At 36.9% G+C, this 116,279-nt stretch overlaps 1 protein-coding gene across 1 annotated transcript; it reads left to right on the top strand.

Moving 5' to 3' along the window:
* The first annotated feature begins 62,712 nt into the window (after nucleotides 1–62,712).
* Nucleotides 62,713–115,713, top strand: LOC145665460 (pickpocket protein 28-like). The gene is made up of 11 exons (XM_081732769.1): nucleotides 62,713–62,775; nucleotides 65,557–65,765; nucleotides 70,425–70,652; nucleotides 71,842–71,971; nucleotides 80,625–80,767; nucleotides 83,857–84,070; nucleotides 86,895–87,171; nucleotides 94,341–94,433; nucleotides 111,651–111,756; nucleotides 112,458–112,543; nucleotides 115,167–115,713. Exons 1-11 carry the CDS (start codon nucleotides 62,713–62,715, stop codon nucleotides 115,352–115,354), a joined length of 1,737 nt encoding a protein of 578 aa, XP_081588895.1. The 3' UTR covers nucleotides 115,355–115,713.
* The last annotated feature ends 566 nt before the right edge of the window (nucleotides 115,714–116,279 follow it).

The following is a 116,279-nucleotide window of genomic DNA, read 5'->3' as shown; positions in this document are numbered from 1 at the left end:
CAAAGTCAAGATTCTAATAGATGAGGAACAGGGTAATCCTTTCGAGATTTAGTTACTTGATTCATGAAGTAAGAATAAATGTTTGTTTATTGGTAAAGCCATCCTTTCCTTTCGGAGGTGAAGATTTGCGTATTTGAACTCTAGTTGCAACATGTGGACTTTGTATTGAACCAGCATTGTGTACGTGAGTTCTCTTCCGTATTATCATTTTTTTTTTAAATCACGATAAATGTTCTGTAATCCCTGGTAGGACTTTTGCCACAACTAAAAATTTTCCATGTCTTGCTGGTCCTTCGCCAACTTTGTATTACATAACAAAGGGAATTTCCATGCAGTGCGATTTCTTATGTGGTCACTTCAGTTGTCTAACGGTTCAACTAGTCATGACAACAAATAAACTTAATCTTACCTAAGGATTATAACAAGCTAGAACGTACTTTGTTTTACTGAACCTGGAACGTAGTAGAATAAACTTTGAGATAACAGGACATTTGAAGGGAAGATCTTTTAAAAGAATTCCATTTATATAGTCTCTTAATTGTTGTATGACGTATTAAAAATCGTTTGAAAACTTATAAGCCATGAATTTAGAATGCATGTATCATACTTATCTGAATTGTCATGTACAGATGGTGATCGCCCGGAAGGGAGCTGGAGCAGGTGTTTCTTCTCTAGTACAACATAAACAACTGAACAATAGCATAATTACAAATGTTAATTGCATTTTAAATAATGTAAAAGTGATTTCAGAAAGTGTTAAATGTAATCTCAAAGTATAAATTCTTTTACAATTGTTGCATATCACTTGTTAATGTTATACTGTATTATGATTACTGATTTCAAATTATTTTAAGGTAGTTTAAAATAGGAAACAGATTACTGATTACTAATCTGATTATTGTTTTGAAAGATAGAGAATCAATACTATATCAATGTAATTTAAAACGCCTCAGAGTCTAAGTAGGACAAGTCTGACGCAATAAAGTTTTAACCAGTGGTGGGCACAAAAACGGTTTTTCGGTTTCTGGTTTTTAGAAAAATCGAAACCGGTTTTGAAAATTTTCAAACACCGGTTTTTCGCCGAAACCTGTTATCGGTTTTCTCCAAAAACGGGTGGAGTTTTTCTTCAAAATCGGTTCCGGTTTTCTCCCAAACCTATTTCAGTTTTTCGAAAACTGGTTCTATTTCTGACTAGAATAGTGCTTCATTTGTTTACCGGAAACCGATTCCGTTTCTACAGAAATAGTTTTGTTTTTTCCAAAACTGCTTTCACCGAATCCAGTTTCAGTGCAAACCGAAACCGGTTTTTGGAGAAAACCGAAGTGTCGGTTTTACGAGTTTCGGTTGTTCGAGAAATCGGTTTCCGGTTTTTATAGAAAAACGGTTTTATCGATCCCTAGTTTTAACTAAAATTAAAAATTAAAAATGTGGATGAGTGTAGTGAAAAACCTTGAACAGTGATTGATACAGGCCTTGAGAAAACACAAATGGACCGTCATCCAAAATTCAGTGTCCGATCATGTACGCCAGTGGTTCGCAACCTGTGTGTTGCACAGTCCTTTAACCCTTTTAAATTTTTTCGGTCGTTTTCGACCGATATTGTAGTTTCTTAAAGATTCGATTAAAAGAGAACTAAGAATGCTATTTAGTTTCGTTTTTTCTATTTTCCAAGAGAGGAGGCATTCAAGAAAGCCTTGAAAGGGTCTATACGCTTCTGAGCGTCAGAACATAGGGGGGTATGACGTCATCAATTTACAAATTCCTTTTTTTTTACTGAGGTCTAACTTTAACATTTTTGAGTGAGCTTCTCTTTAATCCTAGAATCCTAACATTTTTCCTAAACAATCAGTGGACCAATTAGTTTTTATGAGAATTTTTTCAGATCTCTTCGTCAACACAGAAGGGGGTTCAAAGGGACAAAAGGGTAAAAAAAAGGGATATTTTTAACCAAAAATCCCACTTTCGCGATTCCTGCTCCGCTCGGCTACATGATAGGGACATTTGAGTGGTACTTTCTGAAAGCCTACTCCATTCTGAAGAGAACGACGTATGAATCATCATCCTACGATAATTAGGGACGTGTCAGGAAATTTTTGAAATTTGTATAGTATCCTTGGGAAATTTCGGAAATATTCGCAGAAGAGGAAAATATTTTTCCCGCCCTTAGTATTAAAGATAGGAAATGAAAAAATGAAATCTTTGAGTTTTACGTCCCACGGTTATGCCGGTTAGGCTAAAGGAGACGGTGATGATGAGAGATGAGTGAAATGGTGGAATGAAGAAAGTGGGAGGAAACGGGAGAACCCCGAGAAAACCCACGAGCACGGTGTTATTAAAGATAGGAGATTGGTATTTGGCACAAGTAATTAGTACCATAACTAATATTTTAAGAGTGATTTCCAGATCTTTATGTTAACCCTGGGCCGCGCCAGAGGGCCTCAAAACGGGGAAAAGGGATTTTTTCTGCAAAAATCCCTATTTTCCTCACTTGTAACCTCCTTAGGAACGTCCTAGGGCCATGCGGGTGATACCATCTATAAGCCTACTCTATTCTAAAGAGAACGTCATATTATCAACATCCTACGATAATTAGGGACGTGTCAGGAAATTTTTTAAGTTTGTATAGTTTCCTTGGGAAATTTCGGAAATATTCGCAGAAGAGGAAAATATTTTTCCCGCCCCATCCTTAGTATTGAAGATAGGAAATTGCTGTTTGGCACAAGTAATTAGTACACTACGTAGTATTTTTGAAAATGATTTACAGATGTCTATGTTTACCCAGGGCCGCACCAGAGGGCCCGAAAACGAAAAAAAGAGATTTTTCGGCAAAAATTCCTATTTACTCAATTTGTCCCTCCTTCGGGACGTCCGAGGGACATGAGGTTAGTACAATCTGGAAGCTTGCTCTATTCTGAAGAGAATGGTGTATGAATCGTGATCCTACGATAATTAGGGACGTGTCAAGAAATTTTTGAAATGTATATAGGGTATTCTGGGACATTCTGGGAATATTCGCAGAAGAGGAAAATATTTTTCCCGTCCTTAGTGTTAAAGATAGGAGATTGGTATTTGGCACAAGCAATCAGTATACTACGTAGTATTTTGAAAGTGATTTCTGGATCTCTATGTTTACCCAGGGTCGCGCCAGAGGCTTCCAAACCGGGGGAAAAGGGATTTTTCAGCAAAAATCCCTATTTTCCTCAATTTTTCCCTCCTTAGGGATGTCCGAGGGACATGCGGGTGATACCATCTGAAAGGCTACTCCATTATGAAGAAACCGACGTATGAACCATAATTTTACGATCATTAGGGGTGTGTCAGAATTTTTTTTGAAAATTGTAGGGTGCATGTTAGGAAAATTTTGTGCGTTTTTTGATGCTCTCTCAAAATGGGTAAAAACTTTTCTCGCCCTTAATATTGAAGACAGGAATTTCGTATTTGTCACAAGTAATAGTACACTACGTAGTATTTTTCCAAATTTTTGGAGGTTTGTGCGCAGACACGGTAGGGCCTCAGGGGGTCCCAAACTTTGAAGAAGTTTTTTTGGTAAAAAAAATCCCGATTTTCCCTTAAATAATTCCCTTCTGGCATATTATAGGGACATGTAAGTGGTACCGTTTGAAAGGCTGTTCCATTCTGAGAGAAGCGAGGTATAAATCATGATCCTAGGAAAGCTCCTCCGTGGCTAAGCGGTTAGCGTACGCTCCTTCGGCATGGGAGACCCGGGTTCGATTCCCGGCGGGAGCTCATGTGGTTCGGATTCCACGTTAATCAGTAGGTCCACGTCTCATATAGCCTCGCTGCTGAATGGGACGTTAAACTCAAAAATCAATCAATCAATCATGATCCTAGGATAAATAGGGATCACACTGTCGCTGCTTATCTGAGATTCAAGAAAAACGCCGAAAAAGGCAAGTGAACGTCGTCAAATTTTAAAATTTACAATATCATGAAGCACTTAATAAGGTGCGTGAAGTTGGCCCGCCTCTTGTCGCCAAAATTCACCAAATTTTGACAAGCGTTAGTGCTACGTTAGTGCTGTTTTCTGCCGTAAATATTTTCGTTAGTGCTGCTAAACTTCACGAATTAGAACAAAATCAAAATGGGCCCGGCCAACTTCACGCAGCCTGCCACTAGTCGCAAAACTTCACCAAATTTTCACCATCGTTAGTGCTACGTTAGTGCTGTTTTCTGCCACAAAAATTTTCGTTAGTGCTGCTAAACTTAAAAAATTAGAGCATCTTCAAAATGGCTTTAGCATGAAGTTGGCCTGCCACTTGTCGCCAAAATTAACCAAATTTTGACCAGTGTTAGTGCTGTTTTCTGCCGTAAAAAGTTTCGTTAGTGCTGTTAAACTTCACGAATTAAAACAACTTCTAAAGGGGTCCAGTCAACCAAACTTCCCCATATATGGACTAGGGTTGGTGATACGTTAGTGCCATTTTCTGCCATAAAAATTTGCGTTAGTGCTGCTAAACTTCAAGAATAACAGCATCCTCAAAATGGCGTCAGCGTGAAGCTTGCCTGCCGGTTGTCGAAGAAATTCACCAAATTTTGACCAGCGTTATTGCTACGTTAGTGTTGTTTTCTGCCGTAAAAATTGTCGTTAATACTTCTAAACTTCACGAATTAGAGCAACTTTAAAATGGGTCCGGACAACTTCACGTAGCCCGCCAGTTGTCGCCAAACTTAAACAAATTTTGACCATCGTTAGTGCTGTTTTCTGCCATAAATATGTCATTAGTGCTGCTAAACTTCAAGAATTAGAGTATCATCAGAATAGCTTCAGCGTGAAGTTGGTCCGCCATTTCTAAAAAAAAAAATCACCAAATTTTGACGAGCATTAGTGCCCCGTTAGTGCTGCTAAACTTCACGAATTAGAGCAAAATCAAAATGGGCCCGACCAACTTCAGGCAGCCCGCCATTTGCTACCAAACTTCACCAAATTTTGACCAGCGTTATTGCTACGTTAGTGTTGTTTTCTGCCGTAAAAATTGTCGTTAATACTTCTAAACTTCACGAATTAGAGCAACTTTAAAATGGGTCCAGCCAACTTCACGCAGCCCACTACTTGTCGCCAAACTTCCCCTTATATAGACCAGGGTTGGTGATACGTTAGGGTCGTTTTCAGACATAAAAGCTTGCGTTAGTGCTGCTAAACTTCAAGAATAACAGCATCCTCAAAATGGCGTCAGCGTGAAGTTGGCACACCACTTGTCGAAGAAATTCACCAAATTTTGACCAGCGTTATTGCTACGTTAGTGTTTTTTTCTGCCGTAAAAATTTTCGTTAATACTGCTAAACTGCACGAATTAGAGCAAAATTAAAATGGCTCCAGCTACCTTCACACAGTCAGTCACTTGTTACCAAACTTCACAAAATTTCGTCCATTGTTAATGCTACGTCAGTGGTGTTTTCTGCCGTAAAAATTTTCGTTAGTGCTGCTAAACTTCACGAATTAGAACAACTTCGAAATGGGTTCAGCCAACTTCACGCAGCCCACCACTTGTTACCAATCTTCAGCAAATTTCGTCCATCGTTAGTGCTACGTTAGTTCTGTTTCCTGGCATAACAATTTTAGTTAGTGCTGTTAAACTTCACGAATTAGAGCAACTTCAAATTGGGTCCGGCCAACTTAAAATCTGGTTTAACGTCCCACGATTATGCACCAAGACTAAGGGAGAACGGTCGTGCGGCCAAAGATTTGGGCCGTATAACAATACGGGAAGAGCAAATTACTGTGTGAGTTCAAGTCTGTTCTTTTGTCAACACTAATTGAATATGTATATTCTTCAATTATAAGTAGCAAGATCTAGAATGATGGAAAAAAATAAAACTTTCCATGCATGCCTTGAAACGGCAATCCTACCCTGTAGGCTTCCCTTCTGTCACAGTTGATAAAAGTGATTTATTTGACGATTTTAAATGAAAACAGACATATTGCAGAACCATAACTCGGAATTTTTCAATTTATCGGAACAAAAGTATTACATCCAAAGGAAGAATCGAATCCTTCTTGAGAGAAATCAGACTTGGAAACTAATATACCTGAGATTGTATAAGTTACCAGAACCAAAGTATTAGATCTGAAGAAAGAATCTTTGTTTCAGTCTACTGAAAGTAACCGAAATAGAACCAAACTGCTTATTAGGGATGGCCAGATCCGGATATTTTTGGATCCGGATATCCGGATCCACTTGGGTCCGGATCCGAGATTTCGGATCTTGGATCCGGATCCGAAAAACCGGATCTTGGATCCGGATCCAAAAACCCGGATCTTGGATTCGGATCCGAAATTTCGGATCTTGGATCCGGATCCGAAAAAACGGATCTTGGATCCGGATCCGAAAAACCGGATCTTAGATCCGGATCCGAAAAACCGGATCTTGGATCCGAATTCGAGAAACCGAATCTTGGATCCGGATTCGAAACTCCGTGTCAGAAAATTTGGGTGTTCCGAATCAGCAAAATTTTCGAAATTATTGACAAAGTGATTTTCATTCCTATGCTTAAAATAAGATTTTAAGACACTTTTGGTATCTGATCGTGTGACAGCCTTGCGTTCTCTTCATTTTGTTGATATTTGGTTTTCGTGCCTTAATATGTCACAATTACTCCAAATTTGATTGAGTAAAACTGTGGACTTAGGTGAGAGCAATCTCATTGTCAGATTCGATTCTAGTGGAAATACTTGACCGAAAAGGTAGTAAATCTTTTTTAAAGCGGTCGTCCTGATGAAAATTAGTCCTTTGTTTTCTGTAACACTAGTCAAATGCTGGGATGAAACATTAGTCTCAAGCTTCTTCATTAGACTCAGGCTGCTTACTTTTCTAATTCTTTCTGAGTTATTGTGGTCACTGAATGAGGCCATTTGCTAGTCGTGAGGGCTAGGCCATTGCTAATGGAACAGCCCATAAAATATAGATCAAATCAAATTAAGGAGCAACTTCCTTTTCTTGCTCTTGATGAGCTTTTTTTCTTTCTTTAAAAATACGTTTCTCTGTGACCGTACCACTCCAGTTAGAATTAAGAATCGTAGTAGAGATGAAGTTCTAAATGGCAATTAATGTATCAAAATCAATGTATTAATGTACTGTATGTGTATACTAAACACCATATGGAGCCTCGAGCAGTAACACGTATCTTTGTAATTAGTAATCCACTACTATTAACTCTGCATAGGTTGTATAAGGAGCTATATCATTCATGTAAACACATAGGTGGATGCAGGGGGAGGGCGAAAAGTCGTTCGCCCCTACCCAGCGCCACCATTAACAGTGTACTTTAGTGGTAATTTGTGGCAATTTCAGATCATCTAAGTAATTTTTCACTGCTAGCATCCCCAACCGCCCCCTAAGAATCCATCCGCCCCCTCCAGGAGTCCGTTCTGGATTCGCCCCTGCCCAAACATAATATACAACTCATTCAAGAGTACATTTTGGTAGCTTTTTAAAATTTTTATCTTAAAGGATTGTCATTTCTCGTCGCTACTTACGCAATTTTGTCCACAGGCATACATGCAATTTCCAGTCATTACGCAAATACATTTATATACTTAATAGACCTCGGCTAGTTGGGGGCTTCGCCACTAGACCCCCGTTACTAGGGCCTCGCACCACAAAAGCCTCTAATCATAATCAATTTAAAAAGAAATGTCTGGGGATTTGCCCTTAGACCCTCTGATATCTCATTTGATCGGCCTATGACCTCGTACCTCATAAACCTACAACCATACCGAATCTCAGTTCAAATATCAAATTGTATGTAATAACATTCCGGTATCCCGAGACATACCGAATTTCAGTGCGAGTACATGGGGGCTTTCCCCCCAGCCCACACATTTGCTCGGTCTACGGCTTCGCACATCATACGCCTGCAAACATAACGAATTTTTAAGGGGCCGCGGTGGCTCAGTGGTAGAGCGTTCACCTACGGTGCTTGGGGTCCCTGGTTCGATCCCAGATCGCACCGTGTGGACTTTGTGCTGGACAAACACCGTGCTCGTGGGTTTTCTCGGGGTTTTCCCGTTTCCTTCCACTTTCTTCATTTCATTTATTTCTCATAATCACCGTCTCCTCTAGCCTAACCGGCATAAACGTGGGACGTAAAACTCAAGGATTTCATTTCATAACGAATTTTTCTTCAAATAATAAGTTTCATTTCTCTAACATTCTAGGATTCCGAAATATAAAAGTATTTTCTCCCCGCTCCTTTTCTTCTCCTCTAAGACATACATCAAAAAACGCTTAAGTACATACCTAATTATTTCAAATGTGAAGTCCAAATTCTATGCTCCTAACCTTCAGAGGTTCCCAGATATCGACATGTTATTATAATAATTACAATCCCCACCCTCTTTTCTTTCTAGTGTTGTAAAAAAACGGTTTTTTTTGTGAAGTTTTTTTCAATAAAAAACATCGTTCTTTTTCATGTTTTTTTTTCAAAAGTCTGTTTTTTTTTCTGGCAACTATTATTTATTGATTTATGTTGCAGATTATTGAAATAATCAACAGAACTTGAGTCGAAGCCCTCGTAACTTACAAATCGTTTGTTTCTTTGAACCTATACGAGCAAAATTGTGTGATTATTCCTTTCGGCCCCATGTCATTTTTGACGTTTTTCTACATTTCCAGTTAGTCACTTATTGCTCAAAAACTATTCATTCCATTGATATGGTTAAGGCCTTGTTTTTAAGAAAATGGATGTGGCTATTTTTTGGTGTAAGTTGTATTACAGTGTTGCCAACGGTGGGAAATTATTGAGGGAAATGTAGGGGTGAAAATTTACAAAAAATCCCTAACCGAATTTCAAATTTTTTTTGTATCTAGTACCACTGCTGCTATATGGGTTCAAGTCACCTAAACAAATCTTTGGTGTGTTGACAAGGTACAGTGAAATCCTGAAGTCGCTGGCTTCCATTCAAAGAGGGAAAGAAAAAATTCTGTCATACACATGAAATTTTGACACTTTATACGCCTCAGAAGCAAAAATCAAATATGCCGGGGTACAGCTTCTCTAATTATCCTATTGAAACTTTTTATGGTGCGTTCTATAGGGCAAAGAGGAAGCTTTCAGGTAGTGGTACGTTTGTTTCAATGTAGCCAGTAAGAGGGTAATAATAGAGGGGAAGAGGGAAATTTTCCGAATTTTTCACCTAATAGCGGGAATTAATTGTTTTGGCTGGAAACGCTGCCATCAGACAGACGAAAACTATCTGAAAATAAACCGTAGTGCTCCAAGAATATATCCTACAAGTATCATGGCAATATATAACAAAGTAAGCATGAAATTTAAAAAAAAAATCTCATTCTACCTCAGAAATTCACCATTTTCTTACCATTTTCCAGAACATGTTTTATTATAAACCTCAACTGTACTTCCCCTAATTATTCTAGTAAAACTTTTTATGGTATGCTGGGTAGGCTAAGGATGAGGCTGTTACACACTGGTACATTTGTTTGAATGTAGCCAACAAGAAGGAAATAATAGAAATAAAAAAGGGAATTTTTCCCAAAATTTGCCCCTAAAATCTGGAATTAAAATTTGTTGTAGTTAGCAACACTATTATCAGACACACACAAACTATCTTAAAATAAGCTTTGGTATCCCTCTAATATATCCTACAAGTATTATGACGATATCTAATAAAGTAAGCATGTCAGTTAAAAATATCTCATTCTACCTTTAAAAAAATCACAGTTATCTTTCCAATTAGAGGACAAGGTCCACTGTAAACCTCAACCGTACTTCCCCTAATTATTATATTGAAACATTCTATAGTGCATTGTGTAGAGCAAAGACGAGACTTCCAGACACTGGTACGTTTGTTCCGATATAGCCAACAAGAGGGAAATAATAGAGACAAAACATATAATTTTTCCAAAATTTCCCCCTAAAATCTGGAATTAAAATATTCTGTAGCTGGCAACACTGCTACCAAAGAGACGCAAACTATCTTAAATCAAATATTGGTATACCGCTAATATATCCTACAAGTATTATGGCGATATTTAAGGAACAAAGCTTCTAATTACCAAAAATATATTACGGTAAACAGAAAAGTAAGGGAAAACTAGAAAAATCAAGGGCTAGAACCTAAATACGAATTTTACGTGCGCCCCCTAATTACCCCATTGTAACGATATGTACTTTCGTTTGTTAAGTAAGGACAAATGTTCGATTGGCGTAAGTTGACTTGCACTCGGACGTACAGTTACGGATTTATAAACGAAAATTTCTAATTTTTTGCCCAAATATAGGAGAATTTTAATTTTCCTAAATGGCAACTCTGCGCGCAGGCCCGTCCAATTGATGTCAACAGTTAGGTATCCACCCGAGGTAGCTACCTGGCAAGTCTTAAGGATGTATTTTTACAACGAAGGAAGCTACAGGAAAAAAAAAAAGTAAAAGAAATTCGAAATTAGAAAATTCTCGAATTTTTGACTGGGGTGAAATTTGAGAAAGAAATTCGACACCAGAAGAAAAAGAAATTAATATGATAAACTATAAACCAACCACATTTTGCAAGAATAATATCCCGATATCTTAATTAGTGTTCACACTTGAGCGGATTAAACAAGTGACACATCTGTGTGTGCCACTTTGGCCACCTGGGCCACCGAGTATACATTTGATTACATTTTTTGACTACTAACTCGTGTTGTTGTTGTAGTTATAGTCTCGACTTATAATAATATCGTTGTAAACAATAACTTTATAAGGAAAATTTTCTCTCCTTTTTACATCTTAGTTCCAACACTGTTGGTGAGAAATGTAGGGTGTTTCAAAATAAATTTTGGGGTTTTAAGTCTTCGTAGTACTTATTACATTTTACGTACAATTATAAGCAATGCATCAAGTAAAAGAGCACCTCAAACAGTTTTTGCTACAAGTGTTCAATGTGAGATTCATTCGTCACACGGCACACATCTAGTCGATAGGCGAGAAAGGCCCATAAACTTTCCGCCATATGGCACAAAACACATTCAATTTAGGGGAGTTTCGTTTCAATTGTACCACCTCCTGAGGATTTGCTGACGGTCAGATGCAAACATTATGAGTGTTCACATTAGCTCTTAGGTGAAAAGTCGATTTATCACTGAAGACGACACGATCCAGAAAATCTTCATTGTTATGCAATAATATTTCACTTGCAAAATTGGCACGTAAACCGTAGTCTGTAGGCTTTAGACCTGTAGCAACTGCAAACAGTAAAGACGTAGTTGCAAGCGTCTCCTTAATATTCTTCACACAGACGGTTGCACTGTACAGGTTCTGTCTTTATTAAAACAAAAAGCTTTCTGCTCTCTAGTCTTCATCTTGGCTACTTGCTCTTTCTAACGGCAGACAGAAGAAACAACGCACAAAACTGCGTTGCGTACATGCGTACGTACATGCGTGCGTACAAAACTGTTTGAGTTGCTCTTTCATTTGATATAATATTTATAATTGTAAGTTAATTGTAATAGATACTACAAAGTTTCAAAACCCTAATATTAATTTTGAAACACCCTGCATTACTTCAAATTGAGTCATTTTATATTCAGGTCCTAGTCAATTTGTCGCCTCGTGCAATGGCATAATTTGTCGCCTCCCCCTTTCTCCAGAAAGAACAAATCTTAGAAGTCATGATTTAAGTATGCTACTCCAGCATGAACAACAAAGGTGAGGGTAAGTGCAGTCGCGCTCAGAAAGGCTTAAATACTTACTAAAAATGCAATTCCGTTGTGTCTGTTTTTTTTCTTTAAATGTTAATCTATTATGATAGTGAAAGATAAAGCAAACACACCTGCAGAGGAAAGATGGTAATCCTTTTTATAGAATTCACTATCGAGCTTCAATCTCGATGTATCAGTTTGCAATTCCAGTGCAACTAGCTCTTTTATCTTTATTTCTTGATTTTTCTTCTACATCTTCTAACATTAAAAAAAAAAAAAACTTGTTTCTGTCTTCAATGATAGAGAACTTGCTTTTGACAAAAACAAGATTACTTTCATATCAAAACTGTGATAACTTACTAAATGGAACAGATATTCACTAATATTCGAGAATTGAATTCTTGCATTTGACAACAATCAAGCAATTTGTGCTCGGATTTATTCGACCATTTGCTTTAGCATTGTCCATGTGGCCTTAAACTAATGCAACCTAAACATAATTTATGAATGTTGTATTCAAATAAAAGGTCAGCTTAGTAAATGTAACTATCATCATCATGAAGTCTGTTTCCAACAAGAAATATTTAATTTAAATAATATACTTATAACAGACTTTGTCGGACCATCCAAGCTTGCCGTTCCACGCAAATGCACGTGTTGCATATATACAGTGGCGTATTTAGGGGGGTTTCCGGGCTTAAGCCCCCCGAAATCTTACTATAGTAAAGTATATGAAATATCTTGCAGAATTTTTACATTTTCAGGCAAATGCCCCCGAAAGTTAGCAAAGTCTCTCCCGAAACAAAATCGTAAATACGCCACTGCATATGTGGTAGAGCCGGCTCTGCATATCATATATATCTAGTCGACAAATTATTTATATATGACATTTAGAAAAATACTATTAGGCAAATTAGTATTAGTTTTTATCTTTAGTCAAATTATTGGAATTTTATACTGTTCATGACATTATTTTCGTACTTATTAAAGGCCTGCATTCACGAAAAAACAAAATTCCATTTCTACTTTTATTTCTTAGTTGATATTGATGAAAACTGCTGAAACCCGAATTGTTAATAGGTATGGTATTCATGTAAATTGTAAAATATTTGTAGCGTATCAGTATCTAGCGTTTAATTTATGTTGCATTTTACGGTGATTACACCTACATAAAAATATTTCATACTTAAATAGACGTAAGATGCATTACAAATGACTATTTGAAAAAAAAACGAAATTTAGAAAAAAAACGAGAGGCAATATTTTTTTTCTAAAAAAAACGTACATTTCTGAAAAAATACGAACCGTTTTTTTTTCTATTTACAACACTATTCCTTTCCATCTCTTTTCTTTTCCTTTTTACTAAAACGTCAAAAAACACTGAAACACATGTCAAATTATTTTCAATGAGAAATGCAAATACCAAATTTCAAGTCTCTAACCTTAAAGGATATAACATATTAATACAGTAATTGTAATTCCCACTTAATTTTCTTCTCGCCCTTTTTCTTCCCTTCTGGGCCACACACACACATATATATATATAAAGTTGAAATACGTATCTAATTATTTTAAGTAAGAAGTCCAAATACCAAATTCCATGTTTCTAACCCTTTAAGTTTCCGAGATATAGGCATATTATTATACTAATTGCAATAATTGCAATTACCACCCGCTATATCTTCCCTGCCCCTTCTAATTTAAATATCAAAAAGCACTTAAAAAGTATCAAATTATTTTCAATGAGAAACCCAAATATCAAATTTGAAGTATCTAACGTCAAGAATCATCAATATTTTCCACCCCATTTCCCTCCTTCCTCGTCGAATTTCCCAAAGTCCTTCCTTAGTGGTATCCTACGTCACAAAGCCTATAAACTGTCCAAATTTCAAGTTTGTAGCTTAAGCGATTTGGCCTGTACGGTGATCTGTCACTCACTCACTCAGTCACTCAGGACTTTGCCCTTTTTATATAGAGAGATTTAAGATTTTATGGGAAAGCCATGGATTTTGTCTAAGGCCGCCAGTGTCTTAGAAATGTAATAGCTTTGCTATAAACTTTAAGCAATCAACTGACTGATCTGCGTCTATATGTATTATGTAAAATACCGCTTATGATATTTATTTTACTCGTAATAAAAAAAAAAAAAAATAGAAATGATGATGAAAATTCAGACATCCATGATTTTAGCGTAATGCTGCAGGAGTTCAGATTATTGAATTAATCATAAGAGCCGACTGTATAAGATAGACTAAATTAAATTCCAATGTGGCACAAAGAAAATATGCAGCATTACTATGCAGTTTTTCAACGTTATAACTCATTCTGGAAATATTATCATAGGTCTCACAAACAATCGAGTTTTAATCCTAACTCGATTAATATATAACAAAAGGCAGATCTATACAACTACTGACTTGAGATGAAAGTGGCATACTTGAAGTATACGTTTAAAGATATACTAAAGACTAAATGATGGGGTGTGCGCAACAATGGTCTAACCCCGAAAAATGTGAAAATGACATTTTGATGTAATCTTTTGTCATTTAAATTGAATTGTCTTCCCACTGAGTTAGATAAAATTCACCTAGTAAATTTTATACATATGGATATTTTAGTTCTGGGTCTCAATCTAAGGCCTAAAATATTCAAAACAGGAGTCCGAATCTGAACTTCGAAATTTCGGGTGTGGATCCAGGAACCGGATATCCGGATCCGGATCCAATATTCGAAACTTCGGATCGGGATCCAAGATACAAAACTTCGGATCCGGATCCAAGATCCGAAACTTCGGATCCGGATCCAAGATCCGAAATTCCGGATCCGGATCCAAGATCCGAAATTCCGGATCCGGATCCAAGATCCGAAATTTCGGATCCGGATCCAGGAACCGGATATCCGAATCCGGATCCAAGATCCGAAATTTCGGGTCCGGATCCGAGATCCGGATCCGTCTGGCCATCCCTACTGCTTATCTATCAGTAATACCAAAGAATTTTAATTGTTGGAGTCGCAGATGTTGCTCTGGCGGGAGAATAGATTATTTTGTTTTTGTTTTCACTACTGGATTACATGTGAGATAAACGAGTTGAGTTAGAACAAAATTGTAGCTACATTGAATTCTTGGAAGAGACACGTGCTTAAATTAGATGCAGCTTGAATTAGAGGTCTGCACTTGCCTGAATTTTTAGCCCGGGTCCGGCCCAGCCGGTGAATTTATAATGTGATTCTCGACCCGAGTCCGAAAGATGTTTTAGCATTTAAGCCCGAGCCCGGCCAGAGCTCGTGTGATAATAAAATGAGCCCAAATTACAGAAACTTAATAACTAACGCAAAATTGTACTTTTATTTACAGCAATTAGATGTTTAATTTTGAAGTTGTGCTTTAAAAGTTCTTCGGAAACAACGGTTCAATAAACACCGTATCGTTGTGCAACATATTTACAAAGTTTGGCCCGAGAAATATGGTTGTGTATTTAAAAATTTATTGTCCGAGCCCGGCCCGAAGTGATATATGTTTTATAGGCCCAAATCCTTTCCTCAGACCGGGTCAGGCTTAGGAACGCGGGCTCGGCCCGAGCCCGTGCAGACCTTTAGCTTGAATAGTGGTGAAAATTGTAAAATAAGTATATAACTCTTTCAATAGCAATATGTTTGTTGTGTATTGATTCTTAAGATTATAATAAAGCACTTTGATTTCCATTGAGACAAAAAAGTACCTTCATCTCAGATATTGTTCAAACTTTGTTTATGAAAACTACAGGTATAGACCAATGTGGTTTTAATGGACACGTACTTTATATTTTCTAAGGAAGTGTTATTATTATTATTATTATTATTATTATTATTATTATTATTATTATTATTATTATTATTATTATTATTATTATTATTGTAAAAAAAAGTTCTTGCGAAATAATTGGACACCAAAGATAGCAAGTAAAAATTATGAAGTGAAGCCAACATGGAAATTAGTTTGGAGCCCAGCATTCAGCTGTGGAGACTGGTAGTTATAATTCTTGTTCTATGTGTGGTACGTACGGATAGGCCCCTCTAACGTTTAATTTTTAAATTGTTTTTATATCAATCGTTTGATCAGGTATGATTAACAGTTTTTAATGTTTGATCAACTTTACTAACATAAATATAAGCTATATTTTGTAGCGGTGGTTAACTACACGTTAGCCCCCTTCACGTCAGACTCAAAAATTTTCGATGCCAAGCGTTTGATCAAGTTTCGAAGATATATAAGGGTTAGAAAAGGGGGGCAGTCCCCTACACCTCTGATTCACCTTTTTCTTATGTCAGTCGTTTGATCATAGTTTGATCAGGTGTGACCAGTAATTTTTAACGTTTGGTCAGTTTTTCAGAGATAAGCTATATTTATTAGGGGGGCTAGCTACGCGCTAGCCCCCCATCACGCCGATTCGATTTTTTTTTTTTTTTAATAATCGTTTGATCAGGTTTGCTCAACATTTCATCTACTTTTCACTAACATCATCTACATTTCATCTGCATTTCCAACATTTCACTAACAGAGCAATAAAGCTCTCAAACGGGGGGTTAGCCCACTACACCACCAATTCGACTCTGTAAGTCAATTGTTTGATCAGGTACTACCAACAATTTTTAACTCTTGATCAGCTTTACTAAGACAAATATAAGCTATATTTAGTAGAGTTGGCTAACTACTCAAAATCAAGCCAGAATCGAAATCTTTCGATGTTAATCGTTTGATTTTCGTTTGATCAGGTTTGGTTAACAATTTCTAACATTTAATCAACTTTACTAACAGAGGTATACAGGATATAAAAAAGAAAAGAAAATGAAACAATGCTACATTGCTACTTACTAAGAGAAACATTCTTTTTGCACACACACACACACACACAAACCCCCCCCCCCCACACACACATATATATATATATATATATATATATATATATATATATATATATATATATATATATATATATATATATATATACAGGGTGGTCGTGCATGAATGTCGGAAAATTCGTGAGATGAATCTACAGGTAAAAACAAGCAAAAAATGTCATATGAACATTGGGTGAATGCGGCTTCGTTTGGACGCTAGAGGCGTCTGAAATGTCACCTTCCGAGGCGGCAATTTGCAATATCTCAAGAACAGACAGAAATACGAATGTCGGGTCAAAACATATCAAAGGAAACCCCATCCGAAGAATCCAATTACGCATAAGTGGTGGCGAAACAGTGGCGGCGCTAGAGGGGGCACAAAGAAAGTGAACGAAACATGGAGAAAAGTGAAAAATTTACACTGAAAAATTGTAGGAGGAGATGTTACTTGGAATATGCAACAACAAATGTTAATGAACAAAGGCAACAACGGCTAGTCTGTAGGGACTTTATGAGAGGCGGATTGTAGGAATACAGTATCTTTGTAATGGTGAGAAATAGGAATGTCGGGTCAAAAGATATCAAAGGAAATGCCATCCGAAGAATCCAATTATGTATAAGTGATGGCGAAACAGTGGCGGCGCCAGGGGAAGCATAAAGAAAGTGAATGAAATGCGGAGAAAGGTGAACAATTTACACTGACAAACTGTAGGAGCGGATGTTATATGGAACATGCAGTAACAAATGTTAATGAAGAAAGGCAACAATGGCTATGCTGTAGGGACACTATGAGAGGTGGAATGTTGAATACAGTATCATTTTAACGGAGAGAAATAGAAATGTCGGGTGAAAAGATATCAAAGGAAATCCCATCCGAAGAATCCAATTATGCACACGTACTGCGGAACAGTGGCGGCGCATGGGAGCTGCAAAGAAACTGTTAAACACTCTTAGTGATGAAACGTGCAGATCGTAAAAAACACGTATGGAAGATGAGACCCAGTGTACTGTAAAAACAAGAGGTATTGTACTTACCATGGTCAACATAATGCCATTCTATAGCAGCTGTTCAATATGTCCTCCTTGTTCTTCGAGACAGACAGTTACACGATGGCGTAAGGATTGTCTGACTGGTGCCAATATCGCTGGCGTTTGCCGTAATGTGGCAAATGCAGCACATACACGCTGGCGAAGATCTTCAACATCATGCAGGGGCCGCGTATACACGAGACTCTTCACGTAACCCCACAGGAAAAAATCTAGGGGATTCAGGTCGGGTGAACGTGGGGGCCATGCTTGTCTTCCACCACGACCTATCCACATGCGTGGAAATGTTTTGTTCAGATATGCACGAATGGTGTAACATGAGTGGGCAGGGGCGCCATCATGCATAAACCACATACACTGTCGTGTCCTCAGTGGCACATCTTCAAGCAGAATAGGTAGGTTCTGAGTCAGAAACTGGAGATACGATATTGCGTTCAATCGCTATGGTAAGAAATGTGATCCCACAACGTTGTCGCCAATAATACCAGCCCACACATTCAATTGGAAACGCTGTTGATGCTTCGTCTCTACAATTGCATGCGGGTTGTTGAGTGCCCATCGATGGTCATTGTGGAAATTTGTGATGCCATCCCGTGTGAATAATGCCTCATCCGAGAACAATACCTGTGTTAGAAAGGCTGGTGATACACGGCAGCGGCAGTATAACCAACGACAGAAACGTCGTCGGGTTTCATAGTCACCATCGTATAACGCATGCGTTCGTTGTACGTGGTATGGTCTGAGATTATTACAATGCAAGATGCTTAGCACGACTTGATGCGAAACGTGTTCCTGCCTTGCTATTCGTCGGGTACTAATACTCGGGTTCCGGGTCACATGTCGGAGTACCCTCTCTTCCAGGGGGGGGGTGTTCGAACGCGTCGTCGTCTCGGAATGTCTGTGTTGGGAAGGAATGACCCAGTGTCCTGCAATCGCTGATGAATACGAATAAACATCCCCGGTGCTGGAATTTGTCGATCTGGGTAGCGTTCCGCATATAACCTATGTGCTTCTTCTGCATTACCTTCCGCTAAGCCGTACATCAAATGCATATCTGCCATTTGGGCGTTAGTGTATACTACCCTATTCATTGTGGTGCATTACACATAGCGCTTGTCAACATCAACACTGTTTCACACGAACCAAAGTAAACCACATTCACATACACATAGATTACTGCCCTGCCTGTAGAGTGTAGCACTAAAACGCTTGTGCTGTTACTGTCATTGCCCCATTCAGTACGAATGAACTGTGCGCTGTCCTCTGCACCTTCGATGCGAACGCTCTCGTTACCCACACTTTCACTACTCCTATAACTAACTCTACTACGCGACGCTCAGCACGCCCCCTTGTTCCACCTACTGTAGCTATGCGCCCTCTGTCATCGGACATGTATCATACAGTACACCTTGAGTTGTATTCCTTGTTTCCTGATTGCTTTCAAATAGTTGTGTTTTCACCAATTTCAACTTTTCTCCATGTTTCATTCACTTTCTTTATGCTTCCCCTGGCGCCGCCACTGTTTCGCCATCACTTATACATAATTGGATTCTTCGGATGGCATTTCCTTTTATATCTTTTGACCCGACATTCCTATTTCTCACCATTACAAAGATACTGTATTCCTACAATCCGCCTCCCATAAAGTCCCTACAGACTAGCCGTTGTTGCCTTTGTTCATTAACATTTGTTGTTGCATATTCCAAGTAACATCCCCTCCTACAATTTTTCAGTGTAAATTGTTCACTTTTCTTCATGTTTCATTCACTTTCTTTGTGCCCCCCTCTAGCGTCGCCACTGTTTCGCCACCACTTATGCATAATTGCATTCTTCGGATGGGGTTTCCTTTGATGTGTTTTGACCCGACATTCGTATTTCTGTCTGTTCTTGAGATATTGCAAATTGCCGCCTCGGAAGGTGACATTTCAGACGCCTCTAGCGTCCAAACGAAGCCGCAGTAGAAGTCCCCTCCTATAGACGGCCGAGTCAGCAAAAAATTATCTTGTTTTCCTAGAATTCGGTGTCATTTCCTGGAATTGGGAGGCAAGTTTCGACAAGCCTTTGGTTGCTATGTTCATAGCCTTTTATGGGTAGTACAGAAGCGCGTGGGAAAATTTTGGTTTATCTGAACGTGTATGAGAACAGTTTGTTGTTATGGTGATAGTCTTGGATGGCTTCATCGTCTTGGATGGTCATACTCTTGGAGGGATCATAGTCCTATCAGTTATCATGATTGAAGTTTCATGATTGATTGATTGATTTTTGCTTTTCGTTATGTATTGAATAGCTAGATGCTCTTGGCCTTCATAGTCTTGGATGCTCATACTGATGGACGGATCAGAGTCCTATCAGTTATCATGATCGAAGCTTCCCAATGGATTGATTGATTTTTGCTTTTCGTTATGTATTGAATAGCTAAATGCTCTTGGAGGGATGAGAGTTCTATTAGTTATCATGATCAAAGCTTCCGAATTGATTGATTGATTTTTGTCTTTTCATTATGGATTTGAATCTCCCAAACCCCACCACATCACTCCCTCCTGCGAAGAACGTAAGCGAACGTTGTTGCTATGCTTATACTCTTGGCCGGCTATCGAATCTTGATGAGAGTTCTTCCAGTTATCACGTTCGAAGCTTCCCAATTGATAGAATATCAAGTTCGAAGTTTCCCAATTGATTGATTGATTTTCGTCTTTTCGTTATGTATTGAATAGCGAAGAGCATACTTAATGTCTTAAAATATTCAATGCTTTCTCATCGAGAATCGAACCTGTACACTAAACGCAAGATCGGTGCTTCACGATTTAGAGTTGAATTAATTCTTGCATGAAAAAAAAAAGAATTTCATGTATTGGTTTTAGCGTAGCATATGATATGTACATTGTTCGAAGCTCTTCATTTCGAAGCACTATAACACTTTCAAGTGTTCAATGCCCCCTTTCTCTCTCTTTTTATCATCGAGAATCGAACCCGGACCAAAGTGGTATTAAAACATAAATAACAACCATAAAAATTAATTTAAAAAATAGAGCATCATATTATTATTATTATTATTTTGGGAGTGAAAGTGAAGCAGACAACTAAACTTGATTGTAGCTTCGCTAACTTATGAAATAAAGACTTTACACAAAATTCTACTTTGGTAGGGAGCTGGGATCGAATTTGGTACTTCATGATTTTAAAGTTGAACTAGTCCTTGCATGAAAAAAAAAAGAATTTCACTTCGTTTTCACGACAGAAAGGATAGAATTAATTTCATGTGTTAAAATGTGTAATGTTTTCTCATCGAGGATCGAACCAGCAGGACACGGGAATCAAACGCAAGACCTGAGAATCAAACGCAAGACCTGTACTTCACGACCAATGAGTTGAATTAATCCTTGCATGAAAAAAAAAAAAGAATTTCACGTATATAGCACATCGTTTCACGACAGAAAGGAACGAAATAGAAATATTTAATGCTCTTTCACTAAGAATCGAACCAGAACCCTAATATATGCTTTTATTTTGAAAGTTCTCTCATCGGAATCGAAGGTGAGACCAGTACTTCACGGAAAGGAACGAAATAGAAATATTTAATGCTTTTTCACTAAGAATCAAATCAGAACCCTAAATATGCTTTTATTTTGAAAGTTCTCTCATTGGAATCGAACGCGAGACTTCACGATCTAGAGTTGAATTAATCCTCGCACGGAGTAATCCACCGTGAGGTGAACACTCTATCACTGAATGTCAGTGCCTCGCATATAGATTAGATTTTATTTAAAAAAACTTTTCGTCTTATTTTTTTTCTAGTCGTCTTGTATTGGGTAGCTAGATTCCACCCCATCACCCCCCGCAGACCTATCTTGTAATGCTAAGAATAGAAGTTCCCAGGTTTTCTGCGAAGAGTTTTGAGGAGTTTGACCTGATCTTATTCTCACGATACGGCTGGAAAATTTTCGTCTGGAACCTTCTCAGGAAATTGAGTTGATAAGACGATTGTTGTGGTTCATGGATGTTTTTAAAACGTATTGGTAGCGGAAGCACTTCTCATAGCATATCATAATGTTTTAAAAACGTAGGATGAGAAAATTTGTATGCTCAAATCACCAGGGTTGATTGTATTGCATGTGAAAAGTATTATATGGATATTCACATGATGGTGATGAGATATTGCGCTATAACATTCCCATAGCACAAAAGATTACGCCCCACGAAATGTCTGTAGGTTATGAACTATTTGTTTATCTAATTTGGTCTTGGGATTCTCACGAATTCACTTGTAAGTGTTCATGGGAATAGAATTTGTTTGCAGACTGTTCTTTGATCGAATAGACCTTAGTTGCTCAGGGGAATATCGCATTGCATGAATCGTGAATATCATATTTTCAAACGTATACAGCATTTGAGATTACATGTATGTTTGTTGTCGGCTTCACATACGAACATACTCACGTGCGACTGAAGATAGTGTAATCTGAATGCGAAAACGCTGAGTTTGTGTAATGAAAAAAATAAGTCTGTTAATAGATAAGATTTACTAAAGATGATATTTTGATACATCTATCAAATAATGTGTGTGAATAAGGAAATGAAATTGAATAAGGATATTAAATGTAGCAGGGGAGAGGTGGGGAGATTTTATTCGTTTGGAAAAGCTCATATGTTTCTTGAAAACAGTTATCATAATAAACTTGCTTTATTTTTGACTTCCAATGCTCTCCCATCCGTAAATCAAACTCAGGATCACGTTCCGTGTTAGATATTAGAACAGCTGAAGGTGCTGAAAAGATGAGCAGACGGCACAGCGGCAAAGCGCTTACATTTGGTATATGATGGTCCCTAGCTCGACTACCGAATATATTAGCTCATGATGCCTTAGCATAATGGGCATAATCGTAGGACATTAAATAAATAAATTTGTGATGGGGCAACAACGTGTTCGTTGATTCTCATGTGGTATTTCCGCTTCATCTCATAATATCATTTCATTTACCTTAATCATCCTTTCATCTTAGCCTAAAAGAGATATTCGTGGGACGTTAAACTGAAAGATTTCATCTTTATCGTTGCACACCCCCAATCAACATGTGTAACATTCTACATTTTAGTCGTGTTTCTGTTCTTATGATTAGGTTTGAAAATTTACATTTTAATAAAAAAATAAAAGAAACGAAAAATCGTCTTAGACGTTCCTTAAGTAGAATTACTTTGAACAAGAAATCTTAATTTTGTGGCGAAGGGTACGTCCCTCATGATATAGTTCATTCTCGAGACGAGATAGAATACATCGAGAAGCAAGATCGACGATACTTTTACAAAAAATTTATGATGAGATCCAATGTCGGACAGATCTCCTTATAAAAGTCATAGAAAAAGGATTCATTCTGTTTTCACTGTTGTAAATTAAGGCTTTAATTGGAAGATATCCGTTAAATCGAGTAATATGGCAATTCGACTTGAAAGTACAAGACATCACATACAAATTTTGCCTTCATGTGTTACTAGCCTAGATGCTCAGTATAATAATAAGGGCGTCAACGCATCTCTCTCTGTTTCAGACCAATCTCAAAGTTCGTGAAGAAAAATTTATTACTTTTAGATTCATTTAAATGTATGTTAATTAGTTTAAATAACTTTTTTCGGTATTTCAAATTTTGTTTCCCACATATTCGAGTCGTAGGCCTTTCTCAAGTTAATAAATAATTGATATGTATGGATATAGCATTAGCCCTTGTTTAGTTGTAAAATTAGTGTAATAAATCTTTTGCACCCATGATAAGTAAATTCTCTCATTACACTATTCGTTAACTTACTTAGTTGCAAATTTCATTATTTATGCAATTCAGCTTATTTCGTTTACGATTTACTTCCTATGTGATCAAAGAAATGATCTTTGTTCGTGGGATTTCTTAAGACATCATGTTCTCACACAATGTTAAGGAAAATCGATGAGCTTGAAAATTTTCAATCCTGTGTGAATGTATTAAGTTTTGTGTCTCACGCAGGAGAGTCCTTTATTATTATTATTTCCATCGAGAGATAAGAAAGGTATCCTGCGAATTCTTAAGATAATGAGGACAAGGTGATTTAATGGTCATACATATAGAATACGTCTTCGAGAGTGAACATATTATTCATTAGTTAAAGATGGCATCAACGACGATGGTGACTAAGAAAGAGTGTTTGCTGTTAAGTGTCCAATATGGACTTAGTTCAATGAAAACAAAATTAATTTGTATTGGTTTGGATAATGATACATTTGAGCCAGTGATCCGTATTGGTAAAGGAATTATTTTTGGAGTCGAGTTAAATTTGTCGGAGTGGGGAAAACTTGTACATTTGATCCCATTTGTTTCGGATTATTTAAATTCGCAAGTTGAAAGTACATCTATAAATTCTCTTGGACGAAATAATGAACTGCTGTTGCGAAACTTGATGGGTGAGAAAATAGTTATAATAGAGAAAAAAGGTACACTTCATGCTCCTCGAAACAGTGTATACTTAAATTCAAGCGAGTGGTTTCATTTTTTGGAAATATTACAATGTATTGAGCATGCTGTAAAAAAAAGTAAACTTTGCATTGAGGTGGTACGTGAATATTTTCATTTGTGTACAGTGACTATTCGCAATCATGTAGAATCGCAATGTCTTGCATGTACTGGACTTGAGGCAATTCATACGTGTGTAAATGAACAAAATATTATTAGTGAAATGAACAATAGTTTTCCGAATGTATCTCCGGCTTTGAAGAAGGACGGTGATATAAACATTGATGATGAAAGATTAAAATTGGAAATGAAAGTATTATGTAAACAAAAAATTATAGAAGCAATCAGGGATGAATTATTTGACACAATTCAAACACAATCATGGTGGGGGGAAACTGATACTCAACCTGTGGATGACATCGATGAGATGGATATGTGTTGATAAAAAAGAAGAAAAAATATTTTTCAGTGTAGTGGTTTTAGTGAAAAGTGATATATATTTTTATGACGTAAATTGAGTGACAAGAGGATATCTAACTGTCTGAAAATTATATACATTATCAAGTTTACTATACCAATAGTGAAATGAAACACGCAAAAAAAAAGAAAACATATGTTTCAGTCTAGTGATTTTATTAAAGTGATAAATTTTATACATTTCTGAAAAATGTATCATTCATTAGTGAGTAATATTTTACGTTGTATGCAGAAATCGTATTTGAATTCATTATTATGAAAAGAAAAAAATATTTTTTTCAGTGTAGTGATTTTAGTGAAAGTGATATATTTTATACATTTCCAATTATGTATCATTCATTAGTTCACTAATATTTTATGTTGTATTAAAAATCGTATTTGAATTCATTCACCAATAAAAAACTAATTGAAGAGAGAAAGAGAGAGAGAGAGAGAGAGAGAGAGAGAGAGCTATTAGGTTTAGATTTAATCTTGTACATTTGTTTGGAAGTTTTACATTTTAATAAAAGTAAAAGAAACGAAAAATCATCTTAGACGTTCCTTAGGTAGAATCACTTAGAGCAGGAAATCTTAATTTGTGAAAAGTTATGTACCAAATTCACTGTTTGAATATTATTATTATTATTATTATTATTATTATTATTATTATTATTATTATTATTATTATTATTATTATTATTATTATTATTAATTTGGAGGAGTAGATTCGTTTGATATAAATCGACAAGTACATTTTTTTTCAAATTCTAAATGAAACAGAAACATCCGAGTCTCATAGACAATACTAGTTCACTCAAGTTTTAGCCCTCAGACACTGTTTTAATGTTACATGTGGCATATATCAGTTGATTTTGAGTGTAACGTCCTGTTTGGCAGTGAGGCTATATGAGACGTAGCCCTACTGATTAACGTGGAATCCGAACCACATGAGCTCCCGACGGGAATCGAACCCGCGCCTCCCACGCGAAAGGGCCTGAGAGTTGCTCATTCCTTAATGTCAGTTCAGAAAGAAGCAGAATACAGGGACAGCTAATCTTTGATATCGCGGAATCTTTCTTTGAATTCATTTTCCAATACTGAAGCTTCTTGGTATGCAACCTGTACAAAGCAAATGTCTTGTACTTGTTTCATACTTAACACAAATTGGTAAATGTATGAAGCCTTCGTTTTGTAACAGTTTCTCCCAGAGCTGCAACTTGTGTTCTAACGTTTTATTTACGTAATGTTTGCAGTAATTATGTTTTTTTCCTTAAAGTTTCAAATTAAAATGTGACAAATATTTCGTAATATCATCTGCCATGAAAGAAACATATTGTAACCATAAAGAATCTGTCAGTAAGTTTGTGCTTTGTTCTTTGATTTGAAGAAAATTGCTAATTTCATCTCTCAAGTTCTAGGAACTTTTCAGACCCGTGGAGCACAGGATACCGAACACACTTCTCTGCGATAGGGAAACCTAGAATATTTATGCAAAACCTTCCAAGAAAACAGCAAATTGTCGCTGGTTTAAGCCATATGAACATTGTCTATGTGAACTATCTTTGAACGTATCACAAAGTGACCCAAAGTAGATATACATACCTGCATTGATCAAGTATGGCATTTTAATTTATTAAGATAATGAATTTATATGCTTCGGTCTATTCCGAGTTTAGGCATAAGTGAAAAGGAATTAAGAGCAAATAATGAAGAAACTAAGTCAATATATTGTATGTATGGGTTGTAATAAGTAAATGAAAATTCCATGAGCTGATCAGTACGGGGCTGTATATCTACTTTTGGGCCATTATATATATATATATATATATACGAGTACTTCTTTCTTGTTTTCTGAAGGTGAACCGAGGGTCACAAAGAAATGATTCAAGGGCCACATGCAGCTCACAAGTTTGAAATACTTGTTCTACAGTTACAGGTTAATTCTGTTACCTGAAAAATGGCAGATCATTTGTATTTGAAGTTTCATTGCGTTATTTTCAAATCACAAGTGTATTCTCAAATTTTGAACTTCAAAGGACAATGCTTTTCAGACAACTGATGTAGATCTACCAAAATTTAGTTTTTATTAAGTAAGAAATATTTTAAGAAGATATTAGTAGAATAAATTATTAACATTCCAGTTCATTTCAAAGAAGAAAGAAAAATAAATCCTCTATAAGTCAATGGACAAAAAAAGATGACACACAACACACAACATTATCCAACATTTCTCAAAATGGATTAAATTTCCATTATATGAACTGAAGTTGAGGATTTTGAAAGACTTTGAGGCTCAATATGAACCAATTATATACAGACTTGATGCCACAAAGAAAAAAAACTATGTAGCGTACCTGCATTCGAGACACGATTCGAGAAACTTTTCGGTACGAAAAAGAGATAAGTCGCAAATCGACAAGTACATTTTTTTTGAAATTCGAAATGAAACAGAAACATCCGAGACTCATAGACAATACTAGTTCACTGAAGTTTTAGTCCTCAGACACTGTTTTAATGTCACATGTGGTATATATAAAAGCTTTAAATTGATATAGTAATTGCACGAACACGATGTATTTTCAAACTCAAGACAATACAGAAACATCCGAGATTTATGAGCATTACTAATTCACACACATCCGAGACTTATGAGCAATACTAGTTCACCCAAGTTTTTGTGATGAGGAAGATGCCCACATTAGACAAAATTTACAGAAAATTCGGAATATTAAGGAATGTTGGTGATCTGACCTAGAACATACCTTTTCATTACAGTAAACAAAGAACAGGAATGAGCATGAATTGTACCTCAAATGATGTGTATGGGTTCGGTTTAATCACAGTTCCCATGAAGTAAACTTTTGTGATGTACAAACATCGTGTGTGCGTGAGTAACGTTTATGTTTCTAACTTCTTATTCAAAGATTCACAAGATAGGTTATTTCTTATTTAAATGCTTCTTTCAACATTCCTACTCTATCTTTGTTTTTAAATCACGTTCACATTTTATGTTTTATCTAATAACTTCAGAGATATAAAAGTAGAAACAAAATGTACAAATGAAGGGATGGATTGAAAGATTTATTATGAAGATCTAAAGCTGAAACCTCAAAATACTATTACTAGGGTAACGAGTAATGCCAACAAAACGAGAGAAACTTCTCGATACAAAAAGAGGCAAGTCTCAATTCAATAAGTACATTTTCAAATTCGAGATGATACAAAAACATAGGTACGTTCAAAAAAGTTTGTGATAACTTGATCCAAGATCCAATATATTTTAGAAAAAACGATATCGAAATTAGAAATTTGTACACGCAAGCCCCATTATCAGCGATGATTTTTGATTTATATTACCCCTGTTAACAGTGACTTTGGGGGAATTGCTAAAGTTAGGAGGATATAGATATTTTTTTATCCGTAGTGTCATCACTTATCAAAACTTGTTGACCATTACGTGATGCAACTTTTTTTCGCAATAAGGGTTCATCTGAAAATTTCAGATTTGTGCAATTTTTCGAAGTGTAAGTGTTCAGTTACAGTTACAGATTCGATTAACAGAATATAAGTCTAGGTACATCTTTAATAGTGTAATTCAAATTGTGGACCTGATGTCAACATGTGCAGAGCTATGTAAAAATGCATCATGTATTATATCACAGAATACTACATTACTAGATCCAACCACTTTCTCAGATTTGTTCAAAAAACGTAACACAAGACTATTGTAATTTGTTATTTGAATTACCTTTTCTTATTTGTCTTAAAAAGCAATACATCTTCGCGGATAATCATTTAGCGCCCATACATCCAGTTGAGAAAATTTCTTTTCCTATTACAGTACTGACTTGACAAGTTATCAAATTATAACTATTCCAAAGATAACGTGAAAACAGATTAATTCATTTGTTCACGAATTAATGCGAAAAAGAAAATTTGTCAACTGAAGAATACTTTCTTTTTCGTGTGTACAGGTAGATTATATGACTATACGTAATAATGATCTACTGTATCTCCAACAAATATAGATCAAAACTTATTGGCCATTACGTGATGCAACCTTTTTTCGCTAGTAATTCAAATTGCGGATCTGATGTCGACATGTGCAGAGTTATATAAAAATGCATCATGTATTATTTCGCAGAATATTACATTGCTACTCCTTCTGTATATAGGATAGGTCAGTGTTTCTTTCTTTAGATATATGCTATCTTTTGCTGTTCAGCATTACGTCAGAACATCACGTTAACACTTCTCAGTTTTGTTGATGAATGTCTTGGTTTAATATTTATCTTCACACGTATGTAGTTCATTCTTTTTTTTTAAGTAAACTTACGATGTTTAAAGATGATGATGATGAACGTGTACAATAGATTTCAATCTTTTAATGAAGTCATTCGATTCATTTTTAATGTTAGACTTTCGTTTTGAAAAGTAATTAATTTTCTAAGAAACGATTACATGTTACTCTTGTGCACATCACATCTTTGCAAATACTATCTAATGTAACCACTAACGTTTTGAATCAGGTCCAGTAGGAACAAAATTTTCTAAAAGGGAGCATGGACATGTCAATTTTTGGTTGCTAATCATGACTCACATGTTCACCAAATATTAGTAATTTTAAGCATTACCTCATTAGCCTCCTGTCTCCTCGGTATTATCACAATGGAAAGTTCGCTGACGGTATTCGTAACTTTTTGTAAAAGAGTGATGAGTAATCACAATTTAATTTTTTAATGGTCATGATGGATCAATGGTTGAGTCCCATTGATAGATTGGCAACAGTCAGCCCCCAAATGTAGGGAGATGTGCAGTAGAAGTTAGGAAAGACCCAATTCAATCATATTTTAGTTCATTTGCAAGCCTACCATGATAATCGTCGCTCCGCTCGTCATCCCTGTGGATAAGGGCATGGGTACAGTGAACACTTCTGGTGCTTGTGGTTCCTGTCTCAATCCGAGTTCATGTTAATAGGTAATTGTGGTAAACAAAAAAAACTGTGAGCATTAGTTCTCCTATTTACTTCTACTTTGTTATTTTTCTAAAGCAATTATGTCAGGTTAGAAGAACATGTATCTTTTCTTTCTAGTACGTGTATTGTTCTTCTACTCATAAATTCATTGGATTTCAGGGTGCATGATGTCTCAGTGATATAACGTTTATTCACATTGTCATTCTATCAACTAATATTTTTTCGTCTTAATCATATGTCCTTTTACCGAGAAAGGGTATATTTATGGGGACGTATCTTTATTTCTCCGAGGGTCTTTACATGATGTACAAACCTATTACATTTTAGGTTTGAGGAGTATGGTGGTTCAGTGGTAAAGGATTTAAAATCAGTACTTCGTTTTTCAAATGCTGAAGCTTCTTGGTATGCGTGCCTCAGATTTGGCAATCATCATACCTTCAGTTAATTACTCTAAAAAAGAAAGATAACGAATTCGGAATTTGTTAGATTCATGTTTCTTCAAGGCTGATGATGATGATGATGATGATGGTAATGTTAGGTGTTCAGTATAATAATAATAAATAAGGGCATAAACACATCTCTCTTTGTTTCAGACAATTCTCATAGTTCGTGAAGAAAAAATTATTACTTTTAGATTTATTTGCCAACGAATGGAGAAACTTTTCGGTACGAAAAGACATAAGTCGCAAATCGACAAGTACATTTTTTCAAATTCGAAATGAAACACAAACATCCGAGACGCGTAGTATTGTCACTAATGTACCTTCAAAAAAAAAACATGTTATGCTAAAAGAAAATGGCAATGCTGATTTTCACTGAAGAGTGGAAAAACGAAGAAATTCTGTTAGGTGGAACGTTAAACTAAAAATATTTCATCTCTCTCTCTCTCTCTCTCTCTCTCTCTCTCTCTTACGAAGGGTCTGATGTCTAAATGATTACGAAAACTATTACTTAACACAATATGATGTTCTTATTTCGTAGCAAATACGAAAACTCAAGTTAGAGGTACGTTCAATTCAGTTTAACGTACCACGACTATGCCCATTTTGCTGAGGGAGATGGATGATTAAGACAAATGAATGAATGAATACTTAGTAGAATGAGAATGTATGAGTAGATCATGAAACCTCACGGACACGATGTTCGAGATGAAACTAGGGACTGCATGCACTTTGCCACAGTGCACGACAATTAGTAATAAAAAATTATAAGCTTACTTGATCGGAGATCGAACTAGGGACCGCATGCACTGGGTTACGGAACAATGCTCTACTATACTAAGTATTCATCTGAAAGAATAAGTCATTGCTTTATCACTGAACCACACACAAACTTTCACATATTTCTTACGTTCGAAACGTAAGAAGATATTTCAGTTTAACGTACTACGATTATGCTCATTATGTTGAGGAAGACGAATGATTAAGACAAATGAATGAATGAATGAATACTTAGTAAAATAAAAATATATAAGTAGACCATGAAAACTCACGGACACTATGTTCGGAAGTCGACCACAGTGGGCGGCAATTAGTAATAAAAAATTATAAGCTTACTTGATCGGAGATCGAACTAGGGACCGCATGCACTGGGGTTACGGAACAATACTCTACTATACTAAGTATTCATCTGAAAGAATACGTCGTTGCTTTATCACTGAACCACATACACAAACTTTCACATATTTCTTACGTTCGAAACGTAAGAAAATATTTCAGTTTAACGTACCACGATTACGCTCATCATACAGATAGACAAACAGAAAGATATACACTTAGATAGTACTTATTGTCTTTTCGAGTGCAGAATAATACGCGTTCAATACTACACAGAGGCTTGTAGTGTTTGAGCCCCGTCGCCCAAAGCTTGGACATCTCCCCAACAAAAAAAAATCTTGATGCACGCCTGTGTACATAGCTAGTATACGAATTCTATGACGGGATTCTGAGCATTTTAAAAGAAATTGATGATAATAATAGGGAATATTTTAACTACTTTCGTCCTTTTAAAGTAATATCACATACAGCTTAGACTATAATATGGAGAAAACTGTATAAAGTTCAACTTCCTAGATCAACTTAAAGAAATGGAGAAATGTTCTCTTATTTGAGAATAGACAATTGTTTTAACTTGAAGATTTGTGCCCCATGTTGAAATCGTGGGGGTGCTGTGGATCAGTGGTAAAGCGTTCACCTCCGGTGATTGGGGTCCCTGGTTCGATCCTAACTCTCGCCGTGTGAACTTTGTGGTGCATATAGCCTCGCTGCTGAACGGAACGTTAAACTCAAAAATCAATCAACATCATATGACATAGGTAATGACATCCGAGATGAATAAGCAACACTAGTTTTGTAAAGTTTTAGATCTCAAACACTGTTTTAATATTACCTAAAACACACACACACACATACATATCTTCGCTTCGTGTTGTCTGAAACCATGACCTAAGATAATGTTGACGCGACAGCTGGAGAACAACATTGAAATACAAAACATGTTCTGTTATCTTATTTTTCTGCTCTTTGCAAGTAGACATTGCAGATACAGAAACTCTCTCTCAGTTCGTTGACTTGTGTATGTGTATTTAACGTTAGATTTCACTCTTATTAACATTAGAAAATTATGAAATTAACTTCAGTGCCTCAGTGGTAGAGTGTTCACCTCTGGTGCATGAGGTCCCGTGTTCAAATCACGTCTTTTTTTTCTATATACTTGTCATTAATTTTAGCGACCACAAATTCCCTGCTTCATTTACAACTTAACGAAAAGATGCTATTGACTGACCCCGGAAAACCGTCCTTATCATTTCATTTTTACGTTCCAGATGGCACAGTGGCTCAGTGGTAGAGCGTTCACCTCAAGTGCTTGGGTCCCTGATTCGATCCCAGTTCGTGCCCTATGAACTTTGTGGTGGACAAACATCGTATGCGTCGATTTCCCTTCGGAGTTCATCAGTTTCCTTCCACTTTCTTCATTACATCATTTCATTCATTTTTTTCATTATCACCTCTCCTTCATTAGCCTAGTAGACGTAACCGCAGGACGTAAAACTCACTTTTCACTTGTCCCATCGCCGTCTATTAGTATAGTACACTCAGCCTAACCGGCATAATCGTGGGACGTTAAACTCAAAGATTTCATTTCATTTTTTCGTTCCAGAGGGCAGGGTGGCTCAGTGGTAGAGCGTTCACCTTAAGTGCTTGGGGGTCCCTCGTTCGTCTTCCATTAGCATAGTACACTTAGCCTAACCGGCATAATCGTGGGACGTTAAACTCAAAGATTTCATTTCATTTTTTTCGTTCCATGGGGAACGGTGGCTCAATGATAGAGCGTTCACCTTAAGTGCTTGGGGGTCCCTCGTTCGATCCCAGTTCGTACCCTATGAACTTTGTGGTGGACAAACATCGTATGCGTCGATTTCCCTTCGGAGTTCACCAGTTTCCTTCCACTTTCTTCATTACATCATTTCATTCATTTTTTCATTATCACCTCTCCTTCATTAGCCTAGTAGACGTAACCGTAGGACGTAAAACTCACTTTTCACTTGTTCCACCCACACAGATTATACTATTTTCATTTGCTAAAACACACATATCTTCGCTTCGTCTGGACTCCACGTACTACAGATACATAGACAAACGGAGAAACAAGTAGACATATTATCAAAATTTTAAGACACACAAGCTATGATTATTATTACATCATTCACATCATAAAGTTCCGTCTTTCAAAATCATTAGTTTAACAGTCATAATCGTGGAACGTAAAACTCACTTTGGGTGTTAGACAACATTGTATCTAAGACTTTTCTCTTTGACTCTCTTGTCAAACTATGATTTGGCCTCTCTCTCTCTCATCGCAGGTTGGGGACCCTAGTGAATCAATGGTACAGTGCTCATCTTTGATGTATGGTGTATCCAGGTTGTAATCCAGCCCCAGTCAAGTGAACTTTCTGGTAGACAAAATTACTAGTTTAACAGACATAATTAAAAATTGGACGTAAAACTATGATTCGACTCGAACGAATATTTCTGGTGCATTGGGATCCCTAATTCGATCCTAGCTAACAACAAGTGAAATTTCTGGTGAACAAGAGCGTTCATCTTTTGTGCATAGGTCTCCGAGTTGAAAATGAAGCCCTCCTTCCCCGTGTTCAACTTTTGCTTTCAACAAATGAATTTTATGATAGACAAACACCGTATGCGTGGATTTCCTTCGGAGTTCTTCCGTTTCCTTCCACTTTTTGAGTGTACGTTGATTGATGGTACAGCGTTCACCTCCGGTGTTTGAGGGGGGCCCTGGTTTCAAACCCCACAGCTCCCTCCGTCAAGTGAACTTTCTGTGTTGGACAAACAACACGTGCGTGGTTTTTTTTCGGTGTACTTTCGTTTCCTCCCACTTTCTTTATTCTATCATTTCATTCATTTCTCATCATCACCGTCTTCTTCTTCAAACTAGTCAATATATCCATGAAACTTAAAATTGGAAGTTATTATTATTATTATTATTATTATTATTATTATTATTATTATTATTATTATTATTATTATTAAAAATAAACCAAGAAGTTCCGTTACTAGTGATATACATATATCCTAATTACCAGTCTTATGGCGGCTCCCTTTCCTAAATTTAGGGGGACACAATGACTCATTGGTCTATTCATCTTCCTAGCATATGCTACAGACAAACAGACAAACGTCAGCCGGTGTTCACTGACATTTTGTCACTTCAATGCAACGTTTTCTTATCATCGCTTGATTAATAAAGCGGTAGGTAGGTTTGTGTTTTGCTTTTCGATAAGCTAATCTTCTCTTCTCTTGAATACGAAGCAATAGACAAAGAAAAAAAAAAGATACTGGGAAAACACATTTCTTTGACGCTGCTGTATATATATATATATATATATATATATATATATATATATATATATATATATATATATGTATGACTGTCTGTGTCTGTTTGTAGAATCTGGTTTCTTTATCACACACGAAACAACTATGAATAAATACACTTTATAACTTTATTCTTTTTTTAAAGACAAAGACTAAAAAATAAAGACAAATATATTATTTTACTCTAGTTCGATTCTTAGTGAAAGAGCATTAAATATTTCTATTTCGTTCCTTTCTGTCGTGAAACGATGTGCTATATACGTGAAATTCTTTTTTTTTTTCATGCAAGGATTAATTCAACTCATTGGTCGTGAAGTACAGGTCTTGCGTTTGATTCTCAGGTCTTGCGTTTGATTCCCGTGTCCTGCTGGTTCGATCCTCGATGAGAAAACATTACACATTTTAACACATGAAATTAATTCTATCCTTTCTGTCGTGAAAACGAAGTGAAATTCTTTTTTTTTCATGCAAGGACTAGTTCAACTTTAAAATCATGAAGTACCAAATTCGATCCCAGCTCCCTACCAAAGTAGAATTTTGTGTAAAGTCTTTATTTCATAAGTTAGCGAAGCTACAATCAAGTTTAGTTGTCTGCTTCACTTTCACTCCCAAAATAATAATAATAATAATATGATGCTCTATTTTTTAAATTAATTTTTATGGTTGTTATTTATGTTTTAATACCACTTTGGTCCGGGTTCGATTCTCGATGATAAAAAGAGAGAGAAAGGGGGCATTGAACACTTGAAAGTGTTATAGTGCTTCGAAATGAAGAGCTTCGAACAATGTACATATCATATGCTACGCTAAAACCAATACATGAAATTCTTTTTTTTTTTCATGCAAGAATTAATTCAACTCTAAATCGTGAAGCACCGATCTTGCGTTTAGTGTACAGGTTCGATTCTCGATGAGAAAGCATTGAATATTTTAAGACATTAAGTATGCTCTTCGCTATTCAATACATAACGAAAAGACGAAAATCAATCAATCAATTGGGAAACTTCGAACTTGATATTCTATCAATTGGGAAGCTTCGAACGTGATAACTGGAAGAACTCTCATCAAGATTCGATAGCCGGCCAAGAGTATAAGCATAGCAACAACGTTCGCTTACGTTCTTCGCAGGAGGGAGTGATGTGGTGGGGTTTGGGAGATTCAAATCCATAATGAAAAGACAAAAATCAATCAATCAATTCGGAAGCTTTGATCATGATAACTAATAGAACTCTCATCCCTCCAAGAGCATTTAGCTATTCAATACATAACGAAAAGCAAAAATCAATCAATCCATTGGGAAGCTTCGATCATGATAACTGATAGGACTCTGATCCGTCCATCAGTATGAGCATCCAAGACTATGAAGGCCAAGAGCATCTAGCTATTCAATACATAACGAAAAGCAAAAATCAATCAATCAATCATGAAACTTCAATCATGATAACTGATAGGACTATGATCCCTCCAAGAGTATGACCATCCAAGACGATGAAGCCATCCAAGACTATCACCATAACAACAAACTGTTCTCATACACGTTCAGATAAACCAAAATTTTCCCACGCGCTTCTGTACTACCCATAAAAGGCTATGAACATAGCAACCAAAGGCTTGTCGAAACTTGCCTCCCAATTCCAGGAAATGACACCGAATTCTAGGAAAACAAGATAATTTTTTGCTGACTCGGCCGTCTATAGGAGGGGACTTCTACTGCCGCATTCACCCAATGTTCATATGACATTTTTTGCTTGTTTTTACCTGTAGATTCATCTCACGAATTTTCCGACATTCATGCACGACCACCTTGTATATATATATATATATATATATATATATATATATATATATATATATATATATATATATATATATATATATATATATATATATATATATATTCATCCTCACGGCATTGTCAAGGCTCTATATTTGTATTTTACATTTATTATTGCAACCGGGTGTTACTGACTTCCGTATACGGTAGCCCGATCATCACCCTTGTTCTTCGCGCGCACAGTCATTCGAAGAACTGAAAACGTACTCTGTACACAAACAGTTTATGGTTGTGAACTCGGAAAGCCTGGTACTTCTGCTTGTCAAGGTCAAAAAGTGGGAGAAAAAAGGATGTGTAGAATGTAAAGAGGGTGCAACAGTGACTGATGCTTGTAATGGAACATATTCATTTGTAGTTCGTGCACATTCCGCCTGTAGCGCTACTGTGGCACGACGTATATTGTAACTGTATAACTCTTGTACACCGCTAGTAGGTCTATTCGCGTTAGTGACGACCGAAACTATGTTGTCAGCTCTGACTGCGATAAGGCACTGCCGTGCTGCTTTTCCTTCTCTTTTTTCCCCCTTTTCCATTTGTGAGACGCCAAACATGTTGTTTTTGCTTGTTGCACGCGCTGAACGGGTTTCGGCGAGCGAAGTATTTAAGAAGTTGACTACATATTCTTGTTTGCGATAGTTTTAAATTGGTTAACTGTTGAAAAATATACGAAAATAAAGCTGTACTTGTTAAGGTATATTAGTCGAGGACGTAGCTACAGACAGTGTTGATTACAGATTTTCTCGAGGAAGAATTTAATTACAGTAGAGGTGAAAAGGAGACGTCCATTCAGACAGCCCCCCCCCCTTATCAGACTCAATCGGAAATGGTCTCAATCGTTTGAACACAAATGTGCAGGCGAAATTTTCGTTTGTACACAATTAAGGGCGCCGTCAGAACGAAAACAAAATGGGGGCTGTCTAAATGGTAGCCCCCCAACAACATGCCCTATTCAAGCACAAATTGTCGCAATCATTTGTACATCGTTTCTACAGAAATGTGAAGGCGAAATTTTCGTTTGTACACAATTAGGGGCGCCGTCAGAACGAAAACAAAGTGGGGGCTGTCTAAATGGTAGCCCCCCACCAACAAGTCCTATTCAAGCACAAATTGTCGCAATCATTTGTACATCGTTTCTACAGAAATGTGAAGGCGAAATTTTCGTTTGTACACAATCAGGGGCGCCGTCAGAACGAAACCAAAGTGGGGGCTGTCCAAATGGTAGCCCCTCCCACCATGTCCAGTTGAATCACAAATTGTCGCAATCGTGTGTACTTCGTTTGTACAGAAATGTGCAGGCGAAATTTTCGTTTGTACACAATTAGGGGCGCCGCCAGAACAGAAAAAATGGGGGCTGTCTAAGTGGTAGCCCCCGACCATGTCCTATTCAATCACAAATTGTCGCAATAGTTTGTACTTCGTTTGTACAGAAATGTGCAGGCGAAATGTATGTTCGCACGCAATTAGGGGCGCCGCCAGAACGAAAAAAATTGGGGGCTGTCTAAGTGGTAGCCCCCGACCATGTCCTATTCAATCACAAATTGTCGCAATAGTTTGTACTTCGTTTGTACAGAAATGTGCACGCGAAATTTTCGTTTGTACATAATTAAGGGCGCCGCCAGAACAGAAAAAAATGGGGGCTGTCTAAGTGGTAGCCCCCCACCATGTCCAATTCAATCACAAGTTGTCGCATTCGTTTGTGCATCGTTTGTACAGAAATGTGCAGGCGAAATGTTTGTTTGAACAAACTTAGGGGCGCCGCCAGAACGAAAACAAAGTGGGGAGCTGTCTGAGTGGTAGCTCCCCACACGATGTCCAATTGAATCACAAAGTATCGCAATCGTTTGTACATTGTTTGTACAGAAATGTGCAGGCCACATTTTCGTTTGTACACTATTAGGGGCGCCGCCAGGGCGAAAACAAAGTGGGGGGCTTTCTAAGTGATAGCCCAATCACCATGTTCAATTCAATCACAAATTGTCGCAATCGTTTGTACATCGTTTGTACAGAAATATGCAGGCAAAATTTTCGTTTGTATACAATTAGGGGCGAGCTCAGAACGAAAACAAAGGGGGGGGCTGTTTAAGTGGTAGCCCCCCACCATGTCCAATTCAATCACAAATTGTCACAATCGTTTCTATATCGTTTGTACAGAAATGTGCAGGCTAAATTATTGTTTGTACATAATTAAGGGCGCCGCCAGAACGAAAACAAAGTGGGGGCTGTTTAAGTGATAGCCCCCCACCATGTCCAATTCAGTCACAAATTGTCGCAATCGTTTCTACATCGTTTGTACAGAAATGTGCATGCAAAATTTTCGTTTGTACATAATTAGGGGCGCCGCCAGGGCGAAAACAAAGTGGGGGGCTTTCTAAGTGATAGCCCAATCACCATGTTCAATTCAATTACAAATTGTCGCAATCGTTTGTACAGAAATATGCAGGCAAAATTTTCGTTTGTACACAATTAGGGGCGACCTCAGAACGAAAACAAAGGGGGGGGGGGTCTGTCTAAATGGTAGCCCTCCCACCATGTGCAATTGAATCACAAATTGTCGCAATTGTTTGAATATAGTTATAAAGAAATGTGCAGGCGAGATTTTCGTTTGTACACAATTAGGGGCGCCGCCAGAACGAAAACAAAGTGGGGGGCTGTCTAAATGTTAGCCCTCCCACCGTGTTCAATTCAACCACAAACTGTCGCACTTGTTTGTACGCCTTTGTACATAAATGTGCAGCTGAAATTTTCGTTTGCACATAAATGTGGCCCCGCCAAAACGATAACAAACTATGGGCTCTCTAATTGATAGGCCTCCCACCATGTCGAATTCAACCACAAACTGTCGCACTTGTTTGTTACGGTTTTGTACAGAAATTTGCAGGCGAAATTTTCGTTTGTACACAATTGCGGGCGCGCCAAAACGATAACAAAGTATAGGCTACCTAATTGGTAGCACCCCCTACGTCCCATTCAAAAGAAAATCATCTCAATTGTTTGCACATCGTTTGAGCAGTAATGCGCAGGCGAAATTTTTTTCTAAGCTATCAGATGCGTGGACAGAACGAAAAAAAAGGGGAGTTGTCTAAGTGTTCGATTGAACCACAAATTGTCGCGATCGTTTATACATCGTTTGTGCAGAAATGTGCAGGTAAAATTTTCGTTTGTATTAAATAATATACGGATGTGAGTATTTTTAATATCTGCGATCAACATTAACCGGTTTGGATAACGGTTGATGAGTTTGAAAATGGTTCCTATTGCACTAGTTGAAAAAAAATTCTTTTTCTCTGGCACACGGAAGAAAATGCCTGATTCTAATAGAACTTTTCACGTAGAATTCGAATCTGCAATCAGTTTTTCTCCATCACCCTCAGTTTTCCCGTGACAGAGGTGTTTTCGGAAAATTTCCCCTCAAATTTCTGTTCTTTTTCTTTTTTTCTTTTTTTAAAACCATTTTCATACTTGTAGCTTGGGTACCTTAGGTATATAAACGCACAAATTATATTGTATGTTAGCCTGATTTATACTTAGTAAGCCCTCTAAGTTTCATAAGAATAGCATTATTCTATCTAGAGAAATAAACATATTTATATAAAAAATATGCTATGTGTACTGTTCATTTTACAATATTCATTAGTGCAGATAAAATCACATATAACTTCCACGAAAATTACAATATAAGCACGGTTTATATCTTATTGGATTTGAAATAAAACATATTTTCAATGATGTATACACCGTGTCACCATTTTATATCTACTTAATAAATAATACAAAAGAAGTGAGTGGTATCTTCTTAATAAATGGACACTTACTTACCTCAACTAATATGTTTTAGTTGTCGACTTTCTTCTGTGTTTGGTTTCTGGAACATCTCTTAAGTGTCCAACAGTAATCAGCTAGCATTTTTGAACTACACTGTCACTGGTACCTCTTCTCCATGGAGGAAATATCCTGATGAAAATGTTCCCCATACTCATCACTAACAGCACCAAGCTTTTCAGGAAAGAAATACAGGTGGGAGTCTAGAAAGTGAACTTTAAGGGACATGTTGCAACCCATTTCATTGAATGATTGCCGGAAATCACTCACAATTTCACGGTAATTTGGGGCTTTCTTGTTTCCTAAAAAAATCTCTGTTAAACATTTAAATGGACACCAAGCTGCTTTCTCAACCAGAGTTAAGAGATCCTCAAATTTTTGGTCACGAATCAAACATCTTATTTGGGGGTCTACAAAAATCCCTAGCGTCACTAACCCGAGGAATTTTTTCCTTGAGGTAACAAGATCCTGCATTACTTTTGTCCATTGTCCTAACAAAGTTTTTGAAGAGCCCCAACTTTATGTGAAGAGGAGGTAGAATTATCTAATCAGGGCTCACCAGTGAGGAATAAACAGCATTCTTCTGTCCAGGAGTTAATACATGCGTTGGCCATTCCTTCTTGATGTAATGTTCCGCTTTGTTCCTGCTGTCCCATTCGCAGAGGAAACAACAATATTTCGTATAACCAAGCTGCAAACCCATTAACAAAGAAATGACTTGTAAATCACAGCAAACGGTCCACTTGTATTTCTCATACTGAATTTTTTCTAACACTATTTCGATGTTTTCATAGGTTTCCTTCATATTAGTTGCATAAGCCAAAGGCACTGAAGGAAATTTGTTGCTATTGTGCAAAAGGACAGCCTTAAAACTAGTTTTCAAAGAGTCAATAAGCAATCTCCACTCTGTACTTATATGTGCATGTCCAAGTCTATCCATCACAGCACAGACATTATTACAATACACTAAATCATTTTCTTGAGAATAGTAGTTTTGAAACTCTGTATGAAGGTTTCGAAAAATACACACTTTAGTGTCACGATGGAGCAGATTCCAGCCTTAAGTTTAGAATCAAGAAGTTCTGTCTGTGTATTGGAGAGTTTTAAATCCAGTATGAGGTCATTTAGTTTACCCGGAGTTATCAGATGGGAATCCAATGTAGATGTGCTTCCTACATAAGTAGGATCATCATCTTCATTTGGAACTTCAATAGTTGCCTCAAGTACGAAATCCTCATTTACCGTAAGATGAGGAGGAGGTACCGGTACAGGTAATTCTGCACTGTGTGGAACTGGCCTAATTGCTGATGCAAATTAGGGTACTGTACTGTGTGGTTAGATTTACTGCTTATTTCTTTTATCTGTGTCATACAAAAGTAGCAGTCTGAAGAATGATCTTTTGGTTCCCTCTAGATCATCGGTACTGCGAAGTTCATGTTTCGTCCACCATTTGCCCACCCAGTCAGACGTTTCACGCAAGTACAACAAATGTAGTGAGGAACCCAGTTCTTATCCTGGTCTCCTACACAGCAACCAAAATATAACTGATAACACTTCCTCACAAGTGGAGTAAAACATCGACGTTGTGATTTAAATATCAGCTCCCCACATACATAACAGAAATTGTCCGGTTTATTTACACACTTCCTCGACATCTTGTATCCTGTAAGGTATCACACACATACATACATACATACACACACACACATATATACACACACACACACACACACACACACACACACACACACACACACACAGGAATCTACACTCCATCAAATTCCCACAAAATCCCTCTAGACATTCCCTCATACAAAAATGGTGACATGGTGTACACATCATTGAAAACGTTTTATTGGAAGTCCAATGAGGTATAAACCGTGGTATATTGTAATTTTCGTGGAAATTATGTGTTGAAGACCGACCCGACCCCACCCGTGACCCAAATTGACTGACCCGACCCGACAACCCGACCCGAGTTGACCCGATTGGCCCGACCCAAAGTGACCCGAGTGAACCAACCCGAGGTGACTTAACCCGACAACCGACCCGAGTGACTTGAACTTACAATCTAACCAGTTTGAGAGAGCTAGAACTTTACAAAACTGCCACCAGAAAAAAAATGCTGACCAATTCTTATGCATAAACCATTGTTTCGGCTTTTTTTACTTGTAGTATAATTATCCTCCTCCTCCTCCTCAGTGTTCTCCCATTAATAAACAGGCCAGTTTCCGTGAATTAGGTAAGAAGCTTCCATTTTTGCGATTTCCCGCTAATATCTGCCTCGCAACCCAACATAAAGTACCACCCTCCTTATTACAATCTATCAATTCCAACCTTTTTACACACTCTCGCTCTCCTGATATCACCCCCTTTACTACATCCTTCAGAATGCAATCCCTTAGCAAGATCAAAACTTGTGATCCGTCCATTTTTCGCTTCCTTATATCGTCTAATATTGCTCTCGTCTCTTGCATTTTTTCAGCATTTCCTTATTCGTTTTCCTCTCTACCCTGCTAACCTTCTTTATTTTACTCCACATCCAAATTTCCAAGGTTAAAATTTAGGCAATCAAGTTCAAAAGTCAAAATAAAATTTGACTGAGTTCTGAAGACAAGTTCTGAAGGCTAAAAGAATAAAAGTTCTGAAGACAACATTATTTTCTAGTAAGGAATGTATATAGAACTTCTTTTAATATTTTTTGCTGTGTAACAAACAACAATTTCATCACGTTAACATTCCGATTTTTCTATTTAAAAACAGCGTTGCTGTCTGATAGAATCATAAGGAACTAATTGCACTGAAATATCATTCTGTAGGGAATTACCTTTTATTTTTTCTTGATTAATTTATCTAGAAGATATTTGCAACGTTATATAAAATTAGCAAGTATTTTATTGCGGAGAAAGTCAAATCACTACTCCAGCAATAATACTAATAATAATCTGAAGGTGACCAAGAAAGTTCTGTCTCTTTGTGGAGGTCTGTGTTCAATTGGCCCTCACACCGTGAGTTGAATGCGAATCGATATAAGGTGAAGGTCAGTTGTTGGACGAGACGAGACGAGACAGAATTTTCATGAAAGGGTACGAGATGAGACAGAGCTCTTTCAATAGAAACATATGCACTTTTCCAGACGAGACTACCTTCACGACACATTTTCGAAACGAGAATGCCCCAAACCAGGTCTCGTGAGCAACACTAGTGAGTATATCCAACATACTACTTGGTTGTGGCTGTTCAGATGCACCGTGAACGTGCGTAAGGACTGAGTGAACATGGGGCCTTCACAGAGCGTCATAAGGGCTTGTTTGCTGTACGAGTTCAAATTGCTGCTCCGCGGAGCGGAAGATATGACAGGCCTTTGGTGAGGGTGTCGTGACTACGCGGAGAGTGCAGTGGTATGACGGTTTAAGGACGGTGACGAAACACTCGAAGACGCACCACGTGCCGGAAGACAAACAGATGTTCAAAATAAAGATCTTCGGGCAGCAATTGAGGCGAAGACAGACATGTGAGGAACTGGTACTACCTTTCAGTGTAAGTGGAGAAACCATTCTGCACCACCACCATCAACTTGGGAAGCACTGCAAGTTGGGTTGATAGGTCCTACATGATTTGACTTGGAGCCAGAAAGCAACGCGAGCAGACACCTGTGTTTCTTTGGTGTCTCGTCTGAGGAAGGAGCAATTTCTGAACAGGGTGTTGACATGTGATGGGAAGTGGGACCTGTACGAAGCTCCACGGCGCCGTCATTGTTGGTTAGCATCCCATGAACCGGTTCAAAAACAGCCCAAGCCAGCATCACGCCAGAATAAGGTTCTCCTGTGCATTTTGTGGACTGCTCGAGGTATCGTCCATCGGGAACTGCTACCAGCTGGTCTGATCATCAATGCAACTGTGTACTGTCACTGTGTACTGTCTGGATCCAGCAGTTCTGAATCGCAAAGGGGTCCTCTTGTTACAAGGCAACGCTAAGCCCCACGTGGCTAAAATGACCCAGTACATCATTCTACGCCTTGGATGGAAAACACTATTGGATCCGCCATACTCCACGGACATTGTACCGTCCGATTACCACCTGTTCCATTCCTTGGACAATCACCTTAGAGAACGCCAATTCAAACAGCTAGTAGAGGTTCAATATGCACTTGATATCTTCTTCACTTCACGTCCCACCAAGTTCGACTGCGATGGAATCCATGGCCTTCCAGAACGTTTTCAGAAGGTCGTCGAGGCTGATGGAGACGATTTTTGATATTCCAGGTACGTCTTAGGTTACATACCAATGTTCGAAGGTGTTGGTGAAAAGGCGGCGGAACTTTCTTGGGCACTCTTAAAGTTATAATAATAATAATAATAATAATAATAATAATAATAATAATAATAATAATAATAATAATAATAATAATAATAATAATAATAATGTGTCCTGCCCAAAGGCAGATGTTTGATCCGAAGGTCCATGGGTATTGATTCCAGCTCGTACCAAGTAAGTTTTCTGGTGGACAAACCCCATGTTCATGGGTTTTCTCGGTGTTCTCCCATTTCCTCCCACTTTCTTCATTCAACCACTTCAATTATTTCTCATCATCACTGTCTCTCTTAGCGTTGGTGCATAACGTGGGACGTTAACTAGATATTTCCTTTCAATTTCACTTAATGTGACATTTAACTTGACATAGAAACGCAGAAAGGAAAAAAGTCAGTAGTAATATTAATTACAATTACAATACCAATTAGTTAATATAGGGTAAAATTAAGATTTTATTACTATTTCACCTTCAATTAGTCACATTTATCATTCATTCACCAACTTCGAATTGAATTCCACAACAAAGCTCTTTATAGTATTCCGTATAGAAAATAAGTGAAGAATGTGACGACCCGACCCGAGTGACCCGACACGAGCTAACCCGACTGACCCGACCCGACAACCCGACCCGTTTGAGAGCACTATCAGAGGGGTACTATTTACAGTACAATTTATTTTGTAGATATGGTTTAGCATACTTTAAGGCTACCATACTTTTTGAAAACAGAAAAAACGGGACATCTTACAAATTAGTAATAAATATTGCATTTTGTATTAATTTTATCTTTCGAATTTTACTACAGTATCGCACTAGTTATACAACTTAAAATAATGTATTAATATAGTCCATACTCAGTGGCGTATTTAGGGGGAGGGCTTCCGGGCTCAAGCCCCCCACCGAAATCTTACTTACTATAGTAAAGTATATGAAATATCTTGCAGAATTTTCATATTTTCAGGCAAAGCACCCCCGGAAGTTAGCAAAGCCCCTCCCGAAACAAAATCGTAAATACGCCACTGTCCATACTTAATCAACAGTGCTAAAAATTATTATAGAAGCTAGAAGCTGTTATACAATATAAACGCAATCAGTGAACATACAATATTTAGGCAAAAATTATATTTTCAATATTATTACGCATACCACCTTTACATGCTCTACATGTCTATAAAGAAAATTATCCAGATTTATGAAGTTGTTTCAAAATTTCAATAGGCTAATTTATTGTTGTTAACCTAAAATGCGAACTAAAAGAAAGCAATTTGCATAATTGTTTTTCTGAAGCAGAAAAAAAATGTGTTTTCGGGGCTGGTCTGCAACGTCACAAGAATTTGTTGCCACCTCGGGGTATACATTCTTACTTTTAGTGATAAGAGTGCTACTTAGGAGGATTTAAACATTGCATGTTATATCCGGGGAAGCAGCGATTGCAATAATAATAAAGATTAGAATGAAATTGTTCCTATAGTATTGTCGGAATTGAAAGCAAAAGGAATAAGTCGATTTTATTATCTTTTCAGAAATTTTGATATGTAATTAATAATAATAATAAAGAAAAAAAACAGGACAAGAAGGAAAATTTCTGCACACCGGGACAAATTTTAAGAAACCGGGGCGTATGGTAGCCTTACATACTTATTTGCATGCGGAGTGTCAGTACGGAGCCACTACGTAGCAGAATCTTTGAGTTTTACGTCCCACGGTTATGCCTATTAGGCTAAAGGAGACGGTGATTATGAGAGATGAGTGAAAATGGTGGAATGAAGAAAGTGGGAGGAAACGGGAGAACCCCGAGAAAACCCACGAGCACGGTGTTTGTCCACCACAAAGTTCACTTGGCGGAGGCTGGGATCGAACCCGGGACCCCAAGCACCAGAGGTGAACGCTCTACCACTGAGCCACCGCGCCCCCCACTACGTAGCAGAGTTGAAACAAAACCTCGTAAATAGGTTGCCAACTCAGGAAAACAAAATTACCGGCACACCCTCAAAATTCTCTGTACAAATGAGAAACTGAAGACTGTATTGATCGTTATTATATTTACCAGCAATTGCCACTTGTTTAAAATTATCGAAACAGATGAATAATACTGGATATTAATCTTTATGTAACAATAGTTGATTCATAAAATGAAATTTATTCTATAAACTTCACTTCAAAGGAAATTGCTTTAAAAAGTCATTTTCTACTCTCAATAAATGAATAAAATTCTTTTACAATAAAATATAAGTGTTATCAAATTTGTTATGTTAAATAAATAAAAAAAAACTGCCATACGTTAAAAAAATATCGATAATGTATAATACAACGGAAATTTGTGTTTGTAAAGGCACTGTTGAAAAATTTCGATGTTCAATGTTATATTCTGGATTGCAGATTCCAAAATACCGGTCAGAAGGGGTCTAATAAGAAGTTTGTACCGGTCACCGGCCTTAATCAAAATTACAGCAAATACCGGCCAGTTAGCAACTCTACTCGTAAATCAGAATGCTGAATGCACCAAAATACTTCACCATGCATTCTATAGTTTCTGCAAAATGAGTTTAATGAAGATGATCATATAAAACAAAATACTGTGTTATAATTTTCCCTTTAACAGTCTACTTTGTGGATTTGTTATATCTTCCACTTATCAATTTCCTGTACGAGATGAGAATAACGGTTTCTGCGCAAGATAGAAAGAAAAAAAATACATTTTTCTCATAAGGATTCAGTTCACGTAAGAAATAATGAATAAGTTTAATAATAAGAGCCGAGGAGTGGAAAACTAACTCAGCAATAATGGTTGTAAGTATAAATATAAATATATATATAAAAAAACATTTAATTCCATCATCGTTAGGATAAGATCAATATAGTGAATCACACGATAGTGTGAACAAACCAAACCACACAATAGTGTGAACAAAGTCCTGTTAGAAAAATACTCCATAAATGTGACACATTTTTTTAATGCTTCTACCATTTATACAAACCCTCACATTGTTTTCGTTCTAACATTGCGCCCCTAATAGAGTACAAACGAAAATTTCGCCTGCACATTGCTGTGCAAATGATGTACAAGCGATTGATATAATTTGTGATTGAATTGGATATGGTGGGGGCTACCATTTAGACAGCCCCACTTTGTTTTCGTTCTGGCGGCGCCATTAATTGTGTACAAACGAAAATTACGCATGCATATTTCTGTACAAACGATGTACAAACGATTACGAAAATTTGTGATTCAATTGGACATGTTGGTGGGAAGCTACCACTTAGAGAGCCCCCAGTTTGTTTTCGTTCTGGCGGCGCCCCTAATTGTGTACAAACGAAAATTTTGCCTGAACATTTCTGTAAAAATGACGTACAAACGACTGCGACAATTTGTGATTGAATTGGACATGGTCGGGGGCTACCACTTAGACAGCCCCACTTAGTTTTCGTTCTGGCGGCGCCCCTAATTGTGTACAAACAAACATTTCGCCTGCCCGTTTCTGTACAAACGAAGTACAAACGATTCCGACAATTTGTGATTCAATTGGGCATGGTGGGGAGGTATTACTTAGAAAGCACCCCACTTAGTTTTCGTTCTGGCGGCGCCCCTAATTGTGAAGAAACAAACATTTCGCCTGCCCGTTTCTGTACAAACGAAGTACAAACGATTGCGATAATTTGCGATTGAATTGGACATGGTGGGGGGGCTACCACTTAGACAGCCCCCTTTTTTCTGTTCTGTCGGCGCCCCTAATAGAGTACAAACGAAAATTTGGCCTGCACATTTCTGTACAAACAATGTACAAACGATTGCGATACTTTGTGATTCAATTGGACATCGTGGGGGGAGCTACCACTCAGACAGCTCCCCACTTTGTTTTCGTTCTGGCGACGCCCCTAAGTTTGTTCAAACAAACATTTCGCCTGCACATTTCTGTACAAACGATGCACAAACGAATGCGACAACTTGTGATTGAATTGGTTTTGGGGGGGGCTACAACTTAGACAGCCCCATTTTTTCTGTTCTGGCGGCGCCCTTAATTATGTACAAACGAAAATTTCGGGTGCACATTTCTGTACAAACGAAGTACAAACGATTGCGATAATTAGTGATTGAATAGAACATGTTGGTGGTGGGGGGGGTACCAGTTAAACAGCCCCAATTTGTTTTCGTTCTGGCGGCGCCCCTAATAGTGTACAAACGAAAATTTGGCCTGTACATTTCTGTACAAACAATGTACAAACGATTGCGGCAATTTGTGATTTAATTGGACATGGTAGGGACTACCATTTAGGGGAACTCCCTCGAGAGGAATCACTCTACTTATTTATTGCAAAAAGCAGAATTTAAAAATTCGCATTCGTCCAAAGTTATCGTGTGAAGTAACAGCCGTTTGTATGTACGTACTAATATTGATAAGTTCCACTACGCGATCCCAATTAATAGTTCATATACCCGCGCCACACACACACACACTAGCATTTGTACACACGAAAGTATACCTGGTAGTATCCACACACTTACGCCGGAAACTAGAAACAAACACACACACACACACACACACACACACACACACACACACACACACACACACACACACACACACACAGGGACAGAGAGAGAGAAAGAGAATATCTTGTTGTACCTTTATACTGAATGCACCATTACTCACAAAATCAGTTAAAAAAGAAAAAAGAAAAAAGTTGTAAATGAAACTTTCAAAGATTGGTACCACTGCTGCGTGTCACACATGAGATTGTTCCATAATGATTGATTCGTAATATGATGTATATGGGTTTCTTAATGGTAGTATAACAAAATGCCTTCAAATTGACCACTAAATAAAAAGTGAAATTTATTTCTCAAATTTTGTAAAATCGAAGTCGGTGGGCATTATGGGAACAGTCTACAATAACAATATATGCAAATAAATATTAATATACTTCACGTTTTCCAGTGGGTGCAAGAAAGCTTCGAATAGTATTTGTTGCCAGAAGCATTAGCTGATGTAAATATATATAATTAAAATAAATCGGAATTCAGTATGCTACGAGGATTGACAATAATGTCTTCCCTGAAGGAAAATGGATGCAGAAAGTGAGTGTATTTATTTATTATTTTTATTTTCAATAACAAATTTTTAATATACATAGATATTTTTGGGAATTACATTACAAATGCATCCACACTGCGTTCACATCATCATTTAGAGTGTGTGCCTTATGTCTAAAGTAATCTGTGATGTAGTTTTTATGTTGATTAAACCATTTTGCTGGTAAGGGGAACATAATGATATGTCACATTGTCTAATCGAGTACACTGCAAAATAAGATTCAACATTCCCATGCAAAACAACGCAATGACACATAACAAACAAAGCTTCCCCTGTTAAATGCAGTTAGATTACCAAAACTAAACTACCTACAATTTGAAGTTGTTCTAATACATACAGCTTAGCAACATTATTAAAAACTAAAAACACACTGACGTAGTAGTAACGATGGACAGATTCTGGTGAAGTTTGGCGACACGTGGCGTGCTGTGTTAAGTTGGCCGGTCATATTTTGAAGTTGCTCTAATTCTTGAAGTTTAACAGCACTAACGATACCTTTACGGCAGAAAATAGCACTAACGATACCTTTACGGCAGAAAATAGCACTAACGAAAGATTTACGGCAGAAAATAGCACTAACGTAGCACTATAAATGATAATATTTAGTGAATTTTGCCGACAAGTGGCGGGCAAACTTCACATTGACGCCAGTTGAAGACGCTCTATTTCTTGAAGTTTAGCAACACTAATGAAAATATTTATGGCAGAAAACAGCACTAACTTAGCATTAACGATGGCCAAAATTTGCTGAAGTTTGGCGACAAATGGCAGGCAGCATGAAGTTCGAAGACACATTTTGAAGTTGCTCTAAGTCGTGAAGTTTAGCACCACTAACGAAAATTTTTCCGGCAGAAAGCAGCACTAACTATAGTCAAAATTTGGTGAAGTTTGGCGAAAAGTGGCGAGCACACTTCACGCTGACGCCGTTTTGAAGATGCAGTAATTCTTGAAGTTCAACAGAACTAAAATATTTTTACGGCAGAAAGCAGCACTAACGTAGCACTAACAATGGTCAACATTTGGTGAAGTTTAGCGACATGTGGCGGGCTGCGTGAAGTTGGCCGGACCCGTTTTGATTTTGCTCTAATTCGTGAAGTTTATCAACACAAACGAAAATTCCTATGGCAAAAAAGAGCTCTAACGGAGCAATAACGATGGTCAAAACTTGCTTAAGTTTGGCAAGTGGCGGGATGCGTAAAGTTGGCCGGACGCATCTTGAAGTCGCTCTCAATCGTGAAGTTTAGCACCACTAACGAAAATTTATACGACAGAAAACAGCACTAACGTAGCACTAACGCTCGTCACAGTTGGTGAGTTTTTCAACAAGTGGTGGGCCAATTTCACGCTGAAGCCATTTTAAAGATGCTCTCATTCTTGAAGTTTAACAGCATTAACGAAACTTTTTATGGCAGAAAAAGCACTAACTTAACACTAACGATGGTCAAAATTTGGTGGTTTGGCGACAAGTGTCGGGCTGTGTGAGTTGGCTGGACCCATTTTGAAGTTGCTCTAATTCGTGAACTGCAATAGCACTAACGAGGCATTTTACGGCAGAAAACAGCATTAACGTAGCGCTAACGATGGACGAAATTTAGTGAAGTTTGGTAACAAGTGGCAGGCTAAGTAAAGTTCGTCGAACCCATTTGGTTGCTCTAATTCGTGTAGTTTAGCAGCACTAACGGAAATGTTTACGACAGAAAACAGCACTAACGTAGCACTAACGCTCATCAAAATTTGGTGAGGTTTTTCCACAAGTGGCGGGACAATTTCACGCTGAAGCCATTTTAAAGATGCTCTCATTCTTGAAGTTTAGCAGCACTAACGAACATTTTCATGTAAGGAAACAGCACTAACGTTCCACTAACGATGGACGAAATTTCGTGAGTTTTTTCGATAAGTGGCGGACCAACTTCACGCTGAAGCCATTTTGATGATCCTCTAATTCTTGAAGTTTGACAGCACTAATGAATTTTTTGTCAGAAAACAGTACTAACGTAGCACTAATGATGGTAAAACTTTGATGAAGTTTATCGACAAGTGGCGGGCTGCGTGAAGTTGGCCGGATACAGTTTGAAAATGTTCTAATTCGTGAAGATTAGCAGCACTAAAGAAAATTTTTACGGCAGGAAACAGCACTAACGTAGCAGTAACGATGGTTGAAATTTGGTGAATTTTTACGACAAGTGGCGGGCCAACTACACACTCACGCCATTTTGAAGATGCTCTAATTCTTGAAGTTTAACAGCACTAAGGAAAATTTTTGTCAGAAAACAGCACTAACGTAGCACTAACGATGGTCAAAATTTGGTGAAGTTTGGGGACAACTGGCGGGCTGCGTGAAGTTGGCCGGGTCCATTTTGAAGTTGCTCTAATTCATGAACTTTAACAGCACTAACGAAACTTTTTACGGCAGAAAACAGCACTAACGTAGCACTAACAATGGTCAAAATTTGGTGAAGTTTCGTAGGAAGTGGAGGGCTGCGTGAAGTTGGCCGGACCCGTTTTGGTCTTTCTCTAATTCGTGAAGTTTAGCAGACCTAACGAAAATTCTTACGGCAGAAAACAGCACTAACGTAGCACTAACGCTCGTCAAAATTTGGTGAATTTTTTCGAGAAATGGCGGGCCAACTTCACGCTGAAGCCATTTTGAAGATGCTCTAATTCTTCAAGTTTAGCAGCTCTAACGAAAATTTTTATGACAGAAAACAGCACTAACGTAGCACTAACGATGGTCAAAACTTGGTGAAGTTTGGCAACTAATGGCGGGCTGCGTGAAGTTGGCTGGGCAAATTTTGAAGTTGCTCTAATCCGTGAAGTTTAACAACACTAATGAAACATTTTACGTCAGGAAACAGCACTAACGTAGTACTAACGATGGACGAAATTTGGTGAATTTTGGCGACAAGTGGCAGGCTAACTTCATGGCTGAAGCCATTTTGAAGATGCTCTAATTCTTGAAGTTTAGCAGAACTAACGAAAATTTTTATGGCAGAAAACAACACTAACATAGCACTAACGCTCGTCAAAATTTGGTGAAGTTTGGCGACTAGTGGCGGGCTGGGTGAAGTTGGCCGGGCCCGTTTTGATTTTGCTCTAATTCGTGAAGTTTAACAGCACTAACGAAACTTTTTACGGCAGAAAACAGCACTAACGTAGCACTAACGATGGGCGAAATTTAGTGAAGTTTGGTAGTTAGTGGCGGGCTGCGTGAAGTTGGGCGGGCACGTTTTGGTTTTGCACTTATTCGTGAAGTTTAGCAGCACTAACGAAAATTTTTACGGCAATGAAATTTATAATTTAGTTTGTGAACTTTACACAGTACAGGTCATTGAATTTGTTATATGTTTTGTAGGTATAATCTGCAAAGAGGTAAATCGAAAATTGCATTGCGACATGGGAATGATTTGACAAATTTGCGAAGACCGGTGTGGAATGGAGTCTATAATGAGTTTCAATGATAGATCATAGACGTAGAAGTTGTGGGAACTTTTATGGAATGATGTAGATATAATTTGGAAAGAATAGTAGAGTACTATGAGAAAATGAGTGCATTGCGATGACCAAGGTTAATTGCGTTGCGTTAAAGGCTGCAGAAATTTGCGAAGGCTAGTAAGGAATGGAGCTCTTGGCTAATGCCAGGATGATCACAAAATTTGCATAGACTACTGTTTAAAAACTGTATTAACAGCTTTGAAAAATTGCGTGAAGTCAGTGGCGGCGATTAAACGTTTAAATTGGGGCGGAAGGCAAGACATAATCTTTATATTTGTATATCAATGTTATTTTTCCTGACTGTTTATTTGTTTGACGAAAGATTGTATAACTAATAGGATACTACCGTTATCTTTTTCAGTTACAATACCGTATATCGAACTTCATATTTTATTAAGTAAATTGAGAAGAATAACAGAAGTAGGTACTAGCTCTTTGCACTCTTAAACAACGAAGTGTAAGAAGAAATTTGATTCCTTGCTCATTAATATCTTAAAATTCTGCCTGGAAAATTGTTTGATCACATCATTTAGTAACATATTTGCAAAACAAATAAATACAAAGAACAATATTAATCATAGTAATGAATAATGAGGCTTGTTTCGTAGAAGTTACATTGAAACTGGTGCATCTTCTCGAAACACGTTCGTTGCCATTAGGTACAGTTTTCACTTCTTTTGGACATCAAAACACAATACTTATAATCACTCCACACTCCAAGTATACAACATAATTCTAAAACGTAGAATTATGCTTCATGAACTCACTGAATATAATTGTATATATACACTCGTGCACGCCTAAACACACCACTTCACTCGTATACTACACTGCAAAACAATGGAAAAGCCGGTTGTTTCATATTACTCTCTTTTAAATCAATATTCCTTACTGTTAGAAAGAAGAAAAAACATTTAAGGAACTGTCAATTTCTGTGCAATTAACGAATAACTTGTGAAACAATTCTTTTTTTTAGCAAAATGTTCTTTCAATTAGTTTCAAAGAAGCTCAGTAACATATCGAGCCCTTGTAAGAAGAGCTGAAAGTATGCTGAAATTGTTGTGCTCCAATAGGTTAATTTTTGGGTTATTTTTGGTGGCAATTAAAACCCAATTCTTGTTGCTTTCTTAATTCCACGGGAAGACAACCGACGTACTCACGCAACGGCAAATATATGGCACCATTTTTTCTATGAACCAGTAATACATACAAAAACTTTACATTTCTAAATGAAACTGTATACCTTAATGGGTTACTTAAAAAAGTGGGGGGCAACTTCCCTCCTTTGCCTCCCCTAATCGCCGCCCATGCGTGAAATAGTATGGATTTTTTTGGTTTTAGTTTGCCTCATTGGAGGGAGAACCAGAACCGTCTTTATCATTAGTGAATGAGACTTGAATTGCACAAAATATAGGAATATTGGTAAAGAATCCCCTTTCGTACTTGTGTTGCCTCGGTGAACGAAACATTTGCGGACATATCGCTGTACGTAATATATCATGTGCCATCTGGTGCTGGCATCATGAACTATTTGTAGTAATGATAAATATAACTAGCAAATGTATGACATCTGGTGGAGACTTGGAGAAGTATTTACAGTAATGAGTAACAATGGAATTTATTAAAATTTAATCGTATAAATATTAAATCTATATATATAAAAGAGAACGTACAAATCCTTTGTCCGCTCATCACGCTAATACGGCTGAACCAATTTCTTTTATTTTTGGGGGGTTATTAGGATTTGGACCCTAGATGGTTTTTATCATATCACTTTAATTTTCAATTACCAGTGTCTTGAGATAATTGACCATTCAAGTGTCCATTACGTACAAATCCTTTGTTAGTTCATCATAGGTATAAAAATAAACGTATGTATATGCAACCCGCATGACCGTGTCACTCGGCGGGTTAACATAAATGACAGGCGTTATAATGGTTTTTATCATATCACTTGAAAGCGAAAAAGTAAAAATTATCTAAGTAACAAAGTTTATTGCGTTCCGGGGTGACCGCAGCGAAGCGGGGTGAACGCTGCTAGTAATTAATGAAATTGGAAATTCATTTTTCCGTTTAGGTTCCGCGATTATGGATTAACGCTAACGAAATTAATAAACTAGGAGTACATAAAATTTACTTGATGAAAACAGAAATTAAAAGAGGAAGCTAAGGAGGAGAGGTTAATTTTACGTGGGGAATAAAAAACAGAAAATTATATAGTTGGACAATTTGTGCTTTAGGATTTTTACGTATGAGTTACTAGCAGCGTTCACCCCGCTTCGCTGCGGTCACCCCGGAACGTAATAAACTTTGTTACTTAGATAATTTTTACTTTTTCGCTTTCAAGTGATATGATAAAAACCATAGAAGATTGCAGTAAATGTTAACATTATATCGCCTGTCATTTATGTTAACCCGCCCCGCTTCGCTGCGGTCACCCCCGAACGCAATAAACTTTGTTACTTAGATAATTTTTACTTTTTCGCTTTCAAGTGATATGATAAAAACCATTATAACGCCTGTCATTTATGTTAACCCGCCGAGTGACACGGTCATGCGGGTTGCATATAAATACGTTTATTTTTATACCTATGATGAACTAACAAAGGATTTGTACGTAATGGACACCTGAATGGTCAATTATCTCAAGACATTGGTAATTGAAAATTAAAGTGATATGATAAAAACCATCTAGGGTCCAAATCCTAATAACCCCCCAAAAATAAAAGAAATTGGTTCAGCCGTATTAGCGTGATGAGCGGACAAAGGATTTGTACGTTCTCTTTTATATATATAGATAGAAAGAAGGAAATGACGATGAAGATTGGAAAGCACAGGGAAAACTTTACTTACCATACATTTTAGGGAATAATTATTATTATATGATTGAATTAAAAAATGTGTGTACTGGAAATCGAACTCTAAACGTGTTATTTGTAAAAGAAATACAGGTAATATTTATTTCGCATACATGGCTGCCCAAAAGTAGATATACAATCCCATACTGATGGGCTCATGGCATTTTATATCATTTACTTATTATCCACACAGGTATTAACTTAGTTTCTTCATTGTTTGTTCTTAATTTATTTTCATTTATCCTTGAAGCTTCGAACAGACCGAAGTAAATAAATGCATTATCTTAATAAATTAAAATGTCATACTAGATCGACACTGGTCTGTATACTTACTTTTGGGCCACCCTGTATATTCGTTTTGAAAATGTTGGTTACATATTTGGGTGAATTACACATTATCAGGGATAAAAGTGGATCTGAAAAGGTAGTGGGATGGTAGGCAGCGGCATGACGTCACGCCGTTCCCCTGCCTATTTTGCACATTGCAATTTTTTATGAACGGGGAGACACCGTATATGATTTTTGGAGGCGGGGATGGCGTCCTCCCGCGTTCTCACTCTTTTACCCCTGCTCATTATGGAAAGGGGTTTATTCACTTCATTGCCAAGGACCCCAGAAGGTAGACGTTGACCAATAGGGGTAATAAGATGAACTCGTCAAGCCCTACCTAGAGGTACTGTTATAGATATGCCAAATTCACTTGATCCCTAGTCTTCCGTTGCAAGCGCTGCTATCGGCTGAAGGTATTCCACTCGCTTTCTCTCGCTTAGTAACAGCTGAACCCTTATTGGCTCAACGCGTGGATGTGTGAGGGTGTGAGTGTTAGTTCGCATTTTTGCCACGGCTCAAGACATTTTGGCAGCACAATAGTTTGGATCTAAAGCCTCAGGAAGTTGGTCAAAAAGGGTAGCAAAAGTAAGAGTGTCATTGGTGATTTAGAGAAACAGTTTCACTCTGTTCCTGAAGTTTCCTTGAAACAAATTCCATATCATATGTAAAGCTCTTGAATGGTTCTATACTAGACATACTTTTTCTTTCGTCTACGTTTGTTTACTTTCAAGATATCTACATTTGAAACAATCTTCGACCCATCACCTATGCCGAAATCTCAGCTTAGCACTAGGCTGTATGGATGCTTCTCACATATGCTAAATACAGTTGCATACGGATCTTATTCCTACATTGATTTCATTCCTAAAAGGTCTGTTTCTCAAAATCGCCAATGACTCCCTTACCTTTTCTGCCCTTTTTGACCAACTTCCTAAGGCTTTAGGTCCAAGCTAACAATACCTCTAGGTAGGGCTTGACGAGTAATTCCTACTGTATTACATCTATTGGTCAACGTCTACCTTCTGGGGTCCTTGGCAATGGAACTGTGAATCAACTCCTTTAACTAGAGACTTCTCGTATGTATGATGGGATTCGTATGGGATATTACATATGTCTTCGGAAATAGTGAAAACAAAAATGAAGATTCTATGCATTTTTAAGGTATATAGTACGTATTTCAGACATGAAAAGAAAGAAAATAGTAACTAAAATAATATTTTTGACTTCGAGTATGTAGGATATTTTAGCTTGTCATAATAATGGTTGACTTTCCTTAAGGATTAGACGGGGGGAAGACAAGAAAGGGGAAGCAGTTTGAAATTATGCTGTCATTTGTTTGGTGTGTGCGCCCTGCTGCAAATACCGGAGAATGAGGGGGATATGCCCCTCAATCTTGGAACTAGAGGAATTTTTCCTTCAATAATCCGATTTGAAATGTGTCTTTTGGGGAGAAATGTGATTATTTTTGTCCACAGCATTGTTTTTCAACTTCATAAATATTTTGAACATTCTTTTAAAAATATGTTAACGGTCTTACACGTCCCCCTCAATGTTGAAGACAGATTTACGCCGAGGTGTGTGCGTCACACCTTTTCACCAATTCCAACATTGAAAATTAATCGCTAGAGTAGTCGTACTGGGATTTTGCTTAATGTCAATACTTTAGTTAGAAGGAGCAATGTGTTTAGTGTGTGTAAATATTGGAAATTACATTGAAAATCCTTAAAAAATAATAATAATAATAAAAAGACACTGGCAAATGGATAACAGAAAGTCACAGAAAAATTAGAACTATCATTTAAGTACCCCTGTTTCAAAACGAATATACGTATTACGAAGAATTATTTTGTTCAAACTATCAATCGGTGCGCCTCGGCTCGGCTATTGGAGAAACGAATACATAGACTAGTTTATGTTAATAGCCGCTAGATGTCAGTTGTCTTCTGTTTTGCTTGGTAACTGTCATATGTTTAAAATGGCTACTCCGCAGCAGAAATCATTTTGTGTTCTCGAGTTTGCGAAGCGCAATTCCGTGATTACAGTGCAAAGACGTTTCAGGTTAAGGTGTCAAATTGATCTTCAGAATGGGTGGAACGTTCGCAGATGATATCGACAGTTTGTAGATACAGGATGTGTATGTAAAGGAAAGAGTCCTGGCCGCCCTCGTGTTCCTGAAGAAAATGTTGCACGAATTCAAACTGCTTTCCAACGTAGTTCTTCAAAATCAACTCGTCGTGCCAGTCGGGAGTTACAAGTGCCAACAACAACAATTTGGCGTGTTATGAAACGTCGGTTGGTTATGAAGCCATACAAGTTACAGCTGTTACAAGCTCTGCGTCCTGATGACAAACGCAAATGTGTGGCATTTTGTAACGAGATTCTGGATTCTATTGACAATGATAACACTTTTGCACAAAGCATCGTTTTCAATGATGAAGCGACTTTCCGTGTTAGTGATCAGGTAAATAAACAAAATGTTCGAATTTGGGGCTTACAGAACCAACATGCAGTCATTGAACGTGTACGAGATCCACCTGTGTTTTGTGCGATATCCCGATCATCTGTTTACGGCACATTCTTCTTTAATGGAAACACGGTTAACTGTCAGCAGTATCTCGCTATGTTACAAAACTGGATGTTTCCGAGGCTGCACGAAGACAACTTCATTTTTCAACAAGACGGGCAGCCCCTCACTAAGTAGCCAAGTGCGTGAATATCTGAATCAAACTCTACTGAACAGTTGAATTGGTTGTCAAGGAGCTGGCGACTTAGCATGTCTCAGCTGGCCTCCACGGTCACCCGATTTGAACCCTGTGACTTCTTCCTGTGGGGTTTCGTTAAAGACAACGTTTATGTACCACCACAACCACAGAACCTGGAAGAGTTGAAGAACCGGATCCGTACTGCCATAACATCAGTGACGCAGGACATGCTTGCCCAAGTATGGGAGGAATTTGAGTATCGATGTGATTTTGTTCGTGTCGCTGATAGGGGACATATTGAACAACTGTAATTTGAACTTTGAACTTGAGAGATTCGTAAATATGTGTGTAAAATTTCATATTCGTATGTTTTAAAGTTTAATAAATACCGGTATATGCATTCGAAATACATATATTCTTTTTGAAACAGGGTCTATATATGTATATAGGCTCGGGTCCAAGGGGACTATAGCCCCCCTTGACGCTCAGGTATACACTGGATAAAATGGGCTTAAATATACTTTACACTGGATCAAGCTGCAAACTATGGTTTAGCCCCTCCCTTGATAGTTTGGATCCGTCACTGTGTACACACATATATATATATATATATATATATATATATATATATATATATATATATATATATATATATATATATATATATATATATATATATATATATATATATATATATATAAATATATATTGTTATAAAGGAAAACTGAGGAAGTTAGTTGGAAAGAAAGGAATTTGTTTAATGTGAGAATTACGAAAGAAAAAAATGTATAGAAAATACACTTATTTCTAAATCAGCATTGACGAAGAAAATTAAATATTTCAGTTTCAAGTCCCGTAGTATTAACGAAAAGAACTTATTGGTAGAAAACTGTTCTGTTAAAAAATGAAATTATATTGGGAAAACTGACATAACAATCATGCATAGAGCACACTTAGTATAAACTCGTATTAAGGAAGGGAGCTTATGGTATGAAAACTGATTTAGTTAGGACATGGACCTTATATTACATACATGTAAGAAAAATCTCAGGGTGAAATTCACTTTCGTATAATAGAGGCAACGCACTTAGGGGGAAAAAAAATCACAATTCAAGCAAGTGTTCTCAAAAATACGTATATTTACTGTTTTGGAGAGACTTCAGTACAACAATGTAGCAAAGAACTGTAGTTATAATAATAATAATAGTAATAATAATAATAATAATTATTATTATTATTTTCAACTAGCATTACTGATAATAATGTAGTAACATGGTTTGATTTAGCATCCTTTACAGTACTGGAATTGTGCAAAATGGAATTTATTACCTAAGTGAGATCTGAAACATTACTCGAGTTTGTGTGACAGGCAAACGCCCAGCACCAGCAATCGAGTTTGGGACCATCACACACGTTATCCAGGAAGGGGTAAAAACATCGTTAGAAATTACCATACCAAATTATGACTTGAGTCACATTGCGTATAGGAATACCCTACTTAGGCCTCCCTTGTGACTAAGCGGTTAGCATACACGTCTTTGGTGTGGTAGACCCGGGTTCAATTTCCAACGGCAGCTCATGTGGTTCGGATTCCCTGTTAAGCTGTAGGTCCACGTCACATAGTCTCGCTGCTGAAAGGGGCGCTAAACTAAAATCAAGTAAAAAAAATCAAGTTTTATTACTGTAATTTCATAAACTGTTATACTTTTAGTAACATTTGAATAGATTGACAATTCGTGTGAGATCTTATTTTTAAATAATTATGTGTCTTCTCCTTGAGAGTTTAATATTTCTTTCAGTAATGAGGCTATATGAGACCTGGACTCAAGTTTAAGGTAAAATCTTAATTACCGTAATGCTTTCAAAATTTCAATGCTCTCCCACTAGGAACCGAACCTGGAACCCCGAACACCATTGGTGCTAGCGTTGGCTACTAGACCAGACGGAAGGGCTAGTTTCGTATATGCCACTATCAGTAATAATTTATAGGTAGTAGCCTGGGGAAATTCTCTTTGGGGCATTTTCCCACTTGGGCTCAATCTGGATTACCGAAATTTTCCCAGCACTACATACACGCATATTTATTGATATCCTCCAGACGATAATCTTCTTGAGTTATCAGTGGTCGCCATAATTTCTTCCGTACTATATTGATCTGATCGCCACTATTTGTTTAAGTTAAGAACAAGGAGGCAGCCTTGAATGAAATTACATTTCAATACAGAAGTCATTAATATAATTTGATAGGTTTATAAATTACGTACATGCAATTCTCCATTTTTCTTCAATATTCACCAAGTGCACTTGTAGCTCTTGACCAAATGTAAAAGAAAAGGTTGTTATGCTATTAGAGACAATGTCATAAGTACATGGCTAGCGAAGCGTTACTGATTATATTGAAGATAAGGAGGTAGTTTATTTTGTTATCAATTGAGTAATCAAACTTAGACGAGAAAATAATGAAGTTGAGGTAAATATTAAACTATGTTATTATTCCTGCCACGATAAAACCAATATTTTCCTAAATTGCAGATGACCTAATACGTTATGACTTTGTGTTCTGAAGACATTAGGATAGGTGTTCTGTATGAAAAACGAGATGAAGGTGACTGGCAATTTTCCATATTCAGCACCTTGGGCAGTAAGTACTATAGGAACAAAATATACTATCTTCGTATAGTGAAACCATTTCTTGTAATAGCTCTCTCCTCCCTGGTAATATAGGAGTTAGTGTGTGCGACATGGACCTGGGTTCAAGTTCCGGAGGCAGAGAATTGAACATTACGATACTTTGAATTGTAGGGATCAGTGGCGTATTTACGATTTTGTTTCGGAGGGGCTTTGCTAACTTTCGGGGGGGCTTTGCCTGGATATGTGAAAATTCTGCAAGATATTTCATTTATTTTACTATACTAAGTAAGATTTCGGGGGGGGCTTAAGCCCGGAAGCCACCCCCCTAAATACGCCACTGGTAGGGATACTACAGGTCTCATATAAAAAGCGCTAAAAAGAGAAGCTACACTTCAACATTTGTTGTAATGTAGTAAATATTTTCTGGTTCGGATTTTCAAACTCAATGAAGTTGAACAGGAATACTCGGAAAGTTAAATACTCGAGAATCAAATTTATCCTTAGTCCTTCGTGTATTTGTTATTTTTATTGTATGTGCGAACGAGAACTAATATTGGATTGTGTGAACCGTGCAGTTTTGTCTTGACATGTTCAGTGATTGATTGGAGTTTCACATCCATTTCCAGTGCCGAGGCCTGTAACCATAACACACCGACAATCGGCCGAGATTACTTTTTTGACGAACTAACTTGAATTCACCTTACATTTATAGTTTGTAAGTTCATAATTGATATTATATAAAATACGATTTCCGTTAATGAGTTATGTAGAAACAGAAACATTTAGAATATTCTGAACAAAATTAGCATAGACTAAAATTTCAACAGTTTTTGAATATTATTCTGACAAACAAGTTCCTGAATTTCTGAAATCTAAAAGTCACCATTGTTAAGAAGTCGAGAGGCAAGAAAAGAAAGCTACATTTCCTGGTTACTTTGAATATTGATTTATCTACGAAGTTACTAGATTAGTCATCTGTATACGGAAGATAACTTTAATAAAAGAAAATGCGGACATATTTCCTTCTACATGTACTTTCCGCATAACTTCTTCTGTAATCGTCAAGACTCTTCTATTTTCTTCTTTCTCGTCTCTCAACACCTCACTTTGATACTAGCAATCAACTAGGAAGGAAAAGTCGCCTAAAAAGAAATATCTTTCTATATAATAACCAAAGTAATACTCGTTATGTAAATACTGAAATCGCTATAATTAGGAACCTTTTCTTAGAGAGTTTCATTCAGGGATCTTGTAACATGTTTCGATTATCATCGTACAAGGGAGATTTACGAACGTCACCTTTCACGGATATCATGACAGTAAGCTGATTTAGTGATCGAGCCATTTGCAGAGGGACCAAGACCCGAAACCGTAACATTTATGGAACTCCAAGTAAGCTATTTAGTTGCCTAATCCAGGAATGGAAGCCCAGTCTTGTGGAAGTAATGTTTAGAAGACAGTTTGTGACAGTGACCAAAGTTTTGAGTAGACGAATGAACTAACATCTCACAAGAGAATCATATAACCATTATATTTGGTAACGGGTTGTCTATGTTGATTTATTTACATCACAATCTACCATCTTTTCTTGTTTGCTAGTCTCTTCTTTTGTTCCTGCATTCATGCAATTCGAAAAGTGGGAGTTTTAATTCTTTAATAATTAATAAATTAAGTGTCATTACAACATTGCGGTTATAATAGTAATCTAGTAATCGTAACATACTTCGTTAGGCAAATTATATAGCTCGTGCATCTGTCACTTTCTGAGTGAATGCATCGTTATAACTGATATAAGCATCTCTACGAGCGAAATTGTCGTTGGATTTAATTCTTTTCTAACATTGTATAGAAATAGTGACAAAACAAATTAACTAACTCTAAGGCTCGAACGTTCCGCCGCATTCACAAAAGCTCTCCATTAACTTCTGTCTTTAGCCAGCTGGGTCTAGTTTCATCTTTGTATTCTTACTTTGCGAGATCCATCTTAAAACTACTCTCTCATCTGCGCTCAGATCTTCCTAAGATCTTTTACCGATTGAGTTTCCAGTTAAAATTTTGAAAACGTTTCTACTTTCTTCTTCTGGGTACATGAACTACCCACCTGAGCCTCCTAGACTTAAAAATCCTAATAATGTTTGATAAATGGTATACATTATATAATTTATCATTATGAAGTTTCCACCATTTACCATTCCCCATTCTAGTCTCTCTTTGGAAAAAAATATTTTCCTCAGGACTTTATTTTCAAATATTTTTAGTTTACGTGCTTCACCCAAAGTAAGCGACAATATTTCGCAACCATACAGCATAAACAGCCATAATTATCATCTTATATACTTTAAGTTTCAAATTGCGAAGACAAAAGAAAAAATGAAATGAAATCTTTAAGTTTAACGTCCTACGGGTATGCTGGTTAGACTAAAGGAGACGGTGATAATGAGAGATGAGTGAAATAAAGAAAGTGGGAGGAAATGGGAGAATCCCGAGAAAACCCACGAGCACGGTGTTTGTCCACCACAAAGTCAGCACGGCGCGAGCTGGGATCGAACGAGAGACCCCAAGCACCGGAGGCGAATGCTCAACCACTGAGCTACCGCGTCCCCGCAAAGACAAAAGAGTTTGAGCTGAATAATAACACGAATTCCCTGTTTCTGGTCGGCATCTAATTTCTTTGTGGATAAGATTTTGGTCTGCTAATGTTAATCCTAGATATTTGAAAGTATCCCCTTTGAAATTGTGACAAATAGAGACATATTTAGGAAAAATCGATATCAATAATAATAATAATGTACTATTGATAAGGTGATTACAATGAAATAGATTGCAACAAATAGATCGTAATCAATGATCAAATGAAAAGTATTTAATAGTACGAAATACACATTATCGATCATAGAGTAATAATATTGTATAATAATATAGTGTAAGAGGTTGCAGCTCTTCTTCCCGCTGAAACTATGGAGACTGTGGCGCCGCCAATCAAGGAAGTTGGGTACTACGAACTACTAAAAGCAAGAACGAATCAAATCATTCAGAGCGCGTAAGTCTGATAGAATTAGCCAATGATACACTTAGCTACTGCCAATAGCAGACAATGCAGTTAGTTACAGCTCTAGCCGGTAGTGTCGCCGAGTCACTTTTGTTGCATTGTGGGAACGATTTGAATTTCCATTAGAAATATAGGTAGTGGTTCGTCAGGATAATCAGTATTATCGATGCCACAACCGATGAAAACGCATCAGTAATTGAGGAATGCATTCAAAAAGACAGACTAGAGGTAATCATGGAGCACATGTATGGCAAAGAATATATGTTAACGCTAATCCACCGAATGGGACACAGATAAGTCTGTGCTCGCTCTGTTCCACGACTTGTGACAATTGAGATGATGCAAATTACGAAAAAGATGTGTGGTGGTCTTTCGCAAAGTTTCCTGAGAATTGTTCAAAGTACTTTCGTGAAGTCATCACTTGTGATAAAACCGCGCTGTGTGATGAAATCCTGAGAGCAAAACACAGTCATTTGAGTTGAGTTGATTTTGAGTTTAACGTGCCGTTCAGCAGCGAGGCTATATGAGACGTGGACCTACTGATTAACGTGGAATCCGAACCACATGAGTTCCCGCCGGGAATCGAACCGGGTCTCCCACGCCAAAGGCGCGTACGCTAACCGTTAATCACGGAGGACAGTCATTTGAGTGGGAGCATTCAGGATTTTCGTCTCGAAAGAAACAGTGATTTGTCAAGCCACAGAATTGTGTCTGTTATATTCTATGAATTTCAGTATTTTTTACTAATTTCTAAAATATGTTTTTGTAATACAAGAGCTATTTGCAAAGCATTCATATTAATCACATTCAACCTTACCTCGATAATTTGGTATATGGGTATATATGCTGAAAAGTGTATAATTTTGAGTTGATTATTTTACTTAGTTTAGGTCTGAAAAAAACTTACATTATTTTTCTGCATCGAATTATCCACACATAAATTAAACTACCCCTGTTTTCTTTAATTCTTTTAGCCGATTCTGTCTTTACATTTCTATAATACTTATTTTCAATTTTTTTTCACTTTGTAATTAAAGTCTCACTTTTCTAGGTCAGTACTGTGGTTGGAAGGAAAGAATGTTTTACGTTGCAGATAGATAATGAAGATGATTTTGGAAAGCAAAAGCGCAACGTAGACTATCAAACCAATACTTCTGGATGTTTGAGCCTACTCAAAGCTTGTTTACATGACTACTGTAGCCATTCTAGTCTCCATGGTCTTCAGTATGTTGGGGAAAGGAAGAAATCCATTTTTCAAAAGTACGATTTACTTTTAACGTAAATTTTAACTTGCTCGATCTTTGAAAACTTCCGCATGGGCATGTTTATGGTTTATGGCAAACATGATTCACTGCTCCGGTTACAAACAATTTCAATACGTGAAGATTACGTAAACAAATCACAGTAATCAGAATGTTATTTTCAGGGGACTCTCGATTCAGACTTTCTGCTCTCATTTTTCCCAGGATACTTTGCGGTAACTGACGTCACGTGGAGGTATCGCCATGGATGTTATAAAATAGAGGATTTACCCATACCACAATATCGCGAAGCCTTAAGTCACAGACATATGTATGCTATGATTGGTGATTTTCTTACCTATGAAAGGTTATTTCGGGTAATTTCTTCTCACACCTATTTGTATACCCATACGTGCAGCATGTAACCATTGTATAATATAAATCTAAAGCAACGAACTAAACGCGAACTAGGGCTACCTGCTATTTTCTATACCTTGAATCGGAATAACATTCAACACACAATTAACTGCTAACGATAAATTTACAAAATATGGATTCCTTTCTGGAAAAGTTTATATGGAGAACAAAAGTAATCTAATCTGTAGTTTACCATAACTTTAATATTGAAACCTAATGTTCCAAACACCATTCTAGTGTTCATACGATAAGCCTATATTATAATCAGCCTAATTAATCATTACGATAGATAGAAACAAACTCATTCCAAGAATAAATCTATAATAGCTTTTACTAATTAAAAGTACGAATTGAGGAATGCATCATGACTAAAAATTCAAAATACCACGATACAGGCAGAAATCCTACCTCAAGTCTATACGTTAACATTATAAAAAATCTCATATTTCAAGAGAAAAGCTGTTTTTACCTCTACATGAGGATTCTTTCGTCCTACTAAATCAGCGTTTCCCAACCGGTGTGCCGCGGCACACTAGTGTGCAGCGAATGGGCCGCTGGCGTGCCGCGAGGAATTCGTAACAAAATTATTAATTTTATAGCAGAAGTATTAAATCTAGTTGTAAAAAAGGTTAATTACATAAAAACAAGCCTCTTAAAAGAATATTATTTTCAGATCTATGTTCTGCAATGGATCAAGAATACACTCAGTTTCTTATTCACACAGAAGTGAGGTGGTTGCCTCGTGGTCACGTATTGTCAAGATTTTATGCACTTAAAGAACAACTTCTCCTTTTCTTTCTGTCAGAAGAAAGTGAATATGCCGATTTCCTTAGTGATGATTCTTGGTGCAATGAATTTGTTTTTCTTGCCGGCATTTCCAAACATTGAATGCCCTGAACAAAAGCATGCTGACGACAAAATCTGCTCATTTAGGAATAAACTCTCATTTTGGGAGGACATAAATAGAAAACAAAACAAATGTGATATGTTTGAGCTTACAAAGTGCTGTAAAATTGACAAATTTCTCAACACTCATTTCAGACACATTCTCTTTGTTGTGTACCAATGTTGAGAAATATTTTCCTACGCTTGAGTTGACTTCATTTGACTAGGTGAGGGACCCGTTTGCTCCTTCTGTCCTACAGTTAGCAGAATTAAATGTCCAGGAAGAAAGTGAATTGGTCGATGTGAGGAATGGCCAAGGTTTGAAGCTTCACAGGAAGACATGGATGGCATCATTCTGGATTTCTTTCGGCGAGAATATCCAGCTATTTCCACAAAGGCTGTGAAAGTTCTCATTCACTTTTCTACATGCTACTTAAGTGAAGCAGGATTTTCTGCAATGAACACAATCCAGTGTAAGAACAGGTCACAACTGTTATCTCCGGAACAGATATGAGGGTGTTTAGCAACTATCCGTCCAGAACTGGAGAAGATTATTAAACAACATCAAGCTCAAATAACACATTAATTTTGTTTCGTGCACCAACTTGTTTTACTTATTTTTGAAAAGAAGTAATCTTCAAATATTATTATTAAACAATTATTGTAACCTTCAATAGATATGATTGAAATATTGTTACATTACTAATATTATTAAACAATTTTAACCTTCATATAATAGGCCTATTCAAATATTGTAACGTATATTAACCACGTTAAAAAATTATGTTTCATACTGTGTTACTTTTCTGTATATTTTTAATGTTTAAGAAAAGTATTTGTTATCATTGTAATGACCAGTACTGCTTCTTTATTGTTGCACCTATTTCGTAAGTTGTAATTTTAAAATATCATTCAATCCTTTCAACAAAGCAAATATGCATATAAGTTACCTACATTTGTGTTTTAAAAGTACAAGAGATTTTTTTTTTCGCCCTTGGTGAAAGGTTGGATACAGTTTTTGGAAAAGAAAGTGTGTGTTCTTTCTTTTAAATTGAGTCCTATGTTGCATTGCAATTATTTTCTATTTTTAAATTAGCATAATGAAAAGAGCATGAAAAATGAGCATAATGATTTATAACGGGGGTATTTATAACGGAGAGTGATCGAGCTTTCTTCTCTGTAGGGGTGGATCCAGGACGGACTTGTAGGGGGCGGTGGATTGTAATACTGGCACTTGGAGCTACTTTTAAGAGCTACAAACTTTGGGATGGGTTTTATTTATATATATAATAAGAAAGTTTCCTCTTCTGGGGGGCAATCGCCCCGATCGCTGCCCTGGATCCGACCCTGCTCTCTCTAAGAAGGAGATCAGTAATTACGGAAAAAATACCGCCATATTTTATATTTACAAATAATAATAATAATAATAATAATAATAATAATAATAATAATAATAATAATAATAATAATAATAACAATAATAATAATATCTGAGTGTGCCGCGAGAATTTAAGTTATACCGTACCCATAGTGTGCCGCAAGTTGAAAAAGGTTGGAAAACGCTGTATTAAATATTATTTTGGTTTAACTTTCAGTGTCCTCTACAGTTGGTAGGTATTCTTACGCAGATACGAGAAATTATACTCGATTAATTTTAACAAAATAGGTCCTAACTTCTCTAACCCTAAGCTAACCCGACCCTACTCTACCCTATTTACCCCTATATGATGTTCAATGATCAACGTATACTTTAAATTACGTTGTGCCAACATATTTTTCAACTTTGTTTCTCGCAATTGCGGACTTCCAACCATGTCGACCGAATTAAACCTACATGGTGCCTTCCAAATGTGGTGCTAGGTTCTTGTATACACATAGTCATCCTTAACAGAAGGCAACTTTGTACTGCCCTACTTTCATCACATTGCAGAAGGGTTATTACATTTCGTAGTTTTCACATTTTAGGTTCTGCGTGTTGATTGAGACTCCCACAGTAAAGAATACTATATCAGAAAGTCAACTAGCAGCCTATAATTCCTTGTAATATTTATTGGATGATGTATTATTTAACAAATGAACGTTTATATAGTTTAGTTAAGGATCAACTCAGTTCTTATAACAGCCACTTTCTAACTTTACACAATATAAATAACATCCATTCATCACATATCATTATATTTATTTTTCAATATTCATTTTCATATCATTATCATATTTATCACATTATTTTCTTTTTAGGGCTGATTTAGTAAAAAGACACTAAGATAATCTCATCAATATATACATATATGTATCATCATCCAGTTAATGATCCCTTTATGACAACTAATCATTTTACTATTTGGTAGATTTTAATTTGTACTTACAACATTATATATGAATTGCAGTTGGTATAGCTTTGATGTTTGATCCGAGGCACATATATTTTAACGACACATTTTACAATAATCCATATTAACTCACTCACAAAATGTCTTCTTTACTATAATATTTATCTCAGTTTGTTTACCCAAAAACGATTCGAAAAAATGTAATTTCTTTTAGATTTGGAATGTTTTAAATCATCCGGTACGGACCACTATCCCTTAAATATTCTCAAGAACAGTTTGTAATGCGTCGCTCAGCTATACAATAGCGGCGCATTACAACTTTGCACAAAGAACTTCTGTCCTGGAGACTATGGTGGAAATTGGGAAATTTAACTGTACTCCTCTAATTTCGACTTTGGAAAACTATTTATGTAGTTATTGTGTTCAAATAATTGAGTATAGAATTATTGTAATTTTAGTGTGCATATATATATATACATACATACAAGATATTGGCATGCATAAACGAACTCTTGAGGAGGCCGACATAAGATCATTACTTCAAACTGTTTACATTGCAGAATAAAATTGAAGACGAAGAAACAAAATATAGAAACAGGATTTGGCATGAAATGTTCTTATTCAAAAGTGTATAAAAATGTTGAATGAATTTCGTTTTTCATAAAATTCTTGGAAGACAATTTAATATAAATATTTTTCCTCAGATTGCATGCATTTCAATTGGATTTAAATTAATTTTATTATAATATCTCCTAAATTTTAAGAATATGTTTTAAATTTACCACTAGACAACAAAAGTAAGAAGTACTACTCAAAGTCACATCGATAAGAGTTAAACTTTTATGGATTCAAAATAAGGGAAGAAATCTTACCTAATATTTCAGCTTTTATATACAAAAATTAAGAGATTTTTTCAGACTTAGGCAATATTAGGTAAATTTTTCTCGCTTAGCTAGGAGCGATACGAAATAGTTTAAAATTTTTAATGCTATGGCTTGCCTTAAGAGTCGCCACTACACCATTGTTCCGTTTCTTTTTTTTTTCAGAATATTTTGGTTTGTCGCTATTACACTTTGCGTTGCAGCATCAGTTAATCTTATTGGAAAGTTATGGAGTAAATGGAAAAACACACCGGTCATTTTAGAATTTAGTGATAATTCAGTGACAGAAATTCCGTTCCCATCTGTCACAGTTTGTCGGGACTTATCAGCTGATACAAAATTAATTAATAAAGCAAAACACCTGAAAGAGACAAACAATATAACCGAGACTGAGTAAGTATGGATGTAATAATAGATAACTAAATAAAGTTAAACTTGAAGTTAGTATAATGTTGCGTTTGTAAGTGATTGCAACCTCGTTTAGGTTTTAGGAAATAAGAAAGTGTTTTAATTGTTGTTTAGCATCTACAATTTTAATTTTTTTACGGTTTCATTTGATATTTAGTCAATATCAGAATGACAGTAGGCATATATATATATATATATATATATATATATATATATATATATATATATATATATATATATATATGATACGTGATCGATGAAACTGAACCAATCTTGACCAAAATTCGAATTGTGAAAGAATTTCACAAGCTTAGTACACTTACGACATATTTTAGTGGTGCAAGTCTTTAGTTCCTGAGTTATTGACCATCGAATTTTTTGTTCGACTTACTGAAAAGGTGGTATGCTATACTAATACTAATCTGATCTTGATGAACTATGTCATGATTGTAGACCTCTTGTAGCTTAGTACGTACATGAAATATTATGGTATACAAAATCATTGGTTCTTGAGTTATTGACCACCAAATTAGAGTTTGGACTTGGTGAAATGAAGAAATTCCAATAAATTACGATCGATAAAACCCATCCAATTTTCACCAAATTTTGTATGATGGTAAAGGTTGACGAGCTTTGAGTACATTCGAGTATAATCTGAAATATTACGGAATATAGATCTTAGGTGTATATTTTTTGTAAAAACGTGAAGGAAAAATTAAAATAAATAAATACATAAATAAAAGCAAAAAGTAAATGAAAAAAAAAAAACAAATGTGATCAGAGCTTCCATTAATATAGTTAAATTAATCTTATCACATAAATTCTGTCATAGGAATTGGACAGTCAACAAACAGGGGAAAATTTTGTCAGTCGAGGGAAATTTTCTTAAGAAAACCCACGAACACTGACCAGCCATGCTGATTAATTAGTTTTCAATGTTGAAATCAGATACAACGCAATCTTGCCCAAAGCACTTCCTTTCTTCCTGACATCTGAGTACATCATTTTAAAGACACGTTTAAAAATGACATTTTGAAGGTAAGGTAACATTTAAGAAATAATAAGTTTCTCCTCCTCCTCCTTCTTCTTTTTTTTAAATATAGCTATATGTATTTTTGAACTCTTCCTTACAAACGCAAAGTAGGAATCTCAAATTTAGCTTCTTTAATTACAGGAAGGATTTTCTGACCTTATTTCAAACAGTATGTGAGAACGTATTGTCGTTTCGAAGAAGCTATGGATTCAATCATAAGGCACCAAACAAGAAAACGCTTAACGAAGAGGCTATTGCAGCATTTGTACAGGTAGGTATCCTCATTTGTTATCAATATTTAGAGCTTAGTAAATTTGTACTAGAAGGACAGAGCTCCAAGGTTTAGCTACCTTCTCTGGTACAAAAAATCCTTATTTCTACATTGACCACGTGACTTTGCGATTAAGAGCATTCTGTCTATGGGCTTGTCTTTTCTCCTCGCACTTTCTCCCGCTGTTCCATAATCATTCTATTCCATTTCATTTAACGTGAAACACATAAGCGAATTTCATTTAATTTTGTTTCAAATCGACATTTTCCCCTCAAAGGACAGTTACCCTATCGAAAAAAATATACATTAGCCCCAAAGGCAAAAGTGGCAAATAGCTCAGTCTATCGTTTTAAATATATAAAACTTCTTCAATTGATAAATGTCCCCAATGAAAAATTTTCCAAACTTATAATTGGTTAAATACTCCAATTGTAGTTTTGAACAATTCAATTCTTCATCTGAACAATCACCAATGGAAAACTCTTGCTCTAAAACGTATAGGATATATGGTCTATTGAACAAACCTCAGTCACATGCCAGTGGATAACTGCCGTAGGGAACATCCTTCCGAAACGATTGTAGAGTAAGCGTTTCTGGATCCACGTTAATTAAGCCCCTCTTTATCCCTCTCATTATTACTTTGAGCCCTGAAATCAATTCTTAAATTTTTATCCAATATATACACAAGTACCCATTTAGTATTAAGGTTAAGAAAACGTATCATCCCATGTTAATAAGTGGAACAAAATCGAGACTGAGTGGGAATTTCATTACGATAGTTGAGTGAACTTTATTTCGTTTTCATCACAGTTTGTCAAATAACTCTCAGATTATTCTCCTGCTTCACATATTTCCACGTATTCTTAAAAGAAACAATGAGTATATTATTTACAATAACTATTTTTGGTTATTCATCATGCTAATGACGCTTATTCAAATATCTCCTTCAATATCGTAAACACTGTTTCCTCTTTCCTTGTATTTTATTCTCAACCATATATGTCTTACTCACGAGAGAAGTTCTCATGACTTAAAGCTCACTTTCACTCTTAGAAAAAGCTTGTGAGATGGAAGCAAATAGGACTTCGATTATGAGATTGATGTTAGAGCAAGTCAGTGAATTCGTAGATTAAGGTTTTTTGATAGTGATATCTTTATTGCACATTCTTCACTGAATAAATAATTCAGCAAGATCCAGGAGACAATTCATCCAAACGACCTTTTGAACGACCAAGGTACTATTAGAGGAAGATTTTAACCCAGGAGATTTTTATTTTAGTGAAATAACATTTTGTCATACAAGGTTTTTGCCACGGGACATTTTGGGCTGCTACGTTTTAGCCGCATGGCTTTCGCAGTATACTATTTTACTCCTAATCATTATGTGGAGACTTGTCTAATGGAACAGATTTTATTCTCTAACAAAGACGCAGTTTTACAAGGTGTTAATAGTTTTTGCTTGCTTTTTTCCAGCTACAGGCTTGCTTTGTGGAACCCCAGTGTTAACTTCTATACATCGTCTGGCCCGCTAAATTTGTTATGAAAGCCTGATTTGGTAAAGTTGTTAATCATGCACTGCACCATATCTCCTCCTTTCTGTTTGTATCAAGTGCACTTCTGGATATGTACTGTAAAATACAAACGGAGAAACCTTTTTTTATTCTGGTAGCATGTTATGGATTTGACAATTAATTTATTGCTTAAGATATGATCATCCTAAGGAAATATGTTATGATCTATGGTTGATTCTAATTAGTTAATAATATTTTCCTCCTTTGAGAATGCACAAAAATCGTTTGAATCTGGGGGTGCGGTGGCTCAGTGGTAGAGCGTTCAGGTTCGATCCCAGCCCGCGCCGTGTGGATCTTGTGATTAGTGCTCTCAAACGGATCGAGTCAGGTCGAGTCGGGTTACGGGTCGGGTCGGGTCAGGTCAACTCCGGTCGGGTTGTCGGGTCGGGTCAGTCGGGTCAGCTCGAGTCGGGTCGGGTCGGGCCAACTCGGATAGGGTTGTCGGGTCGGGTCAGGTCAACTCAGGTCGAGTCGGGTTATCGGGTCGGGTCAGTCGGGTCAGTTCACTTTGGTCAACTGAGTTTAAACTCGGCTGGAGTCGGAAGCTGCTGTTTTTCACTAGCTGCCTAATTAAAAATAGCAATTTTCAATTGATTTTATAGAAGCCATAAATCTATTTTGAACACTTGCAGCTAGTGTTTTTATGGTAAATGCTTATTTTTGTGCTTGTGTGTACTTTAATTTTTAAATGTGGAAGATTGATTTTACCAATCGACTGTAATATTAATATCTACGCCAATATGGAGTCTGGATTTAGAACAAAACTAGAAGTTGTTTAAACAAGGCCAAAAGAAAGATTGGATATGGACGACCAAGCCCAAGTATGGCCGTGGTAGCTCAGTTTTAGAGAATTCATCTCTGGTGCATAGTGTCCATGGTTCGATCCCAGCTTGTGCTAAGTGGGCTTTGTGGTGGAGAAACGCCGTGTAGTGGGTTTTCTCGGGGTTCTCCTGTTTCCTCCCACTTTCGTCATTTCACCATTGCATTCATTTCTCTTGGTCACCATATCCCTTAGCCTCGGTGCAGAATCGAGGGACCTTAAACTAAATATTTCATTTTATTTCACCAAGCCCAAGAACATCGATACAACAAGAATGAGATAAAGATTGGATATGCAAGACGAAGTGCATAGTAATCTTGCTCTTGGCCTTGTTTTGGTGATTACGAAGTAGCGATGAGCATATTTTCTTGCTTTCCGTATAGTATGAAAGACCATAATAAAAATCACATTTGGTCTTCATTTGTACCGATGAGGCAAGCATTCTTGGCTCTTGTATAGCATGAAAGATCACCAAGACTACGAAATGCAGGACCAAAACTTGACTGTGCAAGACAAAGAATAAGACGCAGTATTGATGACCAAGACCCAGGAGCGAATTGTTTGAATTTCATTTGTTGGGCTGAAAGTGATGAAATAAAATTAGTACTTTATAATTAATTATCATACTGTATTTTTAAATTTTAAATTACAAAATTCATATTATGTATCTTCTTGCGTGCAACTATATATACTGTAAAATACGTTTTAATTACCGAGAAAGAAAAATAAAAATGGAACGGGTCCCGGAATCATAAGAACCTATTTTGGAATCAAAGTTGAAGGGTTGGAAAAAATCACAGGTGTTCTCCCGTTTCCTCAACCCTTATCATTGCAGTTAAACGATTTCCTTTTGTCTCCGCCAAGAGACTCTTGCTACTGCCTTCCGAGAAGACCCCCTGCCGTCCGAGCAGGTGAGAACACTGACCTTGAATAAAAATTTCGTGGGCGGACACTGGTATCAGTTATAAAAAGAAGTAACCAAACCTCAAAAGTGCCAAATATTCATTAAGATGCATGTACAAATCCCCCGCTTCATCTAGCTAGTGATTAACGTGTAAGACTTTCGTACACGTGGTCCGCGTTAAATTCCGAATGGGAGTGCATTTTGGCGTTCACCCAGTGTCATGACCATAGTGCTCTAAAAAAACGGGTCGGGTTGACAGGTTAGCGATCGGGTCGGGTCGGGTCAGTCGGGTCAGCTCGGATCGGGTCGGGTTGTCGGGTCAGGTCAATCGGATCGGGTCACTTGGGTCGGGTCGGTCTTTAACCCGACCCGATCCGATCCGTTGAGAGCACTACTTGTGATGGACAAACACTGTGCACATGGGTTTTCCCGGGGTTCTCCCGTTTCCTCCCACTTTCTTCATGCCACCATTTCATTCATTTATTATCATCACCGTCTCCTTTAGCATAACCTGCATAATCCTGGGACTAAAACTTAAAGATTTCATTTCATTTTTCGTTTGAATCTGGCAGTGCAACTACAGTGCATAAAGCACAAACTAAATTTGTGTTAAGTGGAGATTAAAACATGAATGCTATTTAAACAAGCCGAGGCATGGCAATGCTGGTGGGTCCGCACGGTACAGTAGCGCAGGAATGCATGCGAAGGAAGTAGATACGTCAGCAAGGGAGGGTATACGCTTAAATGAAGGTAGGGAAAACATGCCGGTTTTCTCAGTGATACGAGTTCCTTTAACACTTGTAATAATTTCACACTAATAATGTTGCACTTTAAACATAAAATAGGCTCTTGTACACTGTGAAGATATATTCCGCTCGCAGAAAATGGTATCTAATATAGTCGCCTTTATGTATTCAGTTATTTTAACCGTCGTAAAGCACTTGTGATAATTTTACACTGGTAACCCTATACTTGAAAACATAAAATGAAGTTATATTATTTACTATTTAATTCTGCCGCCTACATATTTTTTCCTTATAAACATGTCTTTCTATGTTGAGTATTGAAATTGTCCTGTGAATTTTGCAAATTGTGTTCGCCTAAACTTGACCAGGACCAGGTAAGTTATGTGTTGGCCAACTAACTAACTAACTAACTAACTAACTAACTAACTAACTAACTAACTAACTAACTAACTAACTAACTCTATAGCCAATGGAACCCGGAGGTTCAATGCCGCGTTCACAAAAGCTCTCCACTGACTTCTATCCTTAGCCAACTGGATCCAATTTCTACTTTGTTTTCCTATCTCTGCGAGATCCATCTTAATATTGTCCTCCCATCTGCGCCTAGGTCTTCCTAATGGTCGTTTTCCGATTGGTCTTCCAGTCAAGACTTTGAAAGCGTTTCTACTTTCTCCCATTCTAGCTACATAACCCGCCCACCTAAGCCTCCTAGACTTGACGACCCTAACAATGTTGGGTAAACCATATAAATTATGTAGTTCCTCGTTATGAAGTTTCCGCCATTCCGTATTCCCGTTCCTCTTGGGTCCGAATATTCGTCTCAGGATCTTGTTCTCAAATACTTTCAGTCTATGTTCTTCCCTCAGAGTAAGTGACCATGTTTCGCAACCATACAGAACAACAGGCATGATTATCGTTTTATATATTTTAAGCTTCAAATTCCCCGACAAGAGATTTTGAACCGAATAGTAACACGAATTCCCTGCTTTTAGTCGACATTTAATTTCTCCCTGAATATGATTTTTCTCCGTTAATATTGATTCTAGAGATTTGAAACTATCCACTTTATCAAAAGTATTATTTAATATTTTAACATATCCATAAGTTGCTGTATTCCGGTCCCGACGCACTTCCATGTATTTAGTTTTTTTTGCATTTACTTCTAAACCCATGTCCCTGCAAGCGTTTAGTAAGATCTCTGCATTTCTTTCTATTGTTTTCCTATCATCCCCTATTAAATTTACATCATCAGCATATGCCATAACCTGGTGAATACCGTTCAACTGTAGGCCCTGATTGCTATCTTTGATTTTCCTTATAGCGTATTCCAGAACGAAGTTAAATAATAATGGCGACAACGCATATCCTTGTTTCAGGCCATTTTCGACGTGAAAGCCCGTGGACAAAAATTTTCCTGCCCGGACTTTACTTTGAGATTCATTTAAACATATCTTAATTAATCTAATTAGCTTTCTCGGTATTCCAAGTTCTGGAAGAACGTTGTATAATGTTTCTCTCCTAACTGAGTGGTACGCCTTTCTAAAATCAATAAATAGTTGATGTACCGGGGTATTGTATTCCCACTTTTTTTCGAGTTTTTGGCGAATGGTAAATATTTGGTCGATAGTTAATCGATTTCGTCTAAATCAGCACTGATAATCTCCAATAATTTCATCTGCGTATGGGGTCAGTCTTGCTAATAGAATATTTGAAAGGATTTTATAGGATGTTGACAGAAGAGAAATGCCTCGATAATTATTACAGTCAGTTTTGTCGCCTTTTTTGTGAATTGGAACAATGATTGATTCTTTCCACTCTTGTGGCAATTCTTCGTTGTTCCAGGTAAGGAGAATGAGTTTGTGTATCTAGTTCCACAATTTTTTGCCTCCAGCTAAAATTAACTCAGCCGGCATTTCATCTACACCCGGAGATTTGTGTTTCCTTAATTTCTTTATAGCGGTTTCTACTTCTATTCGGCTGGGTTCTGGAATATATGGTTCTGCGGTGTGTATCTTCTTTTCTTCACGCACACTAGTTTTTGGTTGTGTGTTAAGCAAATCGTCAATGAAATCTTTCCATCTATTTAAGATGCTATCCGTATCAGTGAGAACTGTACTGTCAGATGTATTTAATATATAAGCACAAGGTTGATGGCCTTTCTTAAATTCGTTGATTCCCTTATACATGTCCCGGATGTTTTTATTTTTAGCATTATCTTCAAGTTCATTGATTTTAGCTTTCAGAAAATCGCGTTTCTTTGTTCTAAAAGTTTTGGAAGTTTCCCGTCTAATATCGGCGAAATTTTGTGTAGTTATTTCATTCGGGTTTTGTAGCCAGAGTAATTTTGTCTGTTTTCTCTTCTCTGCTAGTTTTATGCATTCCTGGTCGAACCATGGTTTGTTCTTACGGATTTTCGTGTGTCCCAATTTTTCTTTTGCTGAGATTTTAATGCTATCTCTAATTTCAATCCAGTTATCCTCAACACTAGTGCACTCCGAATCTTCTAAAGCCGAGAATCTATTCGAAACTTCAATCTGGTATTTCTCTCTGTCTCTGTCTCTCTTCTAATTTCTTTAAATTGAATCTCTCCGTTTTCGGACAATGAATATTACCTTTATTCAACGATAATCTCTCTCGTATTATCGCTGCTACCAGGTAGTGATCAGTGTCACAATCAGCCCCTCTAAACGACCGGACATCAATTATGCTAGATTGCCTTCTTCTATCTACTAAAACGTGATCAATATAATTATGTGTTTTTCCGTCTGGTGATGTCCAAGTGTATTTATGAACGTCGCGATGTGGGAATTTGTACTCTTCACGATTAGGTTTTTGGATGTTGCAAAGTTCACGAGTCTAACACCGTTGTCATTATTTTTCTTATGCACACTTTCGTTCCCTATAATCGGTTTAAAAATATCCTCTCGTCCTACTTTCGCATTGAAATCCCCTAATAGAATTTTCACATGGTATCGCGGGAGTTGGTCAAATATCCGTTCCACTTCTTCGTAAAAACTGTCTTTTATATCGTCATCCTTATCTTCAGTTGGGCATGTACATTTGAAACAAAAATATCACACCACCGTCCCTTAAGAGTAATAAAAGAAAGTCTGTCAGTAACAAATTCAACCCGTTTAATTGCTGGTTATATACGTTTATGAACGAAAAACCCTGTTCCTAACTGGTGATTTTCATTTCCTTCCCCGTAAAAGAACGTAAAATTTCCGGAATTCACAGATCCATTTCCTTCCCACCCAACTTCCTGAACTCCTACTACGTCCATCCTGTATTTCTCTAACTCACTCGTTACGGATTTTAACGCGCGTGCCCTATAAAGATTCCTAATATTCCATGTTCCAAATCTCATGTCCATTTTCTTTTGCTGAGGTCGTGCCAAGTTATCAGTCCTTGTCCGAGGCTTTTGTGAATATTTCTGAACAAGTGCATTTTTTTTTACAGGATGAGGTTGTTAGCCCTACCCAAACCCCCAAGCTTGAGGACCACTCCTAGTCGGCTGTCCGCGACTGCTTATTCAGTATATTCGTAGCTAACCTCTATATCTAGAGGCCTTCTTCTCGATCCGCAACCTGAGGACCCGCCATGCCGTGGTGACAGGAACCCACGTTTGCTATAAAAACAAAATAATTAATTAACCGAAAAAATCTTTTACTTTTTCCATTACCAAACCTTTACAGAACATAACCCGTGTAAATTATACTACAGAATATAAACCATATAGATTTTACACGACCCTATCGAGAGAGTAATACTCCCGGAAGTACGTTTTTTTCGCGCGCTACCCTATTCAGCTGTTTTAAGTTGGTCACAAAATTTGCATCATGGGTCTTCTTATCTGCACAAAGTAAATAAATTATTTTTGAGCATTATTTTCACTTTATTTTCATCTTATTTTAAGGGAAGAAGTGTTATGGAAATTTAAAATAAACTTTTCTTGGCCCGGGTTTGATCCCACGCTAAAAGCGACCTCTGTTATTAGCCCGTAGCGCCAAGCACGCTCGACCACGAGGACCGACGGCAGCATTTGTTTGATTTCTGCTATATGTATGATACGTGGCAAGAAACGGATAACACTAACCAATCAGAACCCATAGTTCCTACTTCCGGAAGAATTACTCTCCCGGGCTAGTTTTGATTTTACTACTTCGTAACCCCTATATTCACTATGACCAACTGCTCCATTAAAAATCTACAAGGCTTATATTGTTTAAAATAGCAAAATGGTTCGATAGCGGATAAGGTACAAGTTGTGTTTTGGTTCTTTAGATTTAGTGATATTTTTATACAATATTGGCTAGTATATCATGTTTTCTTTAACCTTAATTATGTACCCAGAAGTATGTGAATTTAGTGCTTTTCCATTCTTCGTATACTTGATGCGGCCGAGGATGATATCAACAGCCGTTTTCGAAAATATATTCGCTGGAAGAAATGAATAAGCATTGTGAGATTAGTCGTATCATTTAGATACTTATTTTATGTTTTGTCTTTTATGCTTATTTAATTCGTCATTTCCTCTTGGAATGAAACACATTTAAGTTTGATTTCGGTATAACTTGATGTTTAGACTCTATCACATTTTTGTCTCTTCTAGGAACATGAAAATTGTTCGAATTACATGGAATGTGAGTTTGAAGGGACTGACTGTACTCATCTTTTGACTCACACTTTGACAAGAATGGGAGTTTGCTGTTCTTTCAACGTTTTGGCTTTAGATGAGCTTTACAACGAAGCAATGTAAGGGAATAAGCTATTTATTATTTTTCATTCATTTATGTATTAATATTATTGAAGTATTGATCTACACATTTCTTTGATAAGTTTCCCACATTATTTTTAGCATATGTGCAATATGTGAATTTAGTTGTTCGGTGTTACGTTTTCTTTCCCGCACAAAGACAACCCATAGTATATGATACTTACTGTATTTCTTACTTGAATACAAGCACCAATCGAAATTAAGTATCCCTAAAAAAAGTATCGGTTTCGATACTTCGTATATACTATAATGTTGATATTAGCATCCCTTTTTTATAAGTTGATTGTAGAAAATTCACATCAGCAAACCAACAGGTCATAATTGGCTCCTAACATGGAACTTAATACTCTAAAGTTCATTTTCTCATTCTTTCAGTTTTGTAGCTCCGAAACTACACGCACACGATAAAGTTGCAGAGAATTTTTCTTCTTGGTTGACTTTTAATACTAAGGGTAAAGATATGCCAAATATACCTCGCGGTCAAGTCGAGGTTTAAGTCGCCGTCGCTATCTTGATGTTTAGGTAACGATGGATGAAGGGCATATACCAAACAGGTCGCGTCCTCGCTGTAAGTTTTCAGTTTAAGGGAAAACATTGCTATGCAGCGTGTGAAATTATTCAGGGATTGATTGATTGATTTTTGAGTTTTACGTCCCGTTCAGCAGCGAGGCTATATGAGACGTGGACCTACTGATTAACGTGGAATCCGAACCACATGAGCTCCCGCCGAAATTATTCAGGGAGTGTATAATAAAATACATATGAGGATTTTGGGTACTTTACAATATTCTGTAGACGACATTCTGAACAAACTAAGATTTTATACCGTTCAGCGCTTCAGGGAGAACCAATGAACACGAGCCATAACAATGCTTCTATTGAAAATTAATACAAAAAAGAAAAAACTAATTCACCATTGTGGTCGAGTTCTAAATCGCGATGTAGCGTATATCTCCGACATGCGCTTATCCATTTGAATCCATGGGTTTGTGGCATCACCGAGGCAGAGACCGCGACCTAAATCTAGACCTCGACCTCGAGGTATCTTCGATATGTCTTTACTCTTACTCTCAAAGTTTTATACTCATTAATCGTTGCTCAATTGCTGCATGTTACAAATGCATGCAAAATTTGAAGTTCCTTGGGACACTATTTAATATTAAGCAATTGAGCTAATTTTTCTTTTGCGTTACTTTGATCTGATATGGAACCATTTTAGGAGATGAGAGTAAAAGAAAACTCGGGAACCGAAAAATAAGGACCACCCTAATATTTATAAAAACAAATAATACATTTCAAAATATAACAAGAAATGAAGCAGTCACGAATGCCCATCCAATGATATGAAAAAAGAAGTCTGGAGTCTCCAATAACTTAACCAACACTCATAGTCAACGTGAATAATAATCCCGTTTCATTTTCTAACAGAATAGTATTTTCTATATTGCTTCTATTTTTTTAATAATTATATTAGATATGCTTATCGTATGATAACCAAATTGAAGTTTGGATCTGATTAGTCTTTTTTATATAAATGTATACGAAAATTACTCCTTTTAATATCAGGCTATGGTTAAGTATACAATCTATTGTTTTTCTGTTTGATTACATTATCATTGATGTGACAACAGAATTTTTGTTGTCTGTCATATATAACACCTCGATCTTTAATTTGTTCTTCTTTATTCATGTCTACTCCATTAATTCTATTTTTATTGATATGTTGTTTTAAGTTAATTATCATGTGTTTAATTTTTTAGTTGATCTCTAAATAAGTTATTTTGGACCAGTAATTAACTGTTCCCAAATCTTTCTGTAACAGATAATGATCATATTCGCGATTAACTATTCTAAAATATTTTATGTGATCTGCATTTAATAATATTGTTAAATATTTGATTTTTTCGGGTAAATCATGAGCAAATAGATTGAAAAGAAGAGTTTCTAGAGGTGAACCTTGAGGTATTCCCTTCCCTGTTTGACCTTGATCAGATTTTACATTGCCGATTTTATTTTCTGTAAAAGTTCTAGTTAATAATTTGATTTCAATCCCTCTAATACATAAATTGATTGTCAATTATTTAATAGCTTATTGGTAAGTAACTTGCGACCAATGAAGTCAAAGGCTTCTAACATATTAATGTATTCTTGTTCAAATAAACCCGACCTCCCACTTTTCTTCAAACAGTCCTGTACTTTAACCCACATTTCGAACTAAATCGTACAAATGTTGATTTTATTACGCTAATAAAGATTTTTTTTTGTAAAAAATTTAGAACCAAACCATTTTAATTTCCTGCGTACAGTTGCCAGAATAAATATTCTAAACCAAGATGGATAGCCCAGGTTTTTAGGAACAAAACCGTACACCTATACCTGTAAATTGGGGCCGCGGTGGCTCAGTGGTAGAGCTTTTACCTCTGGTGCTTCGTGTATCGGGTTCGATCCCAGCCCCCGCCAAGTGAACTTTGTGGTGGACAAATACCGTGTACGTGGGTTTCCTCGGGGTTCTCCCGTTTCCTCCCACTTTCTTTCTTCATTCCACCATTTCATTCATAACTCATCATCACCTTCTCCTTTAGCATAACCGGCATAAACGTGGGACGTAAAACTCAAAGATTTCACTTCATTTTCTACCTGTAAATTACTTTACTGGTACAAAGAACGTCAGATCGGTAAAATGAGTAAGATTGGTTATAGTCGATCTGACTTTGTAGAATCTTTGAAATGTTCATTCTTACTATAATATAAAAGTATAAAAATACTTCAAAATTTTTTAAAGAATACATATGCCAAAGTTATGAGAAACCAATTATTTAATATCTATCAGATCACCGGATTTGTATATCGGAACAACATTCACTTGCTTTAATTTCGAAGAAAGTGTTTCAGTTTTTTAACGAAATGTATTAATTTTTCTCTTTGTTTGAATTATATTTCTTTCTGTAATAATAATAATAATAATAATAATAATAATAATAATAATAATAATAATAATAATAATAATAATAATAATAATAATATGCAATAGCAATAATATGAGAAAATTATTATTTACTCCATCTAGCCAAACACACCAGCCAGATTCAAGTGAGGGAAAACTGAAAGCGAAAGGTTGGTCACTGGTAAATGGATATTCTGCAAATGAAGGTACTATAGGAACTGAGAACGAATACCCCAAGCGTGTGTCTGTTTCTGGGAAGGATAAGGAAGGTCTAAGATTGTTAATGAATCGAACTCGAGAATCACACGTTACTTGCAACTATAATGCAGCGTACAAGGTATGCAAGTTAGCATTATTTCCTTCATAAAAAAGGTAACCAAGGAAGTCTTCTTTCACTTTTTGTGGAGGTTTGTATTCAATTGACCCTCACACCGTGAGTTGAATGCAAATGGAGATAAGGCGAAGATCAGTTGTTGGTATGGGTATAACCAACATACTATCTGTGTGGCAGTTCCGTTACACCGTGAACTTGCGTGACGAGAGTGAACATGGGAACTCCATAGAGCGATATAAGGGCGTGTATGCTCTACGAGTTAAAACTGGGTTCAAAAGCCGCTGCAGCGTGGAGGAAGATATTATAGGCCTTTGGTGAGAGTGTCATGACTATGGGGACAGTGCAGCGGTAGTTTAACAAGTTTAAGGACGGTGACGAAACACTCGAAGACGCACCACGTGCCAATGGATCCCACATGATTTGACTCCAGGCCAGAAGGCAATGTGAGCATACATCTGTGTTTCTTTTGCTGTCTCGTCTGAGGAAGGAGCCATTTCTGGACAGGGTGTTGACATGTGATGAGAAGTGGGTCCTGTACGAACCTTCACGGCACCGCCAACATTGGTTAGCATCCCATAAACAGATTCCAAAACAGCCGAAACCGACACTGCACCAGAAGAAGGTTCTCCTATGTGTTTGGTGGACTGCCCGCGGCATCATGCATCGGGAACTGCTACCAGCAGGTTAGAACATCAATGTAACTGCGTACTGTCAGCAGTTGAGTAGTGTTCAAGAAAAACTCAAAGCTCTGGAGACAGCACTTCTGAATCGCAAAGTGGTAATCCTGTTACAGGACAACGCTAAGCCTCATGTGGCTAGGATGACTGGGGACACCATTCTACGCCTTAGATGAGAAACACTATTGCATCCGCCATACTCCCCAGACATTGCACCATCCGATTATCACCTTAGAGGACGCCAGTTCAAATCCCTAGTAGAGATGCAGAATGTACTAGATACCTCCTTCGCATCACAGTCCACCAAATTCTACCGCAATGGTATCCATGGCCTTCCAGAACGTTCGCAAAAGGTCGTCGATGCTGACAGGGAATATTTTTGATCTTCCATGTACGTCGTAGGTGGCATATCGATGTTCGAAGTTGGTAGGTATAAAAGCTACAGAACTTTCTTGGTTACCTTTATAATACCTTTGTGTTGAATACTACGATCATCATACGGCGTATTTCGAATAAATAGGAATAAAGTTACAAGAGAGATCGAAAGTTTGACTTTAAAAAAGACTATATTTCGATAAAGGGAGTTGATAAACAACTCATTCAATTATGTGGATGATTTTCAATGCACGTGAAGATCATTCTGCAGTTTACAGCGATATTTTGATTTGATATCTCATACTGTGTTGTTAACATTTACTATACTGTTTAGAATTACGTAATTTCGAGAATTTCTTGTAATTAAAACTAAAAAAAGGCAACAATCATTTTAAAATTTTTCCATAAGTGCGTCTTTTTTAACGTTATTGCAATATTTACCCATGTTTTCACATCTCTGAAACGATTTTAGACTTCAATTTGCTGTAAACGGCAGGATTAGTTTGAGTTAGTGGGGTATATGTACATCATGCACATATTAATGCGTTAATTAATTACTAAGACAAGTTTTGTCACTGAATCAGTAGACTGTACACTTTATGGGTCAACTGCCCTTCAACCATCCTGACTTCAAGCGTACAGAAATGTCTCGCCACTACAAAAACACGACTGTAGGCTCGCATGTGGACTTACATCCCCAGAGCCCAATCATAAGTGTCCCACGTAAAATTTGAAATCTAACCAGCCATCCGTAGGCATATTCCCGCATTTGTTGAGCGTCACTATACGGTGGGTAGACACCGCCGGTCACTTGTCATTCAGTGTCTGTCAACTAGTCAGTCAAAAATCCCCGTCACCAGAAGTTCCTCCCAACTTATACTTATTCTGGTCTTCAAAACGACAGGATCTGACTTCCTACGTGAGGTGAGTAACAAAAAGCATAGTTACAAACTTACATTCTCTAGTTATTGGCACAATAGCTTGTCATAATTTGAGTCATCCAGCGCCGACAACTCCTTCAATTCACAACTTTCATGTCCATTGAGGTTGACTGTTTCCTCCTGCAGTCTTCAAAACACAGGTTACTTGATTAATGAACTCAAGTCAATTAAAATGGTCCTTGATACATGAAAGAGAACTTCAGAAGAACGCTGACACAACACTCACAGAATTTGATTTCGTTTCAGACCTTAATTTCCCTCAAAAATCAGTTCCCACAATACTCTATTACTGAGTAAAACTAACTTTGATACGAGTTTTTCTTAAATCAAACCCTCCTCTTTGGGAACAATTATGGCGGAGTTTCTTGGTAATGAGTACCGAAAAGTGAGTTAAAACACCTATTCGCTCGTCACTTGTCGGTTAAGTTATCATTGTTGACTGATTATAAAGTTTATTCTTCGGTAAGAGCAAGTGTTGCTAATTTTAAATTCCATTTGAAACGATAAAAAAAGTATTGAAACATGCTTGAACTTCCTACCGAGAAAATCACAGTGAACATTAAACATAAGCAATAGATCTATGCGCATCGCTATTAGAAGTATGTATGCTACTGCCAGTAGAAGACAAATCATAATAGACACAGTCTTTTATCTAACAGTATATTTATTTTGCATGTGTAGTATGTGAATAGTGTTTCTCCAGAAAACTATTAATGAGAATTTACCCTGAAACATCTCATTTTATTGAGCTTATTTTATCTATAGATTGATATATGTCTTTCTTTAGACATGCTAGAATATATATATCTTTATATCTAAATCAAATTTTTAAAGGTAACTTTGCACAAGGCAGTCGAAGGAACACAAGACGCAGCTATACATCATCACTTTACAGTGCCACTTAATGGAAGAGCTTTCGTGACTGTTTCGCCATCATCAATGACAGCTGAACACAATATTCGAAGTTATCCCATTGAAAAGCGAGGATGTTACTTCCCAGATGAGAAGAGACTATTGTACTTCAGGACGTATACAGAGAACAACTGTAGAACCGAATGTTTGTTCAATGTTACACAAGCTACCTGCACTTGCATGGAATTCTATATGCCACGTAAGTACAAAGTTGTAATTTATTTCTGTGCCCTAACTTGTTGCACACGAATGTTTGGACCATATATAGTGTAACTAAAACGCATGAATAGAGAAGAATAAAGACTATGTTAATAATTGGTTTGTAACTGCTACATGTCCTTATACAAATCCTGCAAATCCTTATTCAACTATCCATCTGGATAAAAACTGTGAATAAAAATTTCTTTTTCTTCAGCAGCATGTATAATTGAATGTCCTGTTTTATCCAACTACAAAGTTATAATATTGTTGTGCAATTTGTAATGGTTATTTCGTTAGTGGTATAGAAAGAATACTGATTGTGTTGGGTTTCAACGAAACACGAGATTGCAGGCTTCTTGTAATTGTTGTACTTTCTAAAAATGGGAAAACGTGCGTCTGTACATCGAATGTTGTCCTTAAAGATAAACACCTTGTCCTTAAAGATACAGAAAGCACCTTGATGTCCTCTACACAGCATTTGAACAATTCTTCTTGGAAAATGTGTTGTCCTAGTGTTTTTCATACCACTTTATGAATTTCTTTCTCTCATGTACTTTTGTTCCATCAGCGCCATAATAATGATTATCCGGTAGTTTTACCATATACGCTTGACTTGTGATAGTATTAAAAAATGTGGAAAATATCCTTTGGTCGCCGGTAAATGGAATAACTTGGGCAATTTACTTAATACGATCGGAATGAAATTTAACGAATCATTAGATGAAAAAATGTTGATTTTCATCCTATTCAAGGTGATGCTCGGTTTTAGTTCATATTCTTCCATAATAGATTTCAATATTAATTGTCCATTATATTCCTTAGAATTGTAAGCCAGATATGTAATGTTCTTAATGTGAGGTCTTCGTTGTAAATGTGAAAGATGAAGGGAAAACATTGATTTCATCTTCTTGGAAAATATGTTCTCGCTGTTCACAAATTTCAGATGAATAATGTATAGCTCTGTCTTCAATACAGTTGTAACGTATCAGTCAATTTAGTCCGTGAATTGTGTGTCCTAACCAAATTTTGTATTCTGAGCTACCTCAATGTCATAGAATACAGGAACCTTCTTTGTAAGCAACAGCAATGGAACTCCAGTTTTCAATTGTGTCGTATCAAGTATCACGTAGCATTGGTGAGACGAGGAAACGTGTTTATGACATACATTACGGAAGTAGTCGGTACAATTATGTTGTCGTTCATCTGTATGTACAAAAAATGTGTAAACATGTGGAATTTCTTTTTATAATATTGCATATCGGGTGTCACTTATGCTATGTTATTGTAAGATAATTTGTTTAGCATGACTTCCCAAAAAGTTTTCAATGACATTCTGAACACCCCATATCAACATTGCTCTTGCTGTATAATGGTCTTCGTCAAATTTCTCACACATTGTCGAACAATTCCTAACGTGTCTATCCTGAAGGTCATATATTTTATGTCACAGTATACAGTAATAATTACACGATAAAACTGATGTTATTGATATCATAATTTTATAGTGAGAGTTGAGATACATCAAAATTAATTGAAATGTGACTTTTGCACAATTAGTTTCGGAACACTCTTTTTTCTTTCATTGCCATGGAATGCTAGGTGCTTGGGATACAGGGGTGTAGCCAGCAGGTTTATGTAGGGGAAGCCCCTCGTTTTTGAGGGGGGCCAGCTACAAAGCCAAAAGAAATTATGTTGGAGCTAGTGTTTTTGAGGCCTGAAAAAACCGGCAAATTTTTGTTTCCTTCTGGGAAACTAAAAAAAACACTGGTTTCTAGCTTATTATTATTATTATTATTATTATTATTATTATTATTATTATTATTATTATTATTATTATTATTATTATTATTATTTGCTTTTTGTCCATAAATTATATTTCAGGTAGTTTTTATCATGTTTAACCAATAATTACTGTTCCGGACCAAACGTTATAGCTTTGTGCATAACTATTTTAGTTTAAGCCCTTGCACACAGAACCTATCTACATAAGGATGATTTTCTTTGAAAGGACCCTGTGTAAGTTCTCGTCAAAAATAAAAGTTCTATTTGCCTCGCTTTTTTGCTGTATTCTTATAGATATAAAGGCAACTCCTCAGGAAAAAAATAACTCGGCGACACTGATAAAGATTTCAAGCAAGTAGAGACAAAATACCGCAAATGTTTATAATGGAGTATATGGGAAACTACCTGTTATATTCGGATTTTTGTAGGTACCGTCCACAACTCTGGGATCAATGATTTGCACTTATGATGTGCATCAGAGTACGGGACAAATAATAGGAAGAAACGAAAGTGGTGTTATGTTTCCTGTGGCTGATACAGGGTGTTGAAATTGGGCACCATCTTGTAGTTTAATAGACTGTATGGGAGAGTATTTGGTGGCTGGGAATTGTATTACGTACCATCAGCGCCTCCGAAATGCAGATCAAGATGATGTGGTGTTTCTCCCGAAGGCAGAGCTATGACCCAAAGGTGCCTGGGCAAGGTGAACCCACGATGGTTTGGCATTGCCTGCCATGAGATGATGATGTCCGAAGGATGGAACCTACAGTTGAACAATGGATCCGGACTTCTGTCCCCACCGGGAAGCGAATCTGGGATCCCTTGATTACAAGGCAAAGAGCTTATCCATTCATCCACCGCGGACACATTCTTACAAATAAGACCATTGGCATATTATGATATTTAATATTACGAAATTGGCAGAAAAGAAAGTGTTTGGGTCTGTTTCACACACACACACAGACACACACATACACAGACGCACAAATAAGGCATCGGAAACATAAAGATCACAAAGTGTGAAATTCTATGGGAATGGATAATATTGTCCTTAGATGTGAATGACAACACCACGATTAGTGGTCAAAATGTACCGCAGATCTCCTTATAACCAAAGTTAAGTCATGCCTGGATCTTCATTACCGTATATGTCCTTAGTGTCGAGAAAAATACCACTTAGGTGCGAAGCTGGAAAATGAACAGTTTCACAACGAGCAACACCAAGATACCAAAGAACAGAAGCCACGTGCGAGAAACATCCGAGAACACGAGCTCCACTGGGGCATTTGAAGTACCATCCAAGAATAGCGTCGGCTCCTGATTTTTCTGGATCATATTCAATGAAAAGTGTGTACTGCAAACTCTGTACATGTCGAGATTGAATTTTAAACCTCAGGATGTGTGGAGTGATATGCAAATGGAACAGTGAAAAACTACCATCAGATTTCATGTGCTCTGCTGCATATGCGTGAGCATTTTGAATTTGATAAATTCCAAGCGTGATTTTGAATAAGTCTTTTACTGTCAATTGAGGGAAGTCAGTAATTGACGATCCGTCACACGGTTCCCAAATCTTTGCTGAGCGTTTGTCAATATCACCGGATGTCTGTAGTTTCTTTTGTAGTTCGTTTGTTAAACGAGAACGTGATAAGGTTTCAATACTTTCGTCAGACTTTTCTGGTGCATCGTTGGTCAATGGAAGCGCAAAATGATTCTCTAAGGCACCTACAATGAGTAAATACTCGCGTAAGTAGGGAAGAGCCGCAATTGGAACCCTATCCCTAAACATCTTGTACTTCATTTTGAGATGGCCATTTTTCGCTTCTACACACCACCTACCCTTTGTGACAATACGGGATTGGTTTGCAGCCAGGCATTCATGCTGCTTCTTTCCCTTTTCTAAAAGATATGGCATTTTCGCAATGATCCCCACCTCCTCCAACACCATCATGGAATCTCGGAATCCCCTATCAACCAAAACACAGTCCTCTGGTTGTAAGAGCTGGTTTAAACCATTTGCTGTGTCGGCGAACATAGAATTTGTAATACTAGCATCATTATTTACACAAACATATGAACCAACAATGTCAACAATGTACCCGCTGGGTGTAACGATCATCATGGGTTTCACTAAAGGACGTCCTTTTTGCACACTATACAGATGCCTTTGCAAAGTGTAGTTCGTAGGTTTTTCGGTGTAAATGTATATTCCGTCAAAGACTAAAACCAGCTTGTCATCCCCTACCCCATAAAGTTTGCGGGCCCAAGCTGAAACCCTGCTCAGAAGAAACGAACGAGATAAATGCTTTGAACCCAAAATGGACGGCACAAACCGCCTCATCAAAGCCTGTCTGACTGATTTCAATGCATTTGACACACTTCCTTGGCATGGATATCCAAATATTGCCCCCAGAAAGTCATTACAAAGATCATGCCTGAGTTTCATTAACAACATACCCAGTCTGGTTTCAACGCTTGTAACACTGCTGTTATGTAAGGTGTCACAGAAGCTGCACAGCACAGTCAACTGTTCATTGTTCAATCCCGTGAACACTACTAACTCTTCTTCAGGAATTTCTGCGAGGTTTATCTTCATGTGCACAGGCACAGTTAACGTATCTTCAACGTTGAGATCCGATCACTGTCTATCCATTTCTGGTTGTTTCTGTACACTTTTCACATAAGAACTTGCCTTTATGTAGCATGTAGTACATAGTACTGATGATGGACCGAAGCACTGGAATGACTTACCTTTGCTCTCACGCATGTAACTAATCGCTTGTAAGAACTCACTTCTACACACCGGGCGCTTTCTTTGCCCTCTAAACCATAGTTCGCACAGGGAACATTGACGATGTTTATCCGTGCTTCCACCGGAAGCCATTTGTCAAACACGCCACCAAATTGTTTTGAAATGAATAATATGGCTTTTGCATTACACGTTTCCACACTGGCGAAACCTAACAGAAAATAACACCAAATAGTACACAACAACAAAGTTTGCATAAATGTCGCGAGAAACAGAACAACAAAAGTCACTGGACGAAAGCATGCAGGAATTGCAACTTCTTGCAGGCACAATGAAGTAGGCATAACACACGAATCGATCACCATCTACTTGCAGTTACTAAAGACGAGTAAGCTACTACAGAAATCAACACCTCCACAATGACGCTTCTAATGTACTTCCCTCGATAGAGGCAGCCTCGCAACAGACAAATAGCGAATATGTAGCAAATGTTTGCATATACACAACCTCAAACGCCCGGATCGGTCAAACAGAACATAATGCCACTGACGTTTTCAACTATTATTTGCCCCTTACCCTGCTGTACATCATAATATGACAATGGTCTTATTTGTCAGAATATGTCCCCAGTGGATGAATGGATAAGCTCTTCGCCTTGCAATCAAAGGATTTCAGGTTAGATTCCCGGTACGGACAGAGGAAGTCCGGGTCCCTTGTTCAACTGTAGGTTCCATCCTTCGGACATCATCATCTCATGGCAGGCAATGCCAAACCATCGTGGGTTCACCTTGCCCAGGCACCTTTGGGTCATAGCTCTGCCTTCGGGAGAAACACCACATCATCTTGATCTGCATTTCGGAGGCGCTGATGGTACGTAATACAATTCCCAGCCACCAAATACTCTCCCATACAGTCTATTAAACTACAAGATGGTGCCCAATTTCAACACCCTGTATCAGCCACAGGAAACATAACACCACTTTCGTTTCTACCTATTATTTGTCCCGTTCTCTGATGCACATCATATGTGCAAATCATTGATCTCAGAGTTGTGGACGGTACCTACAAAAATCCGAATATAACATGTAGTTTGTCATATACTCCATTATAAACATTTGCGGTATTTTGTCCCTACTTTCTTGAAATCGTTATCAGTGTCGTCGAAATATTTTTTTCCTGAGGAGTTGCCTTTATATCTATAGGAATACAGCAAAAAAGCGAGACAAATAGAACTTTTATTTTTGACGAGAACTTACACAGGGTCCTTTCACTTATTTTCTTTATACGAAGATTTCCTGACAAAAATAATTTATTATTATTTGTGACTAAAAAAAACATAAGTATTTTATTAATATCCATGTCTCATTTCCTGTTCTAGGGGCCGTCCACAATTACGTAACGCTATTTTTGACTAATTTTTATTTCCTCCCTCCTGCTTGTCACACTTCGTAACGCAAGGCCGAACCCCTCCCCTTTGTTACGTAACACTTTTTGATCTTTGTTTTTTCATTATTTTGATTATTTTAGGGGTTATTACAATAAAAAAAACTATTTTTAATGGTAGAATTTTTTATTACAAAATGCTTATATTATTGTGAATATATTTGTAGCGTTTTTCGCTAACAAATCAAAGTATTAGAAAATGGTAGACTCGTAATAATCTTTTATCCCCATAAGGTTGTTTAATTAACCAATCCTAATTCTTCAAAACTACTGTCGTTTCCTCAAGGAGATCGCATCCCGACTGATTTCGATTAAATTTTCAACGTAGATGACGTTCGGGCCTGGAATGGTTTTTATAGCTTCACTTTGAAGGTGCACTTTGAAGAGAAAGGGAAGATATACAAAAATGATCGAAAATGACCAATATTAATGTCGAATCATAGTTTTCGGAGTGGCTGATATGAACAGTGCCACTTCCGATGCCGTTTAAATCCAAATTCAGTCCTCATTAGTACTTTTAAGGGGGATGGTGACATGTAAAAATAATTGAAAATTACCGATTAATTGAAGTCCATACTGAAAACGTTTTTCACCGCATTTTTAATCTAATATAAATATTTTTTTAAAAAAAATACTAGTTACAGCATATAAAAAATGTGATGCAGGCCTACTTACAAATCAGTTTAGTACCATTGTTTTATGGTAGTATTCACGTACCTTGTTGAAACGTTTGTCTTCAAAGTGTCAAATATAAATCGCAATAAATTGTGTAATCTGCTGTAAAAAGAAATTAAACCCCATACTGTTTTCCGATAGGTATAAGGAGCAGATACCATACTATTCTTCGATTAGTATGGTAAAATAGTATTTTTCCATATTATTTCACCGTAAATTATTAATTATATGTAAACGTTGTTATTTTTAAGTGACTGAAGCGAGGTAATCTTACAATGATGTTTTAAAAGTTGGTCATTTGGGGGCCAGGAAATCATTTGGGGGGGCCTGGCCCCGATGGGCCCCCCGTGGCTACACCCTTGTTGGGATATGTTGACCAAAATGCATCTACAATAAATAAAATACTTAAAGTGAAAGAAGGAAGTGTATGTTGCGTTGTATAACAAGTTTGAACTTATACTCTAATTGCAATATGATAGCACAACAAACTTCAACTTTTAAGACCTTTTGTCTTCTAGGAAATGGAAGTACTCCATATTGCTCACCATCACAATCTTGTGGATTTAAAGGCAGCATGGGAAAACCAGAAGGAATCCTTGGTGATGGTTTTGGTAAGAACAAATGTTAATGCGTATTATTACAATAAAGATCCTATTTCAACATGGTGAATCTCTATAAATTCAAATGAAGATGATCTTGTTTTTGGAAGCATCACTGGCAAACAGCTGAATCGTTTAAAATAATTTTTGAATATCGTTAGAACCTGCTTGGAACTAGACTTCTGGTATACCACTTTATAAAAATAAATATTCGAACTGGAGGAAGATGGGGGTTTAAAGTTTTTCAAACATTGGACTTGAATCTTGTATATAGTGAGAATATCTGTTATCTAATCCACAGTGCACATATTAAACACTTGCAATATGCACCTGAGAGCATGAAGTGTGTAAGTCCAATTTTGACACGAATGAGTTAAAACTAGTTTTGTATATCATTCTGAGGTCTGCAACGAATGATTGGTTGTATTTAGTTCTATAAGGGTTGTTGACGTAATTAACCAAGTATATAATGTAGTATGTCCAATATGTATTTAGCGCTTCAGTAAGTGTTTTTGCTGTTTTCTGGGAAACAAGGATTTGTGACTTACGCACTTCATACTCTCAGGCACTGGAAAACATTTCCCACATATTCTCTTTAATATTATATCGGATAATGGCAATTTCTAAAACTACAATTCGTTGGTAGTTCACATATAGGGGCTAATGCGCTTCTATATAGACTATATTGAAGTGTTTCCCTGTCTATGACACGCCGTCCTTACAACACAGCCTGTGGCTTTTGCGATCACCAGCACTCTTTGGGATTTCTTGATAGCGCATTTTCTTCTGGAGAAGATTTCTTTGTCGGTATATAAGCTGTATTTTATTCCACTTCTCAATGGATGATTTTCAGAGACAGGAAACTGTGTGTATTTTACAAAAGAAAATGCTACATTTCAAAAGTCTAAGCGCACAGTTATCCATTGAGCTGGCATTGGGATCAGCATTTATACAGAACGGTCGTCCGCCTGGTTTTCGGCCAAAAGCGTAATAAAAGCTACGAAAATTTAAGTCATCATTTTTTACTTTATCAAAGCTTAATACTCAATTCACATAGTAATGTCGAGTGAGCGATAGTAAGTGAAGGCGGATTAGTAGGCAGGTTTTGGTTACGTGACTTACCGTTATATTGAAATGCATAACATTTCTTTGCACTTATTTGCTTACCACACTTTCTGCAATTTACTATTAGATTTATTAAGCCATGGCTCACATACTTTTAAAAGGTTTTCTTGCTTATCACTGCATTGTTTTAAAAACCGTATTACTGTTAACTTACATCCGGAGTAACGTGTGTGTATACCTGCAGCCATGGTCACAATACAAATGCTAATTACTTTCCCACGATTCAATCGTGCTGTAAACTTGTGCCAAGTACTTCCCTTCGCTTGTCAAATACTTCAATGTTTAGAACTGCTTATACAAAAAATAAACACAACTTTAGCTCTTCTTACATATTATCAAGCACACAAGTAGTGATGTGAGGCGGAAAATTTTCCGCGGAAAATTTTCCGCTATATTTTTCCGAAAAATTTTCCGTTCTAAAAAAATATCAGTAATCAAGTAACAATTCCTCAGCAATCATGAAATTGATTGAATTCATGTATAGAAATGTTAAAAACTGAAAGATCGTTTAAAGAATCTGAAAATTTTCATGGCTCAGACAATTTTCAGTACTATGTAGGAACGAGTTAAACAATTGTTCATGAATCGAAATATTTCCTGCCTTATATGGAAAAATTGAAGAATTTTTTATGAGTCGGAAAGTTTTCATCATTTCAAAGCAAGAAGTAAAACAACTGTTTTCTGAATCGGAAAGTTTTATTGCTCTGTAGAAACAAGTGAGAGGAATTTTCATAGATCGGAAAATTTTCATCACGATGTAGAAACAAGTAGAAAACACTTTTCATAGGCCTGACAAATTTGGATATTATGTATAGTGATGTTAGGTGGAAAATTTTCCCCTATATTTAACTGCACATAGAGCTACAAAATTGAATTTCAATAGAGGAAAGTTAGTCAGCAACAAATTATAATTTTCCAATTAGCTTTCGGGAACCGGAAAATTTTGTATTTCAAGTAGGGAAATAAACTTTTACCACAGTTTTTATCTCTCTCTATAGAAGAAATTTTTCACCTCACATCAACGATGTAGGAATAAGTGGACTATCCTTTTACGAATCGGAAAATTTTCCGTTTCAAAATTTTCCGGAAAATTTTAATCACTGTACAGGACAGACAATTTTTCGATTCATGGAAAATTGTTCCACTTGTTCCTACATAGTACTGAAAATTATCTAAACCATGAAAATTTTCAGGTTCTTTAAACGATCTTTCACTTTCTAACATTTCTATATATGAATTCAATCAATTTTATGAATACTGATGAATTGTTACTTGATCATTGATATTTGTTAAGAACGGAAAAATTTCCGAAAAAATATAGAAGAAAATTCTCCACCTCACATCACGGCTAAACAACGATGTAGGAATAAGTGGAGTATATTTTTACGAATCGGAAAATTTTCCGTTTCAAAATTTCCCGGAAAATTTTCATCACTGTAGAGGACACAATTTTTCGATTCATGAAAAATTGTTCCACTTGTTCCTACATAATACTGAAAATTGTCTAAGCCATGAAAGTTTTCAGATTCTTTAAACGATCTTTCACTTTTTAACATTTCTATATATGAATTCAATTAATTTTATGAATACTGACGAATTGTTACTTAATCACTGATATTTGTTAAGAACAGAAAAATTTACGGAAAAATATAGAAGAAAATTTTCCAACTCACATCTTAACTAGACAACTATGCAGGAATAAGTGGAAAATATTTTTATGAATCGGAAAATTTTCCGGAAAATTTTCATCACTGTACAGGACAGACAACTTTTCGATTAATGAAAAATTGTTCCACTAGTTCCTACATCGTACTGAAAATTGTCTGAGCCATGAAAAGTTTCAGATTCTTTCAACGATCTTTAACTTTTTAACGTTTCTATATATGAATTCAATCAATTTTATGAACACTGACGAATTGATACTTGATCACTGATATTTGTTAAGAACGGAAAATTTTCCGGAAAAATATAGAAGGAAATTTTCCACCTCACATCTCGACTAAACAACGATGTAGGAATAAGTGGAGAATGTTTTTATGAATCGGAAAATTTTCCGGGAAAATTTTCCAGAAAATTTTCCGGAAAGTTTTCCGTTTCAAACTTTTCCGGAAAATTTTCATCACTGCACACAAGGGAGCAAATATTATCCATTTCTTCCCGGTAAATTTTCAAAAGTTTGCTAGAAACGTTCGATCGATTTTGGAACTTAACCCTTGCAATCTTTCAGTTGAACATCATTGAAAAGAATTCCGATCCTATCTCTATTTGTGTAGAAAACCAGCGACGATTTGGCAATGCGACTGAACATCTCGTTCTATGCAACTTCGCTTGATTGGTGTCCACTGGTAATTTTGTTACTGTAAGTATCCGAGAAAACATGTTCCTAATAATACGCAGTATTGATACCTAGATCGTTACCAAAGCCACGTACCTTTAATTTTTCATTAGAAAAAATCCAGCCACAGTCATGAAACCACATCGATAACTTTCTGTTCATAGATGAATAAAATTACTTGATCCATTTAAAAAAAACACTTATGTAAGTAATTACTCGAAGCTTTCCCTAATCAATCAGATATATACTCATCTCGTGTACAGTGACAACAAATTTCTACTTATCTTTTGCCAAATGACGCTCGTAAAGCTTTCTGCAGTTGGAGTTTCGTTGCATAGCATGACTGACTTTCAGAATTTGAACAATCGCCCTAAGGAACTGAAATTTTTTTATATACATGTAGAAAACAGACGCGATCTACAACTTCTTTTCTGATGAGTATATGCGTTACCCAGTGCGCGTGTTACTATCACTACTTCAGGAGTTGAAATAGGTCCTACAAAGAGAAAGAAGTCTTTTTGTCCAAAAAGGTAAATTTAAGTACGTTAGCTTTTGAAAGAACACGTTCAGTTATTTCACTGGTAATCATACTTTTTGTATTACTTATTTCCTGGACGCATACTATTTTTCGACAGCACATCAAATAATCTATATATTAAGATGCTAGGTTTATATGTTTGTCTGCAATCCTTTCGACAATGAGATCTCGAAAACCACACGTATTAGAAACGTGCCGTTTTCATTGGTCGATTCCAAATTTCGTGTAGATTGTCCGATTCTCATTTTCAAAAACAGTGTCGTTATTGTTCCATTCAACGTTATAGGGGCCGTTTTGAGCCCATAAGATTAACATTGTTGCAAGCCGATACTTAGGTGTTAGGCAACTAGTAGACAAGTTACGTATGGCGGGTTGACGGATATTACAGGCGCTTTGCTTAACTATTAGCTATTGCATGCTGGCAACTTCAAAGGTCTCGAGATATGCATTGAGGCGTACTCGTACGGATGTGGATTTATAAAAACATTCCACTTGATATCGTGTTACTTCTACAAATTTGCTATAAACTCACTCGAACATTTATACATAGCAACTCACTTTCTTTGTGAGTCTCCTATCCTTTACTTGTGTGAATAATGAGACATGCACAGTAGCAAGGAGATTCATGATCATAACAGAATGATGTGCTGAGTAGACAGCGCAGGTTCTGCTAGTATAATTCATAATTTTACCATAAAATCAGTCAACAATCGATAGAATAACATTACTAGAATACCTTATTAAATTCAATTATTTGCTCTCAATATACATAAAATCAATAAAATATAACTGTCACGATTAATCATCTATCTATTAAAATGCTACAATAGCAATTAAAAGCGGTTTTTCGTTCGTTCGTTCATAGCTAGTCATAATCACTAGCACCCTTTTAGAGGGTTACGCCCTTTCTTAGGGAAGAGTGCTGCATAAATTGAGGATTTAAGGGATTGTGTGATGGTCTCATAGAAGTTCTTTGTTATATTATAACAATTGCTAAGGTCTTAAGAGCGCCTGAGCTCCAACCTATAACTTTTGCTTTCAAGTCTTTCATTTACGGTTATGTGTGATTTCACGTTTACCAGAGACAAACATTTTAAGTATTTGTACTTTAAATAGTCTAAATTAGTTAACTATATCTTTTTCATAAAGTTTATGATATAAAATTATTGTTCAAAGCCTTTGTATTTTAATAAGCCTTCTCTAAAATCAATGCATGTGAATTGTGCTTCCATCTTCCGAGTTCTTTTAAACTATATGTTGAGGACGTTTATATGTTTGTGGTCAATCCTTTCGACAATGAGACCTCGGAAACTACAGGCTCTAGAAAGATGATATTTTCACTGATCGATTGGAAATTTTGCGTAGATTGTTCAGTTCTAATTGAACATTTAAGAAAAACATGGCCATTATTTCATTACATTTTTTTAGGGTACGCTGGAAGCGTTGGAATTAAAAAAAACTAAAGCATCATATTCTATGCGTTATACATTCCAACACCACATTGTTGTATATTCGGGTTGTATATGTCTCAGGCGTTTGTTTCATAGCCAAGTAATAATGAAAAAGGAAGGATAACCTTTCTCGAGTCCAAGATAAATCTTTACTTTTGAGTGTTTTGCCTAATGAACACTATATATAACTGACATTATAATTAATTGTATATGTAATGTATTTCCTTATTACATACTGCATGCAAGAAGAATGAAAACACTGGATATACATGAATTAGAATCTCTAACCGGAAGTAGGCTCAAATCTTGCAAACGGTGCGAGATATTGAGAAAAAATAATCGAAAAAATCTCGTCTTTATGATAGCCCTTGCCGATTTCTTTTTATCAAGACGTCTTTCAGTTGTGTCTGTAAAGGGACATGCACATATGTTGTGAGGAGTGAGAAGGAGATTTATGCTCATATGCGAATGATGCGCTGTGTAGAGAGCGCAGGTTCAGCTAGTGTATCTATTAAAATGCTACAATAGCATTTATTCTTTTTTTTTCTTTTTTTGCTAGCCGAAGGCTAGCTCCCTTGCGAGGGTTACGCCCTCTATCCGGGGTGAGTGGTGAAATTATTGGAGTAGTAAAGAGATTGAAGCTGGTCTATGGGATGTATGAGAACTGGAATATCATTTATTTAGGTAGCACTTTATTATATTTCAACTTTATTTCATTTTATTATAGTATCCATTGGGCATTATGATCTTGTGATCATAATCATTGGGTCAGGAAGAGATGATGATGAGGTGCACTTGACAGGACAAACACAAACAAGTTGTTAAAACACAAATGCTGGTTATCTTCTTGTCCAGGGGCTACTCTGGACAGTGATGAAGACGAGTGAAGCCCTGTTAGTATGATGAGTTTACAGTGCAACATGTGTGGGCGAAACGTGATGGGGAAGATTGTCGGAAGAGTAGGCAGAAGCGACAAAATGATCGGGGTGGTCAGGTGGAATTGTTTTCAGATAAAGGGAGAAAAGCAAAGATAGAGGGCAAGTGACGAAATTATATCCAAGATCGTAGTTGCGATCGATGTTCATTGTGTCCAGAAGTAAAGTATGTCTTTGCTGAAATCGGGTGGTAATGAATTTGAGCCTTAACTTTTCAAAGTGATGAAGTATGGTAGGAAAAGTTATGCGGTCATACAACTCCTGCGTTAGACTCGGGAGCTTGATTCGATAAGCTAAGTGGAAAGCATGGCGTTCGAGTACTTTCAATTTGGCATAGATAAAAGGCAAAGCACTAATCCAGGCAGGGTGGCCGTACGTCAAGATGGGACGTAAAAATACCTTAAAGGTATTCAGGATTGTAGTAGGCTGTAATTCCCAGGTGGTGCCAATAAGACGTTTAAGTAGATTTAGATGATTGTAGGCCTTGCGAATGACTTCTTTCAAACATGGCCGTCAAGTTAGATGATGATCGATAGTGATACCTAGGTAAGTAACCTGTTTGGCGGTTTGAATGCGTGTGCCATCGACACTGATGTTTATTGTTTATTTCTTTATTTATTTATTCAACACAACAGGCTCTAGGCCCAGTTACAGTGTTGTTCCTTACAAATACATTTACCCTTAGTTATATACATATTTAAACAAGGTTATACATTTATATATTTTCATTATCACATACTTTTAAGGCTATCCTTGTATCCTGTCTCTGACATTCCAAAAACATCTATAGAAGTTATCTTTTCAATTGCATTGTAGGAAGCACTCATTCTCCATATAGGAGACTTAGCGAGGATATTTGTTCTTGCCTTTCTGCAGCAAAATGTACTGCTATTTCCTACGCGGGTTTTACCTGATGGGACATGCAATTGAACCTTCGAAATAAGATACGGACAGTCAATTTTACCATGTAGTAATTTGTGTAAAAATAAAAGAGCCGTATATTCTCTCCGTTGTTTCAACGTGTTCATATTGAAGTTTTGTACTATTTCTGAATACGACTCATAGTTTGGATACATACCAGTTTTTCTGTAAGCAAGTAATCTCAAGAATTTTGATTGTATTCTTTCAATCATATCTATGTGTTTTTGTGCTTTTGGCGACCAAGACAGAGTCACATATTCTAATTGCGATCTCACAAAACAAAAGTAGAGTTTCATTGATGTTAAGAAGATTCAGATTTTTCTGTATTCGAGAACGCTTGCGAGGTGTAATAAAGGCTATTGCCTGTGTCTTAGTGGAGTTGATGTGAAGTCGCCACGTATTGCACCATGGAAGGAAGGAGTCAATCGCTATGCTGAGAGAAGAATTAATCTGTTGAACGGTCCGGGCTGTGCAGAGAAAAGCAGTGTCATCGGCATATTGAAAAGTGTGCACATTGAGAGGAAGTGCCGGCATGTCAGCTACAAACAAAAGGTATAGAAGCGGTGAAAGAGCGGAGTCTTGAGGTACATCAGAGTGAATAAAAATAGGATGAGATAGAGCGCTATTAATGGTTACGTAAGAGAGGCGATTAGAAAGAAAATGAAAGATGAAGCGGAGATAAGATGGTGGAAGCCGGAAACGGTGAAGTTTAAACATGAGAGCTAAGTGCCATACTTTATCAAAAGCTTTTTCGAGATCGAAAAGAACGAGACAAGACGGACGTGCAGTATTATGATTCGTAATGAGATTTATGAGTCTGAGTAACTGGTCATTGATGCTAAAATTAGGTCGGAAACCAGCCTGATGCACAGTTAACAGATTATGGGTAGTGAGATGAAGATGAAGTCTGATGACAATGATGCGTTCTAGGATTTTACTAAATACGGAGGTTAGTCGAATCGGTCGTTAAGATGCAACAGAAGCTGGAGGTTTGTTAGGCTTTAGAAACATGAGGGTAGAAGAGGTTTTCCAGTCTGGGGGAAAGTAGCCGGTACGGAGAATGAACGTATATATATAAGAAAGAAGACAGTAAGGTGCTTTTTTGATGTGGCGGTACGTTATCCGATCCAGACCAGGAGCTGTATTCGTTTTGCGAGTTACAACAGATGAGATGTCAGAAGTAGAGATAGGAGCGGTATGACGATTATTTCCTGGGAGGATGTGCGTTTCACTTGGTTGTAGATATGGCGCTGATAAGTTTAAGATGTCGGTATGATGCCTCCGGGGAAAGTCTGGTGAAAATGGTGTGAATGAAGTTTGCAGGTGGTCGGCAAAAGCGTTCGCTTTTTCTTCGTCTTATGTAGCGGACAGTCGTTAATTAGCAATGGATGGAGTCCGGTTGAGTTGATTTTAGTTTAGCGTCCCTTTCAGCAGCGAGGCTATATGAGACGTGGACCTACTGATTAACGTGGAATCCGAACCACATGAGCTCCCGCCGGGAATCGAACCCGGGTCTCCCACGCCAAAGGCGCGTACGTTAAACGCTTAGCCACGAGGAAGCTCTGGATGGAGTCCGGGTAAACTTGCCGGTTAGCATATTAAAGCGCTTCCAGTACTTAGTTGGGTGGGGAGTTTCTGCTAAGGTGTTGCAAGCCTTTACCCAGTTACGGAGTTTATATGCCTTGACATAATTTCGGACTGTGCGCTGGAGCTTGCGATGATGTCGAAGAGCTTCTAAGTTCCCAGTGCGCTGAAACTCACGGAAGAATTCACGGGAACAGTGTATAAGAGGTAAATAACTTAGTGGTAAGCGAGGTTGATACCTGGTTATTGCAGTGGTTGGTATGTGGAGGTCAGAAGCATGACGGATAGAGCTGGTGATGTCGGAAATACGATTATATAGATCTTCTTCTGTAGTCGGCGGTAATGGTTGATCGATAATCGTCCCAGTTTGCTTGGTCGAAGCGTGGAATACGACGAGGTTCTGGTAATTCTCGAGAAGTAGGAGCCTGTGGTTGATCTATGTGAAACTTGATGGGAAGATGATCACTACCAATTGAATCTAGTACCTCAAGAGTGCACCATTGTGAAATTAAAAGCGATTTTTTTACAAGGTTAAACCGGTCAAGGGGTACACCCTTTCTTCGGGATGGGCGTGAAGGGAAAGCTAAAGGATAGGTGAGAGAAGGTGAGGGCTAAGTGATTTTATTTTATTTTATTTTATTTATTTATTTATTTATTCATTTTCTGTGCATTTTATTTTGGGGTTTGCATTGATTAATGTAGTTGGGTTTCTATATTCTTTATTTCTTTATTTATTCAGGACATCCATTTCATATATCGTACTCTTCAAATATGGAAGGCATCATTTAGGTATCTATAAGCGGCGAGAAATTGAAGCTAGGAGTTCATCCACGGGATAATGAGATGATAGATGAATGCAGTGCAATTAGACAAGACAAAACACAGGGAAGATGGTTAGTAGAGACAAATGCAGGGTTAGCTTCTGTTCTGTGGCAACTCAGAACTAATGAGCACAGATGAGCCTCTGGAACCACAATGATGAGTACTAGTGCAAAGATGGATAGATGTGTCGTGATAAATGGTCAGGGTGGTAGATGGCAAAATCTTGTTTAGTAGGATCGTTGTCATCAAGGGTATTGGAGTACATTGTGAGAAGATGTTGAAGAGGGGTATCAAGATATTGAGAAGGTGTGTCTAGCAGGATGTCTATATGAATGGCGTCAAGAATAAGGGGATTACCTGACTGAATGCCTTTGGTGATGTACTTGGAGCGGGTTTGTTCGAGATGTTGAAGAATGGTAGGAAAAGTAATTCTCTCGTAGAGTAGTGCGGTAGGGGACGGAAGGCGAATGCGAAAAGCTAGTCGAAAAGCGTGGCGTTCAATGATTTCTAGTCGCTGATACAGTTGTGGTGGGGCAGATATCCATGCAGTATGGCCATGAGTGAGTGCCGGTCGGAGAAACGATTTGTATGTTGTAAGAACAGTTTGTGTATGGAGGCCCCATGAGGTACCTACTAAGCTTTTCAGTAAAGCTAATCGTTTAGTGGCTTGAGTTTGGATCTTCTGCAAATGGGGTTTCCAAGTCAATTTACTATCGAAGATCACTCCGAGATATTTAACATTGGAAGTTGGTAATAGGGGAGTGCCTTGAACTGAAAGACGTAGCAAGTTAGGATTGCGACGGATTTTGGAGGGACGTTTTTGAATAATGAGGGTTTGGGTTTTTGAGGCATTGACGGAGAGTTTCCATATGTCACACCAGTTGATAAAAGCATCTATGGCTGGTTGTAGAGTGCGATTAATATGTTGAATAGATTTTCCAAGAGTCAAAAAAGCGGTATCGTCCGCATATTGAAATAAGTGAATATTCGCCGGTAGGGGTGGCATGTCTGTTACGTAAAGTATATACAGTAACGGGGAGAGAACAGAGCCTTGAGGTACTCCAGTGTGTAGGAATATAGGATGAGATATGGTAGAATTTATGAGGATATATGCGAGTCTATTGGCAAGGAAGGAATGTATAAGGCGGACATAGCTAGTGGGTAAGTGAAATTTGTGAAGTTTATATAGCAACCCTTGATGCCATACTCTATCAAACGCTTTTTCTAGGTCGAACAGTAGAAGACAAGATGGGTGAGAAGAATTATAATGATTGGTGATGGTGTTACTGAGGCGAAGTAATTGGTCATTCAGACTAATGCCAGGGCGAAAGCCTGCTTGGTGAGTAGGAATGATATTACGATCTGTGAGATGAGCATGAAGACGTGTAACAAGAATTTTTTCAAAAATTTTACTAAGGCAAGAAGTCAGTTGGATAGGCCTATATGAGGAAACATCATGAATTGGTTTGTCGGGCTTAATGAAGAGAAGGACCTTGGAGACTTTCCAATCAGGTGGATAGTAGCCTGTGCGTAATATGAAGGTGTAGATAGATGCTAGGAGCTGTAGAAGTACTGGGGGAGCCGCCTTGATTAGCTTATACGTGATAGAGTCAAAGCCCGGAGCTGTTGAGCGTCTTCGATGGATGATAGCTTGGATATCTGCCGGAAGAATTTCAGAGGTTAGGTTATTATCAGGTTCCAAAATATGTGTACAGTCAGGTTGGAGAAATCTGTTTTGTGGGTCACAAAATCGTGCTATGCGACGATAAATTGGTCTATTAACCAGTTGAGGTGGTGGAGTGAATATTTGCTGAAAATAAGTTTCGAAAGCATTTGCCTTCTCGAGATCGGTGTGAAGAGGATGGGTATTGAGCATGATAGGGTAAGTAGGTCGTTGGAATTTTCCAGTAAGTAATTTGAATTTTTGCCAATATTGAGTAGGATTGGATTTAATGGAAAGAGAATTACAGGCTCGCGTCCACTGTCGGCGCTTATAGGCAGAGAGATAATTAGAGACCATTCTGTTCCATTGGCGATGGAGGCGAAGTGCGTCAGGATTTCGAGTTCGTTGATAGTCCCTAAAGGCTTGTCGTGATGCAGTGATGATTTGACGATATTGAGGTGGTACAGGCGGTTTATGAGGGAAACGCATCTTAACAGGTATATGATCTTGAGCTGCTTGTAAGATTGTCTCTTGAATTTTGTCGGTAAGATGGTAAAGATCCTGTTCAGAAGTAGGAGCAGGTACGGAATGCAGTACTCTGGTAATATCTGATTGGTAAGCGTTCCAGTCAGCATGCTGATAGTCATAGTATTTGATAGGTTCAGGCTGTCGTGTGGGTTGTATAGGTGAGGTGATATCGATCAAAATTGGAGCGTGATCACTGCCAAAAGGCGGGAGAACACGAATGTTTGCGATATTGAGCGTAGTAGAGGTTATGATGACATCAGGGGTTGTATCGCTGATTGGTCTTGAGGCAGAAGGAAGATCTTTGATTTCAGCTGTCAGGTGATTTTGGACATAGGTTATGAAGTGTGTACGTTCTCGATTCGACCGGCTATGGAAGGTGATATCTGACATAATGATATAATGGCGAAAGTGATTGTTGATGTAATGAAAGAAGTCATAGGGAATTTTAAAAGCGACTGAGCTCCAACTTATAACTTTGTCTTTAAACTCTTTCATTTACGGTTATGTGTGATTTCACGTTTAACAGAGACAAACATTTTAAGTATATGTAATTTAAATAACTCGGTCAACTAGATCTTTTTCATAAAGGTTATGATATAAAATTATTGTTCAAAGCCTTTATATTTTAATAAGCCTTCTCTAAAATCAACGCATATGAATTGTGCTTCCATCTTCCGACTTCTTTTAAACTATATGCTGTGGACGTTTATATGTTTGTGGTCAATCCTTTCGACAATGAGGTCCCGTAAACTACAGGCTCTAGATAGATGATGTTTTCACTGATCGATTGGAAATTTTGCGTAGATTATCCAGTTCTAATTGAATAATAAAAAAAAACATGCTCATTATTTCTTTATTACGTTTTTTTAGAGTACACTGGTTGAAATTAAAATAAGTAAAGCATCATATCCTACGCGTTATACATTCCAACACCACGTTGTTGTATATACGGGTTGCATATGGCTCAGGCGTTTGTTTCATGGCCAAATAATAATGAAAAAGGAAGGATAACTATTTCTCCAATGAATATTTTTGAGTGTTTTGCCCAATGAATTAGACGAACACCAAACAAAAATGAATGTTTACAGGAGAAACTGAGAAACGCGGAGAATATATACTCTTGCTTCTAAATAAATATGCAGGGTTGCAAATCAATACGTGAAATCACCAGAAAAAGTACAGAAAATTGCACTTTTAAGATGACTGCATTTTGGAATGGCATAAAGTGGGGGTTCTTAAGTTTCTTGCTGAATACTATTGCATTAAAGAGTCTGCAAAAATATCAACAGCTATGATACTATTAGCACTGTAGATTTATGGAAGTTTGTGATTTTGATGCCATTTGGGTGCATAATATCTCAGAAGGGGAAATTTGCTAAAAAAAATGCTGCTTAGGCCACAAAGTAATTCTGTATGTGAATAAACTATTGCAAAAAAAATCATGACTGATATTACATGAAGAAAAAAGTAAGGACATGGTAAAAACGCGAAGAAAGCACGTGGTTGACGATGTACGTATCCCGGAAAAATTTAAATGTTTGGATATATTTCATGCTAGATCTCAAAAACTAGCCATGGTGCAGCAATTAAACCTGCGTTTGTCTGTGTTCAGTTGTGGAATAGCTTACAAGTGGCGGTTGTCCCATCTTTCTGGCTTCATGATCATTGCCACGTCTGAGGGGATTAGTTCATAGTGTGGAACACAAACTTACACAAAAAGTGACAGAATTTTTTGGTTGCATTTATATGATAATCAGAAACGAAGGATAACAATTTCTCCAGGCTAAGATGAATCTTTATTGCTTGGAGTGTTTGGCCAATGAACACCATATATCACTGACATTATAATTAATTGTGTATGTAATGTATTTGCTTATTACGTAATGCATGCAAGAATAAAGAAAACAATGTTCATACATGAATTTGGAACTCCAACCGGAAGTAGGCTCAATCTTACAGACGGTGCGACATATTGAAAAATCTCCCCTTTATGGTACCCTTGGCTGATTTTGTTAAGACATCTTTCACTTGTGTCTGTAAAGAGATATGTACAGATGTTGTGTGGAATGGCAAGAAGATCCATGCCCATATGTGAACGATGCACTAGAGCGCAGGTTCAGCTAGTCATAAATAAATTATTATTTGTACTTACTTAGATACATCAATTACTAGTAGACCCTATTATTAGTAGGATCAATAAGTTACACATGAGCTATGCTGCATGTACTTTATTAACACCAGAAGTACTAAGCAGCCATTTTGACCGCGTTTCTTAATTTATTCTCGACCTGTTCTTTAATTTTCTAAAGGATTATTTGAAAATTTCTGGGTTTTATTTTTCTAGAAATGAATAATGCTTGGTCGAAATTTGGGAGTGTAATTGTCGTGTGGGGAATACTAGAGAGATTTATCCGTAGGAGGACCAAGGGGTCATTTTAATAGTAGAATGAAACTTGCATAGAGGAAAAGCATGTCATAATTTATGAACGAATGATGCACTATAATTATCGATAGTCTTCCGTCATTTTTATATCTACGTATCTATCTATCGTGTACATATGTGTATGTGCTACATACCTACCTATGTGTATATGTGTGTGTTTATGTAAGTGAGAGAAGAGTACCAGTAGATATTTGTGCTTATGAAAATGAAATATAATAATGATATTTCATACCGCCACGAATAGGGTTGCCATATTACCAGATTTTAGCGGGTACCATCCGGTTTTCAGGTCCTATATTCGACCCCCGCTTAATCATCTCTTAATCATGAAAAACCACTCTATTTTGGGGATTGGCGACAACTTTATTGATAAAGTGTTGTTATATTCAACCTAAACTGCCTTATCTCTGTCAATCTCAATCGCGATTGAGTTAAATTTGGACTTGTGCTCAGGCTCAGACTGTGCGCAATTTGCCCAGTGCGCATGCGCAGAGCCGGTTGCTAATAAGAGATCTCCTCTAATACACAGTGGTTTTCTTTGTGTGGTTCATGTGGTTTTAATATATGTACTGGAGGCTCTATACGAATGAGTATTCGTTTGTGGATATTGTGACAAACACACTTGAATTATTCATGACTTCATAAACTACAAGAATGCCGAAGGACAATTTCAAGTGTAAGTTTAAAGACTCTTGTAAAAGCGAATTTACGTTTGATCGCTAGGGCAGAACTCTGAAGCAGAATGTACACTCTGGACAACTCAGTTTCGTTAGAAAAGCACATTACAAGTGTCACTTAACAAAGAAATCACTAAAAAAAAAAGTCCGAAGGATCCCAGATCAGTATTTGTAATACACAAGTTCACATCAGTACTTATGGTTTAGAATCCCCCGCTTTTCTAATTTTAAAATATGGCAACCCTAGCCACAAATATAGAAAGCAGTGACAGAGATATCCTCATCATTGTCTGAAGAATTATCTAGTACATCAAAAGACTTAATAAATAATGGATGATAGGAACACAGCTTCCACCTCTATATCTTTAGCCTCATATGTTGCAGCTGATGGGATAATGTGTGTCAAGATGGACAAGGATGATACAGTCCTCCAGTTCGCAAGGAAAAAGCATGCAACGAAACGGGTTCGTTACAAATAGCATGGTGAATAAATTCGCCAAAGCCGTCAGTTTCTTAATTCCATGCGCAGTAGAAATATTTCTTTTTATTTCTACTATACTAATAGTGTAAGCTTCCAAGAAATCCATTTTACACGCGGTCTAGTTTCTGATACACAGTTCCTGAGCGATCACGCTTTATATTGTCGTATTATTGCATTTGCAATGGAGTGTTCATTAGTAAATGCGTTTAACTATACTGGATCGAGTGAAGCAGTGGTTCTTAACCTAACCTGAAGGACGGCAGCGCATGAACAGCTAGCAAAGGGCGCAAGCTATTGTCAGAAATAAACTGTGACATTATAAATAAAGACCCACTTGTAATGAGCATTTACAATTTAGCTTTGACAAACTTCACTCAAGCTACGTGTTTGACACTAAAATCTTCACTCTTTTTACATGACACGAAACAGGTTGTTTTTAAGCTATTGTTAATAATAGCATTGACATTTTATTTATTTATTATTGGAAGGATTATGGGTATTAGTGGAAGTAATGAAATACGAGGGGGAGTCATATGAAAACCATAATTATTTTTTTAAATATTATTCATTGGTCACACAGGGTACAGAAGTAAATCACTTTTCAACATAGTCCCCTCCTCGTTCAACGCAAGTCCGCCAGCGCTTCGGAAGAGCCTGAAAACCTGCAGAAAAAAAGTCTTTTGGGCGACGGCGCAACCACTCGTGCACCGCGTTGCGTACCTCTTCATCGGAGTGGAACTTCCTGCCGCCACTCCTTGCTCGCTCGCTTTGTTTCAGGCTGATGGTAATGCACCCATGTTTCGTCACCAGTGACAGGAAGGCATTACCGTCACGTTCAGCACGCCACAAAACGTCTTCGCACGCATGAACACGTCGCTGTTTCAGTTCAGGCGTCAGTTGTCGGGGCACCCATCTTGCAGACACCTTATGAAACTGGAGAACATCATTTACAATATGATGTGCCGATCCATGACTCATGTGTACACATGCTGCAATTTCGTCTATTGTAACACGGCGGTTTTCTAAAACGATGGCTGCAACGGTGCATGTGGCTAGTGGGTCTTCCATTTTGGACCTGTTGTTGCGCCGGTGTTTGTGCATCTGCCGGCTGCTGCCACCTAGGAGACATCCGGCATACTATCGTAAACAGGCATGCCAACTTACAGCTCACTGGCGCCATATGCGGATTTTTATTTCTACTTTTATGGTTTTCAGTTTACTTACCCTCGCAGTATAAGAATGATATTTACACAATTTATTACTAATTTGCATACTTGAATTTTCGAAAGCTGCATTTACGATTTGCTTTCATATAATACACGGGAAAGAGGAAGCATCATGCGATGGTCCTACGTAACTTCTGTTGCACGCCTCACAACTAATTCAGCCATCTAACATATTTTGTAAACATCGTACAAACTAGAAACATTTTTACTGGATAGCTCTTAGCTTTCATTTTACCAGATAAACTTTAATAGAATTGACGTGCACTCTAAATATTAACTTCGATGGACAAAATATTTGTTTAGTCTCTGCACCACTTTTAAGATCTTCAATTGTTTTAAGATATCATACTTTAATGGAAGTACTAATACCCCTAATAACATAATGAAATAAATATCCCAACAATACATATATATATATGTTTGTTCAAGCATGAAACTCTAGCCTTATATTTTAGAAATTGCTCCCTTAAATTCCACTTCGACATGTTTATTTTCATTAGGTTCTGGTATGTCAAAGGGATGTGACTGTTTACCTTCATGTGTGGACATTGAATATACCTCAGATGTAGCGGTATCTGAAGCTGATATTGGAGATGAAAATAACGAGTAAGTAATTTCACACTTATTAACATTTATAATAACACATTTGAATTAAAATAAGCTTCTTTTAGAGAGTATCAGATGAATGGCACAATTCTATCTTGCCTATGTGACTACCAATCAGATTCTTAAGAATTAAATATCATAATTATGTTAGCTAAATATGTTAGTTAAAGCGAGACAAGACCCAGTATTGCCAACACATTATGAACTTCAATTATAAGCAAAAATTTAAGCTAAAAATATTCATGAGAAAATCTTACTTAATGTTTAACATTATATTTTACTTCATTTCAAAAATAGTTTAATGTTTTTCTGAGATAAACACTGACCAGGGAGTTTGAAGTTGTCACTCAGGTCATATAAGGGTATAAATATCAGGGTTCATATATAAGGGCCCAAATTTCAATGTTTTCAGAGAAAGCTTAAATTTGTATTTATAATATTTTCTTTAATTGGTGTTACTTGTCTATGCTCTTTCAAATGCGCACCACGGATAATGACTTTCTAAATGTACCTGTGGGAACTTTGAGGTATGTAGAATTACTGTACAATTAGACTCAAAGAAATTTCTCATCTTTTCGTAAGAATTGATTTTTGAAATATATTATTATTATTATTACTTTTTAAATCTTTGGTAGTTCATAATTTTATTAAAAGATTGGTAGTATTTGGAATCACTTAAAAACATATTTTATTCATTTCAGAGTTATGGTTCTTTCTGTCTTGTTCAGTAAGAGACGATTTATTGGGAAGCGACACAGTGAAATGTATAATTTTACAGATTTTCTAGGTAATAATAATAATAATAGAGTCTAATATTCATTTTATCACTGCAGGTAGAAACTATTACCTATGTTCTGATCAATCAAACTTTTCTACATGATGAGACGAGTTTGAAATGTATTATATTAGTCAACCTTCCTATAGTTTCCTTCTCACCGATTAGCAAACAAAATAGTTTTTCCACAAACAATTGTCTCGTCTGTTCAGGTCAAGATTCTTGCTGACTCTGATAACTCTTAAGATATTAAGATATATTGTATGGAATATTGTAAATTACTGCGAGTATTAGAGTGGGTAAATGGTAATTGTGAGGCAGTGGTTAATTGTTTGTTATATTCACGCAATATATGATAATTCGTGTTGGAAGGGTTGCTCTGAAGCAAATCTTACTGTTTGTGGTTCGTCAAATTCGAGGTCTTAGTAGACAGTTTACCTTAATTATAGAACAGAATACGCGGAAAATAGGATTGTGTTATTGGTAGGAGTAAAATGTATAATGATCAGATTTCTGTGGAGGAAGGTGATAGATACACTTTGATGGTAATAAATCTGTTTTAACTGAGACAAGTAATAATTGACAAAAATTATGGTATTTTGAAGAATTCTACTTCATATATATATATATATATATATATATATATATATATATATATAAACATGGTGCCAGGTGGATCAGTGGTACCGCTGATCTCTGGCGCGTAGAGTCCTTGGTTCGATCTCAGTTCTCACGCAGTGGGTTTTGTAGTTTGTAGTAGATAGACACAGTATGCGTGGACTTTCTCAGAGTTCTTCCGTTTTTTTACACTTCCTCATTTCACCATTATCACCCATATCATTAGTCTTCCTCAGCCATATATATAAAGTATGCATCATGTTTCACTCATACATAACCGATGAGTCATTTTTCTTTATTCGTGTTAACAGTTCAAGACACCAGTAATAAATCCTTCAAGGTTTTAGATTTGTATTCAGCGTCACTACTACTCTTGAGTTGAACCCTTTAGAGTCAGCTATTTAAGTGTCCTCTAAGAAAAATTCATACAGCCTCTAAGAAAAATTGCTAAAAAGAAAGAAAATCTGAAGAAGCCGGAGTACGAAGCTGATCTCTTGCACAGTCGCGAACATTAATAAATTGAGGCTGAAACCATTATTTCTTATGGCTCCAACCTCCATTTATTAATGTTCGTGACTGTACATGCAGAGATTGAGTACGTGTAAAGCCTTGACCTCACTGAATCACTAATATTGTTCTGTAATGCTAACAAAAATATATATGTTACTAGTTTACTTTTCTCGGCTATACTGGATTAAATTACTAGGTACAGTTAACTACAAAGAACAAAAGAATTTTTCTAAGGGGAGTGAATACCTTACTATTTGAAGGTGAAAACAGAACATGAAAACTCAATTGCACTGGAAGGTTCAATGGACCTAGTACAGTTTCTCAGAAAAAAAAGTTTGGAATAAGGGAAGTGTTAAGAGGTCGTTCAAGGCGAGCAGAAAGAAGGAGGTACATAGATCGTTTGAGCAAAAATGGAACCAGAAAATCGTGAGCAGTAGTGTGTTTAATTTACAAGGAAGTGAGAATTTTAAAAGTTTAACAAATTATAATCTAAGCTTAAAAGAAAGACAGAACAACAGATTATTCATAATTCCGAAGCAGGAAACAATCTTGAAGATAGTAAATGAATGGTGATTGAGGGAGGTGATCAGTGTTAGAGACAGATTCGGGAAAACTGGAGTAAGACAAGTAAGGGCAAAAGACATATTTACAGTTGAAGATTGACGGATTAATAGGACCAAGAAACAGAACTTATTTTAATTATATACATGTATTAAATTACATACATATTTTAAAAATGTAACTCAGCATTGAGAAGTAGGTGGCAAAATGCAGCAAGTTTAAAAGTTAGTGTAATTTGTGTTCCCGCTCAGTGTGATGTTTATCAGAGATTTAAGGAAACTCGCAAGTAAACTATGTAAATTTAGGAAGCAATAGTGTTGTGGCTACAAAAATATCCTTACACAGCAAATAATGTGCAATGATGTGTCTCCTTAGTTTAGAAGAGGCACTAGTATAAGAAGGAACCCTCGGTCGGTATTCATCGGAGGTAATCCCTGCTCACACATGATTCGAGGAAAACCACTACTCTGTGGGAATTTCTCTGAGAGTCGTTGAAATATCCGTTTTGTAGTACATTCCCATAAATCTATGATTTCCATTTGTTTGGTACCCTCATCAAATATTCGAGAGAGTAAATGTGTGAATCAGATACCACGATGCGGATCTATGAGATTGATACATTTCGTAACTAAATCAACAAGACTTTCGTCGCGAGTTCTGTCAACAGATTGCTTACAGTCTCATCACGGTTATGCTAATGTGTTATTGTCAAAGATTCTTTACCATTTTGTTTGACCAGTACTTACATCAAACTAAAAGTACAGAATACTTTCTTTAAAAGTACATTATTTTACCAAAGAAAAAGCAAACTAAATATATAATCAAACAATTTCGATGTTATTTTCAATAATAACTTATTTAATGTATATACGGTTTATCGTTTATTGTTGCATGTAGCATCCACATGTAATAATCTAATAAGCATTTTTTCATTTTCTTTTTTCAGCTAATTGTGGGGGAGTTCTTGGATTATGTCTAGGGTTTAGTGTGTTGAGTGTGGTAGAAATATTCTACTTCTTAAGTTTTAAAGGATTTTCAGCATTGGGGATCAAATGTGGTGACTGTTCACAATCCAATCAAACGAAGAAGATCGATAATTCCACTGTAGTGTATTTACGACCTCTTGCAAAATGACTTGGTGTAACTGTGTTAGCTGTCTTCTTTTGCCCATTTAATAGTTTGTCTCTGCTGTTTTGAATAAAGCGGAAAAACTCCACTAGATGACACAACTGTAGCAAGCAGAAATCCAAAAAGATTGGTATTTAGACGCACTTTCTGAAGATGGATTCTTTTTTATTTTTATCAAGCGCATCTATAGACGTTGTCCCCAATTCAATGTCGTCTTACGTAGCACCTAAAGACGCGCTCCCCATTAAAGGAGTTAACACTCAGTAATAACTGTGTGATAACTGTATAACCGTGTAAGTCCAGTATTTTAACTGTAAATATTAGTCATTTATACACAGCATGTCTCATCAAAGAATGACTTCAAAATAAAAGGCTTTCTTTAGTTTTACGTTCGTACTTTATTGTTCAAAATAGCTTCCCTTAAACTCAATGCCTTAATGGAAATGATTACAGGACTGTTTGATTTAGTAATGAACTAAATCACTTCACCGGAATTGTCTGCAGAAACTTTGTCTTAGACTTCTGTATGTCATGAATCATATCATTATATGGTCCTTTTATACATAAGTGTAACTACGGAAATAATCAATGTGTTCTATGAGCTAACATCTAATCCAATGAAGCTCAGAAACAACTTACACCGATATATTCTGTTGTTTCTTCTGCAAATGACCTGTTCTACAGAAGTGAAACTTTTTCCTGTTTTTGAACAAAAGGTGTTTTCTGTCTTATAGACTTTTGAGCTGAATTCAAACATTTGTTGAGTTTCTCATCATCTGGAATAGTTCAAGAGTAATCAGAATTTTATATTTTAAACACTCATATAATTCGAAATACTGTGTTCATATAATGACAGATTTACTGACAAAAATTCAAAGAAAAACCTATAACAGAATAAGAGAAGATAGACATAGTATTTTATTCAGTGTTC

The sequence above is a fragment of the Thermobia domestica genome, chromosome 11, assembly GCF_964235325.1.
Source record: "Thermobia domestica chromosome 11, izTheDome1.hap1.1, whole genome shotgun sequence".
NCBI classification, from domain to species: Eukaryota; Metazoa; Arthropoda; class Insecta; order Zygentoma; family Lepismatidae; genus Thermobia; species Thermobia domestica.
Note: the sequence above shows the minus strand (reverse complement) of the source record. Positions and strands in the feature narration are given on the sequence as shown.

Coding starts and splice junctions, on each gene's coding strand:
- LOC145665460 (XM_081732769.1), top strand. CDS start 62,713: ATGTTTCGATTATCATCGTACAAGGGAGATTTACGAACGTCACCTTTC. Junction 80,768..83,856: donor GAGCTTTACAACGAAGCAAT/GTAAGGGAATAA, acceptor TACTCCATCTAG/CCAAACACACCAGCCAGATT. Junction 94,434..111,650: donor AATCCTTGGTGATGGTTTTG/GTAAGAACAAAT, acceptor TATTTTCATTAG/GTTCTGGTATGTCAAAGGGA.